Source organism: Anas platyrhynchos, chromosome 11, assembly GCF_047663525.1.
Source record: "Anas platyrhynchos isolate ZD024472 breed Pekin duck chromosome 11, IASCAAS_PekinDuck_T2T, whole genome shotgun sequence".
In the NCBI taxonomy this organism is placed as follows: Eukaryota; Metazoa; Chordata; class Aves; order Anseriformes; family Anatidae; genus Anas; species Anas platyrhynchos.
The window spans coordinates 5,391,737-5,531,747 of record NC_092597.1 but is presented as its reverse complement, the minus strand read 5'-3'; the positions used below and the strand labels follow the sequence as shown (position 1 = coordinate 5,531,747).

Here is a 140,011-nt window from a genome sequence, read left to right as displayed (position 1 = left end):
AAAGTGGGCAAACTGGTCCTAGAGTAAGTCTAGAAATTGCACTGCTTTTACTTCTGAAAGCTAAATTCTGCTTCTGCTCTCAGAACAAATCATTGCCTAATGAACAAATTGATCAGGGAACCTGTGCTCTAGGTCCGTACGTGTTGTTTCTTGGATTTCAGTGTATTTCCAGAAAGCTTCTTCACTTCCTGCAAAGAGCTGCCCATGGGAGCCTTGCCTAACACAGGGAATTGCAGAATCGCTACTGTGCTTTGCCTTTTATCTACAGACGTGTTGATAAAAAACATCTCTTTAATCTGCACTCACTTACCTCCAGGTTTTTGCCATGATCTCGGCCCATCAGGGTCTCACGCACAAGCAGGCTCAGGAAATCAGTGGCACCCAGGGCCGAGCAGGAGCGACTGCCTGCAGGAGAGGGTGTTGAGAGCTGCAGGGAGCCTGGGGGAGCTGCAGGAGGCAGAGAGCAACACCCAGCAACAGCAGGCTCAGCACAGGGTGCAGGGCTGGAGGAAACAGCTGATGCAGGCATAACCCAGACAGATGTGGGTGGCATCCCTGGCAGGAGAGGCAACCTGGCCATGTTTGATTGTGTATAGGGTTGCACAGCTTAATCCAGCAATTCAATATAAACACCACCTCTCGCATGCTAGTTTTCTAGGGGTCGGGTTTCTTTTTAAATTCAGTATAACTCCTCCTTGTTGGAAGAAAGTGTGTTACTATGACACCCCTGGCTGAGCACTGTATTGTTGGCTATATAAACGTATAAAGGTAATAAGCAACCATTTAACCAGAAATACAGACATGAACTCTAGAAATGACTGTGATGCTAAATAACAAATAGCTTGTAACAGAACAAACCCACAGAGAAACATTCAGTTCAGTGCTCAGCATGAAAATACAAGGTACACAAAGTAGAACTATTAAGAGATGCCAAACTCATGCAGTAACATCAGTTACCAGCACACCAAGATAAATTCTTCATCAGAAATTTTCTATTTTCACCTATTCAGGCAGACAGATTTCCTCCCTTCATTTAATTAGCCTAATCCTGCAAGATCAACTTTGCAAACCTCCTATATATTTATATTAATTTTAGCTGACCGGTAGAGAGGTTTTATTTGCTGCATCCTGTACAGCAGGATTTGTGATTTAATACACTGCAGAAAACACCACTCTTCAGAGCTTCTCTGTGTCTGCTGTCAGTGTCCCAGCAGGGTGACCATTTAAAATTGGTCTTCATAAATTGCCACAAAGATTTGTACACAAAGCAGAATCGGACCCCTAGGCATTTTGGAGAAACAGGGAGTATTGATCTAGACTGCTCACAAGAGTAGATGACAGGGGTCCCCAGGAGGACAACCTCTTTGTATTAGTAATTACACTAACGCTGGAGATGTTGGGCTCCTCCTCCTCAGATTTTGAGAGTGCTGGGAGAACAGGCCTGCCATACTGGCCTTATTCCCTGGCAGAGCCCTCCTTCCAGCTCCACCAACACTGCTGCCTCATGAATAGATGCTCCAGAGCAGGGAGAATACAGATACGCAAGTCTAGGATTAGCCACCTACCCCACTAGTACTCCCAGCTGTGACTCACGTGTTCCCAGTCACATGGAGAGGCAGAAGTCATCCTCCAATTCCTTGAGCTTCTGTGTCACCCTCTAGCTTCAGCCCTAACCAGTACAATCTGGTAACCATGAGGTTGAAGACCATTTGCACTACTGTGGCTGCACCCTCACTAATTTCTCAGCAATTGGAGGGCTCAGTCTTCAGGCAGCTTGTATGTTAAGTTGTGTCAGTGGCCACAAAAGAGGTGAGGAAAAATGCTGGAAGAAGCAGAAGAGTCTCTGAAGGATCAAACCTCTCTTTCTATGCAAAGGGTTTGGGTCTGGTACATTGAGATTAAACTGGAATGCAAAATATTTGCTGCTTTCTGCTAGTAGTACCAAACATGATTTAAGATAAGTCAGATTTGCTCTCTTTCTCCTTGCTCATCCTCCTCCACACTATATATATACACATACTATTTCAGAACCAAAACCTTCCTTGTGCAAGCAGTTGTCCAGATTTAAAAGTATTTGTGTACAATTGCTAAAATAATCTACAGAGCAGCTTCCAGTTTTCCCAGTGGTATTCAGTAGCCTGAAAAGGTTAGCGAGCCAGAGCAGTCTCACTGCTATTTCCTCCTCCCTTTTAGTCTGCATTTAAAAAAGTAAAGGCAGAAAGCATATTAATACACACTAAAAAGGAGAGAAGACTAATGTATGATTTCAATTTGGAAGAAAAATTGTGGACAAAGGTTAAACAGTCTTTGCAACCACTGAATTGTTAGTTGGATGTGAATGTGTGATAGAAGATAAACATTTTCAGGTACACATTGTGTCAGCTGATGGGTTTAATAGGTACTGTAAAATATTACATTGCAACAGCTTGTACACCGTCCTTAAGGGCAACCACCACCTTACAGCTGGGCTAGGTGGCAATGAGATTCGTGTACAAAGTTTGAGGAACCCCAGAAGTCCACGCTCGGATTTGCTGTTCTTCCAGCCAAAGAAGTTGCTAGTTTAATCCAGTTCCACAGTTTTAGTTCAAAAGAGGCTCCAGCTTCTGTTGACAAGTAAGTACCTTTGAAGACAAGGCTTTTTCACGCTTTGTCCAATGTCTACTCAAATTCCACTCCATTCTAGCCTATGCTCTTAGTTACATAGAAAGAAAGAAAAAAATAAAAAAAAAGGAAAATTCACACAAATAGTTTGTTTCTAAAACACAAAGTTATTAAGGAAATCCTGCTCATAGAAGCTAGCACTAATTTCTCAAATGCCCTTGATGCACTTTATCACTGAAATTCCTCTCCTGTGGATCTGGGCTGGACTCCACTCACCTTGGAGAAGACATGCCAACTGAAGAAGGTAATTCAAAGGGCAGTCAGTGGCAATTAGCTCCACTGGTGAGTTTCATTTCAAGAGAAGTAGCCTAACTCCTAACCGAGGAGACATCGTACCACTCATTCATTCCTCTGACAACCAAACAACAGGGCCCTACCACAGCCACTGAGCAACTCACAGACATAGAAGAGCTCACTGCAAGGCTGGCCACCACACTTGTCCTAAGAACAGATGAATCAGTGTGAAGAGCCCTGCTGGCACCAACCTTCATCACATGCAAATTCCATATTAATTAGCAGCACTAGGTTTTAAAGTTATGACCGTCACATGCAGACTGCTGGGCCCAGCCACTGGCAGTATGCACCCATGCCCAACTTTTCCTTAACCAGATGGGCTCCTTGGCTTGGTCTTTCTGGCTGAAAACACGCAGTCATGCTTCCTGAAGGCCACACAAGTGGACATATTCTGTGCTGCCTCTGCAAAGGCCACAGGGTCTGCAATGGGAACCTAATCATTAGGGATCATACAAATGATCTCAGAAGTGCTGTATGTACTTAGATTTTGAGTAACAGCAGTAAGGCTTACGTAGTTGTTTACCAGTCAAAAAAGAGGGGTAGGCTTTTTATAGTCCAAACTTTACAAAGTGATAAAGATCTATGAATCATCTAACATGCAGCTTATCTACAGACAAATAGGATTAAAAATAGAGCAGGTAGTTTCATCTTTTTTTTTTTTTTTTTTTTTTTTTTTGGGCACGGGAACAAAAAGAAAGCTGACATATGAGGAAAAAAAAAAGGCTGCTGAGGATGCTGAGCACAAAGCTGTGACTGAGGACTGAAATGAGAGCTTCTTCAATAATTGTATCTCCCTGATGAAAGGCCAGACCTTAGGTACTCTCAAGTGGCTCTTTTCTGTAACGAGGATCTTGGTATTTGGACTATTCATATTTACCATTTCTCTGCAATCGGTCCATAAAATCCCAAGGTTTGTCATTTTTACCACTGGAATCAATGCAAAGGCTTCTGCCTTTTAAGTGCTTGGCTCTGCCTCAGAATGTTTTAATCTTTCCTTCCCTAAATACAAATGATTGACGGCAGTATGCATCCCTGGGTCAGTTTTCAATTCATGATCCAAATAGCTCTTCTTACCTTGGAAGAAATCCCAACAGTTTCCTAAGGAATTTTCCTTTGGATGGTCTGGAACTCCACTTTGTCAATAAACAATTTCTAGCAAACAAAACACTGACAGAGCTACTCTGCTCAGCTGATGATAGCATGAAACATTAACCTCCTTCCTCGCCCAGGGTAGCACAGACTGTGTTTTGCTGCTTCCTGACCCATGAGTGACCTTGCTGTGGACCAGCTCCTTTTCAGCACAACTCCTTGATGTTCTGTATTATGTGGCACCTACATCCAAAGAAGCAGATGGGAAAATGCAAATTTCATTTGTTTCTCACTGCTACTAGGTCTTATACCACCTCTTCCTCATCTGAGGATACTTACTCTACCAGGTCTTCTGTCCGCATTTCCACTCTGGAATGAATTACATATGTCCTCTGTTGCTATAGGCAAAGAAGGGGTGAGAAACAGGAGAGGAAACAACACAGCCCAGTTTTAATTCTGAATTCTCTTTTTTGGGTAGATCATTGAGTGACATGGACAGCACATACCTGAATGCCATTACACATTCAGTTGTGCTAGCGGCTATACATGGCACAAACTCATAACAAACTCAAACTCACTGATGGTGTGCAGGAACTGTGACACTGGAGACACCAGGGCTGTCATTCCATGGAGCTGCAGGTCCTTGTGGTAAGTTCCTGAACGAGTCAGAGGATGAGATGCTCTGGAAGACCCTTCCCCACTCCAAAAGCCCCAACAGAGAGGGTTCACCCAGAAGAAGGTCATACATGATGCCACAACAGCAGGAGTGCCCTCACCGGTATCCTTATTAACACCTATGCCTCTGGCTCTTCCCTATCCTCTTCTTTCAACCTCACCCCTCCACTGAATAGTTTCTCTACACCCACAGTTCTCCACACCCGCAATTCTCTCTCCCTCCATGTCATAATATGCAGCGGGGCTGTGCTGACAGGCCCACACCACACTGCTCACCCTTGTTAGCAAGACCAGAAAGGGCAGCCTTACTCAGGACCCTGCTCCTGGGGTACAAACCAAGTCGAGCACCAGATCTCCCTTCCTGCTTCTTCTCTGGAGGTGGTTTATGCATGGTGGGATTGTCCTGAACAGTTGCCAATGTCAGGGGGCTTCATGACTTTGCCAAGCTCAACCAGCATCCCAGAGCTTTCCTGTAATCAGGATGCTTCACTCAAGCAAGACAAGTTGTTAAAAGAGACACCTACAGAAGAGTGTTTTGTGTAAAGGGATGGGTAAGGAAAAAATAAACCAGTTTAATGTCCTGACAAAGAGCACTAACCCAGAAAACAGAGAGAGAGAAGATAATAGTTTTCATTAAAAACCTCCCTTTCTCTGTCAGTGCAAGTAGACTGTGTGGCCTCCTGAAGAAAGGCTGTTACATCCCTAGTAGCTGGCCCAGACTTGACAGTGCCTCACTGGGAGAAAGAAAAAAAGCCAAAACAAACAAACAAAAAACCCCACTCTTACTCACACGTCAGCCCTCTAACTGCAACCTGCACACATTAGTCACAGCACAGCCGGAACAGCCAAGGAGAGATTAGGTCAATTTACAGGAACAAGTTCTCACAGCCCAGAGCCCACAGCTCCCTGGAGGCCCAGGGCTGGCCAGGCTGGCACAGGCCGGTCCCTTTCTCCCCTTTGTGCCTTGGCTTCTTTTGGGTGCTTTGGCTCCCAGCAGCACGGGGCAGCTCCTGAGGGATCCGGGGAACAAAGTACACCCCATGTCCTGGCTCTGCTGGGCACAAGGTAACAGAAGGCCGTAATCTTCCCCGTGCTTCTAGAATCAAGACTCAGGTTTGGGGCTGTCCATTTGCATGCTCAGTGAGAAGTGGCCACAGTCGGTCTGCAAGACACAGCAGAAGAAATTCAAAGGAGAAACCACATGGCCTCTGTAGTCTTGGTGTCCAAATAGCGCCTCTGAGAGAGGTGCTACTGGCAGGCCAAATGCCTCAGCCTGGATCTCCCCCCACCACGGCTGGTAACACTGCCAGTTTGGCATCTAGGCCTCGGCACTGCCTCCTGCCCGCACTGCCCTGCCTGCCCGGGGCAGGCTGCTCAGCAAGCCCACAGCCTTTTGTCAGCTCAGCACGAAGGAGTTGTGAGAGGAGCTCAGGCGGGTTACTCTCTTGGCTGGCACCTCCTTCCAGAGCTTGTGGCTGGCTCTTGTTATTTGGTCTTCAGCACTGGCAGCTCTCCTACTTTCAACAGAGATGCTAAAGCAGGCTTAGATATTGCTTGAGAAACCCATCTCCCCGCTCTACCTGCTCTACCTGCTCAGCCTCCCTCACAGCCCTCCCTTGGCCCAGCAAAAGTCATCTCAGCAACTTGGATAGGAAGACATTTAAGCCTTAAGGTCACAGCTAGGAGGAAGCTGTCACCACGTAGCACAGATGCAACCATCTTTAAACAGTCCTACATGCTCTGTGAAGATAAGTGGTTGCACATAAGAGATAGTATTTATACTATTTATTTATACTCGGAATCTAAAAGCAACAGATATGCCACCCCAAACATGGAAATGTTCCTGTGACACCCTCACCTTAGCTGTCCAGCTTGACCCTGTAAATGAACAGTGTTAAATTTTGAACAGTGTTAAAGACTGGTGAAGGCAGCAAAACCTCTCCCAGGAGCTCAAGCTCTTGAACAGCTGTTACAGGGAGTGGGAATAGAGGCAAGAGAAAGAAGAAAGGGAAAGAATTCAACAGAGGTTGTATTGTATATGACGATCAGGCAGCTTAAAGTGCCGTAAAATACTTCATATAAATGCTCTTGCAGTAAAATGGAACAGGAGCTATTCTCAGGGAAACTGCGGCTACCCTTAGTGATCATTACAAATAGCCAAAATGGTGTGGTATTTCTTTCTTTTTGAAGCAGATACTATCATTGCTGGAATGTACCTGTATATTTATAGAATACCTCAGATCAGGATATCAGGTTCAAATGGAAATGGTTTAATACATTTGTACACCCAGTCTGGATAGAGCTTTGTTCAATAACGATTTCTCATGGTGAGATAAGGGACAGAGCTGAATGAAGCCATTAACTGTCAATCAAAACACACATTGGTTTATTCATGACTCTCCTTGCCCCTGGGAAAGAATAAACAGTTTAGATATCCTTCAATTAAATCTGTCCAGGACCACCTAGTTGCAGATTTGCTTTTGATATCCTACTCTTAAAACCTATTGTCTCTGTCTACTGAGTTCACTACAAGCAGAGTTAGTATAACATTAAACTTTTTCATTTAAATCCCTGCTTTTGCCAAAAGGTTAGTCAACATATTGAGTCCTACCCTACTTGCTCAGACAAAATCTCATTGATTGCAAAGATGAATGGGGCTCATTTCCTCATTTTGTCCCCTGGGACAAGAAACATACTTAATAATGCTCTGAGTTCCATATAACTCATATATGCTCCCAGGGCCTTCCAGCACTGCCTGTTCCGGAGCAGGTTTCCTGCATCCCAGATGACTTCCCATTGAAATGGGCACACGCTTCCTTCCCACAGCACAGGTGGGGAACTGTAAGTACCTACAGTCCTGCCTTACTAGCCCATATCTTCTGAACAGATCACAAGGGTGTATTGGAAGCAAAGAGGTAGTGTTTAAGCTGCCAAACAGCTATTCTTTCATCAGTGCAGCAGTGAAATCAGCACTGTACAGATCTACAGAGGAAACTGCCATAATAAGCTTAGATCAGAGTCCAAACTAGATGGACACATGCCAGCAAATGACTTCCAGCTCCAGCATGGAGAGCATGCTGGATGAGGACAAACAGAGCAGTGTCTCTGTCCTCATCTTGGGAAGTTACAGAGCTCTTTTCTTCTAGATGCTCCATTTGCGTACTTGGGGGGAGGCTTTAGGGATGAAGGATACTCACAGTGACAACTAAAAAGATGCCACAAATTTGGATCTCACATCAGCAGGCTCCCCCGCTGTTTTGTAGTATTAATATTTGGTTCTTAATTTAACCCGTTACAGGACAGAGCTATAACAGAGCACTGAGTATTTGAGACTGATGCTGTGCCTCCCCTTAGGGAAAGGAGCCCACCGCGTGTATTTGGGTCCCTTCTTTCCTTACACACGAACCTCAGCATGGACATTTCCAAAAGACATTGAACGTGTAATGAAATAAAGGGCACAGCCACATCCCCATCCTTCAAGGACACAGCAGAATCCTCTGGGAACACAGCACGCAGCCAAGACATCTGACCAGTGAGGGAAGGGACAGAAAACTACATCTGTGGCCTGCTGACAGATTAGCATTTAAATAAAGATCGAGCTCAGTAGCATACAGCCCTGTCAAACTCTAGGCTTTGTAGGAGACCAGATACCACCCACACAGCAGGACCAGTAACTAGCCGGGAACCAGCAACAAGCCCACAGACAGACAAGCAGGTCAAGTGCCTAAGGCTCAACCACTATATTTTACACATATAACTGAAAGGACCCCAAAGTCTGCAGGGCCCTCCAGATAAGCAGCAGGATGGCAGTAGGCCATGCTGCTACTGCTAAACCATCATTCCTGCTGAACAGGGCTCACCGTTCCCTGTTGCTCTGGTCTGGAATGCAGATGTCCATGTTTGCCATCCACTTCTCCCACAGTCAGAGGGAAGTTCAGGACTAAAATACCAGGATGCTAAGAAGGTTCCTACCCTTTCATGCAGAAACACCTCAGGTAAAACTGCCATGAAGTAGTGCTTGGATGGAAGAATGGTGAGGAGCAGAAGGCAGCAGGCAGCCTCCAAGGTAGGCCGGTCACGTTGCTGCTCTCACTGAGGCAGCATTATGCTCTAAAGGCCTTGGGAACTGAGAAGACTGTATTCTAGTGCTGAATAAATCTGAAACTTTGACTTTCAGAAGTCTGTGTGAACATTTCTGCCTTTGTAGCTTCCTTAGCAGCACTCAAACTTTGCTTGGAGTGTAGGCTTCTACCCAATATTCAAAGCAAAACTCTGCCAAAACCACAGGCTTTTACAGAATCTCCACCCAAAATAACTACCTGAGCCCAGGTTTGCACCAAATTCAAATCTCTGTGGGAAAAGAATCAAGGTTCAGACTGGGGAGGAAAACAGTAGCTGGCTCCTGGAGCCTCTCCCAGCCCAGAGCCTGTCAGCTCCATAGGAAGAACTGAAACATGGAGAAAATGAGCAGGTCACAAGTCTCGCCCTGCTTCTCAGAGCAGCAGAACCTGCTTAGCACAGCCCAGCATCCCTGAACATCCATCGCCTTAATAACCCAGCCTATTTCTGAGCTGCCAAAATTCCTGGTAGCAGTAGGCATAAATCCCTGTACGTGACAATAAGGTTATTTGCCTTAATTACCACATCTGCTTGCTGCCCAGTGGGAATAAGAACCATCGACATTTCCATCATCCATGCAGTGCCTCGTGGGCTCCTGCTTTCCCCCTCTTCGGTGGGGGCTCTGGGTGGAGCACCTTGTAGTCTGCCTGTGCTCAGCCACCACTTTGTGCCTCCTCCTGGAAATGTCGTAACCCAAGCTGGGCACCTATTGTGTCACTCTTTTTAGCAGCCTGTTCTCCTTATCTGCTGTAAGCTCAGCAATGCCAAAAACGTAGCACACAATGGCACGTGGACCCAATGTGGGGAGTCAGGAATAGCTCTCCCAGCCCCTTGCAATGCTGTCCCCAGGCTGGTCATGTCACCTGCAAAAACACAGCAGCCTGAACGTGGCCGGCAGGGTCTGTTTCTAAACCTTGCTTGGCAAACACCATTGGAAGCCTTGGAAAATTTGGGAATAACTTTTCCCCTCTTGTGTGTTGGGTCTGCTGCTCTCTTTCCTGGATAAAAGGGTGCTTTGCACCATTTGGCCACAGTTCAGTGCTGCCACAGCAGCCAGAAGCTGCTCTCCTGGCTTTTTTTTTTTTTTTTTTTTTTCCTACAAATCACAGACAGAAGAAAACCACAGAGGGAAGAAAAGCCTTAAATCAGCACCAGAGAATTGGCTACTACACTTCAGTTCTCTCTTTTATTTTGTAACCAGTCAGATCTATAGCAGAGATAAGCATTGCTTAAACAGTTTGCTGAACTGGAATCAAAAGAGCACTTACCTTCTCTACTGAAAAAGTTGCTTTTATACCTCAGTTATGCTACTCACTTAGAGAGTACCTGTAAGTGAATTATGCATCTTTCTTCCCCACAGTTTTGATGCTGGTATTTCTGTAGGAAAGAATGTATATTCTGTCTCTATCAGAATTCATTTATTATCAGAAAGACAGAGGCTGCTGCCTGGGTGACAGAGAACAGGCGGTCACAGTCACACATGACACTGGCAGTCGATGGGACTTCCAAGAGTCAGACCGCTACAGGCAACTACCTGCTCTCCAAAATGCTTTCCCATCTCTGATCTGAAGACACAATCTAGGCTAAAACAAAAACAACAACAACAACAACAAATGACATAACTGCTTTGTCTCTAAAACCAGGTTTTCTCAATGCAGTGGAAATGACAAACATTCCTAGTAATGGGTATTTTTCCTGGCAGAGCATCTCTCAGTTCAGTAAGTCCAATAATCTAAATGGGGAAAAATCTGTTGCTTTAATTATACACCTGCAATGGGATTTTAATGATACAGAAATGGCATAAAAGAAATCTTTCCTTTAACCAGCTTTTCCTTTGTTATCACAAGTTGCTAATGCAGGCCTGGCCTTAGGGACCTGAGGGACAAATTGAAACCATAAGTCATGGTATGCTGTAAAAATCTGTAACCATTCTCCTCAGCAGATGCAGAAGCCAGTGCACCCCACTACACAACACAAAATCACTTGCTTTGCTTTTGTTTCTTGTTTCTTTTTTAAAGAAGCAACTGCCTACTTGGTTTTAATTTTTCCTTACAATACAGAGCAACCCTGAAGGCTTTTGCATACAGCCTTTCAAAATAAATACACAAGGTCATACTTGTATGGGGAGGGGGAGAACAGCTCTGCTTCAGAGGCAGGAAATCACCGCTCGGCAGCAGGAAGCCCCAGCCATGAGGACGGCAGTTCCCAAGGGGTGTAAGAGGCACGGTGGCAGCTCAGAGCCTGCTCTGACCCCACGGCTCTGGAGCAGGGAGCAGGTAGGCTGTATTTTCTGATTCAGCCAGAAGAGCAGCTTAATGCCAGGCTTTGCAGTTCATCATGGAAAAACTTTCTATTAACTAAAAATAAACAAAACAACACAAGGCTTATATTTTAAGTTACTTGTGCATGGCTTTATGCTTTAAAAATCTTCAAGGGAATAATAATAATTATCACCTGCTTAAATACACATATACAACAGCGGACTGTAATTCAGCTTCGTTATATATTTATTTTTATATACTATGAGATGAAACCCAACGTTAATTGCTATCATTAATGACAAAAGGTTGATGAAGGGCAGAAAAAGCAGCCTCTGTTTGGGTAAATACTCATCTGCATTTCAGCACAGGTCAAATAGGAAGTTTTCAAATGAGACCTAGAAGAAGAATTCTAAGATGACCTTCGTGACCATGGTGGGAAGTAGGGACAGCCTTCTACACAAATTACCACTGCTGTATTAAAGCAAGCAGTTTACCAAAGCAAGGATTTTCCCCTAGACTAACCAAATAGTGTCCTGCCCAGCTCATGCTTGATTTGCTTCTCTGCTGTTTTGACTTTGACCGGGCAATGAATCAGCAGCCCAGTCTGGGGTACTTGCCCATATTACCTTTAAAAAGGATCTGGTCATTGCCAGCAGGAGAGAAATCACCAAGGAATGAAGGAAAGGTAAGGCTAAAAAGAGGGAAGATGTTTCCTGCCTTTATTTGAACAAGAGAGGATTCTGCAGTACACTGCTCTACAAGACAGCAAGTACCATTAAGGGCCAGAGCAGCCTGCTGGCCCTCTGCAGCTGGCCAGAACCCCACCGCTGACCCCACTGGCACTGCGTGGGGAAAGCCCAGGGACTGTTTGTGCAACTACAGGTATTTTAGGTCTGAACACAGAGTTTAACCAGTGCTGATCATGCGAGCCGCAGCAAAGATACCACTTTTTTCTTTCTGTTTAATTGATTTAAAAGGCACCCCTTCCCAAATGGTTAAACGCTATTAGAATAAACACCCATTTGGAGCATACACTTAATTTTAGATGGGGGGAAGCTGTTTCCCTTGGCATTTCCTCTCCATAACCTTAATACACCGTGATAAACAATTCAGTTATGGTGCTGCTGTTACTAAATCTAGCATCTAGATGATGCTTGTCTATGAGGGAAAAATCCAGGCATAAATTTTCAAGGAGCATCATCGCTCTTTGGCTTCCACATGACAACAATAAGCCCTTTCCTAGACAGAAAGGCTAATGAGTCCCCTCAGAGAATGGCATGGTTTTTGGCTCATTTCCACAGAAACAGAAATAGAAGAGTCACTTGCAAGGCCAAGTGGGTAAGAAAGGCTCCAGACTGCAAAAAGCTGAGTAATCCTGCGAGACACCAAGCGCTCTCAGCATCCTCTGTGTTGGTAGGGGCCGAGGGCAGGCAGCCCTGGACAGAGAGGCTTTAGCATCCTGCCGGATCAAGCTGTTACTACTGAATTCCCCTCTTTTGCAGTCTGTCAGGGAACAGCTGTGCCAAAGTGGAAAAAATCCCAGAAAGTTATTGAAACATTCTTACTATTAAAGACCTAATGTTTCCACTGCAACCGGATAAAGCTCCCAATGAGATTTCTGGTGTCTTTTAAGGTCAGCTTTTGCGGCATTGCAAAATATCTGCAGACGTTCTGCTGTGCTGTACTCACAGATCTGGGGAACATTTTTAAAGCAAGAAGAGAAAGAAAATGAAAACTTTCTTGTTATAATTTACTCTACCACTTGTCCATAAGCATACATAACACTAATTTACTCTCCTTTCTGCCATTTCTCAGTACTGCTCTGACCTCCCTTTCCTTGGGTACTTACCTTCTGACTTTGCCCCAGTTTGATCTAATGACTGGAACTACTTAAAAAGAAAAAAAAAAAAATCTTTCTGTGCCTTCATTTGAAATCCCTAATGACAAGGACTGCAGCGACTTTTTCAGAGACTGCACAAAACTCTGCTGTCTTTGACTGTAAGGATAAATATTCTACTCCTCATGTTCAAACTGGCAATCTCAAAAGGAAGGATTTAAGCAGTGGTATCACAGCAACCACTGTCATCTTCCTGCATATTACAACTGAGGTGAGGGGAGAGATTGCAGACAGCAGAATTAGTTGCGATGTCTTTTTCTGAACTGCACTGCCTCATTTTTTCCATAATCATTAGTATATAATATCCCCCTGGGGAAACAAATCCTTTTACAAACAGAACTCAGCACTGCTTTCAGACGGAGATGGCTTTTCCCCTATTTTTGTCACTCTAGCAATACACTCTGGATTGACAGATCTTAATATCTCTCTGGTGAGGAGAGATCATGTATTAAATGGCATTCCAAGCAAGTGAGGACTCATTACTGTGAAGCTGTTGTTTCTTGCCCAGACAGTTAATTAAAGCCTATAAAATTTCCATTGTTCAAATATGGAATATCTCACAGGGGAATACATGGACAAGGCAAATCCCAGACCCCCATCAGCTGCATTGATATATGGGTTCCCAAACATGTACAGCATGGAAAAGTAACCTAAGATGGTGCCATTACAGCAGATTCTGTCCAGGGATCTCCAACGGAGGTTTTAATCCCATCCATGGAAGTAATGACACTAAGAGGTGAAGTCACTTGCCTTGAGGCATGCAGCAATTTAGTTGCAGAGCTGGAAATAAAACTGAGGAATATGAACATGCTGGACCATGCTATAATCAGCAGATGCTATTGCTTCCAAGTTCTAATTAAAGAGCTGTCATTACACAAAATACATTTGTAGTTTGCAGTAAAAACTGATAAAGCTCAATAGTCTGGAGGACTGGAGCGGAGGCATATGTTTTTTAAATCTCTTTTTAAAAGATGATAACATACTTTTTTTTTTTCTTTTTCTTTCCTGCTCTTCCGTTCACCTCAGCCCCTGTAGCTAGCTGATTCCAGCTATGAGTTCTCTTTCTGCTTTAACAAACCCAGGATCCTGCCAGTCCAAATTAAGAAATGCTAAAAAATGGATATTCTACGGTACAATTTCCTACTTGAGACTGCTTGTGTGAAAGAAACTGCATTGTGTCACTCATGAAGTAGACAGAACAACCACTGGGAGAAATAACAAGTCAGAGAGAGAACAGAAGCATTCAGTGTGATGCAGTTATAATTAACACAGCTGGCAATGTTTAAATGCATAAAAATAAGTGGTAAGCCAAATATAAATTATCCAATTTGATGTCTTGGGCATGCAAGTGCACACACAGACATGCATGAATGCACATACTTCACTACAAAGGGAGTTCCCACTTGCAGCTGAAGCTGTGCCTAGCACCACTCTGGCAAATGTTGGCAACAGCCCCAGCTCCAGATGAAGCATTTGGTTGCTTCGGAGCTGGTGCAGTGGCTGGGTTTGACATTTCCACCCCACTGCCACTCAGAAGGATTGCCTGGCCAGGACGCGGATGGCAGGAGGGCTCTGCCACGGCTTGGCACCAGCACATGTGCAGGCAGCGTGCTGGGAGCGCCCAGGGTTGCTCAACACCACTGCCTCTGGCTGAGCAGGAGAGCAGAAACCATCTCTGGAGAGTCCAGTCCAGCCCTGCACCTCCAGAACGACAGCAGTTCAGCACAGGCCGTTGTGAAAGACCAAAGGGCAGCAAGTGCCCTTCTCTGTGATGCCCGTAAAAAAGAAACCCGAGATTTTCCTGTGATCCAACATGGGGAATTTACTGCTTGGGTTTCTCACCTGGCAGACACATATTGCTATGGACACCAGGGCCTTGTAAGCACCGCTAAGAGCACAAAAACACTTCATTTTGAGCCACAGACCAGATGAGTTCCTGTGAACAGCATCAGGCCACAAGGGGGTGAGGGCTGGTGTATCACAGCTTCCAGCATCAGTTTTGCCAAGAAAAAAAATCCATGGCCTCAAAATGAGGCCTTCTGCTGAGCTTGTTCCCATGTCTTTCTCTGCCTGTGCCTGGCAGTGCAGCAGGATCTGGGGTTGTATCCCTGTGTCACCAGAACCCTGACATGGCCCCTGAGCACAGTGCTGGGCTGCGGCCCAACCTGAGGGCTGCTTTCTGCATGCCTGCTTGTGTGCTGCTGCCCTGGGCCCCAGAGCAGAGCCTGAGCAGCCTGATCCTCTATTTTCATTGCTTGTGGCCTGCAAAGGTCTGCAGCTACTCCCATGTTTCCCCTGCACCCCAGCACCCTGAGAGGCCAGGGTCAGGGGGAGTTCCTGGGCCCTGAGGAGCACAGCAGAGCCCCCCCTGCCTTCCTGGCCCAGCAGGAACCAGCCTGCTTTCTGCCCAGAGCAGGGGCTGGGGACACGAGATCAAAGCTTGCCAATCCCCTTGCTGAACACGCTGTACTATGGAGGAGCTATCGACCATTTTGCATATAATTCACTCTTTCCTGCATTTTGATTCATAGCCAAAGTCTTATCTGTATCAGGAGCCTGCCCCTGACCGCCAAGACAACGCCTGGGCAAATTCCCAGTTGGAGGCACAAAAAGCCACAGGTTTCACTGGCTGAGCTCATCCGGATTTCTGCCAACTTGAGTTCAACTCCCCTGGCCATAGCTAAATGGGGCCAAACTGACAAGGCCTATGACAAAGAGAGCTGGGGGCCCAGAAGCCTGGCCTGGCTGGGTACCCTCCTGCTACCTGACTGCAGGGGCATCGTTTATGTTAATGATAGAAAAATAAGAAGTAGGAAACATAAACCAGTGGTGTCACATTCTGTAGGGCAGCGACACTGTATCTCCCTTGTGGTGACCTCTCAGCTCGGGGAGAAGCCCCATGCCCACAGCATCTCTCTCCAGACCTCTTTCTCCCCAGAGATGGGAAGCGGGCAGCAGGAGCACAGCCTGCCGTGCCCCCTCTCTGCTTCATGGATGCCCCCACAGCGCATCAGCCTGTTCCCACTCCTGATCTCCAGAACAACTGCTGTAATTGTGCCTGTGATTTTATGAGTAATTTCCCTCTTCCTTCTTCCCCAGCCTGTACTTTCATTGCCTGCCCAGCACCAACTGCAGCCTCATCTCCCTCATGCAGCGGGGCTGGCGCTGTTCAGGCAGAAGTGACGGTGAGGTTTGACCTTCAGGCCTGAGCCGTGCATCTCCGCTGCCATGTGGCACGGGGACCCAGCACACGGCCAGGCAGGCAGGGAGGAGGAGGGCACGCATCTCCCGCAGCTCCCAGCAGACATTCAGGCAGGAGCACCTCACCGAGGCTGTTCAGTGAGGTGTATGGACATTAACCTTATCTGCACAGTGCCCAGGGTGTGGAGAAGGGATGAGGGCAGGAGGTGGAGCGATGGCAATTCTTGGCTTTTTGTTATTGCTATGAAAACAGAAGGCAAAGAAGAGAACACACTGAATGGGAAGCAAGTGTCTGACCAGGTTGAGCAGAGCCCTGTGAGCACCATATGACAGCAGAAAGGAAGAGAGGGGGAGAAGGCAGGGGAAGAAAATGGGAGGCTCAAGCTGTGCTGTTTGATTTACCAAAACAAAGGCAGCAGTGACAGACCCCTTGCCAGAGCTGGAGTTCAAACCCAAAGTCATGCCGAAATGGGAAACTAAGGGGAAGCACCTGCACACAGACATCTGCATGCACCATGGGCTGTCTGGAGCAGACCCCCTTACACACCCACCCCGGTACAAAAGAGGAAGGAAGGGATCACACAGCAGAGCACAGCCCCCACCTGCACTCCACAACTGTTAGGGTGCTAATCACAAAATGCCTGCCCCTAGTCTAGAGACTGGTAATGTCTTGGCTGCTGAGAAGTCAGCCTCTGTCCCCTGCTCCTCTCTCTTCTTTATTTGATTAAGGCTGACACGGGCTGTGCCAGAAGCAGATCTGAGCAATGACTCAAGTGTACGTCAGCTGTAGCAAGGCTCAGTACAGGCATGTAGGCACTGGGGCGGCAGGCAGGGCAGAACGAGAAAAGTCCACATTGCTACCAGCACGCCCACAGCTGAATTCCTGTTACCTCCACCTTATCTGGGATTTTACTGTTGGCACTTCAGGAGCACAGAAAAGACATTTTAGGATTTCTCCAAAAGCAAAAGCACGTACTGGGCTAGAGGTTCAGCCAGTGTTTCAGTGGAGCTCTACCAATGTTTACCATAAAAAGAGAAAGAGGAAATAACTTGAAACAACACAACCTGACTTATCTCCAAGATGCTCTGTGATCAAGGTGTTGTCCTAAGAACAAGGGGCCAAGCACATCAAAATGTCTAGGAAATAAAGTGATTCTTAAGAGGAAAAAACAAAACAAAACAAAACAAAAACAACCAACCAAACAAAAAAAAAACTCCCTCTCCCAAAAAAATGAAAAACAGGTACAGTTGAGGTCTTCAGTAGAAAATAGCAGATGAGGTAAAGGATTGTGTAACTGTTTTTTAGACAGTAAAAGCAAATCAGGGCAGGTTTCAGGAACCGTGAAAGGAAAGCCAATTCTGCCGCAGTGTTGCAGGCGAGGCACAGGGTCTTTGCCCTCTGGAGCAGCTGGCCCTATGAGTTTGCTCTGTTCACAGGAGCAGGAGAGGCCAGTGGGCAGTGCAGCATATTCCCTGGGAATCAGGACTGTACTTGTCACTATGCCTTGCAACGCACGTGCCACTATTGCATCACGATGAGCAATGGTGTTTAAGGTTATATATGGTTTTGCTCCCAATTAGATCAAGCATAGCAGCTATTATCTCTATATTTGGTCAGAAACTTTCTTTGAACTGCTGCTTCTAGGGCTTTTCCTGATTCAAAGTTGACCAGAAGCATTTATATGAGTGTGCAACAGCCTCTGTATTTTTAAGAGACTGTCGTGGACGATCTCAGCTGTATCACAGCCCACTGCAGCCACTGGGAAGGTGACACAACCCCTTGTATTTTCATAATATGCAAGAGCAGTGTTCCTCCCACATACCAGTGAACAAATCAAAGCTGCCTTGATTTGGAAAAGTTCATGCTTGGCAAAGAAAATTACAAATTTGATTCTAGCAGCACTGTTTGCCTCATCAGATGGTGGGGGTCACATGAAAGTTACCAAGAGACTGAAATACAAAGCAGTTACTGGCCTGCCCACTAACCAGAGTTGTTCAGGATGTGTTGTTGAGATGCGTTTGAGTTCTGACGGTGAGAACCAGGTGCTGCGTTCAGGTTGGCACGCTCTGTGCTCAAGCAGGGGCACGGACAAGCTGAGCCCTACGGCTCCTGCCTACCCCAGCTCAGGGCAGGGCAGTGCTGCAGCACCCGGACACTCGCATGCCCTCTGTGTGACCAGAAGCTGACTGTCTTCATGTTCTCTGCTCCAAAAAAGGCTCTCCTGCCCTCTCAGAAATGAAGAGATCAAACATGAAATCCTGACTCACATGAAATGAGCAGGACTTTGTCACTGATTTCAACAGGCCCAGCTTTTCACCCCAAGAGTCTGCTCTAGCGTTGAGTAAAGAGATAAGCTGCCAGCAGCAACAGTCTGGCCTCAGAAATCTGGAGGGGTTTGTTGGCCAATTGCAGAAGCGGCAAATGCACGGCTCACCCACAGTGCAGATGTAACTTGCATGCCTCTTGCTTTCAGAAAAGCTGAGGGCTCCGTGTTGTTTATTGTGCAAGAGGAAGACACTAATAATCATGCCTGGTGATGTTTAAGAATGGAGATAAAATTCTCTATTATCATGGATTATCAGTTTGTCAAAGGGGATGCTGGCAGACACAAGCTGTACTGTGATGAGGTTTGCATTTCAATGAGCAAGCTGCACAGAGAGCTCTCAGCTCCTCCACAGATCAGATCTGAGCAGAAGCAGATCTGTGCTGAAGCATCCTTCCAAGATGCCCTGCAGCGCTCAGAGAAGCCTAACTCCAGCCAGGTCACAGGCAAGGCTAGAAATTATGGACAGCCTTAATGGGAAAAGATGCTGTGGTGCAGGGTGAGTCACTGGGGATTTAGAAAAACATGCTGAAAACTGCCATATTTTCTGCTATTTATAAAATGCTGCAAATGTACAAAACGGAGGCACTGGCACAGTGCTTAAACCCAGTGTTCCCTCAGACTTGAGGAGTTCGCATCCTCTCCTGAAGAGAATGGAAGGACTCAATGCAGCCGCCTTGGGGCCACCTCTCAGGGACTTTGGTGGGAGATGGAGCCAACCCCAAGTGCCCAGGGAAAGACAGACAAAGCAAAGGTGTCAGCAAGCTGTGTCTCACCTCATGGCAACTGCACTGAGACCCCCGAACCTTCCTGCAAGCATGCTCCTGCTCATTCAAACTGCTGGGGTGTACCATGGGACAAAGAGGGGTCATTCTGTGCTTCCCGACCTCTCCCAGCACCATCCTTCTCCTCCCAGCGCATCTCCCTGCCCTGGGGCAGCCTACCAGGGGATGGATGCACCTTACTGGTTTGCCAGACAAGCCTAAGGAAGGTTCCTGTTCCAGCAGCCATCTCCCTGCCATTCGTTAGACAAGCACAGTGCCTGGGAGCGGAATGCTCTGATTTAGGTGACTTCTGAAAGACAGCGGTACCAGCACCAAGCTGCGCACTGCTCAGGACTCAAAGCCAGTGCTCAGCCTGAGAAAAGGATTACCATGCTCTGCCTTGGGTCCTCTTTCTACTAGCAGCCACCCCATCCCAGAGGTGGTCACAGTTTTAAAGAACAACAAGGAGTTTTTCTTTGGCTTCCAGCTTTGTTATATTCATTCACATTTTCAACTTCCTTCTGCAAGTGCAAGGGCTAGGAACATCCCTCCTAGCCCATCTCCCTTTAAAAAATACTGAAGTTTCTCTGAAATGCTGTCTCTTTGCAAAGCTACCAAGCACCTTGAGACTCATGACGCAGTCTCAAGCTGATAAAACTGCCTGTGCCTGTGGCTGAGGAGGCTTGGGGAGATTAAAGGCAAGCCACCTCCCCACTTCGGGCCTTATTTCTACCACCCATGAGACCCGCACAAGAGGAAAAAAAAAATCTCCTGGCCCCTAGGAGCTGAGTGCAGACAGCAAAACCAAATTGTTCCTGTATACATCACTACCCCTCTGCCATGCTTTAAACACGCTGAAAATGCCAGCAGCCACACTGATACAGTCACAAGACAAAACACCGGCTGCTCTCCATTTGCTCTCAGGATTCAGCCACAAGGTTTGTGCGGCTGCACATGCAGGGAGCATCTGCTGTGTGTGCACCGAGTGCCATCAGCTCGGGCACATGCGTGCACAGGCGCGCACACACACACACACACACACCCTTCATGTGCCTGCACTCCCCAGCTACAGTCTTCTACCATAAACACAAGCTGCTGTTTGAGTGCAATGCTTGGCTGAGCTCCCTTCCACCTCTATTTCACTTGAGTATTTCAGAAACAAGCAGATTGCCGGGATAAAAGCAACCAGCCAGTATTTCTTCTGCTGCAGACCTCCTTCTACAGCTTTAATACCTGACACTTGAAGTGTTCCTTCCCACGGGTCCCCCAAGCACTATAAAGACATTCATGCACGGAGGGAAGTGCTGTTCCCATTGCACAGGTGTTAAGGAAATCAGCACGGTGTGCACACCCTGCGGAGCGCCTTTCCTGCAGCAGTGGGAGCGGCAGCAGAAAGCCAAGAGTCCCAGCTCCCGGCTGTTCCTGCCTCGTATCGGTCCCTTCTGCTGCTGACTCTGCCCGTTTCTGTGCCACTATTCCTTTTGCTGCTCTTCTCTAGCATGGCCCACATCTTTCTGGAACTACAACGTGCAAAACCCAGAATTTCAGCTGCAGCTACACCTCTGCTGAACAAGGCAGGAAATTCCCTTGCCCGGGTCTTACCAGCCGTGCTGCTGCTAACCTGTGCCAGCTGTCCCTGTACCCCAAGTCCCCGTGCAGGGTGAACATCCAGTTTCACCACATCAAGGCAAGGCAAAAGCAGCAGGGAACTCAGGCAGGCAAGCGCATGGGGTGCTCCATGATTACAGCACCATTTCTCTGTGCTGTTCAAGAGAATGTTCCAAACCCATCTCCCTTTAAAAGCTGCCCACTGCTGAAGGCCCCTGGAGAGCACAGCCCCGGTGCAGTTCTCACACCAGATAAAGGGCAGCGATGGCTGTAGCTGGAAGTGATACTTTGAGGCACCAGATCCTGCACATATTGGATAGGCGAAGCCATAACAAAGCATACAGTGTGGGTTGACACAGTTGCCACCCTCTTGCCATCCCTCTCTTCTCCACAGAAATACACCATTTGCTGGCAGGGGCAGCAGAGGTGCACGTCTCCCCTGGACTGCACCCAGCTGCCCCGCAGTGAGGGTCGAGGCTCAGGTGACCCCAGCTCCCCTTGCAAGAGGCAGCAGGGTTTGCTCCCCATTAGCACCAACCACCAGCACGGGCTCCACACCGCTGGTACACAGCCAGCCTTCGCAGATGGCCACAGAGCAGAGTTTTCAATACAAGAAACAGTTGAAACAACAAAAACCCTGCTGAGGCTGATTCAGCTCATGAGTCTGCATCCCATTAAGCGAGTCATTTTTTCCAGTTGTTCAGTGCAGGAACCACACAGCCGACCATGCTGCATCACCTCTCCCAGCTGGGGTGCAGTGTGTGGGTGGGCAGTGGTACTGGAGAAAAGCCTTCTCCCTCCCAGGGGTACTTCCGAGAGGGGTGTCTGCAGGAGAGGAAACACCTGGGAGAACTGCAAATGGGCTTCTGGGCAAAGATACCTTTGTGCCTCCTGACGTGAAGAAGGTCTGAGCAGGAAGATGGGGAGCGAGAGGCTGGGAGCATTTAGGAGGTGGCCATTTGTGGCTTTGGTTACTTTACTGGCAAATGCAGTGCCTGATAGGCTCTGAGCAATTACGTTGACAGATGTGGAGATGAAGATGGCTGCTGAAGCAAGAGGAACACAAAGAGGAAAAGTATTTTCCTCCATGTTTAGCTGCATGGAGTCACTTTGCACCTGGGATGCCAGGGCCAAGCCCTCTTCCCACTGACAGCAAGGTCACACGTTTTGAGACAGTCTGATGAAAAAAGCCTAATCTGCTGGATTCAGAGATGTTTTGCTTCTTGCTGCAACTTACTCCAAACTGGACCAAAGTTTCTCCTTTTTTGCAATAAGAAATAAGAAATCTTTGTGACAAGGACACCAGAAGATTTTATACTGAAGCCACTCTGGCAATCCAGAGCTTTTCATCCCCTGGCAGTCCCCTCAAGAGCATGCTACTGCACTTCAGGAGAGTGATGCTGGCTGATGTAGACTTACCTAACAAAAAAAAGTGGAGGAAGGAACGCCTTAACAGCCCCAGCCAGCACGTCCCAGCAGCACACAGGCATCATGCATGGTCCAGAAGACCATGGAGATGGCCATGATGCTTTATGAGTTACAAGGGGCAGCACAGCTTGCAAGAATTTAGAGCTTAGTGATATGGTTTAGTGGAGGACTGGTTAGTGTTAGGCCAGAGGTTGGACTAGGTGATCTTGGAGGTCTCTTCCAACCTAGACGACTCTGTGATTCTGTGAATTGAAAGTAGGCAGACACCAGCTGTGGGTCTTCTCTTGCATTATGATCCAGAGCCAGGGCAAACAAATTAAAACCATCTTTCCCTTCTTTGCATTGTGGCCTGGGCTTCCTTTCACTTTTTTGCAGACAGCTTGACACAAATCTTGCCCTTTGAGACATCTTCACTCAGAGCACCAAAAAAAAAATCTCTAAACACAGTAAAACCTACAGCGGGTGGAACAGCTCTGCAGTTGTTTTTCTCTGGAACCCACTGTTTGGGTTTTGTTTGTTTGCATGCTCATGGGGAGTGTGTTGCGGTCTCCACACAGGAACTGGTTTGTGCCACTATGAATATCATCCACAGGTGATACTAGACTGAAACATTTACCAGCCAGGAGATTTCAAGTAGGACTTTCCCCAGACATTATTTACTTATTTAAGGTGGGCATACGTCCCCTGGGACTCACTAAGTTCCATAGTGAATTAGGAGTGAAATTCCCATGCAAATAGCTAGGTGATAAGAACTGAATTTAGCTGCATCTTTAAGTGATTGTCTGCCTTTGAAAATATGCCTTTTGGTCATTTAGCTCAAGCCACAGTTGCTTTTAATTTAGCTTCAGAGACTCTAACTCAAGAAACAGCTCATAATTACTACTGGTGTATCTACTGCTCTCTGAAGAAAGACCTACTGAATTGTTAGTTTTAATAACAATAGGATAAATATTAACTGGCTAACCATTTTGCAATTGTCAAGCAAAGTCTAGAGATATGAGAGTTTGCTTAACAAAACAGTTCAGAGGAGTTTGCCATAGGTCTGGCTGTACTCTCAAGTGAAAGTCATAACCTGAAACTGCTAACCAGGCTGCACTGGGATCACATGAAGATGGTGATGCTAGAATTACCAAACTGTTTGAGGATTTGACCTCTGGAGCAGACTGATGAATGTTTTTTGGATTTAAAACGAAGGCTTGTGTCCGCTATGCAAACACCTACTTGTTGGAAACATTAGAGTCATATAACTGACTATGCCAAATCTGACAGAGGGTACAGAGCTGATTCAGACAGGCAGACACATGCAGAATCCTGTGTTCTGACACAGCGTGAAATGGTGACCATGAAATGTTGGATGGATGTCCCTTGAATGTTGCACCAGCTACTAACCTTTAGAGAAGCCCAAATATTCCTGCTTGCTTTCATGGTGTTTGGAGGCTTTTGGTGCTTTTTTCCTGTTTTATTTCACACATCAAAAGAAGATACTTAATCAGTACGAAGCAACAAGCACCCATGTAATGAATGTTAAGCATTTCTGTACTACTTGCTGCACCCATGACCAGGCACAGCTTCCCTAAAAGAACTGCCAAGAGCCACACAACACACACATCTGCAAGTTTGCTCATCATTGCCTTCCCTACCAACTGCGTAGTATCCATGCCATTGCAAAAATTGGCCTTAGCTCCTCATTAAATACTGTCTGTGGCTGCATTTTGTTTTTGCCAAATTAAAATGTTTTGAACTTGAATGAAAGTGTCATGTTACAGGACACCGTTTGATCTAGATAAAGCCAAAACAGTGCTAATCTTGCACTGAATCCATGTAAACACTCTTACTCACTGTTCCTTTATTAAGGAATGAGGCACTTTCCCCTCAGTCTGAGGTCTGACCAAAAAGACTGATACACCAAAGAGACACTGGCAGAAACTGTAATTATAAATGAAGACATCATGAAACCAGCCCTGCATAAGAACAAGATCATGCTCCAGCCTTTAAGTAGCTGCTGCATTATAATTACTGAGTAAAACAAGTATAAAATTTATCAGTATCACTGGGAGATATTAAATTTTTTTCACACTCCAAGCATAAACCAAAGTGTTTACAGGGGATTATAACAAGGCTATAAAACATTACAGTAAAATGAAACTTGGCAAGCCATACACACCCAGATTTTATTTTTTTACTTAAAGAAATTTAAAACTTGTGGGCTACCCTGTACCAATTTCTTGTACCACATAAAAATGCACATTTTTACTAGCTATGAACTACATAACATTTGGATATTGACATAGAAACTGAAACACCTCAGGTATTTTTCATCCTTTGGGTTAAGTATATATTTTGGAGGCAGTCCATTCACTTTCCAGTAAACAGTGTACTTCACAAAATGACCTGTTTCCTCCCCACAAGGCCAGACCATTTAAAGGAGATGTTAATTCGCTTCCTGTAACTAACGCTCATGGAAGAATTTTCCACTGTGAAATGGGTGAAGAGCCAGCAAACAGCTCTGGAGCTCTGTTCAGAGCCCAGGCAGCACAGCAGGGTAGGAACAGCCTGCACCGAAGCAGCACGGCAGGGAGAGCAGGAACTGCAGCACATGCCCAGCACCAAACAGATGCCTTTCACCTGATGGGAGACAGCAGCAGCAACGTGACAAAAAGGTATCAAGAGAAATGCATTGAAAAACATCACATTTTTTTTCCCTAAAGCCCAAAGGCACCAGACTGTGATTTCAGAGTACCTCCTACAGCAGCAGACGTTGAGACCTGAATACCAAAAATAAGCATCGTCTTTCCCCTGGTGCACTATGCTACCATGAAGGCAAACTCTTGCTTCTGCTGCTCGCTGCTCCCAGAAGTCCTCATGAGCCCCATTTACTCTGTGGGGCCACTTGCATCCCTTAGCTTCTGCAGCATGAGGTTCACATTAAGGAAAAAAGTCAAATCCTTCGAGCTGTCAGATGTGGCAATGACAACAAGTGAGGATCTTAACAGCACTCACAGCCACAGCGGGTCAGACTGAATCAGGCTGTCAAGCTAGCCTAACCTTTTTTCTGATTGTTGCTGGTACAGGACACCAAGGAAAGAGCAGGAGGATGGGATGAGGACTCTGTAATACTCCTTCTGAAATTACAAGAAATTCAGCAGCAGGTTTCATCATTCCCTTGGAGATGGTGCACAAAGCCAGGATTGGGCTACACACCGAGGTACCCAGCAGAAGAGCACTATCCATGGAACTAGTCAACGCCTCCATTTTCACCCTGCCTGTATTCAGTACTCTTTGGCACAGACAGTGAGGCACCTGCAGCTCACTCTTAGTGTCTCCTTGAGGCACAGTTTGCCTCAAAGTCCCAGTGTGTTTAGTTTGTACCTCGCCTTTTGAGAATATACTTGTACAGATTGTAGCAGTGCAAAATGCCTGACATACCAAATGCATCAGATTTAGTTAGCATCAATGCATAGCCTATCTCTACAAGAAAGGTACAAGAAGTCAAAAGTTGCCAGGAAACACTGAACTCCAGGTAAGCACTTGCATTTCCAGACATCCAGGAATCCAAACAAATGTCCAAAATGTCCAACTTCCCAACTTGCTAGAACCATAAGAAAAATAGATTTATATCAATGACAGACACTGCTGACATGCTCTTAAAACTCTCCTCCATAACTAGCTCTGAAATTGCCTCAAGCCAAGAGAAGACTGTGCACTGCCAGCACTGCTTCACCAGCGGGGCAGGGGCAGGCCCCACTCCACACCCTACCACGGCAGGCAGGAAGGACTGACCGCGTGTTCCCATAAACAAGCACAAGAGAAACAGCTCACTTTCCCCTCATTGCTGCATCCTAGCCAACGATATCCATATAAAAGGATGCCTCTAGTAATGCTGAACATGGATCCAACTAAGGGAGCTGCAGCAGCAACACTGAGACCAGCAAATGGCATACGCTGCTGTTCCTGCAAGTTCCTGCAATACGTCAGCAACAGGCACCCTTCCTGGCTGTGTGCGTTAGACAAATTACAGCAAAGCTGTTTGTGGAGCACTGAAGAGTCATTCCCAAAGGGGAAGGGAAGGGATGTAGGGAGGAACCAGTATCTCAACAGCTTGGATGTGCTTGATCCACCTTGACATCCACTGGGCACTTTGCCCCCCCAGAGCAGACACAGGGCTCTGGCTAGGTTCAGGCTCTTTTTACACACCACCACCCTTCTACAGCTCATCCCTTAGAGCTGGGGTGGTTTCTTGTTATTGGGTCTGACTGAGAAATGCCCAGCAGACATTGAATAACATGATTTCATAGCTTTCTTTGCATTTGTGGGAATGTTTTGACAAAATTAGTGAAATGGGCCAAGACTGCAAGCCATCATGAGATACTGGGAAGAATGACAAGTGTGAAAGTTGTGAGAAAGTTTAGCAGCACTCAGAAATCCAACAGTACTGCTAAATACAGATGGAATTGGACAATTACAGCTTTTTACTTTCAACCAAAAAACACACATTGCCTTAAGACCCTTCAGAACACTGTCTGCTGTCTGTGAGAACACTGTCTGCCTTGGCAGGTTTTTTTCCTCCATGAGCCGATCGCATGCAAGTTGTAGGCTCCCTGGGTTTGTGAAGGGTTCAGATGTAATGAAGAACAGCTACAGCAACCTCTCATTGCAATCTTAGTGGCATTTGGGTGAAGATCTACATACCAGCTCAGTTAGTGGCTGATAGAGATGCTAAAAAGTAACACAGCTTTTAAAGTCATTAATGCGAGAAAGAGATGGTAGGTGCTTCTACAACATCTTCAGGAGATTAAAACAAACTATAAAAGTCAGACTCTTCTAAGGAAACATAATGTAAATAAACATAATAAAAGACAAGAAAGAAGCAGTTTTAAAAACTACTTTCATTCAACTGTAGTCAGTTCTGAACGTCAAAGCTCTCTTACAGTTTTGTTGCCTCAAACAAAATAAACAAAATAATATTGGTAAATAATTACGTCGAGAGGTAAATAATACGTTGTGCTATAGCCACTTGTCCTGTAGGACTAACATGGGATGTTATATTTTCATTTAAAGATATAATATTGAGTGCTTATGAAGTGTTACTTACTTACAAGGAGAAAGCACGCATAGTAAAGAAAGCCATATGTTTGAAATAATGAATAAAGGAAATATATCTGAAGTGTTAGAGAAGACTTGCATTGCTACAAGAAAGGAACTTAAATCTTGAAGTCCTTTCTAAAAGATTCTCCGAAGCACGCACACAGACAAATGTATCCAATGATTCAAGAATCATTCTTGGACAGTTTTACTATATTTGACTCCCAATCGCCTCTTCACTGCCTTTTCCAAGTATATTTTTTCCTATGTGAAGTATCTTCTGAGTAGCACCCTTTTAGAATTCTTTAAAAATAAACTTCAAGTAAACATTCCAAGCTTCTCAGAGCTGTATGCTTTCTGAAATAATCCAGCTTTTTTGATCATCACAGGAGCAGTAGCACAGTCAAAAGAAAATACAAACAGAGCCTATCAATTTATGATTTACGTAAAACTTAATCAACATCACATTGACTACACAGGTAAATTTTATCACTTCTTTTATTTAGACCATTATTGCTTAGCTTATTCACTCCATATTTCTGTCTGGAAGGAAGACTGATCTGGAACATTTTGACAAAAATGCAGTGTTTACACAGCACTTCTTGATAAAGTCTTTAAACCCACAGAATCCAGCTGGATCTCTGCTGCCTGCAACATTTGCCATACATAGTTTTAAAGACTAAGATCAATAAAAGTAACCTGCAGTTCTCCACATCTTGCATTGCCCTAGCGGAGTTGAAGGGCCCTGTCAGCTGGCATAGCTTCAAAGAACTTTTAAAACAACTTTATACCAAAACAAGCTAATTACCACAGTCTGCATCCAAGATGGACTCTCATATGTTATTATGTTGTCAAGGAGGCATCCCTAAAGATCTGAAGAAATCACTGTTGTATATACCCAGTTACACAGCTGGACTCTAAAACACTATGATATTTCAAAGCCCAAAAAAAGAGTTTAAAAAAAGAAAACCACTAAATATCTAACATAATGAAAAATCATTATAAGGGATCAAAAGCAGCTTTAATTTTGATGCCACTTCACTGTCCTCCCACACACTCACCAAGCACAAGAAGCCCCTTCACTGCTAGCCATTGTCCCAGACCCCACCCACCAACATTTTTATACCCATCTTGAAATAGCCTCTTGCATCAGATAGAAAAGTTACACTGCAAACCACAGAAAAGTCACAGCCCTTTTTTATTCTACATACCTCCAGAAGAAGCAGCAGCAAGAACCAAGAGCCTTGTCCAACTGCAGCGCTTGCCATCAGTTGCCGCATCTCTCGTCTTTCAGCTCCCATACTCTTCACCAGGCTCCTGAAGCACACTGCAAGAGACACATTTCATACATAAGCTCCACAGCAGAGGCAGTTACGAACTGATTTCACGTCTCACGCTTCCAAATGAGGAAGCGGTAAGAATTCATAGTTCAGATTATTTGTAGTCTTTGCGTTGCACAGCTCAAGGATATCATGCACTGCAACTCCCTTTATCCTGTGGCCAAAGCTGTGCTGAGGGGAACATGATGCCAGCTGCAGCTACTGAGTGTAGTATTTGCCCCAAGATTGTTCTCTTTACAGGTGTTACTCACTTCAGCACGTGGGAACCAGCAGTGAGAGAAGACAAAATCTCTCCAGTTTATTCCAACTTCAGTCCTGACCATCCACAATCAAGTACCAAAGCTGAGTTGGCAGTTTGATTGATAATACACAGCTCTAGTCAAAGTAGATCAGCTCCACAAAGGGTTACTTAAAAAATGTCATATAAACAGAATAATAATAATAAATAAATAAATAAATAAAAGGCAAAAAAAGCCACCACCATGTCTAGCTAGCAAACTAATTAGATAGGATTTGAGTTTTCGCACCAAGGCATAGACTTCCACCGTTAAAGAATACAACTTCTTAATCAGCTATTTGGCCATCCATTATTTATTTATTTATTTATGTTAGTGGAGAGAAAAGATTCAGGATATTTTCAAACCTCACCATGCATTTCTGCAGGAAGCAGGAGATCCTGCCTGCCTTGTATTCGTGTTCTCCTTTGTTTCAGGTTACACAGATTAGCATTGTCAGTAGATGATTTTCAGTGCTGTCTAAAGATCATCCCTGTAGGGACAGAGAGGAAAAGGATCCTCTGCAGCTGTCAACAGACATAACATGACCAATCTGGAGTTATTATAACTTCCAGAACAAACAGAGTGCAATAGGAACGTTTTTGGTTCTGGCAGACCATATCCGTGAATAATTATCTATAAAATCTGTGATAGCTCAAGCTAGGGACTGAAGACTCCGCCGTTTGTCAACTGTTATTGAAATTGATCTTATTAATTCTTAGAAGTCCTTTGCATTTGAGCAGAGATGAACATCGCTACAAATGACTTATTCCAATTAACTTATTTATGGAACTGTCCTATTCCATGTTTGTTGTCTTTCATACAATTAATACATGTACAATTTTATTCTATGGAATCTGGGCTCATCAATCCAATGGGCTCCATTAACTGAGAGCATAGTAAGTTTAGAAATTACGTTAATAAGCAGCAGATGATGAAGCATCACTCCAGGTCCTGACCATGCTATGTGGGAACAAACATGGAAATCCACCTTTCTCTTCCTTGGACTGTCTCTAAGTGTCTGTCTCCCTCCGTTTAACAACCCTGCCATCCACGCTTACTCCCAAGCACAATAGGTTTAAGCACAGTGCCTACTAAAATGGGGCATGAGCAAAACTGACAAGAATTCCACACTCCTGCAGGACAGCATGGGCTGAGGCCCAGCGTGGCCCAAAGGCAAAGCCACCAGCCCCTAAGCCCCCTGGCTGCTTCCCACGAGAGCTCCAGGTCATCCAGCAGCCCTGCACCCAGCCCAGGCTCCTCCTGCCACCATCCCACAGCTCGGGAGCTCCTGCTAGTCACTGCCCAGTGAAGATCAGGGACAGGTTAAGAAGCAAACACCTCCCAGGGCTTTCTGTCACACTTAGAAGTATTTGTGCTTCGACCTCCGTGCCTGTTTAGCTCTGTACCAACATCACTTAGATGGACAGTACTTTCCTGCCTGGAGCTGAACACGTGCTGGAACCCACACAGTTTCATTTGTGTGAGAAAGAATCACATCTCTATTCCCTTTTAAAATTTATTTGTAAGGAACATACAAAATCCTGTTTCCTTAGGTGTAAAAGGAACTTGATAGGAACAGCCAGCTTCTTTGGTCCAATATTTTTTTTCTGGGAGTTACCAATTAACCCAAGAGATCCTTTTTCGTTGGGAAATTTGATCCAAATTATGGAATATTACAATTTTATATGCTATAAAAGTCAAATCATTATTTTGGATTAATGCTAAAGAGACTGCTGTTCTAGAGGAAAAATATATCTGCTAACACATGAAGCTAAACAAAAAAAAAAACACTCAACCTGGAATACATCAACATGACTAGTTAGTCAGAAATAGTGTTAGTGGGCTGGTCATTCCAGAATAACCCTTTGAACTCCTACTACAGCTGTGATTACTTTTCTGCTCCTTTTGGTAGACTTGGCAGTGCTAGGTTAACTCTTAGACTAGATGATCTTAGAGGTCTTTTCCAACCTAAATAATTCAGTCATTCCCTGCCACTTTTCTGGTTTTCTCTTCCTCAAGCATACACTATACACACATAAACAACACCCAATAAATCCTTTCCACCGACTTGCCCTGATTTTCATCTGGTGCTGTGTGTTAGGTAAGGGGACCAACTGCTGTGTCATACAGGACAAACTTTCCTACGACCTTCTCAGTGGATGTCCTGGTTTCAGTTAGGACAGTTAATTTGCCTCCTAGTAGCTGGTAGGGTGCTATGTTTTTGATTAGGATGAGAAGAGTGCTGATAACACCCCGATGTTTTAATTATTGCAGAGCTGTGCTTACACCAAGCCAAGGACGTTTCAGCTTCTCATTCTGTCCTGCCAACGGGCAGGCTGGGGGTGCAGCAAGAGCTGGGAGAGGACAGAGCCAGGACAGCTGACCCAAACTGGCCACAGGGGTATTCCATCCCATCTGGGGTCATGCTAAACAATATATAGGGGTGGGTAGCCAGGGTGGGGGCACCGGCTGCTTGGGGATAGGCATCAATCAGCGGGTGGTGAGCAATTGTATTGCACATCACTTGTTTGTACACATTATTATTAGTGGTACTATTATCACCATTATTATTGTTATTATTATTTTCCTGTCTTAATAAACTGTCTTTATCTCAACCCACAGGCTTCACTTTCCCGTTTCTCTCCCCCATCCCAGAGAGGGAGGGGGGAGGGTGAGCGAGCGGCTGTGTGGTGCTGGTGCTGAGCTGCCAGCCGGGTTAAACCACACCAATGGACAATGCCAACGTTTCTCTTGAGCCACAGAAGTAGTAATGTTCCTGTCTTAACAGAAGGAAATAGAGCTTTCAGAGATTCAATTTGCATAAAATGACACAACAAACTGACGTCAAACAGGATTAGCACCCTCCTATCTTGGTTCCTTGCTAAATACTTTAAACTAACAAGTGACTTGTCCCTCTAAAGAAGTCTTTTTTTTATTTTTTTTTTTAAAAAAAAAAAAACAAAAAAAAAAACCTTTTTTTTTCCTTCAACTTTCATGGGAGATTCTGAACCACTTGAAAATGAATCCAACACAGATTAAATCCTTAGTAGTAGCATATGCGCATACCAGAATACAGAGTGAGGAACCCAATATTAGTCTCCCAGTATCTGAAAGCACCAGCAACACCAAACCCCAGCTCAGCACATCCTAAGATCAGACACTTCCAGCTGGGCAGGTAGCATGTGGTTGAGTGAAAACCTCAGTAAAACTGGGCTTAGTACATTTGAGAGCTGAAGCCATGGACTCAGGTGAGGTTGGAGAGGCTGGAAAGAAAAGTGCTGCCCAGACCTGACAAGCCAGGACTGTTTGCAGGGTGGCCAGGAGCACTGCAGACACACAGGTTTCTTCTTGCTCTTTCAGATTCGTTCACAAGGTTATTTGTTACTCATATTTACTATGAGAATATTGTGAACCTTGTCCAATCAATTTCATTCCAACTGATGAAATATTCTTCTGTACATCCAAGTTCATCCATATTACAAAGAAGCTGGAACAAATTTCTTACGAAAGGAAGAAACTTGCACTACTACATGTGTTGTCATTTCACAGAAAATAGGACAAATTTATTTCTGCTTTTAAAAACCAAGAGGAAAAAAACCACAACCCCAGCCTAAAAGGAAAACAATACCAAAATGAAAAATTTGTTGTGAGTCACCGTGAGTCACATGCCCGGGACTCCCCAGAATTTCTTTTATGAGAAATTTGCATACAGACACACAAAAGGGACCTGAGTGAGGAAGAAGCACTCCTTCTTTCACTTGAACAAATACCAACTGCTGATGGATGTCAGATGAGCTCTGAGATGCAAATGGATCTCAAAAGACTGTGGGCCCATCTGCAAGTTATTTTCCCTGCAATTTATTTTCCCTGCAAGGGAAACAACTTGCAGGGACTTACAGCAGCAGTTATTCTGCTGTGGAGAAGAACAAATCATATTGCAACCATGTAATGATCCTGTGTTATAGTCCTTCAAAACAAAACACACACACAAAAAAAAAAAAAAAAAAAAAAAAAAAAAAAAAAAAAAAAAAAAACCAACACCAGCAACCTAGGACTTCCAATGAAAATGCTTTAATTTCACCTGCACATGCCAGAGCAGGCTTGAACACAGACAGGGCACTGCTGAGTTGAGACATAGTGCTGTGGTGGGGTAAGACTTGCACTGGGAGGTTCTCTAAATCCTCCAGCTGCTTTCATATTGCAAATCCATCGCCAGAGCCTAAGGAAAGTGCCGGACAACGGGACATTAATTTACATCCTGACATGCTGCGGTCAAGCAAGAGACTAGGAGGGCAGTGAAAGCCACCAGAGGGAAAAGTTGCTCAAGGATGACTTGGAGATATTAAGACTTGAAAGTCCAAAGGGAGCCTCACCACTGAACAGCTGCTGCCATGGGGAACCAGAGGAGAAACCAAGAAAGCCTGGGAATTACAAATTAAAGGAGTAAGGTAGAAAGCCAAAACAAGCTGCCTGCAAAAGGACTCAGTCGTCCCAGTTTAAAATAAGGTGAAGACTTCCTGAGATAACCATTTAGACTGCTTTTTCTCCTGTGCTTCCAGTCCTACAGAAAGCTTACCACACGGCACTGTGCTAGTTCTTTATAAAGTGATCAATACAGCTTAGCTCGTCTGAAGGCAGGGAAGAAGACCAGGTGCTCTGAGCTCAGTCTTGTTAATCAAACAGTGAAAGCTGCAGTGAGATCACATCACGTTAGCATTTTTCTGTTCAATGCTCTCTTAAAACACAGGGGAGTTGCGCTGACTTAGCAGCCTTGTGCATTTATCTTGGTCGTAGCTGTATCAGGTTGCTACATGCCACAGAAGAACGAGGCAGAAGGCAACGTGATGCTAGGTGTCACGTTGTGTTGCAGTTTAAAGAAAGTCAACTTTGTTACAGGCACAAGCAATTAGCTGGGAACAATGAGTTTGTACAGTAACTGCAGTCGGGTGGGAGTGCAGGGTTGGATCCAGCGATGGCTGCGAAGACTGAGTAGAATAACGTTTGGCTGGCTAGGACAAGTCATAAACTGCCTTACTTGGTGCTCTTACCTCTCAAAATTACCTCCAAATAATACGTCTACTCATTTTAGGTATCTGCTTAAAAAGGCTTAAAATTAGAAAAAGTAAAAACAGCTACCAGAAGAGAACAAAGCGATCAACTCAGGTGGCTAGAGAACATTCACAAGCACCAACATAACTGGATGCAAAGGCAACTACAAGAGCAGCAATCTCAAAATAGCAATTTTTTACAAGACATGATACACTAGAGCTCACTTACACTGCAGAAACCTCTCAGTAAAGCACAGCTGCTGGGGATACAGTACAAATTTACTGCAGCAACAGGGGATTTTACCAGGGGTGAAGTGTGTATGTATTTACGTAGCTGCTGAGGCTGATTCTCACCACCTGTGATGAACACTGCGTTGTCCGCACGAACTAGAGTACCAGCCTACCTGCACTAACCAGCACAGAGGTCTGCCTGCATACTAACTGCCAGACTTGACATTTGCTGACTTACAAGAATACTCATCTTTTTTTCATCTTGTGTCTGCTCAGACACGTTGGAAGTGGCTTGCTGCATTTCGCACAGCTTCAGGTGGGGCTGTAACTGTAAAAGAAGGAGCTTTAGTAATGTCTGGGACCAAAGACTGGTCTAATCTCAGTGCAGACTTCTTGATTTGACATACTATCTGAAAAGATTCTTCACAATGGAGAAATCAGAGATTAACTGATTTCCTTTTTCTTCCCTTTCTTAAGAGCTTCACGTGGCTGCATCCCACAATGACAGCCTGCCCTTAAAACTGCCACCTCGGAGTGCATCATGATCTACAAAACTGATTCAGCGCAACAGTGAGGGAGGCATTGCTAATTTTCTACAGAAATGAAAACCAAGACACAGACCCATGAAGCCTCTTCTACAAGGCCCTCTGCTGAAACCAGCGACCACTCCTGTGGCAAGAGCGCAGCTCCAATCCTATGCCAAGTCCCAAAAACAACCAAAAAAACATGCACCAAACTGAATTTGACTCCCTTGAAAACAAACAACAACAAAAAACAGAAAAAATCAGGAAGTGATCACATATATTAATTACTAACTTTTCTGAGATTAAGGGTGACATTTGAGCTCATTCACCAAAGACCTACCCCTTCTGGGTCACCCACCCTCCACAGCTGTGTCAGGGAGCCTCACGGAGAGCTTCACCCCATGCTGCAGATGTGGCTTGCGCCAGGCAGTGACCACGCTCCGGCCCGAGGTCAACGCCAGCATTGTCCCCGCCAGTGCCAGGCCTGGACGGGCCCTTGTGCACAAACAGGACCTTTATTGTGGCAGCACAATGCTCGCTTTGAAGCGCGGATCAAATACAAGCCGCGATTGTTCCTACAGCGCTAAGCGGGAAACCTCACTCCGGGGGCCGGAAACAAGATATTAAAGCACACGTTTCAGAACCTGGTGTCACAGAGCAGGCCTCTAAGCTGCTGCCTTTCGAGCTGTGGTGTTATTAGGGGGCTGTGAAACGCTTGTAAAGCATTGGTCTTTGTTAGCTAGACCAGCAATATTTACAGGAAACCAGTTGCTGGAGAGTTTACAGGCCCAGCTGTACAGAGGCTGTGTGTTTAAGCATACAAGCAGCAGGTCCCAAACCGATCCATTCCTACCTGAGGAGGCTGAGCACCCCCAGGGCTGGCCCTGAGGAGGCCTCTGTAAAAGCAGGTGGCTCCGTTGGGGCGGCAGGAGCTGGTAGGAGGCATTTGTCCATGACCCATACCTGAGCCCCTGCCAAGCAGGACACCACTTCCCAGTAGATGAGTGTCCAGAGAGGATTTTGTGCTCTATTTGTGTAAAAGTTTCAGCTACACTGCTGCAAAGCTGTTTGCAGGTCAAGCCTCAGAAAAAAATATTTTTCTACAGTGCAGTTTCACCTGAAGAGACACAAAACTGGGATTTACAACACCACGTTCCCCTCAGCTGGAAGCAGGAGCTCAGTCCCTGAAGCTCTGCTGCCTTGCTCCTGTTGTGAGGGCTGCAAGGGAGCCCTCGGGGTACAGCCTGCAGCTACGCTGCCACACCAGCCCTCCCCACTGCAGCCAGGGCTTTTTGAACTCCTGCTCACCGCCACGACTCCTGTCCCCAGCAGGCATGAGAACTGCCTTGACAGGAGCACATCTCCTCGTGTCATCTGTGAGGAGCAGGCTTACCAGCTCCTGATGGACAGCTTTTCCTCATTTAATTCTCCACGGGGCTCACATTGCTTCAGATAGGTTGATCTGCACCAGCAGCATGCAGGGCTGATTGCCAGCTGACAGCCAGCCTTCCAAGGCTGGCGCTCCCTTCCCCGTCACACAGATCATGCTGGGAACGGAAAGCCACGTGTGAGGAACCGAAGCCCATTCACACCAGCTGAGGTTTGGACCTCAGAATTCTGCTCAGGTGGCTGAACACGATCAGCTTCCACGTCTGCATGACACGCTGCAGGCAGAGGCTGGCACACGAGCACTGGTCCTGCCCCATGCTCATTGATGGGCTGCCTCAGCTGCACCACTGGGCAGGACGAGGAGGTCCCTGCAGGCACTCTTTGCTGAGCTGCTCCTGGCCAGATCCACAGTTCTTGTACTTGTGGGAAATCTTCTCTAATCAACACTAATTGCTGACCTGGCTTTAAGCAAGCTGTGTCTTCCTGTTAGCTTAAAAAGGATGTGTGAGCAGGGGTGGGCACGTCTTAGTGGCTGCTTAGCTGCATTTGTCTGGATCACAAACAGCAGCCCAGGCAAGGTGCTCCCACCACGGCAACGTCCCACAGAAAAGTGAATTCATCCAAATCGTGTTTATCAAGGCTCCACTATCAGGATTTATTTTAATCTCAAATGTCTGAACTAACTGCATAAAGCATTTCCATGCAAGACCATCAGCAATACAAGAAATTCCTTCAGATGTCAAGGTCATCTGAAGCCACACAAGTTAAGCTTGTCAGTTAAAAAGTTTGCTGGTCATGTTTGCGTGAAGGAAAAAAAAAAAAAAAGAAAAAAAAAAAACCACGCAAGAACGAGGATGCCTGCATTCTGGGAAGGATTTCTAAACTGGCAGAGAAGAAAGTGTAATTTAGCACTAAAAATAATGGTAACACAACAAGGAGATTCTTGGAGAGATTCTCCAGTTATGCAGATGGGCATTGGAAAGGAATCAGAGAGACAGATTCCGAAAGGATCAGAGCATACTGACTGTTGAACACCTCATGTAAATTGATCCTGTGGGCACAGAGGATTACTAAATGCTTGCAAAAATGCAAGCGAGAGCTCTCTATGGCCCACAGGCTGACTACAGCCCATCCAAGACCTTGTGAGCGTGCCACATAGCCACTGTCATCCAAGATTCACAAACAGGATTCTGGTGGCTCCTCCTGCTAAGGGAGGAGATCGTTCCTATTGTCAGCCTCTCCACAACCTTTTCCGGGGTTCAGACAGGCCAGTGTTTTTCCTAAGCACTGAACAGAACTGAAAACACAGATGAACTGCCATTCGACCAATTAGGCAGAACAAAAACTCCTTCAGCGAGGTATGATTTGTGGATTAAAGTGTTTTCCCCTGAGCTGAACAGAACCCCAAAATCTTTTCCGGCAGCTTATCACAACTTAGCTAACCCCAATCCTTAAAAGACTGCTGTATCTCAGTACACCAAGGAAGGTCTTTGTCAGGGACTTTCCAAAAGCCCTCGGCAAACCTGTTACACACAGGGTACAGTACAGGCCTCTGAATTTCACAAAACGTCTGAGATGCCAGGAGTAAGAACCGGTGGGGTGGATGTCAGGCACAGAACAAGCCTAGGCATTATTTCACTTTGAAATCTTTTGCCAGTCATTTGGAAACTCACCACACTGTTCTGGGAGCCTGGAAAACAGAGGACTTCAAATGGAGCATTTCGTGTCCCATCTATACGTGGTCCTGGAGAAGCAGCAGCAGATCTCTCAGATAAATTGAAATGGGTCAGTGAAACAAACACGGCAGAAAACAATTCATAAAATCCCTCCAGATTTTCAGCTGCTTTTTTTGCAGATGACTCTTCTTTCACCCTCTGGGACATCCATTAAAATGAGACTAAAATATGCGTAGCCCAAGGGATTAACCAGAAGATGCCATGAGTTTGTTGGGAATAAGCAGACTATGCCTGCAGTAATAAAGGGCACAAACATACTGCTATTAAACACTGCCACAGGCTTCTTTGGTAATTGTTGTCTGTTCATAATAGCTCTGTATCATAGCCCACTTAAATAGAAAAGAATATTGGGGGGTAACCTTACCACTTTCATAAATGATACCACACTCATGAAAATACTGACAAATCTGGATAGGTGACTAGCATATGTTCATTTTATTCAGCTAAAGAGCAAGACTATCAGACAATTCATCCACATTAACTCCCTTGTGGTAGAGCTACATCTTACTAAACAATAAAAAAAAATTATCTGCTGCATGGAGCTCAAGCTCTGTGAAAATGTATCTACACCTCCCTGAGTAAGCAGAACACCAGACACTACTTACTAGCACTCACAGAGTTAACCTCTGTGCACTGCCCTCTTCAACTGGTTTCAAGATTATTTGTTTAAACAAGTTAACAGAAATGTCAGAGGCCATTTCACCAACTGCATATGACGACAGCCTTCTTCCTCCTCTATCAGCAGAGAACAATTACACACTGGGAGACAAAACTCAACATTTACTAATGTTGAGTCAGAGTAGGAAAATTTGTCCAGAAAATACATGCAAATGCAAGAAAGCCGAGCCAGGCTGCTGCATTCTGTCTTCCCGCTCTTCCGCTCTTCCCTCAAAAATGTTGCCTAAACAGGGAATGCCATTCCAGCTCTGGCTCGAAAAGCCCCGTGGAAGAATTTGGCACATCAACCACCTCATCCGTTCCCAGTGCTCACTCATGAGTACTGGGAGTAAATTGACATCTGGATAAAGCCTGGTGAAAGTTAACAACTTCTGGTTATATCATGCAGGGGACATTCTTCCAGCAGCATCAGGAAACAGCAAGCCCTTCTGAGGATGGGCTTGTGCACAAAACACAGGAGGTTTTGGATCTACTCCAGGATTACAGGCTCCAGACTTTCTATGACAGCACGGACAAATCTTCCTGGCATTTCCTTCAAACCACAGCTCTGACCACAGGGGACTCGGGAGGCTGCTGCCATCCCCCTCCAATAAAGAGCCTAGGACAAAGGGGTAGCTAAGTGTCGGACATGATACGGGCCTTCATGTAATTCAGTTTGATTTGTCTGTAGGAGCCATCTCTTCGATGCTTAATGACACATACTCAGCAATAACAGTGCAGAAACAGCAACTTAGCAGCACCAAAAACCCCCAGAGAGCTGCACAACACCAGCTCCCTCGTACACCTCTCCTCGCTACCTTTCCTTTTCTCTAACCAGAGGTGACTTCTGCAAAACTTTCCTACCATCAGGATAACAGCGTATTTCCTCCCCATAAGGGTACTACCCTATAGAGAGACTTTTTGGAGACACCCCTCCACACATAGCTCTGGTCAACAAGTGAAAACACAGCCAACCTCCTAACCCTCCCTAGTTTCTAAGAGCAAGACTTAGAACAAGCTAACAAAAAGAGCCCTGAAACATCACTTCTAAAATTTCTGAGTACACTTCTAACTTCTGATTTTCAGGAGAGTCTAAAAAGCAGGTGAGATGCAGTGAGTTACTCAGGTACAGCACCATCTTTTTCCTTCCAAAAGACTTAACCTTAAAAAAAATGAATATTCTCTACCAAGAACATTAGTCCTACCCTCAGGAGACTTGAGATTTTTCTCATTAGGGAAAGTAGAGAGATTTACTAAGTCAGAGAAGCTACAAAATCCTTGTAAACTGCCAGGTAGAAGTCTCATTTTGTGAACAGACATGTTTATGTTGTAATTTTTCTAGATGCATACCATAAAACATCGCCCGGATGCGTATAAACACCTCTGCAGTAACATGGAAGTGGCATCGCAGAGCTGGGAAATAGCGTGGCATCCAGGGGACAGCTGGACCTTCTGGCCCTACCGTCCCTGCCTTGGTAATGTGCAAGGAATGCATGTATCCAACTCACACGCTTCATTTTGGGCACTTACACTGTGCTAAAATGGGGGTGTGATAAAACATTACCTATCTTACCTCTTAATTCTCCCCTGAGGACCCAGTCTGCTTTTAAAACTCTCTCCCTGATTTGCCTCCCACAGCGGGAGGTCGTGTCAACAAGTTAGTTAATGTTTGCTTTGAGGATGGAAAGTGCAAAGTACTCGGCTCTGAGCATTATTATTATACTACTGCCTGTATTATTATAACACTGCCTGCTCTGGCAATGAGCATCAGGGCAGGTGATGGTTACACCGGAGTGAGTCCCTTTGTCCTTTTGCCTCAGCCACCAGCACCTGCATCACGCTTCAGTTATCCAGGAACACGAGCCTTGCCTTGCCTTGCCTTGTCTTACAGCTTAATTATAAGCCACTTCTGGTCAATCATGCACCGAGAAACAGAGCAGAAAGGCCAGCCATTGTTCACACTGCACATAAAGCACTGCAAACGACTTCCAGAGCACCTCCAAAGGCAGCGCTGTTTAGGTGAGGAGACCCCCTGTGGCAAACAGTCAGGCTGCAGTAGTACTGTGGCAAAGGCTATAAAGAAACCAAAAATAGGCAGTAGAAGCACATTACAGGAAAATTCAAGAACAGAAAGTGCAGCAGCAAACTGTGAGAGAGCAACCTGACCTGGGCTCTGATAGCTGAGCTCTAGCAGACCTGGCTGCAGCACTGCGGAGCAGCATTACTCTTTAAATATCCTTCTGGCCCCTCCCACAGAAAACACTATTCCTGGGTCTTCATCTCCCTCAGCTCCATTCCCAGTTGTGCGCAGTCAACTGCCACCAAAGAGAGATTTGAGCTAGGATGCCGGGCCAAGAACTGAAGCATCCAAGATGCGGACACGTCCCCTGCTGCCCCAGCGAGCCTGGGGTTACCTGCTGCAGCTGTTTGCTCTTGACAGCATCAGAGCTCGAGGCTGACGAAGAGGTGCTGAGCGCTGGACGGGGCTGTGGGCAGCAGGACCTGTTCTGGACACTGCCACGGCACAGCAGACTGCAGCGGCTGCCAGCACCCTGCCACCAGGAGCCAGGTGAGGCTGAAGAAGAGCAGAGCCCTCTGCCTTCCAGACAGAAGGAACAGCGGGGTGCTGCTTGGGATTTCCTCAGTAACCTGGGAGATCCATTAAAACATTCTTCTTCTCCCTGCCAGTGCTTATTGGTGTTTTATACAGTCAAGCCCTCTTTCCTATATATTTTCTTTGAATTTACTGCCCTAAAAATATCCCAGCTGCTATTCTCTATGTATCGCATATACTCCAAAAGGAAACAAGCTGTTAAATCAAGCTTATAAACAGGTACATCTGTTATCACATCTTTACTGAAAGGAGCTAGGAAGCTCTTTTTAAGACCCCAAAATGGAAACATTGAGCACTGACCACCTTACAGCACTGGAATTGTGCTGAATTAGTGATGGGACAAGCAAGGGAAAATTTATTAACAAATGAATTCCTGCTATTACAAACCACTTCCACTGCACTACCAAGGCTTTTAAAGCTTTGTAACAGGATAAGACATCTTCCTTCTTTCCCAGGAGTACAACTGAAGTCTGGATTTCCGTGATTGCTAAGCTCTTATCACAGCTCCCATTAACTGTGGCAGAAGCTGCAAGTGTTTAGCTCCTCTGAGATGGAACAGGTTGGTGTACAGAAAGAAGGGAGAAGCACCCCCAGCTCCTACGGCGGTCTCAAGGTCCAGCCAGTAAGCGTCTGCTCCCCGTGTGAGGGGCAAGCACGAGTGTGTGCTCAGAAGAGATTGTTAAGCACCGTGCCAGGCTTTCAGCACGTGGGGATGGGAATGGGTTGCAGCTGCTAAGAAAGCTTTGACACCAGCTCTTGCCCTTGCACACACAGTTAACAAAGGCAGCCAGGAGCATGAAGAGCGTGCCAGGTCTGTGGTACTTTGGGACGTGCCTGATCACAGCCTCGGCCTGCACAAGTCCAGAGGAAGACTGGGGCAACAAGCTGGTGTGCTCACGAAGGGCTGCACCTCTTGAAGCTCTACGGTAGCAGTAATTTCAATCCTAAATTTAATTGGTGAGAAGCAGATTTGATAGACATCTGCCCTCAGAAGAAAATGCTTTAGAGAGACAGCATATTCTTCAAAGTAATTCTCCTGCACCACCTACAGTTCCTCCCTTCTTATCTAAATGCACTGTTAGGCAGCCAGCTATTGATGCTCCCCAGGGATTTAATTATTTGCAAGAAATCACTGTTTGCTGCAGACAGTGCTGGGTAAGGTCTGCTGGTATCAGACTCCAGGCTGTTTTATGGCTTGACATTAGAAGGAAAGCGCATGAAAGTCAGTCTTATTGCACATGATCAGATAAATGGAGTCTTCAGGCACAAAGCTGAAAGCTCTTCAGCAAAGAAGAGTAATGCTTTTTGTTGTTGGGCTTGGTGGTTTTTTTTTGTTTGTTTTTTGTTCTTGTTTTCAGAATGCTGATAGAAACTATTAGGAAACAACTTATTTAATCTTTAGCGTCTGCCAGACTCTTACAGACTTCTGTGGGAGGTCTCTTTAAGCAAGGTTATTTTCAAACTATCCACCTGGAAAAAACAGAGAAATTAAGAGAATTTTGAGTATTATCCAGTCCCACCACACGGTGATGATTGTTCTGTGATAAAATTTCCAGAGCTCAGCAGGTGTTTGGGGAGGCAGTGACCACAGCCTCCCTTTCAGCACAGCAGTACGTAACCACAAGAGAATGACCCAAAACAAAGGTGAAAGGAAAAAAAGAGTGTAGGAACACAGATGTGAAGACAAATGATGAAACTGGATGATGCTTGTGCCAAATATGTTTTACCATAGAGAAATGACTTTGTGTGTGCTGGGACTGTGACGTTACTCTAAGCACATTTCTTATAGTGGCTGGGTTTGTGTTCGCACAGTTCAGTGCTCTCTGTACTAAAACACTTTCTGCTCTTCCTTGTCCTGGCTAGTTCCTCGAATGAAGAACATAGAAAGAAGCACTCAAGACACTGAGGACAACCAGAACAACAACAACAAACTTGTTGAGTCAGGCCCTGGATCCTGTGCCAGTAAGCATGCCATGGACAAATCCTGTAAGTGTCTGTAGTTGCATACTGTGGCCAGTCAACCCGTTGCAACCAGGTAACAACCCGAAAGACAAAAGATACTGGACACCTGGGAAAGAAACAAGAAGAAAAACTCAGAAAAAATGTAGTACAAGCCCTCTTTTGCTGGGTCAGAGCAAGTAGATCTGTCACTGCTACAGGGTGCTTCTCCATGTGGCTGTGAGTCACTGCTTTATGCCTATTCAGATATGCTGCAACACCTGGTTGAAGACCCCAGGAATCACAGGCCAGGACACCATTCACAGCACACTTTGTGCACTTCTGTCGTCCACATCAGTGGTACTACATTGTTGGCAGCAAAGGAAAGCTTTTGTTATTCTGAGCTCCTGTTGTCACAGAGAAGTAACAGCTGAAAAGCAGCAGCAGGACAATGACAAATTCAAACAAGAAGCAATTCACAGAATCACAGAATCTCTAGGTTGGAAGAGACCTCAAGATCATCGAGTCCAACCTCTGACCTAACACTAACAGTCCCCACTAAACCATATCCCTAAGTTCTACATCTAAACGCCTTTTGAAGACTTCCAGGGATGGTGACTCAACCACCTCCCTGGGCAGCCTGTTCCAATTCCTTGCTGTTTATGCAGCCCAAAGACCAATTACACAGAAGAAAGTTTCAGTGGCACAGCTTCAACGTGCTGTTGATGCTCAGAAGCCAAAGGCCCCATTGTCTGTCAGGTGTTTCAGAAAAACATGCTAAACATAGTCATGACCCTAAATACACTCCATGTAATGTCTGCAGAGTAAAACACTATGCGTGGACCAGCTGGCTGGGTTTTTGTCTGTATTGGTGTCATGGGAAGGACAAACAAGACTTGCTCATTCAAAACTGCTACACTGGCTGCTGTGGTACAGAAACTTAATTTCAGAGCTACCTAAAAAGAGGAATTCAACAGGCAAGGTTGCTGTGGTCTAACCAGTACAGAGTAAGTGACATCAATGAGGTAACACGGGCTCAAATTACCAGACAGGGAAGAGGATGGATAAAGAGTCCTTGCGTGAATGCTGGCTTCGCTGTTGGAAAATAATACAAGAATCCTTTTGCACAACTCCCTCCTGACTGCTTTGGACGCAGAGCTTCCGAACACGCAACCAGAAAGGCTCGTGCAGCCCAGAGCAGGATGCATCCCCTATTCCTGACTTCCTTGGGAAATGTTCACACCAAATGCAAAACTCAAAATTCCTGGTAAGGCTTTCACATCCCAAGAACTGCTTGGTCAAAGGAACAGCACATTAACCTTCAAGTTTTCCCACAGAAACTGGGGATTTATGACTTTGATCCTTTTACTTTTTGTATAAACAATTTTCAACTCTTGCAAATTCCATATACTTTATTATTGAAATTTGAACAGCCAGTTACAGGGGAAACAGAGTCCTAAGTCACTAAGTTTTGCTCCTACAAGGGCAAGAGCAAAACCAAATAAGATAAATTAATTTTCTACAAAAAGTGGCATTTTTGTCTGTTTGTAGAGTGTCCAATATATTACTTTGGAAGATGTGTAAATAAATTGTCATGGAAATCCAAGAGTTGAAAAATAACAAAATTACGTTATTTGTCTGAATCCTTAAATTCTTGTGCACTGTTCTGTTTTCCAATGTAGGGAAAAATAAATACAGGGAAAATACACAAGCAAAACAACAACAAAAAAAAAGAGCTTATGGCCAAGGTTTGTCCAAAGAAATCTGCACCAAAACAGTCTGATCGACCTGTATGAATGCTGCACTAGTTACTGTTATGACTTGCACATACAAGGGTTTTAAACCTGATTGCTGCTGTAATGATGGACCATTGTGTAACTCAAGTATCACAACCAAAGTATCATTTCCAAAGTGATCACCCTGTATGGGTTTTTCAGTTCCCTGATAGTATTTTCACAGTTGCAACTCTAGTTCCTAGAGAACTATGATAAACAGCTCTAAGGTAATGACCTAGCTAAACAAGATTGTATTTATAGTGCTATTATTTCCCCTTTAGTACATTTCAGAGCACAGAGAGAGCAAGTGGACCCCTTGAGAATTATATCCGAACATATCTCCTATAAATATTTATCTGAGTGACTTAATTTTAGCTTTACCTAGGTCTTTCAGGGACACAGAGTGAATCTTAGCTTGGGAAACTAGAGAAGCAACGCAACATGACCTTCTCATTTTCAAGCTAGTTTCCCCTTGCTGAGTTAAATTACCAATGACTAACCTATTCGGCATGTCATTTTAGTGTCATTGCTTTTTGCAGAATGAATGTCAGGACTCACAGTTCCTGATAGATGCTGCACTTTCTGCTGAAGTTGATGGTGGAGAACATATCAGATTTCACCTTATTTTTATGCCATGAAGACCCTCGGCTGTGACAATGAAATGCCTGGCACTGCCCAAATTCACATCATTCCTTTCTGCCCAGTACAGATATAGTACATTCTCATGAGAGAAAGATGTTCGGCTATTAAAAAAGAAAAATAAAATCCTGATCAGAGTAACATCTTGGAAGTAAATTGCAACTGAGGATAAGAACATAACCTTCTGGATCACGAGCTCTTGAGTTTAGATGTATACAATGACGTGTACCTATGTGCTTCACATAGTCTGATAAAGTTGTGGCTTGCAAAGAGGTATTTTCTCAGGCACTGTTTCCCAACTGATGCCAGATCCTGCTTACCAGTATCCTCATCACCTTGCTTGTAACACCTGTGCAGCACTGAGGTTTGTGAAACACAGCCCGTGTTTCTAGCACCAATCTTCCTGGAACTGTCCCTCCTCACACAGCCTCAGGGAGGGACTCTATTTTAACCCACCACTGCACATCGATTCTTGGCAGTATGCCGATCCATTTAATGCATCAGATGCTTTGTTCCAAGCATTTGATTTCAGGCAGCCTTGGGACTGACAGAGCTGCACTAGCATTCTGCACATTTAGCTGGATGAGAATTGCTTCTGTGATTACTGCCCTAGCTCCATGCATGGTGCTGTGTTCAGAAAGGGAGAACTAGCACTGCACAGCAGGATAATACTGCATTGTAAATATGAAAAGTTCAACAACAGCTCCAAAGCATCTACCTGATGAGGCAAGGCTTCAGCTCTAGCCCTGATCAAAAACTGTGATGCTTCATTAAGGTTGTTATCTGTCATTCCTCAGCCTCAAGGAGAGACTGCTATCATAACCGGCCTGTGCAGCAGTTTTCCCAACTATAGCAGGACCTACACCATTAGTACCACTGCCCTGAGGATGCTGATGTGGTCAAGCATGTTCTCCTCAGCTATTAACAACAAATCAACCCTAACAATTAACTTGAACACTTGCCACAGATATTTAAGCATTACTTTGCTGGATGAAGGAAAGGTCAAGAAGGATCTTGATAAGCTGCCAAACAAAGCAATATTTAAACGGTCTCAGATCTGCTTCCCTGTTCAGTACTTCATAGCTATAACAAGGCTGCAGGAAAAAAAAATAGAACTGTATTGCTTGGGTTTGGCCATTGCAGGCAATTCGTCTCAGCAGAATATGTAAATACATGATGGAACCTTTGCCAAAAATACACTGCCTCTCCTGTCCTCTCCTCTCCCTGGTTTCAGGGTGGAGACAGATTCCTCAAACACACTTGCAAGGCCAGTAATGATCTCTAATGCTTTTTAACACTAAGATGCTGAGGGATGATATAGTTCAAGAACAAGTTTTCCTCCTTTTAAGAGGCCATTAAACAAAAAAACAACCACCTCTGATTATTTCGATAATGCCATTTACACTGTAGGCCCACAGGTGGGTCTGACAGCAAAGCGGTGCGAGGGAAACACCTGGCCATTAGAACAAGAATAGTTTTGTCAGTTGGCTTTGTTTTTTTGTGAAAAGGTTTTGTTGCTAAAGAAAACATGGCACTGAGCTACACCTTTAGTTACATTTTGTTAGAGTGAAGTATTCTCACAGACTCCAATTCACACAAGCTCTGTGCACTCAGGCCCAAGTGTGAAGACCAGGCCGAATCCCACCCCAACAACTGCCAACAGCCACGGGGCCGTGGCTACAGGCATTGAGGTAGTATTAGGAGACATTTCGCTCTTGGCTTGCAACTTTCAAATCCCTCTTTTTCCAAACAAGTTGCTCTCTTCTCAGTGCACAAGATAGCATGAGTAGCACAAACTGCCACATAAACTCTCACTGTGACTTCCACCTAACCTAGGGATGATCAATCACCAAGAAAATGATTCTGCAGCAAGGTGGAGCTCACCACACTTGAGCATGTTCCTCACGCACACTTGAGTGGTTCCTTTCTCACCCAACACCACACTGCCTCTTTGGCTGTCAGTGATAGAAATTTCTATTTGGCTTCACTAACTGAAGAAAAGATCTAGGTCTTAAAAAAAATAGTTTAAAAGGTAATAAAGCAAGAAATATAAGGATGAGTTTTGTTTTTGCTTTAAATGTAGACCTGTTCGGTGCAAAGCAGTTGTGCCACCACAAGAAGAGGCTTACCCGATTCTAGAAACCACAGCGAGCAGCCGAGGGTGCAGTGGGGAACCTGTAAACGAATACTGCCACCAAAGCACCTGCATCATGAAACTACACCCGCACCAGCCCTGTCCTTCACCCCACAGCTTCCCACAGAAGAAGCATGGAAGTGCCAGTGGCACTGACTGTTCTGCCCCACAGGCTCCCTGCTGAACAAGTCCCCAGAGAGGCCTCCCAAGCCAGGCTGCAATGCAGAGCCTTCAGACTGCTGCTGTGTTCTGGAACCTTCAAGGGAAGCTCCTCTCCCCTCTTCTTCCCTGTAAAATAGGTCACTATGTAGAAGAGACGCTTTATGGGAGGCAATCATGTTAATGGCACCTCCTAAAGCTCTTCTCGCCAAGGATACCATTCTGGGGCACCACTAGGACCACAACTTCACTCTATTTACCACAGCCCTTCTCTGTTGGTCCAAGGGGACCACTCCCCACCCCTACTAGGGAGGCCTGGCTAGGGAATGAAGATGCAGCTGGGGAGAGCTGTCCTGCTTAGAGGCACCTGAGGGGCAGGGCAGTGCACAACAGCCAGGAACAGGTGCGGAGATCACAGCCTGCCCACAGCTTGTGAGGAAACCACATCTGCAATGCAAATTGACCATGCACCAGCAAGTCATTATCCTGGACAGACCTGCAGGCCTGATCTTCCTTCACTTCTAAAAGGGAAATGGGGATTTTCATGATAAACATTCATGTGGTTGAAGCACTGCTGAGCAGACAACTACTAGACGAGGCATAAGCCAAGTATTTAATTAGCAATTCAACTGACTTCCCTGTGTCTTGGGTGTTCCCTGCCACTTGCCACATGCCCATCCCTGTTATTGCCTACCTCTACCCAGATCAATGCCCAAACCACCCACCAGCATCAGGAGGTATTGTGATGTTGTGTATCCCCAGCAAGCAAACTTCAGCATCAGGAAAGGAAAAGCGCTGCTCCCAAGAGATCATTTCAAACCAGGCAGGTGACAGTAACAACCACAGGTGGAAGAAAAGGTCTCTTAAGTGTGCAGTTTTACACAGTGCCCCCAGCATTTGACAAATAATTCCTGTATCAGTATCACGTAAGATTTATACTCATAATTAACCGGAAGCATTCTATGAATAAAGTATCAGTCCCTGGGGAAGAAGAAAAAAAAATAGCAAACCCCACAAGCCTGATACTCTGTATGAGAAGGACCTGCAGCAGTACAGAAAACATCCATGTCCTCAAAGCACAGCTCCTTACGGATCACTCCCTGGAAGGGGAAAGGTCTGTCCAAGCTGCAGGTTCTCCAGACAGCTGGCTTTCCACAGCACCACTAAGTACAGCATTTGATCATGGTAACGGGGTTACAGGAGGCCTAGAGCAGCTCCAGTGCTGACCTCATTGTGAACCCAGTTCTTTCAGATGGAGACATCTGCAAAGGGTATAAAATGCATCAAGCTACCAGCAGCCTATGTAACTGGGAACACTTCTAAAATCCAGTGTGTGTTTCACCAAAATAGGTTTGTTTTGGTTGAGGTAATATTTGTGTCACTTCAGACAGCAAACAGTCCTCCTACAGAAAACATGAGAGGGGTTTCTCCTCTCCTCACCCAGAGTAGGCTTAAGAATACTCACACTTATAAAAACAAAAACCTAAGAAGTCCTAAATCACACTCTTTTGAACCTGAATTTCCTGACTTTTACTGCTATGGTGGCAGGGAGGCAGGAATGAATTACTGGGGTGTACATGAACTTCTTGAACTGCCGTGTTGCTGGCAAAGCTCTGTGCAAGCACACACCACAGCACAGCCAGACTCCCACTCCCCACACCCCCACAGGACCTGCAGGCTTCTGCTGGAGGTCGCCGCTCCTGCAGCCACAGACTGCGCAAGTTCAGCTCCAGGCAAAGCCAGACAGGTTCACCAAACTCACCTCTCAGTGCATGCCCACACGATCCCTTCTGCTGGCACAACTGCGGTACTGCCCAACCCGTGGGCAAAAAATCAGGAGTAACATCTTTAATGTGAATTGTTAGCGGCTCTCAACAGGTCTCTGTGGCTTCACTAACTGAAAGGTTCCAACTTGGAATTGTTCTGAGAACTTCAAGCCTTTAACAGGGCCTCCAGACTCTTACCTGCCTCACCACTCCACCCATAGCACCCTGGGGGTGCTTAGGAACCTTTGTACCCTGCACCAGCCCACCTGCTGTGGGCAAAGCAGGACACAAAGCCCCCCGCTGCAAGCTCCAGCATGGGAGCACACAAACCACCAAGTGGTCAAACAATTACGTGATAAGAATCTGCAGCAGTCACTGAATAATTTGTGGGATAAACTATTTCTGGAGCATTTGATCAGCTCTACTGGCTATCATTATTTTTGCTGAATCAACAGCTCCCATCAGAGCATATGCTCTAGAGAAAACAAGCAGCACTGTGACAGGTTAGGAGATATTTACTAAATTAAATGCACACCCCGCTTGCTCCTCTAAGCCGTAATGCAGTACATACATAGAAATCCAAGCAGCTACATGCATATCCTTTCTGAAGTGGCTGTCTGTACATACACAATCTGTCCCTTCAAGGTTTTTCCATTAACATACCCATGTGCAGAGCTATAAATCAAAATGAAAGGGAACAGAGCAGGCCAGCAGAAGAGCAAGGGAAAGAAAATATATTGTAGGCTGTTTTGCAAAAAGGCTGTGATTAGCTATTATCAGTTAAAAGCACAGTCACAGACAGAGAGATTCAGAGCCTTAGTGGCCTACAATGGAGAGCTAAGTGGAAGGTTAGAGGGAAACAATGCTTTTAGCTGCTCTTGAAAGCAGAAACAAGCCTGACAGGAAGAAAAAAAAAAGATTTAAACCATTGATGAATACATACTTATATTCAGAAGTTATGGCAAGCACAAATAAGGAGACAACAGTATTGACTTCCTTAGAGAAGTCAGAAGAGACAAAGCCAAGTAGGGAAATGCAGCAGCGAAGACCATAAAGCAGCCTGGCAGGAGGAAGGCCTACAGAGGTGCATGGCAACCTCCTGAGGCCATTCAAAGAGAAGATGCAACACAACAGGTTATCCAAATCAGCACAGAAAAGGAATTCATGTGGCCTATTCCTCCACTTCAGAAAACAGTTCCTGAGATTTGCTGGGGGAATATTTTCAGGTTTTTACTACAAATATTCCCCAGAGACATCACTCACTTCTACAAAAACTTCCTTCCTTCCTTGTCACCACCTTACTCCAAATGGCAACCATGAACCACTGTTCTTGTTTTAAAGGCTTGGCGGATGTTCAGAAACAGGAAGAAAAACTGCCGACAGGAATTACTGACAAGAGGTGATAATTTAATCAACACTGTGATGACGATCAGGCTTCTTTTGCTAGTGGATGTGTACCTATGGCCCACAAGCCCCCACTTGCACCACTCTCCATGGAAAAACATCTTTAGGATCACTGTTAGATCTGGCAGAAAAATCACTGCTCAATTAGTTTTCCCAAAGGCATGTGGTTTTGGACAAAAGGAATCCCAGCACATGCTGGGATCTTCAGCTCCAAACACGAATTCCCTTTAGGTTCAGGACTAATGATACACAAACTCCCAACTACCAGCTGCACCCAGGCAGCAATCTCATTTTATACCCTCAATCATGCTGAGATGCCAGCAGTGCAGCCTGCTTTGGCATGGTGAATCAGCTCATCGGGCAGCCGGCGACGGTGCCAGCACACACGACAAGGCAGGAGAGCTGCCGTTTGGCTCCAGGAGCAGTTCCTATCTGGGCAAACCAGTGCAACACCCACTTGGTACCTGGCAACGGCAGATTTTTCTCTGCACAACACAGCTGTGAAATCCAGGAACCATTTTAAAGCACAACAACAAAGTCACATGTAACAGGTTTAACCAAAGCTGCGTATTTTCCTGCTATGGAAACCGGTCACAAGAATCATAAAGCTGTCCAAGGCGAGAATCTTGTGTGCTACCCTCTCCTAATCTGCCCTGCTCCTTTCTGAAACCCTGAAAATGATGCATGACAACAAGGACTAGTTGTAACTGGTGCAAAGCAGCTACCTAAGCTTTTCACATGAAAACTGTGCCAGCATAGTATCAGGAGTGTCATCAGAATGATGCAAAGGTATTTCCCCTGCCACCTCCAAGTGACTTTGTTAAATGTACAGCCATTACTCCATCTTTGCAAAATGGACTCTCCACATACAGGCAACAGACCATTAAGTTATAAGGCTTTAGGACAGGTTTTTTTGTTTGTTTCTCCAGGAGTAGTAATAATCCAGAAGCCCAAGCAAATAGGAGCTGGCAAGGCCTCAGTGGTCCACAGCTCAATGCGACAGATACCACCACATTTAGAAAAACTCTCAGAAAGTACCTTTAAGGACTGCAGCTTGGCCTTGTCTGCTAAGAGCAGAAAACCCAGTAACTGAAACTGTAGCAAAAGGTGAGCTGAGATTCAGAAAACCTTTAGAAAACTGACGTCAGCACAATCATCTCCGGGAAATTACAGATTAAATCCTGTCAGCAGAGTTCACATGAAGATAATCCTGCCGCAGAGGATGGCACTGGACTAGAGAACCTCTCAAGGATTCACAACCAAGCCTATTTTTCTATGAACCTGAAGTCGCTGTGTTTTAATGCCCAAGAACCAAAGCACAGAATTCTGTACTGCCCAGTTCTGGCTACCAACAGGACCTCCACCTGGTCCTCCCGTGTCACATCACAGAGCTCACATCCTGACTCTCAGCGAGGTTTCACCCACAGGCCAAGCCCCAGTGCTACCAACAGACTCCAGTCAGTCACAGCAACCTTCCTGGAGCAGAAAAAAATTGCATCGTCTGAAAAACACCTACGGGACTGTAACTTATGTAATGTCCGAACATTTTATGTATAGAGACGTAGAGTCCTGCCTTGCAAGATCAGAAACAGCCCACATTGAGCTGGACTGATGGCAGCAGCAGCCCTGCATGAGGGAGCCCCAGAGCACAAGCAGAGGGCTCCCTGCGGGTTACCCCGCTCTGCATCCCAGGTTGTCGTGCACGTGGAGAAGCGCAGCTTGGCTGAATCGCTGGGGTGCAAAGGTACGGAATCTGTGTGTGCAGACACACGAGAAGCATACTTTCTTTGTTGAAACCAAGTATTTTTCAGCCTAAATTGCACTGGTGTGTGTTCTAAACATTTTATTACACAAGTTTCAGATTTTCAGTTTATTTTACAGTCGTCTCTGTTACCAGTTACAAAATAGTTATATTTATATGGTTTTGGAAGAGCCATCTGGAATCACGTCCTGAAAAACATTCTTCTGGCAGCCAACTTGTGTACTTCTGAGTAATTAGCGTGTGTTTAGAAAGACGGGGCACACTTGTTTTTTTTAATTTGCGAGCCCACTTTCCACTAATTACCACAATTTCTAAAGAGTAAGAAATAACATTCTGTGTCTCTCAAACTCAGCTGCATCAAACCCCCGTGTGCAAGACCAAGACAGAATAGATGCTACAGGTGACTTGAACCTGCACTCCCACACACACCCCCCCGTCTGTTTGCCTTTGCATGATTCTGCTATGGCTCTGCCCCACAGGAGGCAGCTTCCAAAGATGGGCAGAGCGGTCAGAAGCACTGCAATTTCAAACAGCCACAGCTTCATCCAATAAAGACCCTCTGCTAGATTAAACACCTGCAAAGAGTTCAGCTAATTTCTCAGCTTCCAAAACAAAACATTTTCTTCCATCTATTCCCATACAGCCAGGAACTAATTTTCAAAGTACCCAAGTCCACACCACCGGGTGGACATGTGGACTAGAACTACCTACTGCCAAGACATTATGGTATCCAGTACTGAGAAGATATCAGAAGAAATATCCAAAGCTAATGTACATACATCCAGAATTCAGCTGAACACTGCTTAGCATCAAGGTTTTTCAGATCTCCTCGAAACCTTAAGCTTTTCAAGTTTTTGAAACACTTATACAACCTGATGTAAGAAACATCTAAAAGCCAGACACCTTCAAGATAAAAGGCTGTCAAATAACCCATTTACCTAAAATCTCTAATAATGTTTGAAAGCTATATATTCTTTCGAAATTTTACAATCACACGTTTTAAAAAATGTCTGTCTGCTTCTCAGATTCAGGAATCCCAGACAGGCAGGAATGGATCGTGACTCTTTCCCTCTTTGAAACTGGCTGTGTCAGTATTTCAGATTTCCGAAGTTCAGCCCCATAGCTTGCAATGCATGTGTCTTAAACTACCCCTAAGATCTCCAATAGAAATGCAACACCTTGGTTTCTTAACCATGTTGACAATTTTGAACTCCCATTTCTGGGTTCCTGGCAATACTAGCCAACCTGCCAGCAGACCCTGAATGACGTTAGCTAACAACAAAACACGTTTGCCACAGGAAAGCCTGAAGAGGTTTAACAGGACATTGTGAAAAGAATGCAAAAGAAAAAAAAAAAAAAAGAGGGGGAAATAAAGATAGGCTCAAAAGTTTATGAAACATGCCTCAAAACTATTTGTTGTTAAAGTTTCCTTCCACTTATCTGGGAACTGTTCTTTCAAGGCAGTCTAGTGTATTTCAGATGCACACTACTTTCATATACAGTACTACATATGGGAATATGAAATGCCCCTTGTGCCAAAGGCAGCAGGTTCTCAACCTTTTCCAATTCGCAGACTCAATTCTTAATAGTAGTGCTAGGTTTTCTACATATCTGACATAAGGCTATTCACAACAGGCCAGCTCTTCTTAGTTATGTTTTGTGGACCACTTGCAAAGAATTCAGAGACAGAAGTCAGGTTTAAAACCACTGCTTTGTGAATTATAAAGTGAAAGTATTTCTAACAACCATATTACAATCACAACACATCACACATTTATATAATTCACTTGAAGTAAATCCAGAAGTACCTTTAACAAATTTCACGGTCACGTGCATGATGTATTTTTAAGTGATCTGAAGAAGCTCAAAGCATCCTGCTTACTCAAAAACTTCCGTAACTGAAGGGAAAGCTGTCCTAAAATTTAAAGAAATGTGAACAAAAGTAGTAAATAACTAAGAAAAATGGTGGGCCTGAAGTCCATTAGTGTCAAATTACAAAACAGCTCAAGTCTTTGAACTGGCAGTGCCACACTCACAGATTGAGTTTTCCCCAGCATCTAGTAGTGTCATGCTATGGCAAGATTAGATCCTAAACCAGACACACACATATGTGGTAGTGCCTGCTATATGCCAGCAGCTACTCCAGATCCAGTGTTTGGGAAAGTATGAGAGCCAGTTAATCCTGTTGAGTTCCAGGAGATCAAACAGGATTTGTAGGTGGGTAACACATCCACAGATTAGTGAAATGTTCTCAATTTAAGCGTGGTCACTTTGTGATTATGTTCAGAAAGCATTTTCATCTGAAGATATAAAGATTATTTTTATTTTTTTTTTGCTATGTCCAGAGGGATTAGAATTACATGAAGTTCTGAATGTCACACTTACAACCTGGGAACTGTGCTCATAAAACACCATTCCCTCCCTATCTACCTCGCACACAAATACAGGAAGGTTGGTTAGCCGTACGTAACATCAGCAAAGGGAACGCAGCATCTTTCTTAACAATGCAAACCCCTGCAACATCATCCAGCACCCCACTCTTCTGAACAAGATCAGAAGGAACAAAGTGGCTAAAGATACTGTCAAACATAAATTATTTAAGCATACAAAGTCCACACTGGCATTATCTACAGTTAATTCATAGTGAATGGCGCAGTGATCTAGGTGTCTGACAACTCGGCAAGCAGCCGTATGCCTAACTGGACAGGCAATGAGGGCAGTTAGCAGTTCTGAAGAACTTCCCAGAACTCACTGCTGATGAGGTCCTTAACAAACAGCTTACATATGAAATGACTAAGTCCTTGCTCTAAATTGTCTGCACTCTGCCACTACCTTGAAAATAGCAGCACCATTCAGCTCACACAAGAACAGCCTCTGCTCAAGGCAACAGTGAACAAGGGGCTTCCAAAAGAAAAGGCTGTCCACTTAGATCACCAGAAAAATACCCCTCTGTGGACTGAGCTGACTGCTTGCAGCATCTAACCACCACCGTCACCTGAAGGGCAAGAAGGAACCCTTCTGACAGACGTGAAAGAGTCTCCCACAACACTCTGTTCCAAAACCAGAAAATCACTAACAGCAGAGATCCTGGGGAAACATCTAAATGGTTACACTACACATGTACCTAATGATCGACCAGAGAAGCACCGTGAGTAACCTAAACAGATGCACAGATGTTACTTCTGTGATAAGAACAAAGGCTGACAGAGCTGCAGAAAACTCTCAGTCTCATTCAGCCAATATAGGGCAACTCCTGCTATCCTTGAACTTTCCCCTACCCAGTAATTTGTTCTAATTGCAATAATGTATATTTAAACGCAAGCATCGGTACTCTAATATCCATCAACAAAACTCTGTATTTACAGCAACATCCTACCCAGCATGTCTACAGAACAAGAGCGCCCAGACCAAGTCAGCTGGCTGTCAAGATAAACATCTATTCTGTATATTTATCTTGCTACCCATGACTAAGCATGACTGTAAGAGAAGAAAGTACTCTTGTATTTAGCTGAAGATACAATTCTACATTGGAGTATTTTAACTATAGCAGTGTCTTAGGGGCACTGTGCTCAGCTGGACTTCTCTTCCTAAGCTAAAGGTTAAATAAAGTGGTAGAAACTGACCGAGAGCCAGAAAATGCTACTTCTTATAAAGCTGCATTCGTCACTCTGGATGGACACCATTCAAAATCTGCTGATATGGCATCTGTATTGCAAGTTGCTGCCTCGTTCCATAAATTCTTGGAAAAGTTTCACTACAGAGCTGAAATTAATACCGACAGTTACCAGGCATGTCCTGGAACTGCGTAGTTCGTTCAGTGTTGAAATGAGGACCAATTTGTCTTGATAACTTTAGAGAAGAGCCAATAACAAAAGCGTGTATTTTCTACTGAATACATTTGTCTACCTTTTTCTTCACAAATGTGCTCTACCTGCACATCCTACTTAAAACTTTATTTTCCCAGGGAATCTGATCATCCCTCTTACCTGAAACAAATAAATCTCGTTTTTAATAGCAGTATCTAGTCACAGTGACAGGTCAAGGCTTCCGTTACCATTTTCACTAGACAACACATTTCTTCAATCTTTTATAAACCATCCACAAATACTCACCAGGGTCTATAGTATGCTTTATACCACCCTCATTAGATGAATAGACATATTTTGTTCCTTAAGACAGCTTGCATACGCTAGACTGAGTGGTTGAAGTTCATTGGGTTAGGGATCCCGTGTGTTTATTCTGGAAGCTGACCATTTTATCTCTACCATACTTCAGCCTGGGTTGGCTATCCTTCACCATAACCCCAAACATTTCTGAAAGACTCTACCTTGCTCATAAGTCATAAGGAAGGTTCAATAAAGCACTGGTTTCAGCTCCAAGAAGAAAAAATGAACATCAGATACATTCCAAGACAATTCACAGAACTCCAGGGAAGAAAAACAGACAAACATTTTTAGTCAGTAAGCTAACACTCCACTATTTCTGTCCTTGCTATTTAAGCCTCGTTTCATCATCAGCTGTGAAGCTGTAAATTATCATCAATACTTTTTAAAATAATTGTAGGTATTTTGCATTTTTCACCAGGGGGAAAAATACACATTTTCTTTCCCAAACACTAGAAAAAAAAAAAAAAAGATATCGAGAGAGTCAATGCAAAATTCAAGCCAATCTGACACACGTAGCATAGAAAGGAGGGTATGGAAAAAAGGATAACACATGTTGTGTTAGTGTAACACATAAAATGCATAAAATGATGCATCATTTAAGAAAACTGTGAAAGATATATCTTTAAAGAAAGAAAGATACCTTTCAGTGTCACGGTTTCCCTTAAACCAATATAAATAAACTTGACTGCAAGAAAGCAGAAACTCCCTACCATTATGAGTGAGGTATGAACATAGAAACTCACAGGCTCCCCAGGGTTAGTTTTAAATTACACAACTGTGATTTTGGCACTTGAGCTTTTTTTTTAGTTATTCCTGTGAGGGAGAAACAAGGAAAAAAAAAAAAAAAAAAAAAAAAAACATCAAGAAAACATGCTTTAGCCATGACACTTTGGCTTGATCCTTCCATATCTTCTGTGGGATATACTCCTCCCTTCACAAATATAGCATAAGCTGAGTAGCAGTCTATTTTAAGCTGAAAAATAGGACTGTGAGGTGGCAAGCTCACACGGTTTGAACAGTTATCTCATTCCATGCTAGTAAACAGAACTCAAAACTACTGGCATTAAATCCGATCAGCACCAACATGGGACCAACAGCTATAGTAGGGTTCTAGATCTCAAAATACAACCCTCAGCCAACCAAGCACAACAACTTCCCCAACAAAAACACTAAATGCAAGTGTACCAAACACCTGAATGGAAGGGATAGAGATTGCAGCTGCTGCCAAAAAAAAATACATTTATTTCCTTTACATAGTGACCCTTGTAAAATTTCCTGAAAATGGATTTATCGCAGAGATCAACAATGAATCCTAATGTAAGAACACATCCTATACAGAATGTTTACCATACGTCTTTACACTGGCAGATGAAGAAGAAAACAAAACAAACTGACTAAAAACAATCTGCAAATTGCAAATTCATCAGGCTAGGATTAGCATGCCTTTTTCACAGTTACGTTATGAAGTGAGGTATCATGAGAAAACCAGGAAAAGCATAAAACAATATAAAATCAGATATAATTTGATTCAGTCATAGGATATAAAAAAGAGGGTGTGTTAGTTAATACTTTCACTGTTTCGTAAGATTTTATTTACCTTTAATTTACAATACATAAAGAATACAGTATATATATGATTCATGATTATCATTGATAAATGCATGAATGCTATTGCTTCCCAGAAAATTTCAACATAATCCAAAGACATGAAGCTACTTTTGCTGGGAAACAGGCTCTACAACCTTTCATTTCATGACTTAATAGAAAACAAAGCAAGAAACAAAAACACATCTAGTTACACTTCAATAAATTTTTTTTCAAGTATGATTCCATTAAAGGTTTTAAACCAGAAAAATACTCGTAAAAATAAACAAAATAATCAAGAAACCAAGTCTTGTGAAAGTATTTTTGTCAGATTCTGTCAGAAAATCATTTCAGCATGGATTTACTTAATTTTACATCATTTTTTCAGCTACTTAGCTTATATAATACGTCAGAATGCCCAAGAGTTTTAAAGCAATTAAAGATACAAGCTAGTAATCAATACTAGTTTGCAGCTTTTCTCTAAGTCTTTCATGTCCAGACAAGTAGAAAAAAAACCACCCCAGCTCAAATCAAAGGGCATCACTAGGCAACACTGGGTATTAGTCACATTGCTCTCCTAGAAGCACTTTCAAGTCAAGCCACAGGCAAGTGTCTAAGCATTAGGATAGCCTAGCTAAATTTCATGAGTGTAATGTGTAATACTTCTTAGAGCAAATGTTAAAAGAACATTTACCAGAAACAAAATCTTGTCAATCTTTCCCACATAACAACCTCTGTAAGTTCAGCAACACTCAGCTTGATTAGCAGTTTAAAGCCATTAGAAAAACAGCAGTTTACTAGAACGGGCTGACATCAAGGACTCTTGTGCCTACTGGCTGAAGAATAAATACCCATTACTTCATTGGAAAGTCACCATCTCATGTTTAACACCTTCCTGTGGCTGCAGCTTCACGTCAGATCTGAGTTAAAACTTGCTGCCACATACAGAGTGTCCTGCTCTAGCTGCTTCCCCCTACACCACCTCAAGTCACAACCGACTCTTCATGGTGCCAGTTCAGGCAGCTACACCAGTAAAAACAAAACAGAACAAACTATTCATTTACCTCTACAGGGTCAGGTAAGTTTTCAAAGACAGCCAAGCAAATGTTTACACCTCTGCCAAAGAAAACATCCTTTGCCCACATCCCCTAAGTCATGACCACACCAACTCACTGGTTTGATGCTCACTTGGCCAATAAAGCAGTTCTGTTGGCTTATATGGTACAAATATCAAACTCAGCAGAAAGTAAGTTTCCTGAGATTTTAGCAAGTTGACATCTCCAAGCCTGCTTCTAGGAAGAGAGGACTGCATGGGCAGCTGCTCCTGTCAGTTGCAGCCCCTTGATCCATCAGATGTGCTCCAGCATGAAAACTATCAAGCTGCACGGCTAGGATGGAGGAAAATGCCTAGTGCAAAATGCTACCCAGCACTAGTAAGAAAACTACAGTTCAACGACTGGGAAGTATACAGCTGAAGGATATAATTGAAACAGCAAAACTATATAGCCAAGAACAGCTTTTAAAGACAGTTTCAGGAGAATTTATCATACGTCCTACCACTAGCCAGAAAATCTAGTACTCAGCTTCATGCCAGCTCTTCAAAGAAATCTATTTTTGGAAGTTGTCCAAGTCATGCCCTTTCTGGATAAGGTATTCTGATCAGGTAGTACAAAAGTAAACCAAACTCAACCTACTTTCTCTTTCCTTCTCCTTATATATTTTAGATTCGGATTAGTATTTTTAATTTGGTTAAGAAGAATCAATTCCAAGCAGTTCTCACATACTTGGAGGCTAGAAAAAGAGAGAGCAAAATTGCCCTTGAGTTAAACAAAACTGTGCATTAGACTAACAACTAACAAATACTGTAGATAAGACAAAGTTCATTCAAATGACTTTAATTACAAGGTGATTGCTAAACCCATTTAAGCTGAAAGAATATTTTCTAAAATTCCATGTTTTAATAAGACTTAAAAGAGTAATGTACAAAAGAAGACAGTATAAAAAAAAAGTACTTATTTTAATCTTCGTAATCCACAAAAAGCCTCATTTCTGGAAGCTGAAGTGAACCACTTGCTAAGTAAAGGCTTAGTTAGCATCAAACCTCTGAGAGTGATTAAAAAATATTCACTCTTAGGAGTGTTGTACAAATAGCCAACGTTTTAATTAAACTGACATTTAAGCAAACACATCATCAGTGAGATGGTGGTGTATGTTTTGCATTGTCATTTAAGAGGTATCTGGGAGGCTTTTACATGAAAGTACAGCATGTTGTATCCATACAGCATAAGAAACAATTCCCTTTCTCTACAGCTGGCTTCTTCCTGAGAAGGTTACAAATGAAAAGCAGGTAACCTCATGTAAGGAACCAGACTCCCAGCAGAGGTCTTAACTTAAGAGGATTACAGGGTCAAAATTCCAGCAGATGGAGAAAGGTTTTATCTGCACATTGAAGAGACACAGGAACTCTTGGTAACAGTTATTTAAAAAAAAATAAATTAAATTCTTAGGCACTCAGACTTCTGAGTAGAAATTTTTCACTTCGTTTTCATATTTGCAAGTGTCTACACTGCAGTCAGCTGCTCAGCAGAATATGTTAATACACGCAGAGCTCTGTGCTACTGCAGCTAGAATGCTTCCCACACTTTCCAGGCGGGAAAAATGGAGGTAGAGTACTTCAGTAAACTGTTAGCCTAATTAAACACAGAAAAAGCAAGATGTCCAGGTTAAATGCTGTATCTCGAAGAACCAGGGAATGTCAGACAGCAAAATGCTCGCTATGAGGCACTTGAACCCTTCTATCATTTTACAGAAAAGCAGAATTTAGCTGGGGAGGAGAGAGATGGGTAACAATTATTCTTACATAATTATTAGCTCCTTTATGTTATGTTACGTAACACAAATCCATATAATAAACTTTTTATAGCATCAGTCAACGCTATCATTAAATGAGGCATTAAGCTATGCTTTCTGCTACCTCTTTGAAGTCACACACTCTGTAAGACTGTGTGAAAAATAAGTTAAAAAAAAACAGCAACGATAACATCTGCATGCTATCTCACCAACAAGGGAAACTACACATGGGAAATTTAATCTTAAAAAGAAAGTGTGGTAAAGATCAGATATTCCTTGTAGCCTTTCCCTGCTTTACAACTGGCATTTGCACAATCAAATAAGGTTTAAAAATAGCATAGAAGCAGCAATGATTCTGTCCATAACATTCTCCTCCACTAACGTCGCAGCTAAACCAATCTATTTATAAAACTGACCAGGAACAATAGGCAATAGCACCATAAGGATTATAGGAGACTATGAAAGGGTATTACTAGGATGTACATTCACAGTGCGACTCACTGCACTTTTTAAAAGAGACTTTTACGTACTTGCAGAAATTTGCACGGTTTGTTTAACTCTGACATTTACATCACTAGCATATGATTAGTATTATTTTTAATGCTCAGGCAAGACGTGGATTTTCATTCTGGGCTTCAATTCATGGAAACAGAAATGTCTTAGGTGAGCAGTTTACTACTCTAACTGCAGAAACATCACAGTTTACTCAGACATGATAAGAAATACTTTCAGTCAAAAAATCCCCAAATATGCCAGCATAGTAATGTACTGTCCACAGCCCACAGTAAATAAGGAATGCCTAGGAAAAAAACAGTATTGTACTGTACCACTCACGTTCTTCCAACCCTTCTGTACAAATGATAAGCTTTTTCTCCATATCCTCATTGGAAACACTTATAATTTAAGCATTCTATGTGAAGATTATGATTTCTCCTAATAAACTCAGTAAAATTACTGATTTATTCCATCAGCCAACCAATTACTGAAGTTTTCAAAACTGAAATGTACCGTACATGATAAAAAAAATGGTACTGTGATGATCTCTGGTGCAGCAGCTGCTGCAGTAAGACAAGGCTTTAAAAATTAGAGGGAAAAAAAAAAAAAACAAGAACAAAAAAACACACTTTATTCACATCAGAAACAGAGACTTCATTGGAATTTTCCATTATCAAAATAATCCCATTATGGCTACTTACATCTTTGCTGTAAGAGAACTGTACAATATATATAAATATATATATATATAAAGCAATGTTAGTGCTTCCTCATTATTAATCATCATCATCTTCTTCTTCATCGCTGATCACGTATTTCTTATGCTTCTTACTTGCTTTGTCATCATCCTCTGCTTTTCTCTTTCCAGAAGGTTCACCTTCCTGAAGGTGAGAAAGGACAGAAAAAAAAACAAACAATATTTCAGGCTAAAATACTCAGAAGAAAAGCAGACAACAATTATTTCCTGGAAGAAAAGCAGAATTATTAGTTCTAGTCTTCCCACTTCATGCTACTGTAACAACAACAACAAAAAAGTAAATCAACAAGAGTTTTTGTTTTGTTTGTTGTTGTTTTTAAACAAACAAACCACACTCTAGCATCAAGGAAAAAGACTGATGAGAAACCACTAGTACTAAGAATCAACACCACAGCTTACAGTCTGAGAAATATAAGTGTAGGAGGCTTTGAAGAGATGGTCACAGGAACTTAAATCATTTAGACTTCAGTTACTCACCAGAATTCATGAGGAGCTAGATATTACTCGATCAATTGAGGTAACATCATTTTACAGATAGCTTGATTGTTTTTTTATATTTAAAAATAACTCATAACATTTAATTCAAATGCTAAAATATAGACACTAATGCATGGAGTGAACTAAAATCTAGCATTTTCCTGTATGTAAAACGCTTAAGGAGGCATGGTGGGATACTTGTTGATCTCATATTTTTCTACCTAAAAACTTGAAGGAAAACATTTAACTTCATGATACAGATACAACTCTTGTCTTCGTTGAAAAATCAACCCTAATATCAGAAATAAGCGAGTGGTTCACAATGCAGAGCTGTAGAACAAATACTGAAACTGGATTAAAGCTGTTTGTTTTAATACAAGAACTGTTTGTTTTAATACAAGAACAGAGAAAACAACAACAAAACATCAGATTCTGATTAACTAACTGGCCTACAACAAATTTCTGAATTGCTTCCCTTTACCTCATCTACATTTTGAATTCAACTTTTTTTTTTTTTTGTCATACTGTACTTCCAGTTAATTACCTGTTTGAAAGCAATACCATAATGACTTTTACAGGCTGGATGACCAATTTCTAGCACCTAAATATGAAGTCAGTGGGGTGATTGTTAATCTAAACACATTTACACCAGTGCAGGTTAAATCATCCTTCTAAACAGGAATTTGATTCAGAACACTATGAAGACATTTGCTCACACTACAAGCAATTAGTTGCAAATTAAAAACTCATCAATTTGGAAACAAAAAATAAGCAGTAACTTGATTATTGCTTAAAAAGAAGTGTTTTAGAAACACCCTCAGTTCTAAGTAACCTCATCTCTTTTTCCATTATTTTTTTAATTTATTTTTAAGAGCAACACACATTAATTGGATTTTAAGAAGCAGCAAAAGACAACACAGCTTTTTGGAATTTCAATGAATTACTTTTTATTCAAAGCATTTTCTTCTATACAGAATATATATATATATATATTCTATACTTTCTACAGTAAATTAGTATGGCGAGAATCTGAATTATGGAAGAATTTTAAGCATGGGAAACAGAAATTAGTATGGGTGGGAAATCTCAATCATAGCTACTTCCTCAGAACATTTATTCTCTTATAATCTGGCTAGGTTATTGTTAAATGATTCACCTTCCTCTTTAGCAGGCTATCTCCATTAATTACAGTAACAATAAAGCCACTTGCCATGTGATGATAATGTGCATTAATAAAAGGTTGATGTTTTCAGTACTGGTAACAAATTGTTACTAGGAGGGAGATTTGGGCTGTGTTGTTGACTGACAGCACATAAAAGCAAGTCTGTGTAGGAGGAGTTCTTTGTTTCACATATGTGGATACATATTAAAAAATATATATATACTTCCTACCTGCTGACTGAAAATAAGTAGTTAGGCTATCCAGATTTATTCTCCTGAAGTTGTAGCACCCCTCTGTGGCCCTAATCGGAATACTGCCTTTACATCATGTAACTGTAAAATGGAGGCTACCATTCTCAAGCAGCAGAGAAGTCCAGTTGACTAGATCCTTTCTTTTCAGAGACTAGAATTGCAAAATCCTAACGTTGATTGCTACATTATAAACTAACAGCTAGTAGTTGTCTTGTCAATAAAATAATTAAGTAAATAATTTCTACTAACAGACACTAGCAGAGCTCTCAAAATTACAGTTTTGTCTACAGGCCTGACTATGGCTTTCTGAAAGATTAGTCATATTTTCCAAAATATTAGATTTTCCTCAATAACTAATAACAAGCCAGGATCTATGAATTTCAAAGAAAAACTCATTTTCACTCCTGCTTCATAAAACACTTGCATATTAGTGCAAATACTCAGCGAACAATATAGGAGGAATAGCATCACAGCAGCAAGAACATACATTCAGAATGTAGCAAACATCTCAACAGGCTGGGAAATACCTGGCAAGAAATTTACACGAAGTACAATACAGAAATGGAAATGACAGAAATCTAAAAAATTTATCAGAGTTATGTGTCATAGTGAAAACTATGTCATATATTGCTCATTTAAACAAAACTTCAGAGATTCAGCAGCTGTGATTAAAGACATCCGACATGCATTCCCTAAAGGGACATACTGCAATCTATACTGCCAAATTGTTCTTTTAAGATGCTTTATTTTGGAAGCCTTTAAAATTCAACAGTAAGATTTGAGCCATTTCAGCAGCTGTTAGAGTAGCATCCTGGACATAACAATAGGAAAGCACTTAAAAGAAATCTGGGACAATAACTACGATGATTTTAACAGTTACAATTAAAATAATCTCTTAAGGGAAATAGTGATATAAAACTTTCAATAAAGAATTGAAAAATATTCCACAAGCTTCCTGGTTCCACTTCTAATGTTGAATGAAAATAGGTAAGTTTCTAATCTGAAAAATGGTAACTGTCAATCTTAAAATGCACTGTTAAACACCAGCGTGGTATCTGAAGAAGCGACATTGCTAGAACAAAAACTCAAGATGGGATATACACAAAGATTCGTTTGCTTATACCTAGCACTGATAGGTTACAAACCAAAAAAAAACCCTGAAATTTTAAAAGAGGAAACAGCACTACTACTCTAGCTAACAGTTAACTTGATAGTGGTGTAATGCTTTGGATGATTTTCAAGTGATGGATAACATCTGTTTAGCATCGGATTAACTGCACCTTAGGGTTTTTGTTGTTGTTGTTGTTGTTTTTTAAATCTTCTATTTAAAAAGGAGTAGAAACGTTATATATGAAAACTCTTCCTGTGTTTTCACAATGAACAGGAGAGGACCTTGTAGCTTAGGAAACAAGACTGAACTAGGATTCTGACACTGAGTCTTTTTACTCCTTGCATAATTTTGGTCAAGTCATTTTACACAGCCCTGTATCAATGTTTCCATCTTTTAATCAGCAATAGTAATAGTGACTTCCTTCAGATATCACTCAGGTCTATGAACTGACATAGCAAATAAGAAATTGGCATGATTAATTACTGTTGACAGCATGCCAAGTCAAATACTACATTCATCAGAGCATAAATGAAACTACAGAAGTCTCAGCTTTAAAAAATGGATTAAGTGCAGGAAATGTTCCCGACTGAAAATGAGTACCTTTTTCAGAACAAAATCATTTTCTTACCTCATCACTAGTCAGTTTCTTTGCCTTGAGTAGTCTTTGTGTTTTATCTTCATCTGAGCCCTCATCGCTGTCAGAAGAATAGATTCTAGCGCGTTCCTCTGCAGGAAAAAAAAAAAAAAGGTATTTATCTGAAATTGGTCAGGAAAAAGACATTATAAAAAACGCTTCTCTTAGTCTCACAAAAGGCTCGCAGAATCTAACTCCATAAAGGAAATAAACTTACACAAACCGAATTTACATTTCCTTATGTATCAAATTAAGCAGTAAAACACAGCCTTACCAGGACTCTCTTATGAAATCAATCCGTCTGAATTACATAAATCCTACTTGTCTACTGGTAAGGTTTATTACCTCTGATGCCACCTTTATATCTGTTTTTGATAGCAGCTAGACTAATAGCATCATCTCCCTCATCCTCTTCTTCATAGCGATCAGGTTCTAAATAATTTGCACTCAGACCACGCTGGTGCTGCTTCTCTCGCATTCTTCGCTGCTGAGATTCTCTACGAATGGAAGCTCTTAATCTCTCCTCTTCTTTCTGTCCAAAGAAAGAAACAAAATATGAAAATTGAGGGAAAAAAAATAATAAAATACTCAGAGTATCTTGTATTCTGCTGTAGCTTTTGAAGTCATTTCACAGGAGTGGAAAGACTGTACCTAAAACTGATTTTTTGTAAATGTAAGGTAATGCAATTTCAAACAAAAAAGACTGCATGCACAAACTGCACCCATGGTTAACTACTCTTTCCTATAAAACTACTCTTAGCTATAACTCAACGGACTCTGTTTTTCAAAAATACATTAAATGTTCAGAAGTGTTCAGCTAGATTACAGTTGTGATTATTATTTTTTTTAAGATTAAATCATCAGATAAACAACTTCTATGTGAGAATACCTTAATCATTTCTGTCCGCTGAGACTCTGGATCACGACCTGCCATTGGCAAAATACGAATTTTCTGGGTCTTTGAACATCTATCTGCCAGAGACAAAGTCATCTTCCTGTGAGTGGCGCTGTCTGTAGAGTGTGGCCTGTTGGAGAATTGCCATGGGTTAAATACTTCTAAAAAGAATTTATCAATTTTCAAATGACAGTTGCAGGGCAGGAATACTTAAGGTTTCAAAGATTCATCTGCACAAAAGTAAAAGCATTATTACTATTATTTTAAATCTTGTGCACTATAATAGCTACTGGAGACATCAATTCCTCTCAGCAAACTGGCTGCAGTCCACCACCACCCTAAATAATCATCCTCACATTTCACTGCAATATCCCAAGGCACAGTCACCATCCTGATGGCCATCATGCATCACAAGAAAGATTAATTTCAGAGAATATTAATATTCTGATTCACATGAGGACTTGCACTTAAAAATAAAATTAAAATTGATAAAAAAATACATGTAGTCTAGATACTGCGGTGAACAGCATATTAGCCTTTCAGACTGGGAAACCTACCTGAGGAAAAATCTTTCCCAAATATGCATAAAAGAGCACATTCTTACAAAACAGCTAAGCTCTGGAGGTTTACTAATTTGTACCTTTAATCTTTATGTACTAGTCACAACATTTATTTGCAAAAATAGTAACATCATTTGATACGGAATATCGTGTTTACCTGAAGGTTAACTTTGTCTTGAAAACAGCCTGTCCTTGTAGACCTGTCCCTTGTCTGATAAACAAATGGTTGTGATCTCCCTGAAGTGGTGCCTTGTACACATCAAAGACCTCATTTCCCAAGTGGAGAGACATGCTTAAAAGAGATTCATATTATCAGTTACTTGATAAAGTCACTGCAGTCCATTTTTTGCCTCATTTATAAAAAGAGAAAGCCTTCACATTTCCTTTTTGTATACAGCCAATAACTGTATTTCAATCCAAATGAAGCAGAGCATAAAATTTTCAAAGCACCGAGACTAAAATAATTTCTGCTATGCAGAACTGACAGTGAAGTTTGTTGACCTTTCAATTTTGCACGCCACGGCATTTCACTGTAAAAACAACTGTATTCCTTCAACAGCAAGAAGTCCAAACCAACCTTCCATCCGACCACTTGACTATCCGGGCATTACTTTCTCTAATCTCATTCCCTTCCTCATCTCGACGCATCCGCCACCGTATTGTGTTTTCTACCTGTCAGAACATAAACTTCGTTTTAATTCATAGTTTAACTAATAGTAAGGAATACTCTGGTAAAATACACTCTATAAAGATCGAGAATTACAGTTAGAAGGGTTACTCAATTTACTGTATGATGCAAAGAAACAAAGGTGAAAGGGATGGCTTTTACAGATGAAATGCAGATCTGAAGGGTTTGTTTGTTTGTTTTAGCATTACTAGAACTCAGCAACCTTCCTCAGCAGTGAACTGGTCCACGCCTTCATAACCTGAACCATAAGTCAAAACACCATTCTAAAATACCAGAAATAGACTTTGAAGAAATGTGGCTATTTGAGCATAATAGAGGAAAGTAAAATTAATATTAATATTATACCTTGAGTTTTAACCTAGTTCTACCTTCTTCATCAAGCATCTCCTCATCTTCAAATTCATCCTCATAATACTGGGGATCAAAGGGTCTGTAATAAATTATACAATAGTCTTTATTCTTCTAAAAAATAAGCCAGATTGTTCTTGTGCAAAATAACAGGTGCTTGAAAGGTTTAAACTATACACTGCACACAACAGTAGGCACTGCAGCTGTGAGACAGCCATTTCCACACTAATGTAATTTACTGCATTGATTCTACACCACAGGAGTCCTACCCAAGTGTCTTCACTACCATCAATTACAGCCACTTTAACAGACCCTCTAAATGGCTCTAGCTAAAGCAAGCAAGTCTGCCTCAAAAAGGTTTCCTTGGTATCAACACGATGAAGTCAGGGTTAAATTTATAAATAAATACACATAATTTTATACAGGGAAAATCAAAATGAAAATCTTTTATAAATGTGGTGAGCTATAGATTTTCTCAGAGCACAATCTTTTTAAATTTGTCTCTGAGAACCAACCAAACAGAAATAAAGAGACTGTTCTTTTTCTTCAAAAAGAAAACCAAACCTAAACAAAACAAAAACACAAAACACCAAGAACCTGACAGCTGGGGAAAAAATAAGCCAACTCAATAGCCTAATAGTTTCAGAATCGCTTGCAATGGAAAGAAACAATAATAAGGCTCTGCTACTCTGCTAGTAAAATTCTACTTTCAGTCCTGTCTGACCCCAGTGATCTTCAGGACATCTATCACTGATTACAGCCACTAACTAAATTCTTAATAGTTCTCTCCTTAAACAGTCTATAGCACGAAAGCTAGGGAGAATGATTTAACTAAGGTATGACAGAAACAATACTATGCTGCCAGGCAAGAAGATATGTATTAAATAATCCAATGAAGTTCCTAACAGAACACCTGAAGAGATGAAATTAACAGCAGTTTACTAGAGGTGCTGATGGTGGGCTTTGGGGCCACATTTAACATCACAAGCAACTCTATTAATCTGTTTTGTTTCTTCCTCTGAATTCCAGAAAAATTCTTTTGCTTGGGTTAGGTAAAAAGTAAAATAAGTAACCACTGTCCCTTTTAATACTTAAATACCACATTTAGCACATGCAGGAAAAAAAGAAGCTTATTCTAAAATTCAGAATGTTTTTATCACTCAAAAGTGCATAAAGATTCAGTGTGTTTGGCTTTCATGTCTCTGAGAGACTCAGCCTTCGTTACTTTCAGTTAAATCATACATACGTACACATGTATGATTTTAAAGACAGATTTTATTCAATCAGGCTGAACTCCAAGTTTCTAACATAGTTACTCAGTCCTTGATTAGCTAACAACCAGGCAAGTATTACTATTGACTTACCATCACTAAAGGTATGCACCTTAATGTTAACCATTTAAAATATGACCAATAGATTTAATCTTATTGCTAAAACAAAAACAACATAGTGCAACACTTAAAAAAAAAAAAAACAAAAACAACTTATCATGTATTTAATACAGAATTACCTGGGCTCCACACTAAGGAAGTTGGGCAGCTTCACAAAATACAAATCATTACCCAAGTCTGTGTTTACTTTTGGTATTTCAACCTCTATTCTTGTCTCTGGAATAGGCTCTTCTTCCTGCTGTTCTTGACTCAATCCATTCTCATCCTAAGGACAAAAAAGCACAATAAGCAAAAGTGAAAAATGTCAGTCTGTCTCCTGGTGCTGTAATAAGCATTTATATTTTGCCTGAAGAAAAGCCATCAATATGCAGAGAGAGATCAGAAAGCTTCTGATAAAAACACTTCCACCATTTCCGTGAAAGCAATCCAATTCAGCATTTTCATATGATGCTTAAACAATTTCAAATATCAGCACAAACTCAAGAAACCAAAGACAACGGAAACAGCAAAAGAGCTGACATGCAGTTTTCAGCTAAGGATGGAAGAATCTGTGGGATAGCTTTTCTCAGATTTAAAAAATAATAATAATTAAAAAAAAAGCCTAATGTTTTTCACTAAAACATTACCAAACTCAATCAACATTCCAGACTTCAAAGTGGAATGGCAGCTTATTTCTTTCAAAAGTCACACGCCTACTCACAATGGGCTGTCCTGGAGTTGGTGGTTTGTCTTCTCCATCACTGCCTGAGGAAATGTCATCTGCACCTCCAAACAGGTCCATGACATCTGCATGTTCTTGAGGAGAAAAATTACTACTTTAAATACATATATATGGAAACACACACACCTATATACAAGTGCAGAAAAAAGGATCACATCCTTCATTCTTATTATCACTTAAAATCACCTACAAAGATTAAAAAAACGCTAATGTTCACAAAACACAGATTATTTTCCTATCTTGCAGGAAAATGCTTCCCCTTGTGTTTTTAAGCTGAAGATTCAAGGTATGTTTTCCTGGAAAGACCCTATCAAATGCAAGAATCTAGCTGAAAAATTATGACAGAAGAATCAAGAGTCTAAGTTTGTCCTCAAGTTCATACAATTTAAATACAAAGAACAATTTAAATATACATAAAAAACAACTTTGTTGCACATTTTGGAAATTTTATTTCTCATTAGAATCAACGCCTTTTTCTCAGCTAACTAAATGTCATTAAAAAACAGTATAGGCTTTCTCAGGCTCTTCTGATAACATACACCATGTCTTGGTGTCTTCTGGCAACAGCTCATGAACCAGCACTCACGAAAGAAAAACTCCGTCTTTCACAGAGGAAACTGAGAGACTGGCAGAGCTAAGTAGGAATAATCAGTAGACATACAGCTTGTATTTTCAGCAGTGTTCTTGCTGTGCCATTTTGTCATTTCCATGGCACTACAGTTACTCCATATAGAAAATGCTATCAATTGTATCAAGTCTCACAGCAGATGAATGGCGTGTTTAAGATGAGAATTAAAAGACAAATGAACCAAAAGCCCACAAAACAACCCCACCATTTACCTTTCTGTCCTTCTGTATCACTGTCCGCCTCTGAATCTGACGCAATTGGTTTCTTTCTCTTCATTCGCAGAACTTCATCCTCGCTATCGCTACCTCTTGCAGACTCTACCAAGGAGCATAATGACTCACAGTAAATCAAGAATTTTGTTGCACATATTTCAAAATTCCTTTGTATTACTAAATTTGATTCAGATGGAAAGGAATTTAAATGGGCTTTAAAAAAACGTTATAAAGATGACTGTAATTAAAAGCTTTGTGATTAATGACTTTACATTTAAGTTGGAATCTTTTCAAGCCAATATGAAGTAAACAATAAAGATCAAAACAGGCCTATAAGAAGCAAATCATTACCCCTGTATTTGGTCCTACCAGATTTCCGCTCTTGTTCCTCCTCATCAGAATGCTGGGCCCTTTCATCATCATCAGAGTTCTGCACCTTCTCCTCGTCAGAATGCTGGGCTCTTTCATCATCATCAGAGTTCTGCATCTTCTCCTCATCTGAGGCCTGCGGCCTCTCCTCCTCATCGGAGTTATGCATCTTCTCCTCGTCAGAGTTCTGGGCTCTCTCCTCATCATCAGACATCTGCGGCCTTTCATCTTCATCAGAGTTCTGCACTTTCTCCTCATCGTCAGAGTTCTGCTGCCTCTCCTCATCATCAGAGTTCTGCTGCCTCTCCTCATCGTCTGACTGATCACTCTTGTCCTCCTTGCCCCACTTCTCATCCTCTGAATGTGCCTTTTCAGAACCATCTCCCTCTGAATGATGACTGCCTTCATCTGACCCGTGCCCTCGATCATCCTCCTCATCATCGTGAGCAGCTTCTGAAGCACTGTGCTGATCCACATCTGACTGATCGTTATCTTCATGCTCAGAATGCCCTGAGGCTTCAGAGCGATTGTACGATCTGTCAGAGTGGTTGTCGCTGCCTGTATGATGGGATGCTCCTTCATCCTCGCTGTCATCTCCAAACAGTTCTTTATTACTAGGTTTTATTGCCTCCCTATCATCGTCCTGGTCACTGTCGCTTCCAGAAGCGTTACTACCAGAGCCAGCGTTCTCCTGATCGGAATCAGATTCGGATCCAGAGTCAGAATCTGCAAAACAGACATCGCCCTTTTAAACACGAAATAAAACATCCCTACGGGGAGCCTCACAAGAAGATGAGTATCGATTTAAAAAAATATTAATGAAATAAACAAAAGAAACAGCAACAACAGAGATCTGTAAGAAAGAAGCACGTGAGTTACCTACGACAACAAAATAGAAGGTGACACGAAATGAAAGGCGTAACGAAACCTGACAGGCGCCACGTTAAGGTCTCACCACCAGCTGCCAAATAAGATCCCGAAGTTGAAAAGGAACCAGTAATTGCACAAAACTGGAAACAGCGAGAATTTCAAACACGGAACGACGCAGTTTGTGAAACCTTTCACGTCTCAGACCGCCGCCGTTCCCTCAGACCCAGCTCCCCCCCCTGCAGCCTCTCCCCGCCCCGCCGGGCAGCACACGGCGCTCCCGCCCCGCGCAGACCCGGGGCAAAGCCCTCAGGCGCCCGGCGTAACGGCGCCGCTCCGACACCGCCGCCCCGCTCCCCGCCCTGCCGGGAGCGGCCAAGCCCGAGCCGGGAACCGACGGCCTGGCCGGCCCGGGGGGGCGAGCGGCAGCGGCAGGGCCGGGCGGGGCCGGCGCCGCGCACCTTTCTGCTCGGCCTCCGAGTCGGCGTCGCTGCCGAACAGCTCCTCCATGTCGGCCATGGCCGCCGCCGGCGCCGCGCAGTGACGCGGTCCCGCAGCGCCCCCCCCGCCCACCCCCGGGCTCGGGGCCGGGCCCGCGCACGCGCCCTCCCCGCGCGGGAAGGCGGCCCCGGGCAGCCGCCATCTTGTGCCGCTAGCGCCCCCCCCGGCCCCTGCGTCCCCACACGCGGCGCCGCGAGGTCCCCGTCCGCCCCCAGCCCTGCTCGGGGCCGCGGTTCTCCCCCGCTGCTGTTTAAGCACGCTCAGGTCGCAGCCCAGCCGCCCTTGGCAACGCTCTGCTTCAGGGCACACCGAGAAGGGAAAGACAGCCACAGGCTGCCGGCTGCGTGAGCTCTGACGGAGCTGGATGAGGGCGCAGGGCTCAAAGCGCCAGAGGAGGATGCACAAGGAGCCAGGGCCGTTTTAGAGAAAAGGGGAGGGGTGTAACAGCACTGCACTTGCCTCCCACAGCTCCCAGCTCCTGCTGTGGCAGCATCTAACGCAGCAGGTAGAAAATCAGGTAGAAAAATCAGGTGGAAGGAGAGAGGGGCTGTGGAGATAGCCAGCTGCCCCAGGCGCTTCCCTTCCCCAGCAAGCCCAGCCACAAGTGCTTGAACCACATGGCTGAGCTGTAGTTCACAGGCAGACAACTGCAGCCAGCTTACTGCTGGAGTAGGACTACTCCGAGGACTACTACTTAAGTAGTAGTGCACTACTTAAGGAAAAAAAAAAAAACAGTAATTTAATCATTCAACAAGTTTACTGTTTTACAGTCTGACAGCATATAGTGCTGATAAGCTAAAAACACTCAATTCATATTTCCTCAATGGAAATTTAAATTGAACACATGCTCGTTTGTAGCTTACAAACAGCCTAGTTTTTTTTTACAGCTTGAATAACAGTACATCTTTAACATACAACAGTAAATATATAACTGTTTTAGAATATAGTATGTGTTTCCATGCTTAGATTGGAGCCAACAGAATCAACAATATGTGGTCATTTGACTTCTGCATTAAACCTGGAAAAGAATCTAGAAGAAAATGTACCACCTCTTCTGAAAAAAGACCTTGTGTTAACAGTATCTAACTATCAGAGTAATACCACTTCTACACTTCGAAACAAAGTCGTGTATAACATCCCACTACATCTGAAACCATTAAATCACAAGATTCAAGTTTAGACTGTTGACGACTCCTGGCTACAGACTGAATTCCTTCATTTATTCCAGAAAGGTTATACGTTGTAGGCAGAAAAGTGACTTGTAACTGTTCCATGCACCACACCAGGTGTCCTTCAACAATTTGGAGGGCCAAACTCTTCTGATTAAAGAGAAAAAAAGAATCTATGCCCATTCTGTCTATCCTGAAAGCTCTGACAAGCAGTGGAATACTTTGCTGCTGTCTGTAGAGCTAAACCAATTAAGAGAGGTGCTCTACTTTTTTCTGTGACAGGGCACCAGAGAGTTGCAACTTTAAAGCCTGTCTTTGACGGGAATATAAACCATCAAGCAGCTAAATTTAATTCTATAAAGAAATAAGGAAGAGATTTTGTCTATTATTTCCATAATCCAGCCTTTCATTTTTTCTCCTTCATCTTCAAACAGGAGATAATTACATAACTTTGTTTGATAATAGTAAGATAAGTCTCCATAAAATCACAAGCGAACAGATTTCATGAACATGTAACCCTTCAACAAATGAAGGAAAACATTACAGTCTGGTTTTTGACACAAAATTATTATGGTGCCTAGCAAATAAAAAGTACAGTACAGTACAACGTTAGGCAACTCAGCACATGACATGCTTTGGCCAGCTCTATCTGTAAAAGATATTTAGCTTGCAAAGATACCCATACTATAGAGGTACTTAAATTTCAAAAAATCTAAGAAGTTCTTGACAATTTATAAAAGCCCAAACCAGAAGAAGCCCTTTTTATTGTTACTTGTCAGATCGTTTCTAGTTGCTTCAAGCTTATAGTAATGTAAAGTCTTTGGTTCTAATACAATTAATTCCAAATGTCTTTTCAGAGCACACCTTTATTTGTAATTAGTCAATAAAAGGCCAATTTTGAAACAGGGAAAAATGTCATTCCATAATTATAAACCAGTTATATACATACTCATTGAAGGCACTGTAGTTTAGAATTCTCTGTACAGTTGCAATACGAGTGGAAGTCACCTCCAGAATAAAGTCTGTCTTTAAAATCCAAAATATGAGTTGCAGCAAATTATAACATGGGCACAGCTTCAGAGGATTGCTCTGTTGAATTTTTATAGTACATAATCCGGTGCAAAATATCTCAGTCCTATACATTTCCTATATATAAAATGCTCACCATATTATGATCCTTTGATGAAAAACAGTTGTCAGTTGAACTCTCTTTGCTATAAATATAGCCGATCAGTCCTTTAGTTGTGAGTTTATAATCTCATGACAGCATTGAGTAATCTAGTACAATACAGTCCACACAGACCCACACCAAGAAGTCCAGATTTTTGTTATTTCAGAGAAGTCTGCTGTGATTATGCACAGAAATTGAAGCAATTCTTGTGGCCTTATTAGTTTGCTTAGATATAAAACTTGAAATACTTGAATAAGTACTATGACATACAAATATGACACTGCATATTGGTTAATTTCTGCAAGTCTTATGTCACATTTCAACATCAAGACGTAAGTAGAATAGAAAGATCCTTTCTTGAAAGTGTTGCTTCATTGTTTCATAAAAAATGACAGATTTCTATGAAGCACTAATATTTTAATGTAAAAGCTTGAAAAAAGGATTTCCCCATTTGCCAGCAACTTACGACTGATTTTACTGGTAAGGTTGCTTTTCCCCATACAAAATTATGCAGAACTTAACAAATGCATATCCACTACTTCTAGAGAAGTTCATACTAGTTACACATGTAGATAAGGATTTTTAAACAAAGAATATAAACTAAATGCTGATGAGCACATGATAGCAGTCTAAAAACATATCCAGTTTAGATACAGAGAAAGATAAAGTTATGGGACATTTTTTAAAGAGACCTTTAGGACTTATGTCTAATAAGAAACCTCACTTTGCAAGGCTTCTACTTTTTTGGCAAGGCTCCCATTTTTTCCTCTTTTTTTTTTTTTAAATCAGTCCCTCAAATTCTCTTGGGAAAAAGGTCTTTAGGCAATTTATTTTTGCTTGCTTTTAAGGGATGTTTACACTTAATCACAGTACCAAGAATGAACCAAAAATAAAAAAGAATCACAAATAAAAGTTGTGAAAGATTTCTCTTCAGTGCATATGAAGAAGGATGAACAGCTCTACACAATGAGTCCAACTATTGTGTGATGAATCCCTCACTACTAAAGCATTGTTCTCAAGAATATACACACCCCTCCATGTAAACAAGCACCCCTAGATTTTCTGACAACCATTTCAATTGGGTCATTATCTGCCCAATGATCTTCAATATCCCATTCTTTGGCTGCAGACAACTATACCACTGATTTGTGATTACATTTTTAGTAGAAAGCACAGCCAAGGTCCTGAAATACAAAAAAAAAATCTTAAAAAAACAACAACAAAAAAAACTATGGTACAGAGACTGGCGCAGTTACAATGTGTCAATCTGAAAAGTGTGGTATATACCAGCAGATTTTTAATATAGCTTTGCTTTAAAAGGAATGGGGTTTCCAGTCTTTTCCCTTCTAACCTAGGTAAATGTAGTCCAAGATTGCCAAAGCCCACAGTGAGGAGCACACCTTGAAGACCCTTGAAATCTCCATGTAGTTTTAACAACAAGATCTACTGGCTGTCTCCTTCAACCCTTCTCTTGCGAACTGTAACAAAACAAAAATATTTTAAGATGTTATTATTGCAGCTACATTATATATTTTTAACATCACCATAACATGCTGTGCAACGTCTCATGCAGTACAATCTAAAGCAATTAACATTTAGGATTATCCACCATTTTAAGCTTATGTTTTAGCAGTGCTTGTTGTGTTACCCATAAACAGATTCAAATATTTGTGAGGAGTCTTACAGGAAACATTAATCATTTTACATTTAGTAAGCAGAGTTATTTCTTTTTTTATATTGCCATTTTCTAGTGGTGGACAAGTAAGTTTACATGGCTTCATAAAAAACAATACAGGACTTTCAAACTACACCTGATAAGATTTATACACATAGCAAAAAAACCACCTAAGATGTTATGTTTAATAGCCTAAGCCTAAAAAAAAAAAAAAAAAAATCAATTGTCAGAAGCACAAGAGCAACAAAAATCCATGAATAAAATCACTGATGCTCACATGCTGCTTAGACTTAAGAATTTGTAAGATTCACTGAATGACTGGAGTTTTGCAGTTTTATCTCTTACAAACATTTGTGATTTGAGTTGATCTTCCTTAACATCAGATCAAACAGAAGGAAAACTATTTTGCTTCCCCTCCCAACTCCTCAATAAATGCTTTCAATATGGTCTAAAGAAAAAAAACAAACAAAAAAGTAGAATCATGTTAGAATTTGACTCTTTATAAAAAGCCAACGTTGCTTATTTTTAAAGTAGTCCACAGTTGTTGTTTTTTGGTTTTTGTTTTTGTTTTTTTTTTTATTTATTCCAATTTAAATCTAAATATTTTTCACGGGTGACAGAAATTCTGCATGCCTGTTTTCATCAAATTCCAGGAATGGGCGGAAGAGTTTCCAACCTTAAACTTCTCCAGTCATGCAGTTATAGGTAGTATGTACACAGTTTCAGACAAACAAGAAAAAGGAAGTAGTACAACACAGTGTAGACAAGGGAGAAATACTTTTTTGGTATAATAAAGAAGAAACATACAAAGACAGAAATGAGAGGCTTTGAACATCTCAGTTTTCAGTGCTTGATACCCAACTGGGTACTCAGAGTAACCTGTCTCTGTAGCTTCAGGGCTGGAGAGACGAAAAGGTATTTGCAGAAACTTTTACTCGTATACTCCAGACTAAGAAAGCAAGGGAAAAAAGGCAAGATATCAATAGAAACGTAGATTTCTACCAAACACTAATATGAGAACTAGCCAAAAGAGAAACCGTGAAGGAGACAGACATCTGGAGTGCAATGACAAAAAAAATTGGGCTGAAATCCATTTTGAGAAACATTTATGCATATCTAAATACCTTCATTTTCTCTCTCTACTCTATTATACCTGTCACACCTCCTCTCTTTCAGTGCTATTCTCCTTCACTTTAAACTTTACTACAAGGGGAAGCAGATCTGTAAACCCAATTCCACCTTCCTATTCTCTATTAGAGGGAGTTAGAGCTCTGCCTGTGCTACTTCTACTGTTGAACTGCTTAGCCCATTTTCACCCCAAAGAGATGTGTAATCTGTAACACATCACCAAGCATCTAAAGTGACAAAGTTTAATGAAACGGAGTTTTACAACATAATTCTATTAAATAGATTGACCACATTATCTTGTCATAGTTGAAAGCGTCAAGCATTTGACGCTATCATACGAGTGCTTTCCATTCACATGCCATACTGCTAACCAATTTTCTGCTGTTCCATTTAGTTCGGATTCTAACAGATAAGCTCCAACAAAATCAACTGCAGCAAATAAAGATACCATTGCTACCATCTACCCTAAGAGAGGCAAGGAAGGCACCTGTGCATTAACAGAGCTCTAAAGGAAGAGACAAACATCCCCATCCCAACCTCTGCACATGACAGTACACTCACTCTCCTTCGTCAAGCTTTCCAAATGAGACTGGGTGCACTGGCATGGAGGAGGGCATCTCGCACTAATAAATTCATGTACTGCCTTCATTCAAATAAGATCAGTCTCTTTAATCAAAACTATAATTTTTCCTCCCTTTGCCACAACTCATCTGGAATATGAATGGTCTTATTGTTTCTTGACTATGACAAAATCCTCAACTCGAACACCTGGATATCCCAAAACAACATAAAAAGAGAACACTGAGCAGCAACAGAAGAGCAAGAGTAAAGCACAGGAGAAATCTGAAACTGATTTTACTTGTATTTTTCTATCCTGGTTATATCAACAGAAAACCTGGAAAAAACAAACACCTTTAAAATTTGTGCCACACACATCATTTGAGTTATGTTCTACTGACAGGTCTTACCCAAATCATTGTTTTTTGTTATAGCTGCAGCTGCCCTGGCTCGAGGTCCCTGTTGTGTGAAATGGTATCCAAATTTAAGGATCTTGGTGTTTTCTTCAAGCATTTTGGCAATTTCTACTTCTGCAAGCGTGCCCAACTGCTGCCTCTATTAAAAGAAACACAAAGATAGTAGAGCTTAAGTGTTTTCACTCCTCATAAAAAAGAAATCAATACTCTCATCATATTAGTGAATAAATATTTAATTTTTTCATTAATCTAGAAAGCATAAGCTCGTAACATGTTTGTGCACTTTAAAGCACATGAAAGTTCACAGAAGTGAACGAGGAATCCCCTTCAACTAGATGCCCACGAGAATCTTAAAGACCAACACGCATGGGGTTAATATATTTAAAAGTAAAATATTTTGGAATGTTTATCACAAGATGCATTCTAAAAACACTCAACTAGGACAGACAGTGCACGAACACTGATTGTAATTATATTACCATAACCTCACTTACCTGATTATCAATTTTGATCTCTGTCAATGTTTCATTGTCTTTCAGTGCATCAACCAGTGCCAAAATTCCAACTCCAGTGATGAAGTTTGATTCTATGTTTAAACTTTTTAATTTCGTGTTTACTCTAAGCATATCTGCAAGAGCCTTTGAATGAAAAAAAGGCATCATTAAACTTTTTAATTGTCCTGTAGTACATCATAGGACACTGCAATGACAGTTTCCACTAACTAGTTCAATAGGAGCAACATGGTCACAGATACACAGTGTAACTTTGGAAGTATTCACTTTTTGAGACAATTTGAGACGTGAATCTTCAGGCATATCTAAACACCTTTTTCTTTTTAAAAAAAAATAGTTCTTAGTCAAGAAAAAGCCTGTCTTATTCATGCTACAAACTAAAAAGCTACATGGAATGTAAATTGTCTGGAATTAGCATATTCCATTTTGTAAGCCTTTGCAGCATACAACGAATAATGCAAACTGCTAAGTAAAGGCCAAAGAAAAGGGGGTTAATCAACTGAAAGGAGAATTAGATACAGTTAATTTGTAAATAGAAAATCTGACTTTCAAAATGCTTGTCTCTACAGATTTGGTAGGAAGCCATGAAAGTCAATGCCCTGAGCACAGTACTAGTATGTAGCTAAGAGGATACTTCTGTGGAAATGGCATATACCTTTGGCTGAGGTCAACTGCATGAAGTTCAACAAGGCCAAGTGCCGGGTCCTGCACCTGGGGCGCAATAACCCCAAGCAGAGCTACAGGCTGGGAGAGGAATGGTTGGAGAGCTGCCAGGCAGAGAAGGACCTGGGAGTGATGGTGGACAGTCAGCTGAATATGAGCCAGCAGTGTGCTCAGGTGGCCAAGAAGGCCAACGGCATCCTGGCTTGTATCAGAAACACTGTGACCAGCAGGGCTAGGGAGGTGATCGTCCCCCTGTACTCGGCTCTGGTGAGGCCACACCTCGAGTACTGTGTTCAGTTTTGGGCCCCTCGCTACAAGAAGGACATTGAGGTGCTTGAGCGGGTCCAAAGAAGGGCGACGAAGCTGGTGAGGGGCCTGGAGAGCAAGTCCTATGAGGAGCGGCTGAAGGAGCTGGGCTTGTTCAGCCTGGAGAGAAGGAGGCTCAGGGGTGACCTTATTGCTCTGTATAAAGTACATTAAAGGAGGCTGTAGCGAGGTGGGGGTTGGCCTGTTCTCCCATGTGCCTGGTGACAGGACGAGGGGGAATGGGCTAAAGTTACGCCAGGGGAGTTTTAGGTTAGATGTTAGGAAGAATTTCTTTACTGAAAGGGTTGTTAGGCACTGGAACGGGCTACCCAGGGAGGTGGTGGAGTCACCATCCCTGGAAGTCTTCAAAAGACGTTTAGATGTAGAACTTAGGGATATGGTTTAGTGGGGACTGTTAGTGTTAGGTTAGAGGTTGGACTCGATGATCTTGAGGTCTCTTCCAACCTAGAGATTCTGTGATTCTGTGATCTTGTTTCAGAAAATAAAATTAAAAAAAAAAAAAGGTAGCTGCTGAGGCTATCATAAAAATCCTAACTTTTTTTTTTTACTGAGTCACAATGCAAGAACAATAATTAAAAAACACCACACCCCAAAAACAACCCTCTACATTTTTATTACAAATGTTTTGGTTCCACTAAAATGAACTTTTTTACTGACCCAAAACAATGTTTTCAAATACTCATTTGTTCGTTTAAACTGAATGTTTTAAAAGTAGTTTTGTTTCCAATATGAAGCTAAAACAAATGCAAAGGATTTTTCCAGAAAAACAGTTAGTGCTGTTCTCTTACCTCTTTAAGTTCAAATAAGTAAGGAACTGCTTTTGATTCAGTATAGAAAAACAGGACCAGACAACAAATACTTAGGTTTCAATTTTGTCAAATACCTTTATACGTCAATGCTTTGAGCTAAACTTCAGTACCAGGGAGATCAGGGAAAGAGGTATTTTGTAACTTTCTTCAACCAAAACTCTACTTAGTTGAAAAAAAAAAAGATGAATATTTTCAGTCTCAAATGGGTTTCCTTTAAAGGTAATTTTGAACATACTATTACTATTCATTCCATGAACTAGTAACTATACAATCATGAAAGAAAGAAAAACAAGGAGGTTATCAAAATTAAAAATTAGGGGGAAGGCCTGGCAAAAAAAAAATCTCATTTATCTCATGCATCCAATGCATTGCTACGTATTCATCAAGAAGTAATTGTTTACCAACTTTGACACAGCAAAGGTTTGTTATAGTAAACATACCATTCATCGTAAAAGAATTTAATCATTTTCATCCCTATATAAAAGCATGACTTGATTCAATCCAATCCCTTACTGTCATCTTTCACTCCTAGCTTCTCTTGCCCCCCACTTAAGCAAGTTTGCAAAAGTACTTACAACAGCAACAGGATCATTGCTTCGGGTGGCCGCAAGGCTAAAATTCTTCACATGCGTGTTGGTTTCTAGGGCTTTTGCAAATTCTTTCAGCGTTGGAATTGGTATGTTCTTGAATTAAAAATAGCATTTCAGTCTCTTGAGATACATAAGTTTAACCCCAACTCTCCACCCCCCAACTTCTTCTAGCGCCTGATTCTCTTCACAGCAGAACGCACTATTATCTGAACAGTTACTGGTCTCCTGCAGCCTCACAGTATAGGCTTAGACACACAGCAGAGCTACACACAAGATGCAATGGCTGTTAGCCACCAGTTCTATAAAGCAAAATCACCTTTACTACATCTGTGGCATTGCCACAACACAAGTATTAAAAAAATATTTAGCTGACATTTACTTGAACTGAATGTTCTGTTTCCCATCAGTATCATGCTAACCTCTCAAAAATACATTTAGAGCTTTAACCTGGTGAAACCAATAGAATTCTATTCTGTGTTTACTAAGAATAACTCCAGAGTTTGCTAATTTACTGTTTCATCATTTTTACAGTGTAGTAGCAACAAACTGTAAAAGGAATAATTGTGGATAATTAAAGAAGGTAGCAAGTTTCTCTGTTTATTATAATAGTAATTTTGTTTTGCTACCTTTTTAGGCATTTATTTTGGTTAGTACTTCTCTATGGTGCAGTGTTCTTAAACCATTTATTTCGTTTGCTTCCTTCAGTAAGAGCAACAACTGGCCTGGCTTGCTAGTGAGACAGGGCAGAAAGCAGTGACAGGCTGCTAGCTGTAGCAGGTCAGGAGTGGTATAGTTCTGTTTTCTTTCATGCAAATATACAACAAATTTCAGTCATGTTTAAAAACACAACTGTTATACTTATGAGCTGCTAATTGCTGACTATTCTTTTGTACAAAAATCAGGAAGATGTTAATACAAACACCACTTCGTTTGCAGTAGCAGTAACTGAGAGCACATTGCTTCATAAAGCACAAAGAATTCAAAGAAGCAGTGAACTTCATCATGGTGAGCTGCTGGAAATGTCACCAGCTTGGCAGCAAGAGAAAGCTGAGCTGGCAGTAAGAAAATCTGAGGTTTTTAAGTACGCTTTTGGCAAAAGATATCAGGATGGCTTATCAGTTTAGCTGCAGGTTTCTGGTCTGAGATAATATATGCTGCAACATTTAGCAAGAAGGCTGCTGTACTTAAAAGAAATCCACCATGCCCTCCCATAGTTTTACAACTTTACAACAAGTGTCTTCTACAGAGAAAAGGCAACATATAGAATTACATACTTCATGCAATTACCTTAATATTATTTAGATTAACTTCAACAAGACGGGAATCATTATCTTTAATCCTTTGCAAAGTCTCCTCTACGTTTGTGGGATTTGGCGGTTCATCAAAAACAGGTAACATTTTTTCACCTTTTACTATATCTGAAAAAAGAAACAAATGTAATCAAACAGCTCACTGTGAACAAGAGATACATACACTAAGTATGTATCATGTATGTATACATACACTAAGTATACACTTACTGTATTTAAAGACTATATCACCAGTCTTTACATCCTCCCTCCCTCCTCCCCAAGAAATATACCACCCCCTCCTGACCATATTTTCATAAAGTACAATTCTCTTCCAATGGTCCTCACAGCCTTCCTGCTCTTCTTGCACACAAGTTTTTTTCAGAAAGCACAAGGGAGTTTAATTACAAACATACATATTAAACCTAAAAGCCAAGGCACACAAACATATCTTTGCACCCACTTTTATCCCTTCAAAAACTGAATTAGCTGCAGAATAGATTTTAGTGTGTATAGCTACATTTCCAGTCTTGCCAGAAGTCAACTAGAAATGTTAAACATGTTTCCAACTTAAAACTGAATATTCCATCAAAAATGCTAGTACAACAGAAGATAGTTAATGCTATAGTAACTGTGTGCAGTACAAAGAACTCATTTATTTAGCACTTGTGTAAATACTTACTTGAGAAGCTGTCTTTGTCTACCCCATTACTGCTTCCTACTACATCACAGAACTGATTGTTTGTTATCAAGTTGGACATTCCTAGTATAGCTGTAAAAGAGAGAACAGTTCTTTTAAATAACAACTACTAATATCTGTAAAACACCAGATCACAAGACCAATATGCTATTGAATCTCTTAATTTTAAGAAAAGTAGAAAAACTCCTTTCATTAATTACAGACTTCTTAGTTAGATTTCACATCTTGGAAAGCTTTGGTATCACCAAGTTCAGGCATCATAGTTAGAACTGTAGTTCCGTTAAAAAATTCCTGACCAAAGCTTTAAGCATACAGGTGTGTACCAACATGAACGGATGAAAAAGCAGTAGCGTACATGTAACAAAAAACAGCCAGTCTAAGGAATAAACTGAAAGGTTTTGAGTGTAAAAATTGGGCATCTTAAACCAAAGTAATCCACTTTCTTACATATTCTTTAAGGTCTCCTTCCAACCCAAACCATACTATGACTGTATAATAGCCCAAATCAATAAAGATGTTATGCTGCAAGCACACTGGTATATACCCCGATCTAGTTTCTACCACAACCGTGACTTCATGTAGTTATATTTCAGATAACAAATATGTTATAGCACACCAGTCCATTCACACTTTAAAAAAGGGAAAAGAAATTTGAAAAAAAAAAATCCAGACCACTAACCTGCAAGGTCACATAGTTCTGTGTCTGTGGCACTAGTCAAGGCTTCCTCCAGTTCTGGATCAAGAGCAATTTTTTCTTCTGTAAATGACTGTACAGGCTTTTGCTTGGGGATAAATATTTTCCCTGGAGTAAAGAAAATTAAAAGTCTGATATTACTTTTCATTATATAGCTACTTATCTTTAAATTTTTCTATACATAAGGAGTACATACAATATTCAGAAAATCCTGAGAAGAACAGCAAGGGCAACATAAAGGAACGAGGTTTCTTCTGTTTGCTCTTGAAAGTCAGAGATGAAAGAGCAAGAACAGCAACATAATGTTAATTAAGATCACAAATTTTAGTAGTCTGTATCGTGACTCCAATCTTATTTGTTTCTCATAAGTATTAGAAAGTAAAATACAAGCCTACGTTAAACAGCCTACGAAAATGTGTCATCCAATAAAGTTTACTATTGCTGGAAAACAATGACTGATGACTTAACTACATCGAGGGGAAAAGGGACCCAGGCAGAGCCGTAACTTGAGAATGTCAGAGAAATAAGGTGAAATAAGATGATAAGAAAGAATCATCTGAAATCATGGACATGAGCATTCATTGCAGTTTTGCAGCACATACCAGATTTCAAATTTGAGCAAGTACCTGAAATCGGAAGTTTAAAAAAAAAAAAAAAAAGTGATGCCTGAGCTGCTTAAGAAAACCATGGATTTGTGACCAGCCGAAAACAGGATGGTAATTTGCAGCATCTCTAACACAAACTGCCAGAAGACACTACTTTCTAAATGATAATTAGACAAAAGATAGGTCCCAGAAAATTCAGTGAGAAAAAGGAGCAGTAGTGATGCTATATTCTGCACCAACTTCTTAGTCATTAGACAGGTGAAGGGAAAACTTATGTTAGGGGACATGTATTATAAAGAGGTGTAGGTACGCGGTGTAATGCCTGCACGTGACTTAGGCTGAAAAGTTAGGGTAAGAAACCATTATATAAGAAAACTATTCTAACAATTGTTCTGAAAAAGAATTCAGATTTGAGTGCTATAGAATTCGCCTTTCAGAACAACACAAAAGTTTACAGCTGCATAAGAAAGAACAGATTAACGTGGAAAGGAAAAGCTTTGGTACCGGATGACTGAACAAAACTGATACATTCGATAAAAGTAATTCACAGCTAGCAAACTGGAATCTAACCTTGTTGGTTATTCAAAGTTTTTGCATATAAAGTGACTGAAAGTGAGATAACAATATGAAAACAATACATGCATCAGACAGGCCCTGGTCTGATCATTTTGGCCTAGCACACTGCATCTCATTAAAGCAAAGTGTGGTGCACCTCGGCCACCGCAATCCCTACAGCACCTGGCGTGTGCACAGCACCGAGCTTCCTCGCCTGCACCACCAGAAGCCAGCACTGCAGGATCCGGCTTCCCACTGCCTTTAATTATTTCCCAGGGTAGGAGGTGACGCCAACAACCTCCCTGTGAAGTCTCAATACTAATTCGGAAACCCACCCTTCTTCCGCATGCACAGCCAGAGTGCGCTTCCACAGGCTCCCCCGGGCCACGCCAGCCCGTCCCCATCGGGCGACAGCAGCCGCCCTGCCCCAGAACCAGAGCAGCTGGGCAGGAGCCAGAAGCCTTGCATTTTTTTCCTCATACTGCACACAAGTGTATCTCATGGCATGTTTGGACTAAGCCTAAATTTAGTATTTTTTAATTACCTTCTAGTGACAAGAAGCTTTATAGGGATATTCCAGTTTTAATTCTGGGTAAATTCTGACAAACCTGGGGTTTGGTTTCACCATTTCTGGAGCCAACTGATGACAGCTTCCGTGTGCTACATCAAACACAAACACAACTCCACCTATCCACCTTTTCTCTCTCTCCAAATCCACACCCTTGATTACAATAGTTTGTGGTTAATTTACTTTTTAAAGGAAGTCAGGCATCACCTCTAGCTATCAGTTTCTTCTCTTCAAAACAACAGTCTGATGACCAAGATTTGTTGCTAGCAACACAGTATTTTTGTTCCCGAGTTGCTATCACTTTGGAAAGTTGTATAAATGGTCATTACCCATATTTAGAAGCAGAAAATAGATCTCCTTACATAACTGTACTGACTACAAACAGCAGCTGAAAGCAGCTGACATGCATTGCCACAGATTCCTTGGTTCTGGTGGCCAGTTTAAAAGAAACAATGCTTGTGGTAATTCAGGATTAATATAAAACCTTCATAAATTGAAGGCCTAGGTGATAAATGTCTAAGATTACTTTGATATAATTGACACAGTGCATTTTCTACCCACGTTTTAATTTACCAGCATCACCTACTGGGGAAAGAATCACTTTCAGCTTAAACTGAATTTTTCAAAAGAGGTATGAGGACATTCGGCAAGGTTTCCATCAGACTCTGAAGCACAGCATGGACATGATCTAAAGCCTTTTGTCATCTATATTTGTGGTGTTTTCCCTCAGTAATTCAGAATAGTGAAAAAGGTGAAGCTTTTGGAGTACAAGAAGGAAGAGAAGGAAACAGCGAGACTGAGTGCCGGAGCCTTCGTTCATGCCACCTGATTTACAGCATCAGAACATTTCATGCTCTTTTTTCCAAATTAAGCTGGCTTCTTCTGTGAGCACTACATGACATCCGTCTAGAAATGTAAAAAACACAGGGTACCTTAAACAGTCTTGTACATCTCAGTCATGCAATTTAATAACCAGTCTTTTCAAAAAATAAACACTTACACTTGTAAAAAAAACCAAAAACAAAACAAAACAAAAACCAAGAATTAAAATCAAACCACTTATTCAGAGATACCAATGCATACAGCATTCAATTCTCATTCACTTTCCCAATGAGAAGAGAAGAACAACACTTTGCAAGAAAGTCAGCAAAAAAAGCACAACCCAAACAGGTACAGATTTGTGGCAACAAGTGTATAGCAGTCTAAGAAAATATTTTACAAAAAGCATTGAATGATGTTTTCTGACCTTTTGAGACTACTTTGAGCAACTTAAAGTCAAGGATTCTTAAGTTTTCAGAATCCCTTTCAGGACAGTTCTAGAGTTCATGCTTAGAGCTGTTTTTCAGCATGCCTCTTACAGTGCAGTGTAAGCATCTGAAGAACAGGAATCTGCTTTAGCAGTATTGTGGGATCTCTCCCCAGTCTTCACACCGATTCTTGACTAAGCCATCTGTTCTGTTTCTTTTGGAAAGAAGTCCAGGCAAGAATCTAGTTATCCATCTGCAGATCTGCACTAATGTTTTAGCTCCACCGACACTTCAGCCCTATTGCTGAACAATACAAAAAATAAGACCAAAAAATTTCACAACCCTTTTCAAATCCATTCATTTACAACTCCTATTCCCTACCTACACCCTGTCACACAGCACCCACCCACAAAATCTGCTACTTTTTTGGATGTTAAGTTAGAAACTTCAGGTTCTAAACATTTGCTTCCTAAAAGACTAACTTTGTCTTAAGAGTCAGGCTCATATGGATAATCTTTAAAAAAAATAAAAAGGTAGCATTTTTTTTTTTTTTTTTAAAGAAAAAAGCAAAAAATGTTAAAAGCTGCTCCCTGCCAAAGGAGCTAATTACAGCAACTCCACGCGCATGAAGTGGGTCAGGAGCACTTTTTGTTATAAAACAGGTCACACCCTTGTATATATAATCTCTCAGTCACTGGCTTCATCTTGTCCTAGGCCAGAGTTCAGAGATTCACAGCACGTACATGAGAGCAGGGAGCAGGTCCTTCCCTGCTTCTTGTAACAAACACTTCAAAAAAGAAGACCCCTGTGTCTCTAGGGACAATGATCTAACTCAAGGTCTGCTGCCAAGGCAGTTTGGAGATTTCCTCCCTCCCCTTACTGTAAGCTTTTTTTTTTTTTAAATACACATCTGCACAGCCCATAGAACGAATAGCTTTCTTGCCTCTGAAGTGGAACTCTTCCAAACAGCAGGGATTTGATCACATGAAGAAACAAGACATCCTCCTTGCTCTTCAGCCAACAAGGATACCGCAAAGATTAAGCAATACAACATAAAAAGGCAAATTTCAGAGATGATCACGTCATTTCTGTAATAATTACATATTCAGGTTCTTTATAGCTTTAGCTAACACTTTAAATGATGCACATCTTGGGATTAATTCACAGGCTTCCTTTGCAACAGAATGAACTTCCAGTTTCAAGTTACACGCTACTGTACTCCTCTAAAGGCAGAAAAGGCAGATGATGTCTACGAAGTGTACTAGACACACACACAGTACCTAAGATGGGACCAAAAACCTTGCAAAAGGCAGGTGCACTCAGCATGGCCACGCACCTCTAATGGCTGGCACTGTTCTCCCAAACCTCACGGTCCAGGAGGCAGCAAGCAACCATGAGCAGCAGGCCAGAACAAATTCCAACATCGGTACGGCAGTGCCCTGATGTGGAAAAGGAATCGCGTGTCACCTGAGGACAACCTCTTCTCAGCAGTGACTTCATGAAGAAGAGCAAGCAACAGCTGACATCCCACATGTCCTGCGTCCACTAAAAATTCATCTGTCCAGAAACTGTTAATCCACACCTCATCAATCACCAGTTCTTACCGTAAGACAGGCTTATGTTTGCTGACTTGCTTTTGGGTACAAGTTAATACTAATTTTTTGTAATTCAACTTACGAACAACGTCCTTAGTGTCTTACTGAGGAAACAGTGCTGTTACTTATCTGGTTACAGAACACGTAGCTGTGAGTTAGAAAACTGTTTTACATTAAGGCTGGTGTATCACATGTTATTTTGTTCCAGTGTTCTTGTATGGAGAATGTCAATTTGACAAGTTGTTTCTTCAACGCTCCTACAGGACATTAACTTCATTTCACAACGCGCAGGACATTTCCTTTAAAGACTAGTGATTGAAGGGCAAGGGAAGAATACAGCACCCCAAGTTCTGCTGCTGCAAACACAAATGGTGGCTGAGAGCAACACAAGCTGACTGAGCAGGTCTGCACAAAAAAGCTCTATCCACGTGGTATCAGCCTAAAATATTCTGTGTGATAGAGCAGAAAAAGTTAAAACTTTATGAAAAGCAAACCCACACAGAACACAGCCTGGCAGAAACGCTGAGGGAAAACTGGAAGAGAAAGTCACGAGAGGAGCACAGAGCCCAGAAACACAGAGCCTCGTTCATCTAGTATTTCGCTGAAGCCCACGCAGCAGAAAGCAGCCACCAACACCAGGCACGTTTCTGTCCCGGATCAGTTGCAGCGATCCCTGTGCTCGGGGCCATGCAGAGCAGGGGCAGCAGGACAGGACAGCTGGCTGCGCCTTGCCCGTTCACGTCTTTGTGGACACAGACTGGAGACAACGCCAGTGCTGTTGAAATTATTACCACATCACTTTCACAAATCTCTTGATTGAATTATTTTTCAGGCAACAATGCTTTACTGCATGGTTCAACACTTAATTGGAACGGAATGTGACTGAAGTCATTAAATCCTGTTTAAAAACAAAGTATGTTTTGAAGGATGCTTCTAGAAACCAAGCCAGAAAAACAATATAACAATATGGAGACTGTGAGGCTTCGCATTTCTTTAGCGCTGCTCTTCTCACTGCATCAGGACACTTGATGTGATTTCGTGCCTTCCATGTCTTGCGGCACAGCAAAAAAAAAGGTCCAAAGCGCTGGAGAAGTCAGGGCAGCCACCAGAGCAGGGGATGCAATACTGTTTTACTAACACACCTTAACCCAAAATGACTTAGGCACACTGGAAGACAGGATTTTGTTTTACACTGTAGTAAGGAAACAAGCTCACTTGGGCTGGCAGCAAGCCAGGATGTTTGAAGCTAACCCAGGGTAAACTCCTTCAATGAACCCGCAGCCACCATGCTGACAGCAGTCCTACTGAAACACGAAAAGGAGAGAGAAGGAAGGGTTTCACCCCTTCTTACTCCAAGAAAGGAATAATCAGACCAAATTAGAACAGTCAGACCAGCTAGGCATATGGAAACATGTCAGCAAAGCCTGACCCACAAAGATGGCACCAAGAAGGTGGCTGCAAATCAAGCCCATCTCTCCCTCAAAACCTTTACATCTGAAGATTAGGATTGTCAGTTTCTTCTTCTGAATCAGCAGGATAACCAGAGCTCCCCACCTACCCCAATTCCACAACTTGCTAGTTTTTCTCCACGCTGCATTTACCTAGCCAAACAAGAGTTGTAAGCCAGCTTTTTTTTTTTTCATTTTAATGTTAAATGAAAGCACATAAGGACATTTTTTATCCACAGAGAGCTCTTATCCTCATCAAGAAGGAAATTTTACTCCATTCCCTCTCCAAGTTTCACATCTAGATGAAAGATCGTGATTTCTTGATTTAATCAAAGTTACACAGACTTGCCAGTTTTGCACAAAATGGACATGAACACAGCAGCAGGTCAAAGCTGAACTACAGTTTGCAAGAGGGGAAAAGAAAACATTATCCTCCACCTACTCTGCAAGGCAGTCAGTCATCTTGCCTCTTCCCCCCATTTACCAGAGGCACAAATTTCCACACTGAACATTTGTTTCCACATTTTTAGTTTTGATGAAAGTAAGCTCTTTTTCCATGCAATTTTCTCTTGTTACTTTTTTGCTACTAAAAAACAGTAGAAGTTACTATATAAATAAATCATCATTAAAAATTACATGGATTTGTACTAACAAAGCTTGCATGACATATTGCAACATCCAGCCTGCTATTTAGTAATACTTCATTACATAAAGGAAATGACATTTGATCTTTCTTAACCAAGATCTGTATTACAGCTGGACCCTTCTACTTTTTTACATGATTCTCAGATTTTGTCAACCGAAACAAATAGTTCTGCTGTGTGTATGCATACATAAGATGGCTTTAAAGCCGGCTTTTTCTTTTTGTTTGGGCAAAACAATGGAGTGCTAATTAGAGGAAATCCTCCTCAGCCAACCTCAGTCCTGAAGGGGCTGAAAGAGATAACCCAACACAACACCAATGCCACAGGGACGCTTGGACTCACGCATTAGACCATTTGGCCACCTCCAACACACCGACAGATCTTCCAGGCAAGGATCAGGACAGAGAGAAAGGGCAGAAGCATGCGCAGGAACATGGGTACTCGCCTGCAGAGGCAGCAAGGGAGGGAGGACCAAAATGCTGCTGTGTAGGTGCCGCCCTCCACCCTTGGCACTCAGCAACACCCAGCATCATCCTTCATGCTGTTACTCATACAAAGTCGGGAAATGACCGCTCCCCTGTCAGCAACCAAGCGCCACACTTGTCTCTCAACAAAAGCACTGTTAAACTACACAAGTAACGCAAAACAGCGTATGAAGGAAGTAGGACAGAGCGTACAGCACATGCTATGAAGTGACAATCTCTGTATTCCTTCAGGAAAAAGAGATGGATGTCAAGTGACAGTTATCTGTACAGGCAGAGAAAATACAAATATCCACACAAAAAAATCACCGCATACACTGCACAATCAAGTATACAAATTCAGTAAATGACTGAAGACTCAGGTTTCAAATAAGCAATGATTCACAGCAGACATTTCAGTAGAATTAAAGGGTTTGGCAGCAATCCCTTAAGAAGAGAGGGACAATTCCTAAGAGGAGCCTATTCATCTTGGGCAACCGGAATACAGCTTATAAAGCAATTTTCCCAAGTCTCACTGCAGCAGATCTGACATGGTGCTGGGGATGGTTCAGACAAGCTAGGATTCACAAGCAGCACACAAACACTGTGGAAACAGCTGAAGCCTCAGCCTATGCATGTGTCCAGCACAGGGCTGTGAGTTCCTGCCCCTACCTTGCTTTATTAAGCACCACTGGCAAGTTTGAGAACTCATCTGTGGAAATAAGCAAACAAATAATCTATTCTTACAACATTTAAGATGTGCATTCTTTTTTTTCCCCTCCTCTCCTGAAAATGAAAGTAATTTCTGTCAAGTCAGTGAGAAAACTAGAATCCAAAAGCAAGATTTAAAATTCCAGACTTTAAAATGTCTACTTTATTGGGTCATGGTTTCCATGGCTTTCAAACTACAAGTCACTGCCAGGTTTCAAAGCCTTCTGCAATGTTAACTATGTAAATAACTAATAACAACTATGCAATCTTATTAAAACCTTTCATGAAGGAGACTAGAAAGACAACATGACTACATAGACCACTTGCCTGGCCTTATCAGTCTACAGCATCTTGATCACTACTGGGTGTCTACTGCGATACATCATTCTGTTGCTGTATTTTAAATTTTAAACCTAGTATTACAAATGTTACTGTTTGTACACAGCACCACAGGGCATAAACCACACGCACCCAGCACTTATTATTGACGCAAACCTGGCAGTAGCTCTTCCTTTGAAGATGCCACCCCATCAGAACATGGCAGCCTTTGAGGAAATCTTATTTCCTTCCTGTGCCTCATGCAAATAGCACACCAGCCACAGTGCACGCAATGCTCAAACAGGAAGCACTCGTTAGGAAATGTTGTGAGATAAAAAGCAGTGCAGCTGCTATTATGTCACTAAGCTTTGGCTCAGAGTAACTCTGAGCTAGTACACTTTATGAAATTTCATAACCACCTCCACAGGCAAGGGTGTTGTTACCTTTCTTTTCTTTTGTAAAAGGCACATAGTCTTCCCTGTCTTTGTGCTCAAGAGCCTGCTTCTCCAAATAGGCAAGGAGTCGTTCTCTGTCGAAAGGACCTGAAGCCTTTTTAGCAGTCTGGTCTTTCTGTCGGAAGCCCGCGGGAAGAAGTGCATTCTGCAAAACAACACGGAGTACGTAAGTACATCTTAAAAAGCCTGAGTGAACACCTGTTCAGATTCATTTCCCCCCTTCCCTATCCCTGAGGTTCAAACCCAACACATTGTCCTTTCTAGGCAATTTTGTATCCCCTAGCAACTTCCTTTTTTTTTTTCCCATCTGGGTGGGAAGGGAGGTAGTACTCTACTCTTTGGATACCAAGAATACAAACAAAAATAGTGCATACTGCACTCTGAATGGGACTGAAACAATTCTTTAAGTACAACAGCACCAGACTTGCTAGTTACTTTACAGTTCTTTTCTAGAATGAACGCTGCTTAAATGACGAGTAAATTAAAATTTGCTATTTACAATTTAGACACACAGTAAGAAGACTGCTTCCTCCACCATGAATATCCATGTGTTTAAAACAAATGTCCATACTATTTTGTCAAAGTAGTTCTACTTTTGACCTGACTCAGGTTGTTTTGCACAGCTAAAGAAAAACAAAAAAGGAGAATATGCAAATTGAAAGAGTATCTAGAAATTCAGACTCAAAAAGGCAACCAATCACTTTTGCCAGTTCACCTCCGTTAAAGTATCTGTAAACCAAAGCCAATTAGAATATTGCTGTGCAAGAAAACAGGTGATCATAAAATGCTTATCTGATCCTTGAATAAATATTAATCCCCATCTTAATAAAGGCAACTCAGACTTTAGCTGCAGGATCTGTGTAGGTCATGACTCAGTTCATCATTAAGAGAAAGCTGAAACATTCCTAATTTAATACTCCATGCTGACAATCATCCAGGTGTAGAGAAATTATTTGCCTCCTTTTCACAAAGTCTAGTAGCCTTTGTAAAGGCTATTGGATACAGGTTGAGGAATCTTTAGAAGTTAGTACCCTCCCTCTCCCGTCCAACAGTAGAAATAATAAAATAAAATAGAAATGGATGCAAAAGGACTGTTTACCACACAAAAATAGAAACAGGAAAATTCAACAGACCTTTCTAAATAAACTTTCTTTTAAATAACATCACTAAGAACAATTTTTCATTTACAAATATATCAGGTGGAAGCCTCTCCTGACAATCCCTTTTTCTATTTTCCTCTGCTGTGGCTGCATTCACAATGCAAACAGGAAACAACCCATTGAGATGTTATATACACACATGTATCCATAAATAAGATTGTTAGCAGTCCAGGAAAAAAACTCTGTCCAAGAGTATACTGACTACAAGCAGAGTTTTAGACAAAAAAAAAAAGTGGTTAATTACTGCAGACTAGTTTCTGAACAAATTTAAAAAATAAACAATTTCTCTCTGTTATTACCTACCTCTGGGTCAAGATCATCCAAAACTGTTTCCAGTTGTTTCAGTTCTTCTTCTGACAGTTTGCCAAGAATTTCATCCTCATCAAGATCTTTGTATTTGTCCAAGTCCTTTCGAAATGGGAGTGTCATGACTTGGGCAGTAGCAAGTTCCTCAAACACTTCAGAATCTGAGTCTTATTCTCAACCAGATCTATAAAAAGAAAAAAAAATGGAAGAAAGCCACAGTTCAGGTAAATGTCCCAATTAAAAAGCATCTTCAACTTCTCAACGCATTTCTAAAAAGAAAGTTTTTCATCCAGTATTCATGTCAATCTGTTGTTCTGTGACAGATACAGAGCGATTGGAAGCCTTGCTTCCTCACTGACCAGAATCCCATTCTGCCATGCCATTTCCCATCAATAACTAGAATAACAATAATAAAAAAGCTACATGTATATTTGAAGATCTATGGTGTAATTTCCATGGAGCAGGGCAGGCTGTGGGATGGGGATGAGATGCCAGTTATACCTGGTAACTATAAACCCATCTTAATGCTATTGTTTCTACAGATACTCAGTCAAAGGAACAGTCAAGATGCTTTATACTTATTGTTACTGCTGCTGTTCAAGGCCAGTAAGGAGAGCTTCACTACAAAAAGGCTATTTGGTTATTACTGACTCATATCCTTGCCTATTATCAACAGAGGAAGCAAAGGATGTTTGTTTATTACATCACTGCAATTGAAATAACATTCTGTTCTGTCAGATGAAAATTAAAGTACCTCGATGAAAGGCTTAAGGAACATAATACCTAAGTAAAAGCAGTCCACTCAATCCGACTACCAAAAAAATATGTAACAGACTGTAACTGCCCACTAACTATTGCACTTGGAAGAAATCGGGTAACCTTTGTTCTAACAGTCAAAGTGTTTGAGCATTTGACTTGGAAAACACACACAGTCACAGTGGTGTTTAAGCAAAGTAGTTAATTCCTCCTCTTTTTCTTCTCTCTAAGGAATTCTGGGATTCACCTTTTGCTCAGCCAAATTCCTGCTTCAATCTGAATGTGTGCACACAGGCACAAAAGGGTGACCTGAATGGCTCCCTGGCCTGAGCACGAGTTTCCACAACGCATTTGGGGAGGAAAAGGTAGATCGACACATCTAGGCTCATCAGCACCTTTAGCTCCTTTCTCAGCTTGGCAGAAATAACCGGCACAGAAACCAGGCGTTCAGCACACGCCGCTTGCTCTGTCGAGCCCAAGTTCCCATTCAGACGCTCACGCCACATACACCAGGTTACTTCAAATCCAGACTTAGCCTCTACCTCAAAAGCAGAAGAACCTAAAGTTATTGCCTCGTAAGTAAAAGGAAGAGCAGGGACACACAGACACGCACGGGATCCATTTCACAGGATTCCTTCAGCTCAGTGGTTTACCTCCAGAAAGGCCTCCCCTCCCTTTGCATACTGGCTGTCACGCTCGCTCTCTGCAATCTTTGATTCGGAGACACTCAACAGGCACGAGCCTGTCAAGGTTCACTCACTCAGTCCAGTTTACCAGTCCTATGAAGGCAACTGTTAAAACCAGGTTTACTTTACAGGTAAATTTCTAGTTCCTACCAACATCTGCAACCCAACCATGAATGCATTCACAGCTATTTTCAGCATGTCTGCTTTGAAAACTACTGCTGGTGTACACACTAGGACATGCTTGTAGGCCAAGGTTGACGTTGACAGAACATCTCCAAAGCTGAGGGTCAGGTCTCCCGAAAACAACAAGCAGGAGGAATTCTCAATGTCACGTTAAGTTACATCGAGAGCACAGTGTCTGGCTTCCCCTGAACTAAAACCAGTTGTTCACACCTTTCAAAAGAGGCCACAGGGACGAAAGCATCAGGCCCAGAAGTTCCTAGCAGCAGAAGCACAGAGCAATGCACCTGTGCTTCTCAAACCAGGCTCCAGCAGCGACCAGCCCCGTGCCACCTGCTGCAGCTTCCACAGCCACACAGCGCTCCTTTCTCAGGGGAGGCCATTAGGTAACTGCAGCAGGTGCCACACGATCTGCATGCAAACTTGTGACTCCCGGAGCCTTAACGCTTTCCTCTTCTTCACAGCTCAAGCCATTACACTATCATCAAAGAGAAGCATTTCCTGCAGCCAGTTACACAGCACTGCTCGTGACCAGGCTGCACGGCCTGAACCCCACATCAACACACTGCCATTCACCACTCCTCTGCATGGCCATTTGCATCCACGTATTAAGAGGTATAATTTTAACCAGTAATTAAAAGGAGCAGAGTCGTTAGCATGGGCAGAACAATGCTCCCCTTCCTCTGACCGACAGTAGCACTGCATAGCCACGCATTACATCCAGGCAGGCTCTATTTTGTCTTTATGAATAGCTGTAAAATGCTGTCGCCCCAAATTAATTACCTTTTATTTACTGCATTTACATCTTTCATATTGGAAAACTACCTATCCTTCATAACACACTAACGCTCCGGTCATAGCCCTTGGTCTCACCTGTCTTTACTCAATGATCAAAGTATCCACTTCACAACCTGAACTGCAGCAATCACACAAAAAAGAAGAGTGGGTGGAAAGCAGTAGCATAAAACACATTAATTTTGTAACTGAGTCTTCTCTTTAGCAAGAAGAGACTCACGTGTTACCTAGCAAATTTAAAGTGTTTTGGACACCCTTTCTAATACCTGTCCATTTATTTATAAGAACATTAAAGCATACTTTGCATGAGGCACCTTTAAAAAGTTTTAATGGTAACACTGACTAGCAGGTCTGCATTACACAGGGTTTGTAACAGCTTTCACAAACACTCTCTACAAAAGAAACCATATATGACACGTATATATAATGAGCTAAAAATCAGGTTTTAAAGCATGGTGTCAGGAGCTCTCATTGCTTAGACAGGACAGAAAGGCCAGCTGAAGCCACAGCCTGATCAAACAACCTCTCAGCCTCCCATTAAACACATTCGCTTTTGCCTTCTGTCACTCATTTTAACCGTGCAGCGTAGAAAAAGACATGCATAACAAATTACAGTTTTTAGAAGGGGCAGTTATTTAGACTGTGAATATTTGTGGCACATCTTACTGCAAAATCACAGGCAAAACGGTAACCAGCCATTTTGGCTTTGCAGATACTTGGCACTTTTTGATAAGCAGAGATGGTTTTCTTCTAAGTATCCTTCTTAACTTGACCGTAAAAATATTTTATACATTAAATGCCAACTAGGCCGATCTCTTTATCGAATACATAACTATAATGTAAAGCTAGAACTTTATTCCAGCAGCTTGATAGACGCAGCAGAAACATTTGGCATAATGAAGACAAAGCCGTCACTTCCAATGAATCAAATTTCAAATCTCCAGCTATTAAGCAGAAGTTAGAAAAGGCTATGAAGCAGAAATCAGAAAATTAGAAGCGAGGATATTGTGACAGACACCGAATTTAAAAAAAAAATAAAAGCCATTATTCTTTCACCTAAGAAATCCATGAACTAAGGAAATTAGAAGTGTGTAATAACTTCATTTTAGGCTGTTTTATAACTACCTGACCAATCCACTGAATCACTGTCAAGCAACTGTCATACACCTATCTACAATTAAAATATTTTTTTCTCTCCTACCTAAAAGGTACATTAAACACTACGAGTCTAAGAATAGCCAGTTCCCAATTTCCTTTGCAATTTCCTATTAAATTTTTAAGGACACAATTTCTTGGGACCCTAATAGGAATAAACCCTTAGAAATCTCTCTCCCACAGGACAGGAGTCTTGCTAAAGTCCCCTGTAAATGGCTTCCGTAACTTGGATTTTAAAATAGAAACAACTTCAGGAAAAACAAAGCGAGCCAGTTTTGGCCAGCACGTTCAGGGCGCTCACTTCAATCCCACCCATTCCCTTGCAGCCTCCCCACACGCCCAGCTGGAGCAGGGCTCCTCGGGTGGCCGCTGTCAGCGCCAGGGCCCCGAACCAGCTCCTGCTGCCCAGAGGCTCCAAAGCAAAGCTGAGGCTTCCCAGGGAGCTTCCACGATGGCAATGGCTCGGACTTGCAGCGTGCAAAACAACAGAGCTGCTGGTGAAGAACGCGTTGCGCTCTAAAGAACTACCTTTATTTACCAAACCTGGAAGAAAAATGACTTAAAGCGAGTCCTGCCGTAACTCTGGCACGTTCCCCCGGGTTGTACGCACCTCAGCTGAGCGGCACAGCACCAGGAGGCTCTCAGGGGTACCCGAACCCTGCACCCCCCGGCCTGAGCCCGCTGCCCCAGCTGACAGCCACAGCCCCCCCCCGGCCCGGTGTCGCCGAGCCAGCAGGTGGCACCTCTCCTTCACCCGCACTTCTGGTCAGGGCAAGCCGCGTTTTCCAGGAAGCACGGAATAGCTATTTTGGGCTATTTTCCTACATAAACAAGCCCGGGGCTTCGCTCTGCTCACAGACACGACCGGCCCAGCTTCGTGCGGGGCGAGCCGAGCCCCCCCGGGCTCCCCCTGCTCAGCACGGCGACACCGGCAGCGGCGCAGGGGCCAGCAGCGGGGTGCTCCGGGCAGCAGCGGGGGCTGCTCACCACAGGGGGCTGCCCGCAGAGCCTCCGGTGGGAAGGCGCCACGGGACACACGGGGCACACGGGCCCCTCTCCGCCCCCCCAGCCCCCCCGGCACGGTCCCGGCCCCCCGGGGAGCGGCGGCAGGGCGCTCCCCGCGCCTACGGGCGAGGCCGTCGGAGCGCGGCGCCCTCCGGCCGCGGCCCCTCGCCCCCGCTGCCCGCTGCCGCCCCCCCGGGCTGGGCGCTCCGCAACGCCGCCGGGGCGGGCTCGGCCGGAGCGGGGGCACCCGGAGGAACCCCCCCGGCCCCGCCGCCTCCCTCCCCGGGCAGCGGGGCTGCGGCCGGGCTCCCCGCCGCGCGGCTGCTCGCTCCTCTTGCTCCCCTTCCTCCCGCCCTCCCCCCCGGAGCGGCCCCCGCCGGGTCCCTCCGCGGCGCCCCGCACTCACCGGCCGGGCGGCAGCGCCCCAGCTCCCTCCGCCTGCCGCTCCCAGCCGCTCCCCGCCGCCCCGCCCCGCTCCGCGCCTGCGCACAGCGCGCGGCACGCTGGGAGTTGTAGTCCCAGCACACGCGGAAGCGGCGCAGGCACCGCCTGCTCCGCGCTCTGCCCTCACCGTGTTTAGGGTTTTTTGTCTTAGGTTGGAAGCCGCTAAACTTTCCACACGCCACAATGAAAGGTTAAAGTGAAGGCAGTTGTCTGTCATGGGCATTAAGCTTTTAGTTGGAATATTTTAAATTCTGGTAATTTATAACTCATGCATCAATTACAGATGCTTTACAAAGCCCTGCCTGCACTGCAGGCATTAGCGAGGCTCTTAGGAACCTGGTTAGAGACAACCTCACCCACTGATTTTCCAGTGAACTGCATCAAAAGAACCTGCGGAAGCTTGCAGAGGACCAGTCCAACGCGTGGGGCTGAAGCACCGCCGGGTGCTCCACTGCCAGCACGCACAGAGGACGAGTCTGGGTGCACTCAGCAGTGCCGGGGCTGGGCTCTGTGACCACCGTGCCAGCCTGCGCCGGAGGCAAGAGACCCGCAAAACAAAGTAGAGCTGCTCCGGCACGCAGATGAAGGGTGAATGAAGACACTTCTGTAAGCACAAGAGCACTTCTGTAAACGCTTGGCGATAGATTCATAATCCCTCTGCCGTAGGAAGGCTGGCGTTTTCCAAGCTGACAGGCCGATGTGGGTATCAGGGCAAACAGAATGTTCTCAAAAGGATTAGTGGAGAGATTTATTTTTCAAAGGCTGAGATATAATTTGAGACAATTACACATGGGTGAGAGAAGTGTAGCAAATACAAAACCTCAGAGGACAGAGAAGACCTGGACAACAGCAGAACTTCCAGGAGTGCTGAAATGATACAAGGCGAGCCAGGAGCAGAGCCAGCGCGCACCATCCTCATCATCCACTGAGCTGTGCTACGCCTGGCAGGAAAAGGGATATGCAAAGCCTCAGACATAATCCTAAACTGATTAAATCATAATATATTTACTTACTCCAGTGCTGATGTGGTACAAACGAAGAACACGGATTCAGTGTATATGGCCCGGCACGTAAATACCTGCCTGGGAACTGACACGGGATATAGCCAGGAAGGATACTGTCTGTAGACTACGTAAAAATGAAAAGCAACACCTGGACCCTTTCTCCTAGATAATCTTTATGAGAGTGGCCCAGCTCAGACTGAAACAAATTATGAGTGAAGAAATCATGTTCCTTCCAGTGGTAGGAAAGGACGCAGTTTTGCGCTGGTTCGTGAGACGCAGCCCTTGTCATGCCCTCAGGCGATTCCTCTTGCTTTGCAGCTTTTTGGAGTCTCAAGGCTTGAGGCTTGTTTTCCTGGCCCTGTAGCATGCCACCAAGTGGGCCCCAGGCTGACAAAAGCATCTGTTCTGTATCTCGCTTTCCACACCCGCAAAATGGAAAAAGTGATTCCATTTGAGATGTTCCACTGCAAATTATTCAGTACAGATGAGGTATTTACTATCACTATCACTACCACAGCAAGTACAGCACCCAAATGCATTTCTTTGAGATTTGTGGTATGTGTGGATATAGAAGGGTTCACAGAAACAAGACTGGGTGGCTGAAACATCAGCTGAGTTTAAGTTAGTGTTATTTAATGTATGCTGTACTCTGCCTTAGAAAACAGTCCAACTAAAGCCTATTACAGTCCAACCACTCACCATGCTGCTGGCCAGCGCTTTATGGCCCAAACCACCAGGCTCTTACGGACTGGGGCTGACCACATTGCCTGTTGTTTCTGTCTGAACACCCTTTCAGGAAATGTCACCACCACTCAGTAATTTTATATGAAAACAAGAGTCAAATTTTAGCTTTAGCCTGGGTCTGAGACTTGCTGATCAGTCACTGAATCGAGAGTTTTTAAATACAGGTCACTGAATTCAATCAACAGCTGGTCTTTCAGTGAAGAGAACAAAAACACGCACAACACAGTAATCAGGACCAGATGTTTGTCTAAAAGATGTACCCCAGTTCAAGCAGGAATTAATTAAGCAAAGGCTTACAAGCTGTGTTTTAAAGCTATCAGATGAAAAGATCACAACTGCTCCTCTGCTTTTATATTAAAAAATATGATTTAAAGCAACTGACCACATTTAGGCTGCAAACAGTTCAGTGAAATGAGAGTTGCTTTTGGATGCCCCAGTTAAAATTTACATCAATGTGAGCTGCTGGTAGTAAGCTTGGTTTAGGCAGTGCTGGAAAAACGCCCAACGTCTGCACCGCATGCACTATGCCATGGCTCCGGACCAAACTGGCCAAAGAGAAGGCAGAGCCAGGCAATACTTTGTTTTGGGACCCACAGGACTGCTGGCTCTTGAAGGTGCCCCCCAGAGTGGAGCAAAAATTGTTCTAGAGCAGTTCTCCCCATGGGTGTTGTATCCTTACAGTGCTAACTCCACCACTGCTCTTCTTCCAACCAGCCAATTTCAAGGAGGCCTAGGCAGGCACAATGCTATGCAAAGAATCCTATCAGGGATAAGACTATTTTGCATTTTTTTGTCTGTATGTCTCATTCATACAGCTAACCTGTATCTTTTCTTAGCCAAAGACTGATCATGTTACTTATTTTTCAATTGCAAACTCTATGCATGAGATAAAAGGAAGAAAGACAGAAGAACGCACAGCCAAAGAAGAGGAGAATTCAATCCAGCCAAGCCCTACGCTCCCTGCGGATGTCTTACACTGTTAGATTTCTAACAGAAAGTAATAGGAAGTGAATTTTTCAGCTGATACAAGGCAAATACAAAAGGAAAAGTTAGCATGGGAGGGGTCCTTCCCATTGGCTTCAACCAAGAGGAGACTTTCAACTTAACAAATATATTGTAAGATGTGACAGGAAAATAGAGTAAAAAAACTCACAGAGCTTTATCAAAAAGCAAACACCTCAAAGTTAACTTTTGTTCTTTGTTGATATTGTACATTTCCCTTTACCAGTATTTGTATAATAATTATTTGGGTAACTCATTTGACCCGATTCTACAGGCCAAGATTAAATCCCCCAAGATGGTTTAATCCATGTTAACTAATGAAGCTGCATTTCCCTGTCTCATGTCTGACTTCGACCACGTTCGCTGTGAAGCTTCCACCCAAACCCAAACCAACAGATCCACCCAGCCTGAAGCACCAGGTTACAGAGCAGCAGATTCCAAAGCACTTCCTTGGCGGTTCCCTGCCAGTCCTGGTACTGAGGAGAGCCAGGCAAAGCCATGGACACAAGCCCTATTTTATCTGAAGGCTGCAGCATAAGGAGAGAGGGCGAAGAAAGACTTAAATGGATCTGTTTCATAGATAACCACCCCTTTGGAGCTGCTGCGTGTTCTGCACTGCACTGCGGATACAGGTGCCTTCCCGGCTAGCAGTGGCGAGCTGCCCAAGACAACGTGCAGAGCCTGCGACACGCTGCCTGCCACACGCCCACACAGGTGCCCGAGGTGTTTGTGTTTGGCAGGGTATGGAGTGAAGCTGCAGGCATTACATTTCTTAGCTGTATTTTTTTTTTTTTTTTAATAGGAAAATTCAGCTCCAGTGCAGCATCTGCTTCTTAACAAGAGAATGTCTCGTTTTCCTGCCAACACTTCATGAAACTTAAAGACATTTTAATCATGGGAATAGCTTTTCTGTTGCTCATGACTCATCATGTAATGCTCAGAACCAAGTGCCTCACTTCAGCTAAAACATAGTGTCCTGCAAAGGCAATCTGTTAAATTAGATTAGGGACGTACTTGATTACAGGAGGTACACTCAAATCGTATTATATATCATACCCGAACTCAACCACTGGTTAACTGGTATAGCATCAAAGCCCAAACATAAATTAGAATGTCAAAACTAATTAAAGGAAGAGAAGAAAAGCATCTGAACGGTCTCTTCCTATATGCTGTGTGAAGATGAACGTGTTCTCCGCGAGGTTCTCACCTCACCCTAACACCAAAACCGCACTGCAGGACGATACGGCTGGAGCTGTCCTCAGAGAGGCACCAGGCTGTGAGGAAGTGCCAGAGCCGTGGCTTGTCCTTCTTGAACAGAGAGGAGCACCAAGTGCTCCTGCCCTTTGGGCCTGTGGGTGAAACCCAGAGAGACCTCTCTGAACCCTCAGGGAGACGGAGGAGATACTGAGGAGTTGTTGTCATCATGCTCGTCGTCATCGTCCTCATCCTCCAGCCGGGCCCTGCAGCCTGGCCGCTCCCTGAAGCGAGGTGCGGCTGTGTGGGGCTGGTGCTGGCAGTCTTCTGTGGCAGGACCCATGTGGCTGGTCACGGAGAGCACATGTGAGGGGCAGGCTGGGCTGATGCGGGCCTGGTGCCTACGTGTGCTACCAGAGCCACCCGGTGCAGCTCCGGGGCCTCGCGTCCACACGCAGGGAGCTGACCTGCAGGGAGCTCCCCTGGGCGCGCATGGCGGTGTGAGGGGCAGGGCACCGGGCAGGGCACCCAGCAGGGCACATCCATGGCTGTGGAACCTCAGGACGGGGGACAGGGGCTGGGAGACACCTGCGCTCGGGAGGAGGCTCGGGCGGAACCCCCTCCTCAGCGCGGGGGCAGAAAGGCGCGGCCGGGGCGGGTGCGTGGGCAGGGAGGGACCCCCCGGGGGGGGAGCCGGGGCCCCCCCGGCAGGGCCGGACTACGAGTCCCGGCGTGCCCGGCAGGACCGGGGCCGCGCTGCGCAGCCGCCGCGCCGGGCACCCACCTGCCGCCGGCGCCGGGCGCGGAGGGGCGCGGAGGCGGCGACGGCCGGGGTAAGGCGGCGGCGGGCGGCGGGCGGCGGGGCTCGGGGCGGAGCGGGGCGGCGGCGGCACCGGCACCGGCACCGGCACCGCGCGGGGGCTGGCACCGGGGGCGGCGGCACCGGAGCATCCCCGGCGAGAGATGCGATGAAATAGGGCGAGAAGGCGAGCTTCTGCTCGCCCGCCCGGGTCTTTTGTGTGTCAGAGCCGGGGTGGGCGCATCCCGCACGGCCCCGCCTGGGCAGCCCCGCTGCGGGACCGCCGGGAGCCCCTCTGCTCATCCACCGGGCTTGGCTCGGGTGGGAGCCTGGGGGGAATTCCTCTCGCCAGGGGGGAAAAAAAAATAAAAGGCAGCCGTTGAGCAATGGGAAATGTGGAGAGAAATCTGAGGAGCGCAGCAATGGAGCGTAAATGGATGGATGGATGCGTGTGACTGCCCTGTGAGTAGGAATAATAAACCTGTGAGAAAACACTGCAACACCGTTAGGGATGGAACAAATTCAGAAAGGTAACGATACCAAATACCACTTAGAAATAATTGGAAGCAAGGTATTTGGCTACCACGAACGATGCACTGCGTACATCTCTGCTTCTGAAAACGTTTGGCAGAGGCAGTCACCGGGTTGCGTGCTTGGAATACGAAGGTGCAGCCTTGTCAGTTCCCCATCACACGCAAGCTGCTCTTGGGCTGAGTATTCCCAGAAATTGCCCTTGAACTCCTTCTGTTCTGCCCTGCAGGTAGGAACGTGTAATAGGAAAGAAACACCTGGGACCGACTGGCCTTAATATCGCCTCTGCTAAGTCCTTGCGAGGGATATACCATTATTAGAGAAATTAACTCAAATTCAGGGATGTGTAGAGCTTGTATGCATGTATTGCTGTTCTGAAGACCTTATCATCTTTTCGGTATTATTCTGCGCCCACTTGCTAGCTAACAGACTGCCTTTGCTGTGGTGCTGCGTGCAATGCAGCTCTCTGAACTGCCACAAAATATACAGGTATTTAAATGTTTGCCATTAGGTGGAAAAGGAGTAAGGTTATGTGAGGCATTTAGTGACTCTGCTGACATAAGTCCCACATGTATCCTTTCTCCCATTCATTTAGCCTGGCTGGATTTGTCCAAACTTAGCCAACAGCTTCTCTCATCTTGACAATCTAAATAATTTTGTTCAAAATGGTGCACTTTGCTCTTTTGTTGCGTAACTTTTCTTCCCTTCCCAAACTATTTTTTTTTATTTCCACTGTTTTACAACTTCTAGCAAGCAATGTTTGTGCATTCTGGCTGTTATTGATCAGCTCTAGTTTTTTTGAAGCTTTTGTAGTTTTTTTCCTGATCAAATCTCATAGTTTGATGTTTTCCTGTGGCTGGGTACCCTTTTGACTGAGGCTGTGGTAGCTCTGCAGGGTTTAGCATTAAGAGGCATCAGGCGGCATCCTGTAGCCACATGTACTTGCACGTGTCAGGTTCATAGCGGGGTGAATGCATACTTTCTATCTATCGAATGTAACATGCAGGTGTAGCAGTGGTTTCTGTTTAACAGTGGGATTTGATCATCATTATTTGATGGTACAAAAATCTGTATACTTACTTTTAAAATTCTTCTTTGTTAAGATTATTTCAAGGAACAGGTGGGTCTGAAGGTCCAGCTGCTGTCCTAAAACAGGAGCATCTGAGAAGGGAACTGATAGAAAAGTAGCACCCTATTTGCTATCTGTTGTCAGCACAGGTGGAACAATACTTCTCTTAGTATTAGCCAGCATCCTTTTTTCCTGCTGATGTTCCCAACATGTGAAAACAAACAGTAATGTTGTCTTTTCCAGGACTGGTCTGATCTGTTTTATTCTAAAAACAGAAAGCGTATTTCCAGGTATGTTTCCTTCTATTTGTTTCAGCTATCAGGACATGCACACCATAGATGGTTTCCATTATTGGTTTACAGCTACAAGGAAAAAAAAAAAAGTTACAAGTCCTCTGCACACAGTAAGAACTAAAAACAGCTTAGGAAGGATGCAAGAAGAGTTTTTTTAGAAATGACCAATGATTTGTCCTGTGATCAGCAGTGTGCGCTCTTAACCCAGCCTTTGGATATCTCTGAGACTCTTTCACCTGGCATGTATCATTCATTTAAAGATCCACTTACAGGAACGAGACTGTCCATGGAAGAAGGGACAGGTAGAGAAAGGAAATGGTGCCCAATGTATGATACCTGGAAGACTGTTCAACTCTTTGTCATTCCACAGACTTTCCATTTGACCTCAAACAAGGCATTTCTTTTCTCTGACAGGACAGTGAGATGGAGAGGTTTTTGTGTGGTTGATGGTTTTTAAGGTGTCACAAGAGCTGGTTCCAGAAAAACATTTGCAGTCAGTGAGGATACCAGAAGCTGGCCTTTGGCATCCCCTTGATGCCTTTTCACATGTTGGGGATAATTCCTGCCCCAGCGTGTGCTTGGCTTTGCATTCATGGTAGATGTGCTGACAACGAGAATGACAATTCTTCACACAGCACAAACTGGGGAGACCTAACTGGATGCAGACACTTCTGTCTAAACATCCCAGTGGTTACTGTAATGTGCATGATCCAGGAACTGACTCATCCGTGTTCGTCTGGGGACTGCCGAGCCATGGGCTGCTGTGTCACAGGGCTGGGAACATCTGTGCTCCGAGGAGGTACAAACACTTATTCTAAGGTAAATCAGCACCTTCTATGGCAGGATCAGACCTGCAGAGTCTGGAAGGTATTGAAAGAAGTAAAAATCACGTCTGTGCCCCACAGGAGAAAATGAGGCTGCTTCCTTGCAGTTGCTGTCACACAGGTCCTTACACTGTCACGCAGAACAGACCAGCATCACTGCTGGCAGTAATACAGTGATATTAAATCTGATCCCTGTGACCAGCACTCAGCAGTCACTTGGACAGCTCAGCAGCAAGGCGTTTCTGGTCACATCAGAGCTGAAGCTCACAGATGACAAATTTTGGGTGGAGCTGCCACTTCATAGTCCATGCTCTCCCGGATTTTCAGGCTAGTGCTTTACACCACCCTTAGTTTCAGACAAGTAACTATTTTATGTGTTTAATTTTAGATAAACTAATATTGTTATGGTTTTATATATATAAAAAAAAAGTTGTGTAAAAACAATGAGGGGTAGTTAAAATGAAACACAGATATCCAGTGAAAGCTTACCAGACTGCGTTTTAGGAAGTAATTCCACTAAGGAATTGAATTTATTTTTTCCTGGGGCTCCATTCTAGTCAAACAGCTGCTGGATATAATGCCTGGTGAAGGGAAGTTGAGGTCTCAGTTCTGCCTTTTGTTTGAATGCTGATGGGGGTAGCCATCAGTCAGCCCAGGCAGTGCTGCAGCCTCTGCACCACCGTGCGTGGATTTCCTGAACGACCTCAAGTTCTAAAGATGCAAGAAGCCTCCGTTCCAGCTCTGCAGTTACCAGTCGCAATGAGCAGAAATAGAAGATGATGGCTTCGTTATTTCATCACCAAAGCTTCACCCCTGTCAGACCACAGCGGAGAAGCTCTGAGGAGGAGACAGGACGACACACGACAGGTCCCTTCTGTCCTGTCCCGTATCTCACACTAACACAGCACTGGAGTGCCTGAGCACCACGCTCAAGTTCTGTCAGCAATCTCACCGCTATCTGGAGAGCTTACGGTTGTCCTGTCCTCCTGTAGGCAGGAACTGAGTGATTTGAAGGTTGCTGTATTTTAGTAAGACTTGCTTGTGGTCCATGGACTATCATATGGTCAGTGCCTGATTAGACATTATAATTTTTTATATGGAAACAATTCTAGTGGTTATGATCTAAATATAATGTCATCTAGAGACAGGTTATAAACTCATCAGCCATTGTAAAGAAAACTAGTTTCTTCCCAGGACTTACTTTGGTGTTTTGAAGGATTATGAATAGTATCACTAATGTTATTTTAGAAACAATTAGAAATTGCTTATATAATAACTTTATTCTGCATTGAAGTAGGAGAAGTGCTCGTGTTTCATCTTTCTTTTATTGCCAGTGAAAAGCCTCTCACATTATCTGAATCAAAGGGACTGCATCCCTTTATATCTTCTGTAAATAACCATACTGTCACATGGATAATTTTGCAATTTACATGATGGTTATTTTCTTATAAAGGGCATGATCAAACTCCAATTAAAGCAAACTGTCTCATGTTATATTTGAAGAGGAGTTGTCAGTCCCTCAGTAAAGAAGCTAAGTGCAGCGTAAACTACAGAGAGGCATAAGCATAATCAAGGTTCAGAACGGCTCATCCAATTATGAGATGGAGTTTTTGATCACTGAATGATCATCCTAAAGGTTCAGGCCTAGTCTAGTATTAGGACAACATAATTGTTAATTATTTACCAGGCTCTTTATGGGACTAAACCGGTTGCTAGGAACAGAATGTGAACTAGCCCTAGATTAGCCCTGGGGAGAAAAAGCATTTACATAAAGTGACATTTTCTGCCAAACAGGTTTTAAACACACAAATAAAAATGTAATGAGACAATTTGCCAAAGATAAAACCAGGAACCACACATCATTTTTTTGAAGAAATGCATCCTTGCTAACACACTACTAGCATTTGGTGGTAATTTTAGTATCAAATGGGTATCTTATCACCTCGCACGTTTATCTAGTAGTAAATCAGGATAAAATGAAAATAATGCTTTATGGACCAGGATTTGCAAACCTAGAAACTGTATTGGTAGATACTGATTCTAACTTAGGGAAGCAAGCAAATAAACCAACAAAACTCTTTTGTAGTCTTGGGTTAGACATGGAAAATTTTTAGTGCTTGCTTTGAACGTGATGTCTGATGGTAAAATGTGCACTACCTCAGCTGGTGAGCTCGGCCGTCTGCCTGGATTTCCAGGCAGGTGAGATTTTTTTCTGCAATAAATGAAGTTAAGGGCATTTCTAAAAAACTGTGGTCAGGAACAGAAGTCAGTTACTGAACAACAGCACAGAGAAACCCACTTCAGGTGAAGTTTGTTTTAAATATCAAAGGATTTTTCAGGATTTTTTGCTGAAGCTTGACAAATGGTGGCTAACTGATCTGGGAATAGCAGAGGTCTGGCTGTGTAATCACTTCCCCAGGGCAGCCCTGACCTCAGTTCTGTCTGTTCCCCCTGCCAGCCCTGGAGACACCCTCTTGAAGAGCCCAGTTCTACAAATGCTTTAGTAGTTTGTCCATTTTGATCCACCAATTGATCAGGGATGGAACAAATTAGAAAAGGTGACTGAAAATGTACAGCTCAGGGCTTCTTATGTTGAGTTCTTCAGAAGTTTTTTTTGGGGAAAAAGAAAAGTTGGGTGGATTGTAGAAGACCAAATCCTTTTCTGTGTTTTTCTTCTCCATTTTCTACCTCCATGAGTTTATTTCATCTCTGTAGTACCTCTTATTTACATCAGGACCTGTAGCTAATACCATTTTCACCATACACACAAAAAATTCAGTCTCATAATGCTTCACTGTGTATCACTGCCATACTTCTGTGCTATGCTGAACCTAATGCACCCTTTCTAGCTCTTCTGAGATTTTGGAATTGCCTAGTTCTAAACCAGAATGAAACGTTGTACCACAAACCACAATCTCCAAGTATGCATCTCCCTTTCTTGCTTTTCACATTTACGTAAAAAAAAGAAACATTAGTTATATGTCAAATAACAGAGCACTTCTCAAAATACATGTATTTTTAAGTTTCAGCTTTCAACAGCCTCGCCTTATTTTTCATAGCAGTTCCTGGACAGCAGAGAGATCATCTGCCTGGCACTGGATTCAGGCATGTTGTTGGGAGCACTCCATTGCCTGGCTGGTGCAGAACAATCGCATGAGTTCCACCGAACATCTGCTTGTGTTGCACAAACACTGCTCTTAATCATAATGGCCCTAATCCTATTCATTTGCTCCAGTATCAATTTAACCTAGGATTTATTCTACCTGTTTCTTACTTTTGTGCTTATCCACTTGAGACAAAAGAAAGTGAAGGATTTTTCCACATTTACAGATCAGTTTCGGAGATACTTTTCAAAACACAACTAGCCGTCACTGTGGATATGAAGATAGTTCAAAATAGATCATGCATCAGAACTTCCTTTCTAAGTAACAGTTGCCATGATTTGCAGAATTAAGAAGAAAATTTTCTTAAATTTGATTTAAAAAATATTTTTTCTATAACAATGAAAATAACTCTTGGATTATTTCCCATCTAGCACATCTTTTTTTGCTTAATAAGTGCACATTGCCATGTAACTTTATTCTTAGCTTGTACACACTATCACAAACTAGGAATTCACATCATCTGTATCACAGCATTCTGATCACTATGGGACCTCTGAGATGCTATGTTTTTCTGGGTATACAGCCTGTGTTTTAAAAAGCATGAGCCTTTCTAGCTTCTGGTCCACAGAACGTCACGTAGTTGAGGTCATCCTAACTCTTCTCAAGGCATCCAAGCAAATGAGCGTGGGAACACTCCATCAATGTCCATCTGACATTAACTTAGCAGAGGACTGATTCCATCTCAGAAAGAAATAGCAGTATCAGCGGTAGGAAATTATGGCAGTATTATGGTATCAGCAAAAACTACAGCCTAGCTACTCAAGAAAACCCTTCCAGTAGCATGGGAGGATTATAACAAAAACTACTTTTAGAGCATAACAAAGTAAAGAGGAGTTATATCACAGCAGGTGTTGACTACATGCAGCAATAATGATCATATGCAGGCTGAGTAATGACACCTTTTTTGTCTTTGAAAACATATTTTGAATTCTCACAATGGTAGCCAAGGGTAAAAAAAACCTGCCCCAAATTAAACAGAAATATGTATTTCTTTCCTTACAAGGAATCAAAGGCAAAAATACAGCAATGGAGTCTTTGAAGCTCACTGTGAAGCATCTGTGCTCCACAGAGATTTAAAAGTAGCACACAATTAGCAGAAGTGCTACTACTTAATTTTGTGCTATCCCGAGTCAGCATCAACTTCACCTGTTGGGCATCGAGCAGCATGCTTTGTAGTGTGACAGCGGGTACTTGAGCCCATGGTATACTGTTGTTCAGTACTGAAACTAAATGGAAAAAGCAAACAGAATCTGTGCTCTTCTATTTCATGCTCTCTGTATTCACTCTTCCACAGTCTTACCTATGGCCCTCATTCTGCGTCCCTAGTGCAGGGCCACATTCACCAGCACATTGCCTCTGCAACTAGGTTGAACATCTCTTTGTGGGACACCCGATCTGCTTTTGCAGACGCAAAATAACAGTGGCTAGGAGTTGTTGGTTGCTTACAATTGCTTCTTTCAGTTTGGAGTATGTTTGTGTCATGCAGTAACCATAACAAAAGAAGCCCAGTGGATATAATCTGTAAAAACTAAACAGTGTGTGCACACTCACAAAAGTCAAAGCACACTAAGGAGCAGCACAGACAGCATATGGCCCTGTTTACATACAAAAAATTAACAGTAGGGAATCCAATTAGGAAGGCAGAGATAGCATCATCGCATTACAGTGCAATTTCCAGGGTATGTCAACTCAAGACTGCAGCATTTCCTTTCCAGACTGATTGATGCTGACTTGTTAGATTTATCTTATTCCCTTGGTTTCTGATAAAGTGATGGTGAAAGGTCGACAGGAAGCGTGAAGGCCGCACAGAGATGGCTGGCATTTCAGCAGCGCTGCCAGCGGCCTGTAGCGCAAGGGGCAAGCTCCAGAAAAGCTTTGCTACCTGCAGGGATTGGGGACAAAGAAACTCCCTAAGTGGTGTCTTTTGCTTTTGTTCGGTCACTGAAGAATTAGGTTCAGTGGTGAAAGGGAAAATATTGCAGGAATTTCTGTCACAAACATACTCTTGGAAGAAAAGCATGAATTGGAACTCTCCCATGCAGCACTGATGCTAAGAAGGGTTTTCCAGCACAGTGCTTCGTGCCAGGAGAGGAGGCAGGCTGCTACACCTCGTGTCAGGGCTGCTACACCTCGTGTCAGGGCTTACACTGCTCTTTGGGCAACCTTGCTGCGCGTGGTCACGTATCTTCTCTCCCTAATGATTAAAAGGAAGCAGTTATGGTATTGAGAACCATCACACGTTGAAAAGCATCTCCTGACATGCTTCCCTTTGTGGCTAAGCACTTAAAGAGTTCACAAAGAAGTAAGAAACGAATCCTACTCTGCAGTAAATAGCCATTAGCATCAGGATTCAGTTTTGCAAACCTTTTCACAGAAGCCATTCCATACAAGGTCTAGTTGATGCCGGAAAAAACCTTTCATAGCTGCTTTCCTCGATTTGCCTGAGCAATTCCCTAGAGCCTGGGGAGAGCTGCTGGTAATGGGCATCCTCGGTGTGCTCCTGCCCTCCCATGTAATGAGCCCAACCTCAGGATTACATTTCTGTCTTTACCAGGGATGCAATTAAACTGCAATAAAATAAACATTTAAACCATTAAGCAGAGTTTTAAGGAGCTCTAATCCCCTCAAAGAAACTTTTCAGCCCTGTTAATGACTGCTAGCTGAAATGCTGTGTGTTTAATGAGTTTATCCACAGAAACTTTGAGAAGGCGCCTGATGCTTTAGTACACAAGTGCTGTACTGCATCTGAATTTTTTACAGTTTAAAAAAATATACTGCTCACTTTTAATTAAAATACTTTCATTTTTTAACAAGTAGTTTTGATAACAAGTTGGATTAATTGAACGCATGTAGAATTAGTGTTCTCATTTAGCACCAAGTACGTAGAAATATCTCTTTTCACAGTTTTTTTCCCCCAAAATATAGCTCACTCATCACATATCATAGAATTTTGATAATATAAGATTTTTTCTCAACTACTGTAACAGTGAAAAACATCATAGCTGACTGACTTCCAGAAGGAAACTCACAATTTAAAGAACTGTTGAATTCTACCATGACGTTTGGAATGGCCTGACAATAGTGGCATGCTGTGAAAACAGAGATAGTAAGTAGAGCAGCAATAAGGCAAAAGTGGAGACTCTATAGGGAAAATAATGCTTGTGCCTGGGATATCATGTTTGGGTATTTCAAGGGAAGGCTCATTATACCTTGTGGTATTCATGTAATTCCAAATTTTTCAAATCTAATTCTACGAGTTATTCTCTTCCTTTTCTAGAGGCTACTGTCTTATGATAAATAAGATAATGATATACGCGACAATATTCAATATTTTAATAGTGAATCTGTAAGTAAATGTATCATTTTTGTTTGGATTTTGAATAAAAGGAAAACCAAAGATCAGGCTTCCAACTCATATGAAGAGTGACAGAACCTGCATGGATTTTGTTAGCTTATGACAACTGAAGGAAGACCTGGCCAAAGGAAATTCTGGTTGTTAGATAAGCCGTATGTAAGTGCCAGTTGGCTGGTTTCCATATCTTTGAAATTTGTGCCTGCAAAAACTAAGCTGTAAAACTGCAGAGCAAACTGTATGTAATTGGGAGAGCTCTGGTGCTGGGGTGAGGAGCTGGACAGACTTGGGAGGGCCTGGATCACATTTAAACTCTGCAGCTGATGCTGTGCCTGGTTATGCATTAATTCTCTTTCACTCCATCTACTTACAGCAGATTCTAACTCTAAAATTGATTCTGGAGAGGAAAAAAAAAAAGGGAGTAAAAACAGAGTTCTTTGTCGTATGACAAAAAATGTGACAATGACTAACTGTTGTGCCCACATGAATGACAAGTGATCCTTTGAGCTCTAAGTAGCATAGCCCCGCTGCAAGACCTATTTGGATGAGAAGCACCACCACTCGTAGCCACAGTTTCTGAAACAGCACTGCAAACCACCATAGTCTAAAGCTGCTTATGTAGCCAAAATTTACCAGAAAGCCTGCCAAGATGATGTGGCTTTTGATGCAGGCTTTTAGCCTGCAGCAAAGCTGTAGTAAGATTGGATACCTCAGGCATAACATTTGGCAGAGCTGGACTGTTTTCTGTGACTCTGCCTCTTTCCTCTGATGCTTTTCATGCCATTAGCCAAAAGAACAAGTAGATACTGCTGTTTCTAAGCAAATTAAATAAAACATTTATCTCTGTGGAAAAGGATAAGCTTCCGTTTTTTTCTTATGTAGGTCTCAAAGCTTCTGTTTGCCACTGCACATGTGAAGCTCCCGAGCAAACCGTGCCATCCCTTCCCACCCCTCGGATACTGCTGCACAGCCCAGCGCATCCCCACGCTCCCTCAGCAGAGCCAGAACATCTTGCTGCTTTGTTTTCGTTAATAAAGTGTAAATGTGGCTCTCAGCATGCAGGCTCTTCAGGACTGTATCTGCTAACTGGAGATATTCATAATGCTTTATTGTTAACAGTGAGTGAAACCGCAAGAAGCTCCATCCTCCTGCATGGTTGAAATCCTGAAAAGCGTCAGCTGAGCAGTGCAGCAGGAGACATGTCTCTGCCTTTCCGAAAAGAGCTGGAGAAATACAAGAATATCAATGAAGACGAAATACTCAGCAAACTCTCGGAGGATGAACTGAAACAGCTAGAGCATGTTCTTGATGACCTTGATCCTGAGGTTAGTAGTGGGGGTCAGAAGGCTTCCAGCGCTGAAGCTGTTCATTATAAATGCCACACACTGCAGCATTTTGATTCGTACTGTTATAGGAGTGGCAGTGTTCTCTAAAGGGTGAGCAGCTCAGCTAGGGACATTTTGGTTTCATTTCTGCTGTGATGTGCTACTTGCTTTTGTACGAGTCACCATGCTTTCTCTATCCCTTGTCTGTTTAGACACAAGCCTGTCTGCAGTCTAAATCTTTAATCATGTTTGTATACTGCAGCATGCTGAGAAGCTTTTTATGGCTGCTATTCCTGAGCACAGAGCAACAAACAAACATAATGTGTGCTTGTGCTTGTGAAGATCAAATCTTTTGAACTTCAGAAATCTGTTGCCTATGTCATTCATCACAGATATATTTAGCTGAAGAGAGTATATTTAGGCATGATTAAAGAAAATAAGATTCAGCTACACAACTCATTTTCTAGAGAACAAGGATAATTTGGGTATTTGAAAGCACTGTCACAAAGAGCTTGAAGATCTCTGTCCACAGAACCACTCGGTCCCACAATAACAAGGTTACAGTCACAGATCTTGTTGGAAATTTGACTGTGTCTACCCCAAAAACTTCCAAACTGGTGTAGGAGTTTGAAAATTGGCAAGTAAACTAGCAGATAAAACCCACTTACTCTGGTGACAAAAAAATCTGGAAGAAAACAACGTATTTATAGCCTGTAGATTTATAGCACATGTTTACCTGGAAATTCAAGGGCGGGCCTTATTGTTCTGTCTTTCCATGCTGCCCACGTCCCTCACTACTACCACTCCTACAGGGCATTTTCTGGTACTTTCAAGTATGTGGCATCTCAAAAAGTGCCACATTCATTTGTGGCCAAGCTGCATACATGCTGTAATTTGTAGTGCTCCAGGCATGTTTGTGCATGCACAGATGAAATGCCTCATGTGCTGAGCTCACTGCGTACACTCTGAATTTGCTGTGTATTTGCCATGATCAGACTTACTATGTGTGGTCCGGCCTGCGTATGCACTGCAAAGTCTATGTACCTGCATCCCTTCCTGGGGTTTCCTGGACAGAAATGTGCAAGCGGTATGCATCTCCCTGTGTTGTGGGAGGTGGATGCAAGCACATAGTCACACAGATACGTGTTTAAAGTGGGACTTCATCTGCTTGCTTCCTGCATACTCTACATAGCTGACATCCACATCATTCACCAATTACTTTCTGTGCGTTCCACTCATTTTTGAAGTTCAAGGGACATCTGCATTAGTATGAACGGAATTTTTGAAAAAAAACAAGAGAGAGAGAAACGGTAGGAAAAACAAGAAAATGAGGAGGAGAAAATGTAGAGAAAGCTGAGTCTATTTACCTGGTCTGTAAACTCTATGGTTGTAGTATGTGTAACAGAAAGGGCTATGGTCTTGCTCTGTTCTTTGGTGTTATGGCTGTAGGTATGGTTTGTGAAAGTATTAAGAGGTGTTACTAACGAGAAGCCTGGAAGAGCCCCTGGTTTCGATGGCTACATTTAGGTACCATGTGTTATTGCTGTCACCAAGGAGCGTTATGTGAAGTAACATGCAAAGAACAGTTCCACTTGAAAAAAAAAAAAAAAAAAACACTAAAATTTAATTCGGAAGACTTTATGAAATTGCCTCATCTCCTTTCCATCCCTCCTTCTCTTCCACACACCTTCACAGAACGCCTTGCTTCCAGCCGGATTTCGGCAGAAGGACCAGACCACTAAATCCGCCACAGGCCCCTTCGACAGAGAACGCCTGCTTTCGTACTTGGAGAAGCAAGCACTTGAGCACAAGGACAGGGAAGACTTTGTGCCATTTACAGGGGAGAAGAAAGGTAGGGCCAACCTTTGTGTTGGGGTTGCGTTATGACCAACCTGAACGCTCAGGGCCCTTCTGCCCAGCCCTCCCACCCAGCCAGCCAGGCAGGAGGCCATGGTGGTGCGGGGCAAGGCTCGTGAGCCACTTGTGGTACTGGTGTTGGAGGAGATGAAATGGTGCTTTTGTCAGTAGCGTGGTGGCCTGCCCTGCTGCTCTGCGGTTCCAGCCACAGGTTTAGGTCAGGCTGCTGTGGATTTGGGAGCCCACGGCTGCCTGGGTTCAGGCAGCGGCTTGCAGAGCAGCAGGGGGCTGCGGCTGCAGGGAAGGGCAGCACGGGTGGCCTCGCGCCTTCATGGGGACTGCTCCCACAGCAAGTGTTGGCCTCAAAAGGGTGCTGTGATGGGGGAGCTGGTTAGCAGGAAGAGTACCTTCTACGAGTACCTTCTAAAAGTGCCGTTCTAAGTGAGTATTGCCTGAAATTACTGTAAGCAATAGCTCAGGGAATGCATTCACCAAAAAAAAAAAGTGTTTTTCCACTTGTTTACTAGCACATCTGGTAATACTATTCATGCAGACAGATCCTCTGTTTCCCATTGCCCTACAGCTACAGGAGGAAAGAGAAAAACAGGAAAACTTTATTCTAATCACCCAAATGTTGGTAGGATAACCTTAGGGCAAGAACAATCATTCTTTTAAGCAAGCAGTGTTCCTATAGCACCATTTCCTCATCTATGTACAGTGGATAAAAATGCTTGCCTCAGGCCACTCCTTCATTCCAGAAGGACCTGATGCCTGCGTCCATTTCTGGCCATCTGATTATCTGCCTGTTGTTTCAATGGGACCTGCTGAACGAAAAGCAGGTTTTTCAAGACAGTCAAGTGCAACGTTTTTTACCTTCTGTGTCATTATTGAAGTTATAAAATGTCATTTGCAGGGCAAGAGTTGTTGTTACTATCCTTACCTTGTGCATTCATTCTTTGGAATAATGAGTTTAGACGAAGGAGACAGTTTCCAGCTAGATCTGTTGGCTGCTTTATTTTATCCTGCAGCATATTTATTTACCTCCATTTTCTCCACTGTAACTTGAGCTCAATCCTATTCATAGGGTTGATTCTGAGCCCTGCAGAAATACAGGAACATTGCTGTGTTTCTGCAGGTAGCAGAAGGGATCGAGCACATGCTGTACAGAAAGGAGAATGGTTTATTGTGGTGTGGATTTATTACCAATTGTTTCCCTTTCCCAGTCTCCTACGCACCATTGTGTTAGAGCAGCACAAGTTACTGCTTGCAGACCTCTGTATATTTGTGCTGACACCTTCAGTCAGGTCTCACCTTACTGATATTTACTGACTTTGCCATTTTGCACTGTAGTCATGTCTGCAATCTCCAAACATAAAGACACAAAACAAAAGTGGTGTGTGGAATTGTGTACACCCACGCGACTGGCACTACAGCTGTATAAAGCTAATCCTGGTGTCGTCCATGATAGAGCTATTCTGCAGGCTGGCCTGTTTATTCTACTTGAGTTTTCTTCTGATGAGGCTAAACCAGCATTTTTCCTATGTTTCCTATGCTTCCAGATGTCCAATATATGACACTATATGCTAATTTTTAAGAATTAATAGTAGTTTTCCAAATCTGAGTAATTATCCCAAGATAAATAGTTTATATTTTGAAAATATGTAAGAATATGTAAATATAAGAAACTACAGAAGAGTATCTCTTGGGGAAAAGCTTATTCTTCACCTTGTGCATGTTGTTGGGCTCTAAAGTTCATTCACAGTTTGGCAAATATTTATGTAATTATGTTACATTTACGTTTGTTAAATGATTTCTTATGTTATAGCAACACTATAATGTAGCCATACCATAAATAGCCACAAATTCATTTTATGGTAATCATGATAGTTGAAAATTAAGTCCTGGGACAGCTCCGAAGTGCAACCAGTTGTGTATAATTAGATGTGGGAAGTGCTAATGCCAATGTGCCATTTGGCATTATTTACCACCTGAGAATATTTGCTTCTTGGTAGGATTAGGAGATGTCAGGTCTTGTTCAAGCTTTTGTCACGGTTTCGTACTTTGATGTTTATCTTCTAGTGGGAAAGTATTTATTTTTCCAAATTTAGGAAGCAGGATGTTTCTACCAAATGTTAAGTGACATTTCTACCAGTTCCTATGTTTATCATGCAAAGCTAATCCTGACTTGAAAATTCCATGATGAGCTGAAGGTGGCATTTAAAGTTTCCTCCTTCCAGAACAGTCTATAGTACATCATTATTTTTTTTAGTGTCCCTGTTTCTCTTTTTCTGTTGTTAATGTTTTATTGGAGAATTCCAGACCAAAAAGCAATACCAAGCAGCTGCTGAAGGACAAAAATCAGTTGTCTTTGTGGGTCTCTATATGCTCAACACAACCATAAGGTTTTGATTGTGCTAGAAAACAAGCCAAAACAAATTCCAGAGTTAAGGGGGATATTCAGCGTGGTTGGAGCACAGGAAGCATTAAATACGAGCTCAAGGTGGGGGGCTGGTTGCACAGGGAATTGCCTTGGTTTTGATTGTAATCGTGGTTTTGAGAGATTGGAAATGCTTGGCAAAAACAACCAAACGTATGGCATGCATTAGAGTTTTGGTCCTCTGCCACATTTCAGCTTGTTAACTTACTACATTAATTGCCGTACAAAAAGAAGGTTTAAAGCCTGTATGGGATGGCTCTCAAATTTCACTGAAAACCCAAGTTTTGTGCTAAACCTGTGCCAGAACATTCACAGCCTGGCAGGAGCACACCCAAAGCGGTCACTGAGCAATTCTTCCAGAGCACTGAGCCCTGCACCTCTGTGACACAAGTCAGGGGTGGGTACTCGGTTTGAATGTCCCTGTTGGGAGTGCTCGCTCCCATGAGCAGCATGCAAAGGATCGGGTGGCTTTCAGGAATCCTTGTGCCGTTAATCAGCTGTTAATCAACCATTCCCACAAACGGGGTTCATTATTAATGAGCAATGGAGAGACAGGGAGTTAGGGCTGATAATTGTAGCCATAGTGATTGGCAGCCTGTAAGTGTTTATTTTATGTACTTTTAGACTAGTTCCTACTTGAGATAGATGCTCCAGAAATCCTGACATAGAAGCCAACGAGGTTGTTCAGACTGACCCACTGCAGCTAAGACACAAGGCTGGGACAGCCGCCCATCGCACGTAGATCACTATGAAACCTTTTCAGAGTGGTCCAGGAATAAAAGATGGAAAGAAGAAGGGGTACTGCTGGCTAATTTCTCAGGCAAAAAATGTTAAAAAGCAATGTCAATGCTACATGGTTATAACAGAAGGAGACAAGAATGAGTCTGTGTTCACAGTGGAGAGAAGGTCTGAGAGGAAGAAATGATCATTTTATGTCCTAGGATCAAAATTAGCACTTGAGACCTGTCCCGTTTTCTCACAGCCTTCTTGTGTTTGTCCTCAAGTTTTCTTATCTGTCCAATTCCAGAAAGGAAAATAATCCTCCATTCTTCACTTGTCTTCTTTGTTGAGATGGGCCAGAAGCTTTCTCTTACTGAATGTGTGTGCAGCTGCTCTCAGTTAGGATCCGAGGACTACTGTAATAGAGGCATATACTATTAGTCACACTTCTGCTTCTGCTTTGTTGTAGTGGTTCTCTTACTACATGATGCTAATGAAACATAATTGAAAAAAGTTCTACTGTGAAATATTATTAGATATGAAAAGTTGGCCATGCCCTTTTAAATTGCTGTAAGCAGTGCTGTTTCAGTTCTTCACCACTGTCTGTTTTCTGCAAGGTCTTCCACTCCTCGCCAAACCATTTCATTTTGGGTCTGATCCAGTTCTCATCAAAGTTATGGAAAAGCTCCAGTGGATTGGGCTATTATTTGTGGCTAGAAAGAGAAAGGGAAAACGCTCATATGTGATTAAATGCTAACATTTTCAGTCAACCAATAAAAGGGAAAAGGAAGAAAATGATGATTGAACCAGAGAACTTTGGGGCAAACCCCAAGAGTTGCTCTTGCAGAGATCATCTATCTTGTGTGTAGCGCTGTGCCCAGCACAGTATCAATACTCAGCAGTAGTGATAATGAGAGTCGTTTTCAGAAGGTCAAAGTATTAGAACAGACGCTAATGAGTTCCTGTTCCAGTTTCTGTACCAGACTGTACATAGAAATGTTAGGGTTTAGAGATATGATATCTTTTTTTTTTTTTTTTTTGATCGACAAAGGCAGCCTTTTCACCCCCAAAGCTGAAATGGTTTGTTTAAGTTTTGCCACTTTCTTCCTGTTCTTCAAGGCTAAAATTTAGAACTGGTGTTCATCTCCTAAAGCATGGAAAGTGCTGCTGTTGCTGACAGTAATGCCTGTAGCCAATGTCTTTCACTGCTTGCTTTTGTAAGGCCTTGTTTTAGTTGCTCATGACTTTGCCAAACTCGCACAGTTTACACTGAAATTTCCCATGCTGAGAGTCTGCCTCAGGCTGAATTTTTGGAAAGTGTCAGCAAAAAGGACTCAGCTGTTTCCAAGAACAAGATTAGGAGAAAACACATTGTTTTAGCCATCTCAAGTAAATTTTTCCAGCTGTTTTTTATGAGCTACAGTGCCGCCATACTTTGAAGACAGGACCTGAAATATATGCCCTTTGCAATCTCCAGGGAAATATACTTGAACTTGGAAACTTAGAGGCACTGTACTTGTACCTCCCGTTTGTTCCAGTAATCTCCAGATTCCTCCTGCAGTGAGCATTAGTCATGTCCTCGGGGCTGCCTCCATGTGCAGACAGCACATATGACAACAGAGCAGCACCCAGAGATCTGGTGTGGTCGGCTCAGGGCTGCGTGGGCAGTGCTGGATGCTCTTCATGATTGCTCGTCTGAGAGGCTGCTGTCACACCACAGCCGAGGCAGGGACATTCTCGTTCTGACGGTGCTTTACAAAGGAGCTGTACAGGAGAAGAAAGAGTACACGGCCAGCAGGGAGTTTGGTGCAGGGTTGTGGAGGGCTTGTCTTTGCGAGGAGCTGTATGAATATGCTCAGGGTGAGGGACTGGATGTGGCAGCTCTGGGGAAAGGAGCTGTAGAAGACAGCAGTGATTGGAAAGAGAAGGCAGAGGAAAAGGAGGTGGTGGGAAGGGTCAGGATTCAAAGTTACGCAAGACCACAATACACAGAGGATGGGGAAGGAACAGCTGTCAATGGGGAAAGGAACAGAGGGAGAAAAGAGGGCAGAGAGGAACTGGAGCTTTGCCCAGGTTTCAAGATTCTTTGATGCCCCTGAGAACCTGAAACCCAGCGACAGAGCTCAACTGTTCCTCCTCTGTTCCTCCTCTGCTGCTGCTCCACATCAGCCATAAAAGCCTTCTGCTGCTGTCAGTGACCTGGTGGTAATCCAGAGGGCTGCAGCGGGAGCCTAACTGTTGTGGTGATCCCTGTGAGGGTCTGATGAAACTCTGAGCTCCCTTCTGTCTTAAAGATGATAGGTTGGCTCTTCTTTACCTGAATTTGAGAAAGTGTAATTTTCAGATGAATTCTTCAAAGGGCGTAATGAAGGTGGCAGAATCACAGCATGCTGCTCAAGGCCAGGGATGCTGGGGCAATTTAACGTCGCTCTGGGTATATGCACAATATATTTAACAACTTTGGAAAGCTAAACTTTGGAACCTTCCTATTCCATTATCCTGATGTTTAAGGCATAGAACATGCAGTTAGTAATCCAAGAGTAACAGCACAGCAGCAATTACGATACTGCATTTTAATTACTACTGGCTTTCAGCTTCACACTTACTTGAACTTGGCCTGCTTTGTTCTTCGTAATAGAAATGCAGTCTTGGTAAGTAATAATTTAGCTCTGTTTTCATAGAATATTTGTAAGGAAGAATTTAAGTAAGCCTCAAAAGAAAAGAATAGTTCAGAATGGAAAAAGTGAATCGGGTGTCTGTGACTTATGCGAGGCAGATTTCCAAGATCATTGAATTTCACTTCTAAGGTCAGTGCTCTGACCCTAGAGTTACAGCATTCTGTAACTGAGAATAAACAGGCACTCACTGAGTCAGTGGTGCACTGAACAGTAACAAGTAATAAGTGTAACCGCATGTTTTCTTGAAAGTGCAATAATCTGAGTTATGGTTTATAGGAAAAGAAAGTAATTATTTTACAATTATGGCAGAAAAAGCATTTGTATGATAAAAACAAACAAGTATCGTTTGTAGAACTGATAGAAAGGACATTTTTACAGCTAGTAAAAATGAACTTATTTGTCATTACTATGCACTTTGTTGGGTCATTTGGGCTCGTACAAAGTAGTAATAAATACTAAGTGAATAAAAACGGTGGCAATTTATATTTATTCATAAAAGTCTAATGACATAAGAAGCAAAGCACAGAGAAGACACAGCAAAAATGATGTTCCATATGCTGTAAACTCCAAGTAAGATGAAATCCTCAAATTTTATTTTAGTGAACACACTAGTAAAATGCTACTCAATTTCCTGTTTTTCCCCTGAAGTAACAATATGCAAATAAATGTATTTCAGCAAAATACACCTGAAGTAGTTCCTTGTGCAATTAATACCTTTTCCTATAGATGTGCTTACATCTAGAAGCACATATATTGTTATAGATAACAATAATAGTCATGTAGTTAACTATTATTGTGTAAGGAGATGGAGTAGGGATCTGTCTTATTTCTTTGCTTTCTTTTGACGTTGCTTTAAAGGAGGCATTTGTGTAATGCAGGAAATCACAGCTTCCTGAAACCAAATGGCAAAATCTCAGGGTTTAGGACTGTACCCAGAGTACTTTTTTTTTTTTTTTTTCCCAGAAAATTTGTTTTCCTTTCATCTTCTAAGTCTCTCAGAATTTCATTCAGTCCTTTTCTGAATTTCATTCTGTGTTTCCGAATTTCATTCTGTGTTTCTGAATTTCACTCTGTGTTCTTCATTTCTTTCTGAATTTCATTCAGTTCCTTTTTCCTTCCTTCTGGTTTTCAATGGACTTTTTTTTCCCCTGAACCTCTTTTGAGTAAGACACAAGCCATATCCTATTTCAATTTGAATAGAAGTTTTGCAGTGTGTGAAAAAGAATAGTTCTGCTGTTATACTGTGCCAGTACAAATCTCTGCTCACTACACTCACAGTCACAAAGTCCCCTGCATTATAATAAGCCACCTCAGTTGTCATCCAGGTCACCACAGGCAGCTATCTCTGTTTGACAGAAGGAAGGGGAGAATTCCATCGATTTACATTTAAAATTTCATGTTGAAAAAAATCACCTTAGATTCCAGATCTTTTGGGTTAAATGCACGTGTAAAAATAAAACGAAAATGTAATTCTTACAAGTTTGTTTTTACCAGAAAGGAAATTTGTTTTGCAGTTAAATACAAATATGTGTAATTTTGTACATAAGTATGGTTATCTTGGTGTTGTTAACATTGAAGAAGGTTGGGTATGACACATATAGACGTAACTTTTGTTGCTATGTTTCTGTCACTACTTTCGTAGAAAGATAAGCTATTAATACTAAGACTTAGCATGGGACGTTAACATATTCTGGAGGCAAAACAAACACATTCTAACCAAACTCAATATAACTAAATTCCAAAATTCAACATGAATAGAAAGAGCGATATAAACAACACTGCAAAGAGCATCCTTTCTTCATAAATCTAATTTTAAAAATATAAAACTTCACTATTCCTCTAAGGCTTCAAGATATTTAAAAATAATACATTTAAAATTTAAGCTGGAACACTGAAACAAGCAAGCCACGATCCATATTGTTATTAGTGAATTCCACGATGGCACTATAAAATGAATTTACAACATATGGATAAGGGACCAGGAGGACCTCCTGGATATTTGAACTCTGTCCTTAAAATAATGAAGGAAAACTTGTTGACAACCATACATAAAGACAGGCACACAGTTTTGCTGCTGGTGGAAAGGTAATGAATTCCTAATAATGTGCTAAATGTATAATAAGCTCTTCTAAGCTGTAGAATCTCTTCACAGAGGGCTAATGCAAAAGAATGTTCTTGTCTAGATAGCAGAAAAAAAGAATATTTTTATAAAGCCATTGGATGCCAGAAAGGCCTACATATATTAAAGATATATATTATCATCTTTGACATGACCTTGCCCCTTGAAATATTTCATATAACCAGTAATAGAATATTTTTTCTACAATGTTTGCCAAGAATGTTTTAAATGAACCTATCACTGAGAGTCATGTACACATCTAAAAAGATTTGGGCTGCCATCCCAGAATTACATATGCCTGTAACAAATGCTTAAAAATTATATTCCTATATATGTGAACTTCATGGAAAAAGTATGAGCCTGCACTGGTTTCCATTACCCTTGGATTTCCGTCTACACAAGATGGCCTGCCCACTCCAAAGTTCACAGAGAAAGCCCAGCTGAAATATATACTACGTCCAGTTTACCCAAGGCTTTAGGTCCTGTGTCTACTTAAAGTATTATTTAGCCTCCTCTTATCTCCCAGTTTGAGATTCTGAAATGGAAGTGTCCCGCAGTCCTGTCACCGAATACAGCCAAGAAAAGATGCCTCTCAGAAGCTGTTTGAAAGGAGCTCCGGGATCAAACAGTGCCCTTGTGAATCAGGGAGCAAGACAACCCAAAGACATTTTGGGGTCTTGGGCAACCTGGGATGGGTGCTATGAGGAGACCGATGCTAAAGTACGGATTTCTGTCAGCATTTGTTAGCAGTCTGGCTGGGCTTCGGGGCTCTGAAGAACCACTGGCTGCCTGAGATGGTTCACACTGCTGTGGCTCCGTGGAGCATATCTGTTAGAGGATAATGTTATCGGTCGGGATAAAGATAAGTAGGATTTCCTCAAGATCTTAAATGAGCTACTGATTACTGACAGGTCCTGGGGAACCACCAGTTACCTAAAAGGAAAGCATTTTGCAGCCAGTACCCCCACTATTGATTTAGTCAGATATTCTGATTAATTTTGGTCTTCTGGCTTCCAACATAGTCATGTTTTTTTCCTGCTGCATTATCCTAACCAGTCATGTTCGCATCAGCTAACTCGTGGACAGTGGTATCTGAAAATTGCCACCCAACTCATCAGATGAAGTAGCAGTACAGAGAGAGTCTTAAATCTTAGCACCTGTACTGTTGTGAAATCTGGGCAGCATGAGTAATCTGTGTTCTCAGAGGGAGAGTACTTCTCACCCAAGTTTGCCACTCGACTTTTTTGTTGCCGCTGGGATGGCCGCCTCTGATTCATATCTCCTAGCGCATGGTGAAAGTGAAAAGGATTCTTACCCTTGGCCTTCCAAGGCTTTTATCTCCTTGAAGCCTCTTGTTAAAAGACTTGCTTAAAAATTTCGCATGAAAAATGAATCATAATACAACACTACGTTGTCTTTCTGCATAACCTTTTGTCCAGTTTTGTACTCTGAAATTATTTAGCCTTGATACAAATACCTCTAGAACAAATGAGTCAAATTCTGCATCAGTAAACCTTGTCAGCTTCAGAAATTTCCTTTTTTTTTTTCTGAGCCTATTCAGTGATGTCATTGACAGTACAGAAATTGCTGTAGACAAATTTGTATGAAAGAGATAGACGAATTGGGTATTATCTAAATAGCAATGATACTTTGGACCACGATGGGAAAAATAATGAAGTCACGTAAGGATGCCAGTGTTGAAAAAAGAGGCAAAAAGTCTGTAACTGAACAGTAAATGCAGTTCTGGTATTTTGTACAGGTAACAAAATTAATATTGCTGAGACTGTGAAAATTAACCTATTTTAGAGGCATTTCAAAAAGCCACAAGATGCGCTTCCAGCATTACATCTAGAATGTACAAAGCTGTACAAACGCAGACAGTGGGCCAAAGCCACCTGCATCCAAAGGCCATCACTGCTTCATTCCAGTGGGATTGTACAGCCTGCGTGAGAAGTAGTAGGCAGGGACAAGGTGAGGGAACCACTCAGCAGTGGACAACAGAAAATGGGAATTCATGGACCTGTCAGAGCAATGACACCGTGTGTTGCACGTGGCATCAGCTAACGTATTACTGACTGTATGGGCTTTTTCTCCCACTATGTGGGAGAAAAAACCCAGTGCCACTGGTGACTGAAGTGCAGCCCTAAATTTAAACTCAAGGCCCTCACTCCATGCAGTTACAGCATCTCAGCATTGATACTAGCTCTAGCAATGGGCTAAGGGAGTAGTTTGACTTTGTGTGTTGTTCCTGAATTTACCCTGTAGTTTCTCCATTTCAGCAGAAGGACTGATGATCTGTCTTTGGGCAATGTCACAGGGAAATTCCTGCTGCCACCACAGCAGCAGTAGCAGCCCAGCAAACCAATAGGTCAGGGAACAAGTAGCTCTCGAGGAACATGAGGTTCGGTTCAGTCCTTTCAGGCCTGCACAGATGATCAGGAGAAGGCTACATGTGTGAACGATCATCATGAGGCAGAGAGGGGAAATGCCAATGGGAAGGCTGGGCATTAAACTGAATCACTTGAAGAGATTAGGTTTGCAGAGCTTTCAGGCTCCTGCATGGAATTTGTAAACTGAAAGGTTCTTGCAGAGGGATGGTTTTAATTGCCTCTGGTGCCTTGTTTAAATCTCAGGACAAGATGTCTGCAAGCATTTTGTGTAGACCTGATTCTACCATATACAAGCCCACAGGAACTTCAGAAAAATCCCAGCTGTTGCTGCTCCGGGGGATTTATCTTAGGAAACGTGCTTCCATAGTAACAATCACCAACACAGATCACAAGTCTGCACCTTTTATTTTTAGACTCTTATTATTAAGATCCTGGTGTTGAGGATAGCATCGAGTGAGAAACAGGAAAACATGCCCTTGATATTTTTCCAAGCAGTTCCATTGTCACAGACCTATTCCCTTCACTGCCAGGAGGCAGACGGGTTGTTACAATAACTCCTTACTCACTCTGGCTATTTTCTTCTCTTAGGAAAAATATTTATCCCTAAAGAAAAGCCCATAGAAACTCGTACAGAAGAGAAAGTGACCCTGGATCCGGAACTAGAAGAAGCCCTGGCCAGTGCCTCAGACACCGAGCTCTACGACCTTGCAGGTTAGATAAGGTGCAGGTGTGAGCCCCCGCAGGTCCGGGCCTCCCCCGCCACACCTCCCACTAGGGGCATCCCACCATCATGTGCCAGGTACCTGTGGTGTCACCGCCCCTGAGCACTGCAGGCATAACTCAGTACCTGTGGCATTTCTCAGCCCTCTCTCTGGTCTGTTTCTAATTGGTGTGGCTGGCAAGGAGAGCAAACAAGGCAGCTAATGTGGTATGGGGAAGGGAAGGGTCAACAGGGTGCAGGCAGCAGGCTGGGGCGTTTGCAGTGTTGGAGACCACTGATGTTACTGCATGCTGATGTGCATGCTCTGTGCTTCAGGGCTCTAATCCATGCAAAAACTTTGGTGGGGAAGTTTCAACTCCATTGACATTTTTCTGTTTTTCTTTAGGAAATCTAAATGAAATATTTCAATATATCCCATTAATCTGAATCTGGTTTGGAACAACAGTAAACTCAAAACTCTTGTAACTACTCCATTGTCCCATTAAAGGACACGATCTTGCCATTATCTTCTGTAATTCTTGGCTACACCACACATTTCTGGATGCATTAAGCTTGTGTCTGACTGAAGTGTGGTGTATCGCAGGAATCACAGGGTTACAATGCAGCTGGCACCTCACACGAAGTCTGAAGTTCACAGCATCAAGTTCCAAGTGCTGCTGAGCTTTGGCTGGGAGCCAGCCATTCAGGACTGAGTTTGTAGGTATCAAAGTCTAATGAAAACCAGGAACACACCTACTGCCCGGGGTTCCAAAACCAGTCTGTAACAATGACTGTCAGTGCTTACAGAACAAAGAATACTGTTCATAACAAAAACATGACAATAAATGTAAAAATCTGCATTAAGTTAATAACCTCTAACTCATACATGATCCTATAGCAAAAAGTCCAACCAGACAATTTATGGGAGAAATACCAGCAAACAGCACAATTTATTCTCTGACACTGGGGAAGTTCATCTGCACAGAACACAATTTTTCTGAAGCTTCTTTTATAGTTTTTTGGTTTCTTTTGTCATTTCTCTCCTAGTAGCTTACTGTTTATTTTAAAGTGCTGGAATATATTCTTCCCAAGTGTGTTAGCATCTGTAAGCTTCTGTAAGAACCCCCAGCACGAACACCAATTTATTAAGCTAACCACATGTAAAGCCAGAATCTTCCCCGATGTGCCAAACAATACAATGAGGAGCAATAAGAAACTCAGGCTGTACATTACTGAAAACCATCATTAGTGGTGTTAGCAGTGAAGCAAGCTACCCAAAGAGATTGTGGGATTTCTATCACTGGATGCTTTCAGGATCCAGCCAGACAAAGCCACAGCTGACCTGGTTAGTGCTGGCAGCACGCCTGCTTGCAGTGGAAGCCAGACAAGGTGACCCCCACAGCTCCTTCCAGCTGGCATTTCCCTGGCCTGCATACTACCCACAAGCACCAGGCAGAGTTCAAGTTTTATACGGGGTTTCTTTATCTGGGGAACAGATACTTGTCTGCAATCTTTGTTCCTGCCATTAACATGGTATCCTGTTCTGCTATTTACACATTTATAGCTGTTCTTGGAGTGCACAACATGGTCAACAACCCTAAATTTGATGAAGGAGGAGCCCGCAGTAAAGATGGAAAAGAAATTGTGAGAAGTAAGCAAACATTTATTTTGTGGGCTATACATCAATCTTTTAGACACCTATAGGTTGGGTGTATTGGTTTAATTAAGCAATAATTAAGTAATGCAACTTGGCTTTACTTTGATTGACCTAATTAATCATAAGGGAGAGGAAATACAATCTTAGAATTATTTATCTGTAATGACAGCAGTACTATGCAGGGAAATGATTCCTGAGGAGCTTTGTTTTGCTGGGGAGCAAAATCCGGCTCTGCAGAGCTGTTTGAAAGGATGGGAGTATTTAAGAAGCCAAGACGTATTTTTATTCCACTTCATTTTAGGCAGCAGGCAGAAAATAGTGAGCTGTAGGTATGAGATGGCCAGAGCACAGGTCGTGCTGTCTCACCCTGAGTACACACATTCACACAAGTGAAGAACAACTGCTAACCACTGGGCTCGAACCTGGCAGTCACATCTCTGGCCAGAATCATCACATCTCGCTGCAGCCAGTGGCACAAACTGCAGGAAGGTGTTCCTGCCCTGGCTGCTCTCTCGGATCTACTTCTCCCTCCTATTAATTCTGTGCAGCCTTTTTAAACATCTGTTATGTGCCTCCATAGGTAGGGGAAGTGTAATCAGTTGGGAAATCCCCCCCAGCAGAAAGAACTGTAGTTATTAAATACAGAAATGTGTACAACTAAATAAAGCAGACCTTGGTGTATCAGACCTTTGCTCAACAACTGGCGGGGGTGAGGGGTAAGTCTGCACTCCAAGTTTTGCTTGTCATAGGCTTAAGAGCTGCCAAGCCTCGATCAGGGCTCCTCAAGCTCTGGGATACCAAGTAGGGTAGCTTTGCTTTTTGAGACAAAATTGTGGAATGCCCTTTACTGAGGAAATGGTACTCAAAAGTGTTTTCTTCTTGCAAGGCCATGAGAACAGCAACTGTCTTGCCAAGGACTTTTGTTTCCATCCGTCGTTGCTTAAAAGGAGGTGGGAAAGTAGACAGGACACTGTGCCACTTTGTCTCTTCATTTTTCTCAGGCTTAAGACACCCTGCAAGCTCCCTAGTGGGGCCCTGTGCAAGCTGCCATCTATCTTGTAACAGGCAGCTGCATACATTACTAATCCACATAGATTTCAAATTATTTTAGTTGCACAGAGTCACAATGTCAGCTATGTGAGTCAGCTAAACTATGCTCCAAGAGCAGCCTTAACAACCAGAAAATGGCCCTGCCACATCACTTTATTCTGTGGTCCAAAAGCAATGCCCCCCTTGGCCCAGTGACACATGACAGGACAAGATGGAGACGCAGCTCAGAAGTTGCCCACCAACGTGGCAAAACAGCACCATGATTAAAGAAACAAGGTAAAACTCCTGGGAACAACAAGAAGTAGAAAATGAAGACTATTGCTGACTGTAGACTGAGACCAATGTGCTGCCTAGCCCGAGGATGGGGGCCGGTCTGTCCCCAGCTTCCAGCTGGGTGTCACTACCAAAGCCACGCTGCTGGTTTTTCTTTACTTCCCTTCCTTGAACCCAAGGTGCAACGAACTCTCTAAGTGTGTTGTACCTCTAGTTTTTGACTTCCTAATCCCTAGGAAGGCTGGAGTGTTAGTCAGGCATACGCAAGGTCTCACAGGGAAATGGTAAAAATAAAAATAAATAAAAACGAGTTAAAAGGGAGTGAAGTGAAAACCAGCTCAAGGTTTGTGTATGACTTCATCTCTACTAAGTTCTAAAAAAATTTGGTTTTGTTTTGGCCCACGGTATGGGATGAACTTTGCACTGAACAGAAATGCATAGTACATTGATCTGTCTGCGACAAAATGAATGAGTTCAAACATACTTTTGGCCAGTGACAGATTGCTTTCTTGCCTCTAGAGGCTTGGGTGGTCAGCAGTTATAAATTAATCCCCACAACTATATGCCTGGGAATTCAAAGTACTAATTGTGTTCTAAACTACGATTTTTATGCATTTCTAAGAATATTTACAGCTCACAGCTGCCAGCAGTCAAAGTAGTATCTCTTTGGAGCACGAATACCCAATGACTTCATATATCTTGGTGCTGGCAGACAGACTTGCTTTTCATGCTTTGATAGTTTTATTATTTAAAAAGTGCAGATGTTGCAATTTTACAAGAACTAATTGCATTTATAGTAAGGCTGATAGCATCGGGCTAGAGAAGGGAACGGAGGGGCCTCCTCACCACCATCTGTGCGGTTAGCACAGGCTATCTGGAGGTGCAGAGAAGTCTTCTCGCTAATGCAATGACTTTGTTCTGAGCACACCTTCCTTTACAGGTGTCAGAGTGAGAACAAAGCAGCCCTTGCTGTATATTACATCCTATACCTTAAAAGCTGCTTTGGCTCTAATTGTGCTGGGACTTCTGTACCTGAAGGAGGAAACTGCCTGCGATGATACCTCCCGGCTACTGCAGCTGCAGCCTCTGGGTGCTCAAAGGAGCAAGGGGCAAGGCTGGGATGCATGGCTAAAGCTCCTCTCCCAAGTTCTGGGGTTCATGTAAACCCTTTCTTGAGCACAGACCTAAATGACAGCTGAAGAGCCAGACTTACTGATCCTGCCTGTTCCTTATGTCAACATTTAATGAGCTCTTGTGTTGCAGATGTGGTCAAAGGTGAAAAGGTCAAGCCCATTTTTGAGGAGCCACCTAATCCCACCAACGTGGAAGCAAGTTTACAAAGGATAAAAGCAAATGATCCTAGTCTGACAGAAATTAACCTGAACAACATAAAGGTAGATTCTGTGGTTTCATTTACATCCTCATAGAAGGGTTTATTCAAATATTTCCAACCCCCTTTTAGCTTTACTTTTTTTTTTCTTTTTTTTCTCTCTGTACTGCACAGAAAAAGCAGGACGTATAGGAGAGGGCAGTGGAGGGAGTTGTTTGAAGGGCTCCAAGGTCATCAATGCTTGATATTGAATCAGATACCAATTAAAAGCCCAAGGGGTGACTGCTGGCTGCCTTTCTTTAGCAGCTCATAAAGCAAGAGATCTCATGGGCACCATACAATCATCACTGCCCTAATTCAATTAGCCCACACATGCAAATGGAGGAGGAGCTGGGATGCGGAGCCTCTGAACCACCAGCAGCAAAATTGGAAAGCAGCTCAGAGATGGGTCACGTGCTGGCATTGGCCTGACCCAGTTAAAGGCACTGCTGACAAAGCTGCCTCGTGCTGGTGGCCGCCTGGGCTCAGAGTGCTGCTCAGAGCACTGCGAGCTGTCTGTGCTGAGGCACTCGTGAAGGCACTGGGGATGGGTCAGTTGCATAGCCTGTGGCTACTGATCAATCAGTTTGCTAACAATTAAAACCGGTGTCTCATGTTGTGACCAGCTTTCCTAATTACTGGCTTTATCTTCTGAATACAGAACATCCCTATTCCAACACTGAAAGAATTTGCAAAAGCTTTGGAAAGCAACACACACGTGAAGACATTCAGCCTTGCAGCTACTCGAAGCAATGACCCCGTAGCTATTGTAAGTTAAATGCTGTTTGGAAAACAAACAATGTTCAAGTAGGCCAATGTATGCTTTAGGATGCATCCATCGTTTCCCTTGCAGAATTTCCCTGATACTATGCATGATGGAAGTGCAATCTATTTTCATCTATCTCTGTTCTTCTGAGCCTATATGTATTTTATTTCTTTGTAGGTACTAAACCATGTTTTACAGATTCTGTCATTTCCTAAAGCTTTTAGGAAGTTGATCTCATTCCCTCTTTTTGACCCCTCAGGCATTTGCAGATATGCTGAAAGTGAACAAAACACTGAAGAGTCTGAATGTAGAATCCAATTTCATCACTGGGACCGGTATTTTGGCACTGATTGATGCACTGAAGGAGAACGAATCCCTGACAGAGATCAAAATTGACAACCAGGTAACAAGAGAGTGTTGAACTGCTGTCCCTTTTTGTCTCTCTTCTGTACGGATTCCTAGAGGGTTTGCCTAGAGGGCTATGGCAAAGTCAAGGTAGCCTCTGTGGCTCGGTCATTCTGCAGCTTATGTCCCATGCAATGAAATCATGGAAAACATCCAAATAAAAGTGGTCAAAGCTAAACATAAAACCCAGAGCAAATGTGCGGAGGTGGCGAGAGGGATTCTCTTTGTAGTTTGATCATAGTACTGAAATATTACCACTTCTCTCTCATTTGAGAGCAAATCTTTTCTTTTCTTTTGGGGACATTTCACCATGTCACCAACAGAGGCAGCAGCTGGGGACGGCTGTAGAGATGGAGATTGCCAAGATGCTGGAGGAGAACTCCAAGATTCTCAAGTTTGGGTACCAGTTCACAAAGCAGGGCCCAAGAACCAGGGTAGCAGCGGCGATCACTAAAAACAATGATCTAGGTAAGATACTATTACATCCACTCATCAGCTGTTCCGGTGAGCCAAGCTCAAGACACAACTCTTCCTGTCTGTATTCAAGGCTCGATGTTAACTTTGCAACATCCAATCTGCCCTGTGTGAGGGGTGATGCATAGCTCCATAAGCTATGTAGGACAGGACAGCAAAGATCTTACTGTGATTAAGAGCTACTATCCTTCTCCCACTAGTGCTGGGAAGGGGGGGCCTGCAGCCTTTTCCGTGGAGCACCCTGCATTCCCAGCTGCCCCATCAGCTCTTCTGGCCAGTCAGTGCAGAGAGCCAAACCCATCCTGTTTGTTCAGGGAACACCCTGGTCCTCGCCTCTTGGCCCTGACCACAAACAGAGCATGCCTGGCCAACCAAGGGAGCAAGAACTTGCCTGACTGCCTAATTGCAGGCATGGACAGGAAAGCTTTGCACATTTTACCTGAGCGTGGTGTGCTCGGCCCTGTGTGCCTGATACACAGCACAGGGAGGAGATGACTAGGCAGTACCAGTTCATGGAAAAGTAAAGAAATACAATAAGCTCTACAAAGTAGAATTGATTGATAACACCAAATCATGATGCCTTTGGTTGGGTTTTTCTCAGTGAAAACTAAGATAAAAATTGAACTGAAACCCACTTCTTTAATGCATAACATTATGTTTTAGCAGTTTTAATTATTAGCATTTCCATGATAAACTTTTGTTCCTGAAACTATTAGCTTTTGTAGAACAGTGTTTAAAACATCCCACCAACAAATAAAGACATTTTTTCCCACTATTTAATTGACTGACATTAGACATACCTCCTGCACCTAATCTTCATTTTCCTGGTTTTGTATTGTATGGTTTTATTCAAGATTTAGCAGGGCAGAACACTTTGAAAAAAGCAACAAAACACTGAAAGACACAAACGACTGATTATATGATGAAGACTTTGGAGTAGTACGATCTGTTTGCCAAGAAAACACCCTTAAATAAACCTTCTGATAGCAAAGTAACAGGATTTTTGTAGTTATACATGTATACTGTTGCTATTGACTATTGTAGTGAAAAGTGTTCATTCATCTAGTTTTACTGCTTTTGTTCTTTACTAAAACACTTTAATATCAGAAAACAGGACATGACAGTTTGATGCAACACCAGCTTGCATCACATGAACGGGAGACCCTCGCTAATCTTATCTGTCCAAGTCAGAGGAGACTCAATGCATTTTTACTAGAGTACAGAGCAGCAAATGCTGCCTAGCCACACCTGCTCTATACCAGCTGTAATCTACTTTAAGTGCTGTAAACATTCACAGGGGTCTTCTTGCCAAAATAATCCTGTCCATAACACAAAGCTTATCTCAGTTTTCTTTGCTAAATGGCAATTTAACCCTACTCTGTTTCTAGTAAGAATCTAGAGTTACTTAAGATACTATTTGATGGCTGATGTGATCACAGCATGTAAAGTTTAAACACACACTTCAAGGTCCAGTATGATATTTTTCTCATTGCCAGGACTCACCGATACCATCACTTCAAATTATTTTGTAAGAGATTATGAGTGTTGCTTACCTACAACAGAGACCCCTGCAATTAACAAAGTTATTCATTTTTGGTGCTTAAGTAATCCAGAGCACTGCCATGCAGACCAGAGCAGACCAGTGTCAACTTGGTTGGAACGCAGTGGTTGGAACACAGTGGCTTTAATGAGGGCACTAAAACTGTAATAAAAATCTAAATGGAGCCACTGGGAGGAAGCAGTGGAAATGGTGAATTCTCCATCATCTAAAAGCTCTCCATCAGAATCTGATTTTCATAGAGAAGTTATTGATTTGAACACTTGGTGAAATCCTACAGTCTAGAAAAGTCCAATTTAGATAGCATTTCTTTGTTTAGCAATAAGATCTGTTAATTATGACATTTATGGCCATAATACAGCGGGGTATTTGTTAGAAACTCCTTCGTTCTTATGCGCATTAGAGGGAAGAGTGTGTCACTGAGAAAAGCACTCATGTTCTCAGGAAAGCCACACTGACCGCTCTTTTCTTGTTTTATTGGCCCAGTTCGCAAGAAGCGAGTGGAGGCAGAGCGGCAGTAGCCACGCCACGGCCGATGCAAGGCAAGACCGGAGCCTGCCAGCAGCTGCACTCTCAGAGCGTTCACTGGTCAGAAGGCAAGACACTGGAAAACCATTGCAATGGGAGTTGCTTGTTTCTGTTAACATCTCCTCTTAACCTTGCAAATGCAGCCTGATCACTTTTAACTTCCATAGTTCATTTAATTCTTGTGAAAGATTCATAGTTGGTTTTAATTTAATGAAAGTTTCACAATACCTGAAACCAATATGCAGAATCTTAACTGTGTTACTGAGCATAACGTATAGTGGCATTGACCCTTACTTTAGACACTTTCACGTGTTAAGATATGAGCTCATGTATGGATAAGGGATCCTCTGCTGAAAATAGAAACTTTAGGGCCAAGTCCTGCAATGCCTTATGTTTGCAAATACTCAATCCTTACTTCTGTGTGTACAGTCCTGCTGAAGCGAATCCTGCAACGGGATGCTCCTAGGAGTAGAACTAGTAACGCCACCACAGGGGTGTGGGGTCTTACCCCAAGCCCCTCTCCTGCAGCAGGACCCAGGCAGGGGAACGGCGCCGCACAGCCCCTTCTGCGGGGCTCCACGCGTCCCGGTCCGAGTGCAGGATCACACTGAGGTGTACCAACGTTGTCAAAGCGTACTTGTTTACATAAGCTTAGGTGGATCGTTTTGCAATGTTACACTGGCATTTGCTATCTTTACCCCAGAGAGTAAAGGAGTAAAGTAATGGTAGTGCTGCCAATCCTAGATACTTTGAATGTTAGATGTTTTTTTTTGTTTGTTTGTTTTTTCCTAGGCCAACAGTTTGGTTGTTTTTTTACTAGAATGCACAGTTTACAGCTATTAATCTAAACAAGTATTCTACACAATATTTGTTTTGCATTGAGCCATGTGTTTGACCTTTTTTTAGTTGTTATTTATGTACATTTGTTAGTATTATAGAACTGTTCTCAGGACCTTGTAGATGAAGGTTAATTAAATAGTTAATCCTGGACAGCAGCTGTGCCACCAGGAAAAAACACGAAGAGGGTAGTTGGACCAACTGCAGAACTTCATTTATAGGCTTCAGTCAGGTATTTGTATTAGTGCTTGGCTAAGTAAGGGCAGTTTTAAGCATAGGCACAAACGCTTTGCTAAATCAGGCCTTAACTCAGATGCTGCACAAATTCTTAACCCCATGGAAAGCACTTGTGAAGCAGTGGCTAACCCCAACCTGCAACAGCATCAACATTTTAGGAAGAATTAAGTCTGATGTTTTGCTTTGTGAATTTTACAGCTTAGAATTATTCTCTACCACTGTTTTAACACTGCCAACAGTTGCCTCTGAGAAACAGCCAGGGGTTCGTTTTGGCTGTCTGTAAGAACCCTGGGAAGCTAAGGGAGACTTGGGTTAGGCATCTTGTTGACTCCAACGCTTGCAGAAAACCTCCAGGCATCAGGAGACCCCAGCATGGGTTTGGCTGCGCAGAGCTGGAGTGCAAGCTAAAGGGATGCACTCTCCCTCTGTGCCTTTTTCATGGAAATTAGTAGGTCCGAGGCAAGGCTCTACCTGTGGGATACTTGCCTTCACAGGGGGGGGTCCACAATGACTAATATACACTTCAATCCCACCTAAACTCATTTGCTGAAGTAGGCTGCTGAGTTGGGATCTGAAGCACAGTATCCACAGCTGACTTCCCTGGAGAGCTCCTAGTCTTTACAGTTTCCATCTCTCCTTCCCTTCCTCAGAAAAAGGCTGAAACCTTTGCTTTGCAAGTAAAAGACATAACACAGGGGAGTCTTGCTGAAATTTTCCCTGGATCCATGAAGGATTTGTTGTGGAAAAAGTCAGATATTCCATTAAAAATAGCAAGTTCTGTAACACAGTCATAACTCTGCATGGTCTTAAATAAGCAGCCCTTAAAAAACAAGTGGATTAGCATGGTGATACTGGGCTTTGCAGTAAGAGTCCTCATCCCCAAAGCCAAAAGATTTTGGTTGCTGACAGACCTCGGTGATTAGAATCACGCTGTTCCTATTTCCTTCTTTTATTTTGTTTTAAGGGAATTCCAACTATCATTTTTTTAAAGTGTATTTTAATTTTTTTATTGGTAACTTTTTTTTAAGGATGGTACATTTACGTGTGCAAGGGAAAGAAGTGCAATCCATTTCTAGTCTTAATTGCCATTTCAAGCGTTGGTGTTTGCATGCAGCCGTTCTGTAAGGACGGGCTGGCCTGGCTGCCTCTCCATGCCTGCAGCATGCCGTACTGTGGCGCTTTGCTCTGAGCCACGCAGGTGCTCGCTCCGTCAGGCAGCTCCGTTCCTGCCAGCTACAGTTTGTGTCATGGACCAAGGGAACCGCTCGGGAAGGCCAAGCGGCCGCCTCCTTCCTTCAGCTGCCGTGCTCTTTGCACGGGCACGTCGCCTCTGCGGGGAGGACTCTCAGGCACTCGAGCACCATCTCCAATACCAGCCCCAGCAGGCACCAGCAGGCAGCACCCGGAGCCACGCAGCTCTCGGTGGGGCCCTGGCTCCTTCCAGCACGTGAGCAGAACTGGTGGCGCCTGGCCCTTTCTTCCAGGCAGCCTCTGCCAGCCTCTGCCCCTCTCGCAGTGACTGGGGACATCTGTCCTGCCTCTCTGTATGCTCCACACAAAGGCTTGGTCAGCCTCTGGCCTTGAGCATCACAAACGATGCAGTGATAAAAGGATCTGTTTGATACAACAGCACGCGATGGTGATGCTTGAAGGCAGATTTCTGTATTTATAGGGTGATTTAGCTGGTTAAATCCCTGCAAGTAACAGGAAGGGGGGCAGGATGTGACTAGTCCCTTTTAGCGCTACACTTTCATCTAGCATACTTCACCCTGAATGGGGGACAGGGACAGAAGAATCCTTTTTCTTAAGCAAACCTTCAGGAGTAACTTTGTCTACTTTTGCACATTGCTTCTCGTGTCGACAGCTTCAGTTTGGTTTCTATTTTTTATACATTTTTTTCATGGAAAAGCTCAACTTTGTTCGTGTCCTAACATGTATGTGACTGGTAGCGTGCACTAAAGACTGTGTGGTGTACATGTTAAACTCTAGGTGAAGATGTTATCGCTGGAACATAAGTAACTGCATGCGCACACCGTGGTGCATATTACTCAAGAGGAAGGGAATTACCACGCTATGTAACAGTGACTCCCCAACATCGTGGTTTTTCTAAATAAATATTCATAAAGAATTGAGCTTTTGCAATTTCTTGTGGTTTTGTGCCTTGAATCAGACCTCTGTCAATGCTCTGACATCAGATGAGGCTGGTCCTTCCAGTGGCTCCTGCAGCTCCCACATGGCTTGATCTTCTGTCAGGCTTCCCCTTCCCTCCCCACCCCGTCATGCGCACTGGATCTTGGAGCCATCCCAGAGACTGTTGAATAGGTCTTCACAAATAATCTCTGTTACAGGTGAACGTCTCAGCCAAGAAGCTTTTACTAAGTCTGCATTGCCATTAC

The 140,011-nt window shown here is 42.9% G+C and overlaps 3 protein-coding genes and 2 long non-coding RNA genes across 14 annotated transcripts; 2 read left to right on the top strand and 3 right to left on the bottom strand.

Annotated features, from left to right (window-relative positions):
* Positions 1 to 24,317: 24,317 nt before the first annotated feature.
* Positions 24,318 to 49,933, bottom strand: LOC140003403 (uncharacterized). Of its 2 annotated transcripts, none has more exons than XR_011811941.1 (3): positions 49,628 to 49,933; positions 28,615 to 28,730; positions 24,318 to 24,946 (listed from the first exon to the last, which is right to left on the bottom strand). It is a non-coding gene; the product is annotated as an uncharacterized lncRNA (long non-coding RNA). The 2 variants fall into 2 exon arrangements; XR_011811942.1 differs by lacking the exon at positions 49,628 to 49,933 and adding an exon at positions 29,392 to 30,393.
* LOC119718075 (uncharacterized) lies at positions 43,811 to 47,625 on the top strand. Its single transcript, XR_005268680.2, has 2 exons — positions 43,811 to 44,425; positions 45,473 to 47,625. It is a non-coding gene; the product is annotated as an uncharacterized lncRNA (long non-coding RNA).
* Positions 49,934 to 58,182: 8,249 nt separating the features above from the next.
* LEO1 (LEO1 homolog, Paf1/RNA polymerase II complex component) lies at positions 58,183 to 73,572 on the bottom strand. Of its 2 annotated transcripts, none has more exons than XM_027466910.3 (12): positions 73,425 to 73,572; positions 72,097 to 72,822; positions 71,728 to 71,832; positions 70,867 to 70,961; positions 70,286 to 70,431; positions 68,773 to 68,857; positions 68,317 to 68,411; positions 67,897 to 68,031; positions 67,174 to 67,309; positions 66,630 to 66,816; positions 66,279 to 66,376; positions 58,183 to 62,773 (listed from the first exon to the last, which is right to left on the bottom strand). In XM_027466910.3, the coding sequence occupies exons 1-12, from the start codon at positions 73,480 to 73,482 to the stop codon at positions 62,669 to 62,671; spliced, it is 1,971 nt and encodes a 656-aa protein (XP_027322711.1). In that variant the 5' UTR covers positions 73,483 to 73,572; the 3' UTR covers positions 58,183 to 62,668. The 2 variants fall into 2 exon arrangements, with proteins under 2 accessions (XP_027322711.1, XP_071899577.1); XM_072043476.1 differs by having other exon boundaries at positions 58,183 to 62,769.
* Positions 73,573 to 75,481: 1,909 nt separating this feature from the next.
* LOC101792155 (tropomodulin-3) lies at positions 75,482 to 100,347 on the bottom strand. Of its 6 annotated transcripts, none has more exons than XR_003500031.3 (11): positions 100,222 to 100,347; positions 95,236 to 95,422; positions 93,761 to 93,917; positions 85,151 to 85,273; positions 84,454 to 84,543; positions 83,770 to 83,900; positions 82,468 to 82,575; positions 80,076 to 80,219; positions 79,576 to 79,720; positions 78,287 to 78,428; positions 75,482 to 77,282 (listed from the first exon to the last, which is right to left on the bottom strand). XR_003500031.3 is itself a non-coding variant. In XM_027466857.3 (10 exons), the coding sequence occupies exons 2-10, from the start codon at positions 95,359 to 95,361 to the stop codon at positions 77,248 to 77,250; spliced, it is 1,059 nt and encodes a 352-aa protein (XP_027322658.1). In that variant the 5' UTR covers positions 95,362 to 95,422; positions 100,222 to 100,347; the 3' UTR covers positions 75,482 to 77,247. The 6 variants fall into 6 exon arrangements, 2 of the variants coding, with proteins under 2 accessions (XP_027322658.1, XP_071899578.1); XR_003500032.3 differs by lacking the exon at positions 100,222 to 100,347 and adding an exon at positions 99,421 to 99,865; XR_005268499.2 differs by lacking the exon at positions 100,222 to 100,347 and adding an exon at positions 96,390 to 98,583.
* A 4,560-nt stretch (positions 100,348 to 104,907) lies between these two features.
* TMOD2 (tropomodulin 2) lies at positions 104,908 to 139,747 on the top strand. Of its 3 annotated transcripts, none has more exons than XM_027466926.3 (10): positions 104,908 to 105,036; positions 115,355 to 115,560; positions 117,256 to 117,412; positions 128,350 to 128,472; positions 130,026 to 130,112; positions 132,705 to 132,835; positions 133,472 to 133,579; positions 133,836 to 133,979; positions 134,305 to 134,449; positions 136,500 to 139,747. In XM_027466926.3, the coding sequence occupies exons 2-10, from the start codon at positions 115,435 to 115,437 to the stop codon at positions 136,532 to 136,534; spliced, it is 1,056 nt and encodes a 351-aa protein (XP_027322727.1). In that variant the 5' UTR covers positions 104,908 to 105,036; positions 115,355 to 115,434; the 3' UTR covers positions 136,535 to 139,747. The 3 variants fall into 3 exon arrangements, with proteins under 3 accessions (XP_027322727.1, XP_027322728.1, XP_071899579.1); XM_027466927.3 differs by lacking the exon at positions 104,908 to 105,036 and adding an exon at positions 105,182 to 105,464; XM_072043478.1 differs by lacking the exon at positions 104,908 to 105,036 and adding an exon at positions 113,850 to 114,394 and having other exon boundaries at positions 115,118 to 115,560.
* The last annotated feature ends 264 nt before the right edge of the window (positions 139,748 to 140,011 follow it).

Coding starts and splice junctions, on each gene's coding strand:
- LEO1 (XM_027466910.3), bottom strand. CDS start 73,482: ATGGCCGACATGGAGGAGCTGTTCGGCAGCGACGCCGACTCGGAGGCC. Junction 72,823..73,424: donor CTCGGAGGCCGAGCAGAAAG/GTGCGCGGCGCC, acceptor TCTGTTTTGCAG/ATTCTGACTCTGGATCCGAA. Junction 68,412..68,772: donor GAACTAGGTTAAAACTCAAG/GTATAATATTAA, acceptor ATGTTCTGACAG/GTAGAAAACACAATACGGTG.
- LOC101792155 (XM_027466857.3), bottom strand. CDS start 95,361: ATGACACTCCCATTTCGAAAGGACTTGGACAAATACAAAGATCTTGAT. Junction 85,274..93,760: donor TTTTACAAAAGAAAAGAAAG/GTAACAACACCC, acceptor TCTTTACTCCAG/GGAAAATATTTATCCCCAAG. Junction 79,721..80,075: donor AGATCAAAATTGATAATCAG/GTAAGTGAGGTT, acceptor TTCTTTTAATAG/AGGCAGCAGTTGGGCACGCT.
- TMOD2 (XM_027466926.3), top strand. CDS start 115,435: ATGTCTCTGCCTTTCCGAAAAGAGCTGGAGAAATACAAGAATATCAAT. Junction 115,561..117,255: donor TTGATGACCTTGATCCTGAG/GTTAGTAGTGGG, acceptor ACACCTTCACAG/AACGCCTTGCTTCCAGCCGG. Junction 132,836..133,471: donor TTAACCTGAACAACATAAAG/GTAGATTCTGTG, acceptor TTCTGAATACAG/AACATCCCTATTCCAACACT.